This window comes from Cynocephalus volans, chromosome 9, assembly GCF_027409185.1.
Source record: "Cynocephalus volans isolate mCynVol1 chromosome 9, mCynVol1.pri, whole genome shotgun sequence".
Taxonomy (NCBI): Eukaryota; Metazoa; Chordata; class Mammalia; order Dermoptera; family Cynocephalidae; genus Cynocephalus; species Cynocephalus volans.
In genome coordinates this window covers 41,672,832-41,776,686 of record NC_084468.1, presented here as the reverse complement: position 1 = coordinate 41,776,686, position 103,855 = coordinate 41,672,832, and the positions used below count along the sequence as shown (strand labels likewise).

The 103,855-nt window shown below is 36.3% G+C and overlaps 1 protein-coding gene across 1 annotated transcript; it reads left to right on the top strand.

The window, feature by feature from the left end:
- Nucleotides 1-28,854: 28,854 nt before the first annotated feature.
- Nucleotides 28,855-91,358, top strand: GABRA4 (gamma-aminobutyric acid type A receptor subunit alpha4). Its single transcript, XM_063107616.1, has 9 exons — nucleotides 28,855-29,128; nucleotides 29,554-29,672; nucleotides 43,522-43,589; nucleotides 45,207-45,427; nucleotides 45,625-45,707; nucleotides 48,329-48,472; nucleotides 51,443-51,595; nucleotides 57,752-58,011; nucleotides 90,828-91,358. Exons 1-9 carry the CDS (start codon nucleotides 29,043-29,045, stop codon nucleotides 91,356-91,358), a joined length of 1,665 nt encoding a protein of 554 aa, XP_062963686.1. The 5' UTR covers nucleotides 28,855-29,042.
- The last annotated feature ends 12,497 nt before the right edge of the window (nucleotides 91,359-103,855 follow it).

Below are 103,855 nucleotides of genomic sequence, written 5' to 3'. Positions count from 1 at the left end.
GCCCACAAAGTCAACATCAAAAGCCAGTATTATCAACCACTCTGTTTCTGATGGAGAAAAGGTAGAGCATGGAGAGTCAGATATCAAAGAATTTCCCCAGAAGACAAGAAAGAACTGAGATAGCAGTTGAGTAATAATAAGGTCAGAGCACTTGAGAGAAGACCACACAGGATTACAAGTGCAGAGGAGCCAAAAATACAGCCACATCTGCATATCATAGTTCCTTTTCCAACTTCATCACGTTTCCCGCTGTTCCTAGTAGTTCAGCATTATCTGTGTCCCCACATGGCCAAATATCATAGCTGAGATTTCTGTGTTCTTTACTACCACATGTATTCTTACAATAAAACCACTAAATCAAAGCTCTATGAGGAAAAGAAACTTTTTCTTTAAAGTCACCAATGCATATCAATTACCTAGAACTGTGTGTGGTACAAAATAGATATGCACTAAATATTAGTTGAATGAATGAATAAATAAATTCAACCATATTTATTGACTGTATAGTGTGAGCCAGACACTATTCTAAATGCTAATTGTACAGCCATGAACAAAACAGGTAAAAATCCATCTTTGCCATCACAGTGTATATATTCTAGTGGGGGAGATGGACCATAAGCAAAGTAAATATGAAAAGTGTACCATATATTTAGACACTGATAGTAGAAAAAGATCATAGAATGCAAATAGAAATCTGGGGAATGATGTTTTTGTTGAAATTTTAGTAAGAGTGGTCAAGAAAGATCTCAAAGAAAAGGTGACATTTGAATAAGGAACTACAGATAGCAGGAGATTGAGCTGTATAGATATACTGAAGAAGAGTATGGCTAACAGAGAGCAACAAATGCAAAGATACTGAAGTGGGCATGTGTCTGATATGTTTAAGGAGGCCAGTGTAGGTAGAGCAGAGTGAAAGACAGAAAAGGTAAAAGGGGATGAGTTGGAGAGTTAAGGGTTTACTCTGAATAAGACAGTAAGCAAGTGGAAAGATGTGATGTGGAGAATAACATGATCTGATCTGCCTTTTAACAGAATCACTCTAGCTGCTCTAGAATATTGACCAGTAGAGGCCAGGGGTGGAAGAAGTAATGTCACTTATCCAGGTGGGAAAATTATAGTAGTAGTGGAGGTGATGAGAAGTGGTCATGTTCTGGATATATTTTGAAGCTACAATTAACAGAACTTTGTGACAGATTGGACATGTGAAGGAAAGAGAAATTAAGGATGATTCCAAAGCCTTTGAGCTGAGTAGATGTAAGGATTGCCATTGTCTGAGATGGGAAGGATGTTGAGGAACAGATTAGGAAAGGGGGTTTGCGTGGTAAGTCATTTTTAGACATGCTAGATTGGATACATTTATTAGAAATCCAAGTGGAAATTATGTATAGGCAGGTGGTTAGCTCCATTTCAGGAAAGAAGTTGTAGCTGGTGTTACAAATTTCAAAACTAGTGGCATGTGGATGGTATTTATTATGGGCTGAACTGTGTTCCCTTGAAATTCATCTGTTGAAGCCCTAACTCTAATGTGACTGTTGGAGAGAGAGTATTTAAAGAGGTAATTATGGTTATATGAGGTCATAAGTGTGGAGCCCTAGTCCAGTAGGACTGCTGTCCTTATAAGAAGAAGAAGAGACACCAGGGATGCTCATGCACAGAGAAAAGGCCACGTGAGGACTCAGTGAACGGGCCATCATCTGTAAGCCAAGGGGAGAAGACTCGAAGGAAACCAAACCTGCTGACACCTTGATCTTGGACTCCCAGCTTCCAGAACTATGAAAAAATAAAGTTCTGTTGTTTAAGCCACTATTGGTATTTTGTTATGGCAGCCCCAGCAAACTAATACCATGTTCGATAAAATGAACTGCATAATTTCACTCATATTGAACGTATAGTTAGAAAAGGAAAGAAATTCCAGGTGCCCTTGGTCTTTTCACCTTTTTGAGGTTAGGATAGATATAGAGGAACTAGAAAACAAGACCAAGAAGGAACAACTAACCAGATAGGAAGAAAACCAGGAGGCAGCAGTGTCCTGAGAGCCACGTGAAGAAAGTGTATCGAGGAAAAAGAAATGATCAACCGTATTAATTGCTGTTGATAGATCGGCCAATATGAGAACACAACGAATCTTCCGTTGGATAAGAAATGCATAATTTTTTTCAATGCTGTTGCTTGGTGCATTTTTAGGTCTGGAGATTCAGTTTCAATTTAATCTCATTAAGATTTTTAAGATAAACCAATATCAAATGGAAGATCTTTAAAGTTTAGAATATTTTCAGAGAAAATAAATGTTTCTTCTTAAAAGTTAATGATGTGTATGCATTTTATAAATCATCAGTAAAGATCAGAGCAAAACGATGAAGAAAAATGTATTCTAAAATTGTAGATCTCCAGTATTATCACATTATTTTACTGTGGCATTAGTTTTATTGCTAAGTACCAGAAATGTCACAAATTCAACAATTAACTAGACATAAGGTGATTATTTGTTAAAGAGGGCAAAACAACTTATTTTTAAAACAGGAAAAACTAAATAAAAACAGAGGTAAACAATATGAAAAGTAAAAGATTCTAATTCGACTCTGAAAACCTGAATTTAAGAACAAATTAATTATTTGGGTTCTAGTAGTTCTAAATAGTTCTAGCCAGTTATTCCAATCATATTCTGAACCTCTTCTTAACAATTTGTGTATGAACACCCCCAGAGCTCCAACACAGTGTGCAAAATTTTGACTGATAGATTAGTCAGATATTGTTCATGAAGTAATAACAGTAAGGGTACTAAGTCATCAAGAATTGAAGTATTTTTCCAATATTCCACAGAGGGTTAATGGTCAAATTAGAAGCAAGAATATGGTGTGCACGTGTGTGTGTGTATGTGTGTGTGTGTGTTTGTGTAAGAAATAAATCATTTGATTTTGTAGACTTTTTTCTGTTTGTGGCTACTCTTTCCGGTTTCATATATTCCTATTTGTTTCCAGAGTATTTCTTATTTCTTTCTTCTTTTAGCCCTTAGGTGTCTTCCTACAGTGGTTGCCACAATACAATTCTCATAGACATCTATCTCATATTTCTCATTTAAAATAATGTTCATTTTTAATTTTCCCAGGAATTGGAGTAAATACATGGATAATACAAATATCGGCTAATATCATTGAAATGAGTGCAATTTTATGTAGTTGTCAAAGTCAAATACTTTCCCCTGACAATTTTGTCATATCAAAAGCATAATGCCAAACAACCCTTTAGGCTTAATGAATGTTAATATAAGCAAGAAATTTAACAATCTGTCTCAACACTCTCATTTTAAGTTGAGAAATAGTGAGATACACAGAAGCTATGTGATGTGCAGAAGTCCACGCACTTAGTTAATTATGGTCTTTTAAAAAAGTAACTCCAAGTCACTTAACTTTACATCACTCTTTCCAAATATTTCGTCCTTTCCTCCAATCTGAAAAGAGTATTAATTCTGCTATTCTCAAGTTCTGCTTTTAAAACAGTCCATATTATTTATTAAAAGTTAAAATTTCCTAGTTCATTTTAGCACTTAGTTCAAACCAAGGAACATCACTTTGTTCTTTAAATTGTTTACATTCATAGCAATTTGTCATATAGAGGAACGTAAATAACATTTCTGGATCTGATTTTTCTCTTTTCTTCAGAAAATTATTAAGCAATTTTGCATTTCACTGAAGTGTCACTATGTCAGTCTGGTAAGCAAGTCAAATGATTACGGTTTTCCAGAAATTTTATCACATTCTTATTAAAAGAGATGGAAAATTTATAATGATGGAAAAGAAAAAAATAATATAAGTAATAGACTTGGTTTTTTCATTCAGTGCTTGAGAATATCACTTTTTATAGGGTGAAGTGCAAAAGCAGCATTTTCTAAAGAATCTTTGGCTTTTGTAGCCTGGTTTGTGCTTTGTTTAAGGCAGCATGCTATACTTGGGGATGGAGGGAACCATGACCCTGTCTCTTGGTTATAGTATTTTTACTGTTTTTCCTTCATTGAACCTCTCCCCCATTACCATGTACCTGATATTTAATTAGCTGTAGCTCCCATTTTCTGCATAAGCAAGAAGCAAGCCTTTCACATGCTGCATCCTCCATTTGTAGTGTTTCTCTGCCCATCTCATCCTTGTGAACATCAAGGTGTAGACCTCCCAATACTCCAGTTGTTGCAGCATGTGGTTAAAACCTCTATATGAACACTTTTATCATAGTTCTATAGTTAGCTGGATATATATTTTTCCTGTTAGATTGTGACCTCCAGGAATAATGTCTATGGTAGAATATAGCACATAGTAGGAGCTCAAAAATATGTCTTGAATAAATTAAGAAAGGAATGAATAAATAGGTATAGGCCTGTATGAATGAATAGAAAAGGTTCAATGTACTATCTTGTTAATCCCAATGTATTCTCCTGCTAACCATGGTGCAAAGCTAGCCTATGCTTCTCCATTGGTTACAGGCTATATTGATGAACAGCAGAAAAATCTCTACAAATTGAGGCAGACAATTATTGACAACTCTTTCTAATTAATGCTTTGAAACCATTTGGTGTCATTTTTGTACCTCAGTGATGACAGCTTTATGCTGAGATCTCACTTTAGTGTGGATAAAAGTCAGAGGATGCAATATCCCAAAGTCTCATATACTTTTGCATTTCAAGGTAGAAGAGTCACTTTTGGAAAATTAATATAAACAAATTAATTAATTAATAAAGTAATTGATAAAGACCTGTTTGGACTAACTCATTATTATTTAAACTAATCAATTAAGGATATCACAATTGGGGCATATATAATGGTTACTCCCTCAAATTTAGTAGCTATTTTCTATTTCTCTTCATTCTAAACACTCAGTGATGTTCAACACTATTAACCTTATTAAGATAACCCTCCTTGAAACATACGCTTTGTTATTCTCTATTCTTCTAGGTCCTCTTACCTCTCTGGGCTTTTCTTTTCTGTCTCATTAAGACAGTCATGATCATAAATACAGCTATCAATTCCTCAAATCTCAGTCTTGTACCCTCCTCTCTTCTCATTCTATATTCTTTCCATAGAGCATCTTATCTGTACCTCAGATTCAATTACCACCATGTGGCATAATTTCTCAGATGTAAACCTGCAGTTGTTAACTCTCCTCTTGCTTCAGAATCATGTATCTAACTTCTGAAATAATACCTCATATTTATCTTCAGTTAGGACATTAAAAATGGAGCAAAATGCTTACCCTAGGGCCCAGCCCGTGGCGCACTCGAGAGAGTGCGGCGCTGGGAGCGCGGCGAGGCTCCCGCCACGGGTTCGGATCCTATATGGGAATGGCCGGTGCATTCACTTGCTGAGTGCCGGTCACGAAAAAAAAAAGACAAAAAAAAAAAAAATGCTTACCCTACTAGTAAATAAGGCCAAGTTACAAACACAGCTGGAATAATGAAGATGAAAAGGATTCACGAGATCATTAAAATAATCACCAAGAATGGGAGAATTTAGGAGTAAACATTTTTTAAAAATTTGATTCTTCAGACAAGAAGAAAAATTAGTATATGAAAATAATGCATCATAACTCAGTTAGGATTTTTGCAACAGTTAAAGCACAATCCAATGTCAGGAAATAATATACTGTATAAAATATTAAAGGAGAAAAATTATTCTTTGAATCAATACTGAAAAATGATTTTGTAAAATTTAACATTTGTTATAATTGTTAAAAATCCCTAGGATACTGGGAATAAAAGGATACTTTCTTAACCTAATAAATAATATCTACACAAAACCTACATTATATTTATGGCAACATTTAAAAAATATTCTCACTAAAATTGGGGATCAAGAAAATATGCGTCTTTCACCAGTTCTTTTATTCATATCAGAAGGTTTTGCCAATGCAATGAGACAAAAAAAAGAGGTAACATATATAAATACAAGAAAGAGTCAAATCATTTTTTATTTGCAGAAGATATAATTGTTTTCAAAAGAACCTCTTATTAGATACTTAGGAAACAATCTGATATATTTATTTGAATTGTCAGGTCATTGTGATATAATAAGAAATATACATTTTGGTCTTCCTGTGGTTTCCTGGCACACAGCTCCTAAAACCCTTGGAATCTCTGAAGTGATAAGTGTCTTTTTATATGCTAATGAGATGGCTAATAACTGAGGGCTCCTGGATGGGAAACCAGCCATATAATTAGAGGGTTGAAACATTCATCCAGATCCCTCACATCCTGCAAGTAGAGAGGGGCTAAAGGTTGAAATGAACACCACCAGCCATTGATTTAATCAATAATGCCTATATAAGAAAGCCTCCATAAAAACTCAGGACAGGGTTTGTTTAGAGTGCTATGGGTTGAATATCTGTCCCCTCCAAAGTTCATATTGGAACTTAATCCAACTATGGTATTTGAAAGGTAGGGCCATTATGAGATGATTGGATCATCTATGCCTTAGTGATGAATTAATCCATTCATAGAATAATGGATTAATCGTTTAATGGGTTATCGGGGAGTAGACTGGTAGCTTCTAAGGAGAGCAAGTGAGCATGTAAAAATGCTCTTGCCACTCTCACCATGTGATAAACTTTGTCACTACAGGACTTTGTAGAGAGTTCCCACCAAGAAGGAGGCTCTCAGTAGATGTGCCCCTTGGAGCCTGGACTTCCTAGTCTCCAAAACTGTAAGAAATAAACTTTCTTCTTTATACATTACCCAGTCTCAAGTGCTCTGTTATAAGCAACAGAAAATGGACTAATACAGAGAACTTCTGCGTTGCTGATCACACGGAGCACGTCCAGTGGAAGCATGGAAGCTCCTCACCCCTTCCCTCATACTTTGCCTTATGCATCTCTTCCATCTGGCTGTTCCAGAATTGTATCCTTATGTAATAAATAGGTAATAGTAGTTCTGTGAGACACTCTAGCAAATGATTGAACCAGAGGAGGGGGTCTTGAGAACTTCTGATTCCTAGCACAGATGACAGCTTGGATTTGCAGTTGGTGTCTGAAGTGGAGACAGTCTTGTATAGTAAGACCTTAACCTATGGAATCTGATGCTGTCTCCAGGTAAATAGTGCCAGAATTCAGTTAAATTGTAGGACACCCATTCGATGTCCACCGAAGAGTAGAGAATTGCTTGGGGGGTCGGGGTGGGAGAATAACCCACACATCTTGGTGACTAGAAGAGTTACAAGAATAAAAAAGAGGAAAAACTGTTTTATTTTGTTGTTTCCTTCTCCTATACAGTTGTGTAAAACATTTATTAAGAAAAACCTACAAAACTTTATTGCAAAAACATAAGAGAAAATTTAGATAGTGTTATACTCTGTATTACTGGTAAGAAGAATCAATGTAATAGGGATATTGACTCTTTTCTAAATCTAAAATCTCAATGCAATTCCATTAAAATACCATCAGGTTCTTCATAAAGTTGACAAGTTGAAAGTTAATATTGGCAAATCCAGGAAAAAGAATAGCTGAGTTTGTAGAAGAGCAAAGTAGAAGATTTTAGTGTCGCACTCGGGAGAGTGCAGCGCTTGGGAGCGCACCGGCGCTCCCGCCACGGGTTCGGTTCCTATATAGGAATGGCCGGTGCATTCACTGGCTGGGCGCGGTGTGGGCGACTCCACGCCAAGGGTTGCGATCCCCTTACCGGTCACAAAACGACAAAAAAAAAAAAAAAAAAAAAAAAAAAAAAAAAGTGCAAAATAGGAAATCTAGAATCAGATCCAACACTATATGGATACATGATATATTATGGAAGTAACATTGTAAATCAGAGATTATACAATCTCTAGTGCACTTAGAATTAATTACCTGTGGGGGAAAATAAGAAACCTTGATACCTACTTTATAGCATACACAAACATATATTCAATGTGGAATGAGTAAAAACTATTAAAATTTTAAAAATTAAAATGGAGGAGTGAATTTTTTTTATTTGTTTAGAGAAAGGTTTCTTAAACAAGACAGAAAACACAGCCATAATAAAAAGTAGTCAACCATAAACTTGACTACTTTCAAACTAAAACTTTTACACAATACAAGACACCATTAAAAGGTTTAAAAACTTTATACAAAGAAAAATGTTTTTGCAAAAGATAATAACCAACAACAAAAAATGGAGTCTAGAATTAACAAAGCGCTCCCTAAATAGCTAAGAAAAAAAATAGCCAAATCAATAAAAGAATGAACAATGTAATGAAAAATGGATATGAACAGAATTTGAAGAAGAATTCAAAGGACAATTAAACACGTGGAAAGATCTTAAACCTAATTTATGCTGATAAACCAATAAGATATCATATTTTTAGCATTAGTTTCTAAAATTAATTTTAAAAACTTGATAATACAAGTGTTCCTAATGATGTGGAAAAATGGGAACATGTAAATTAATTATTTTGAGCAAAAATTAAACTTATCCGGTAATGCTGAAGGTAGACATAGCCTTACACACACACACACACACACACACACACACACACACACACACACACACACACACACACACACACACACACACACACACACACACAAAATGACACTCCCTGGAAAAAGTCAAATTGTTGCTCTAATGCAACAAAAAAGTGACACGTCCAAGAATGTTCACTGCACTCTAGCTGATAGTAGTGGAAAAAGTAAAAAAAAAAGCAATATGTCCATCAGCAGGAGAATGGATGCATGGTGGTATATTTGTACAACAAAAAACTTTGTAGTATTTAATGATCTACAACTATATTTTTATTGCAGACTCTTACACTCTTATATATATTACACCAGTATTCACAAGCTTCTTGACTTTTCCCACATCCCTGCCAGTTAGAGTGACCATGTGACATCTTCTGAGCAATAGAATGTAAAAAAAAAAAAATGTTACAGGTTACTTCTTGGCCACAATGGTTAAATATCTAGTGTGTTTTTCTTTCTTTCCCTTTGTCTCCTACCTCTATGAAGCCATTAGGAAAGGAATGTAAGACAGTGAAGCCATACGATGGAAGAAGCTCAGATCCTTAAGTCACCACTTGGAGAAGAGCTACTCAGGATTTTACATGAATAAACTACATTGGACCTTACATGAGGAATAAATAAACTTTGATGTCCTGTTGTTATAGAAGCTAGGGTTAAGTACTATGGCAATGTATAAACTCAAGTAAACTCAAGAACATAATGTTAACATAATCATAATATAATATATGATACTATATATAAAATATAAAAACACACACAAAAAAGTCATGCTATTTATTTTGTATATGTATGTAATAATGATATCTAAATATACACTGAATAATGACTACAAAATCCAATATGATTCCTTTTAGAGATGGAAGGACAGTTGTGTTAGAGTACTAGGGAAGCTTCAATTGCACCTGTTAAGTTTTATTTGCTTTTTAAAATTCTTAATCAATTTGACAAAACATTAACATTTAATAAAGCTGAGTGTGGAGCACCTGAATGTTTGTTATATCATTCTCTATTTTGGGCGGATTTTCTTGTATTTTGAAGTATTTTAAAAAACCACCTTTTAATGATTGGGAGGACTTTATATAAAGTCTATATACATCATGAATACTTAGGGGGAAAATTTGTACTCATTCATCAACATCACATATGTAAAATTAGATTAAGGCACAAATCTTAAAACTTGAAAAAGGCTAGTTTTTTCCCTTTACTGAAAAATGTATTTTACTCAGAGAGTTTATACATATGAACTGTCCCAAGGCTGGAACAATATGAAAAATACAAAGTGAAATGGGGCTTAGCCAGCCTCATAAACACAATCACAAATTACTGGAATATACCATGGAGAACAGGTATGCAGGCCCACAAATGATCTCCCTGGGAACAGCCTGGACCCTGAGTCTGGTACAGCTCTATTTTCCAGTCAAACATGACCATGACCGTTTGGCCTTACCTGGGACTGCACCTTCACCCATTCTTGCATCTAGACTTTAGCCTGAGGCAAGAATTGCTCAAAGTAGAAGTCCTTGGCTGACCCCCACATTCATCTTGCTGCCAGTTTTTCATCTTACCTAGAGCAGGACCACAGGCCAGGCCTAGCTCACACCTCTGGGCTCATTCCTGCAACAGCAATGATAAGGTGAAGCCTTGGGGCAAAACCAGAAACTCCATCATGAAATTGCAAATTGTTTACTGCACTCATTTTCACATTGACTAAAAGTTATTTACACCAATGTGTTAACTCTCTCATGTTTAACACTTTTAAGCTTTTTACCTCCATCTGTAGAAAAACTTTCTCTCCATCAGTGACAATGAGTTAAAAAAAAAAAGAAGTGTCAGTTTCAAAAATATAATATGTTAGTGTTACATGCTTGCTATGTTCCAAGCACTTTTGGAGTTATTTTAACATGTATTAACACATTTAAACCTTGTTAACAATCTTATAAAACAGGCGCTATCATTGTCCTTACTTGGCAAATGATGACACTGAAGCCCAAACTGATGAAGCAATGTTTCCAAGGTCCAATAGCTAAGAACTGGGAAGCCAGGATTAGAATAAGTCAGAGCCAACAATAGTCCAGCTCTGGGGAGGAAGATTCAGGAACTTTGTATAATAAGAATATACGATGATGGCATGATAATTTCATAACAACAAATGGTATCGGGGAAATGTGGTAACATTTCAATCAATCATATTTATTTGCACTAACAAAATAAGGTAAGCTCTGCATTGCTTACCACATTTCCCTCATTATTATGCAACACAATAATGGCTATGCAATCATTTGAGGAACACTGGAGTAGGAGACAGGAGACCTCCTACTGCCTTTAACTGACTGTGGCTGTGATCTTTGTTTTGCTACATAACCTCTTAGGTGTTTGATTTCCTCAAATGTAAAACAAGGTTGAGGGTCAGGGAATTGAGCTAGATAATTTTAAAGATTCTCTCTGCTCTAATAGTCAATTTAAGGGTCTGGTTAGTTTTTTGGCTTTATTTTATTATAGTTTGTTGCTCATGTAACATAATCATCTGATAACATAAATGAAGGACTCCGGTTCTAATGTCTACTGTTCAGCATCTTACTTTTGAGTCCTTATTCAGCTGAGTGTGAGCTGACTTCTGAATCCTGATATCTATTGACCAGTCATTCCACTTTAGACATAGCTCTGCTTCTGATACAGTTCTGAATTTGGATGAAACCTCCAGTTACTTATCAAAGGGTGACCAACACCCCATTCTTGGTTTTACTTTAATTCCAGTCCAGCCTAGAGACCACCTGATATGGTCTCTATATCAGCAACTCTTTGGCCAATTCATGATGCTCTTGGGGCACTTGTTTTTATCCAGTGGACCAGCTGTGAAACCCAACTACTTAAATCTCCTTAACCAATTAACTTCGCTCCTATAATCAAATTCCAAAGCACCTCTGGAGACAGTCCACAATGATATGGACTGGTCCACTTACTAGCATATGACCTTTGACATCACCTGGCCCTCCAGGGGCCTCCTGTCAACTGTCTTAACCATGGTTTCTATAATTAGACTCATTAAATCTCAAGTTCTATTTTTTTCTTCTTAAAAAAAAATTAGAATTGGTGCTGTTTCGAACATGAACATGTTAGGCTTACTAGATGATATTGATTAATCGTGTAGAATGCATTACTTTTAGGTGTTATTCATTAAAATTATGTGAATAAACCTGTAGAGTAAGTATACCATAAGGGTGGTATTTTTAAAAGTCCAGTTCTAAAGGAAAAATATTTTGTTTTCTCTTAAATGATAGTCAACATCAGAAGTTTAAATGTTGGCATTTCTTATGTTCTAACATAAGCTTCTACCCATTTCTTTGTATAATATTATCTACTCACATGGCTTTATTTACCACTTACTATTGCACATGCATATTTCAGGTCCAGAACACCATGCTGACTTAAGGGACTATAAGACCCATTTAGATGTCTTATAGTCATTACCTCCAGCTCCCTGCCCTCCTGCCCTCAAACCTCCTGAGTTCTGTATTGAAATGAATGTCTCCTCCCCATCCCACCCCCCAGCATTTCACCAAGACAAAAATCTGGGAGTCATTCCTTGTTAACAAATGCCATGCATGCCAATCTTGTCACTTAATATTTCTCTGACCTCCACTTATTTCCATTTTCACTGCCACTATTCTAGGTCAGGCAGCTACCTTCACCTGTAACATTGCAAGGGCCTCCTAAGTAGCCTCCTTGTTTCTACTCTTTTCCTCACTCTGTACTATTCTTCAGCCAGGTCACTACCCTCACCTCCCATCACCAGAGCTGCAATCAAAATGACCTTTTTGAAATGTAAACTTGATTATAATATTCCCAAGATATATATTTAATGGCATCCAGTACTGTTATCATAGAATACCTTAGTGAGGCTTGAGAATCCCCATGGCCTAGATCCCACCTACCTCTCTGGCCTGTTGATCCAACTTTTCTCCATTCTTTAGCAGGGTTTTTTGGTTATCTATTTGCTATTGTCTTCTTGTTTAATTTCACAATGGTCAACCAACACACGTGGGATGATTTTGATCCCTTGACATTTGTTTTGGTTTGCTTCATATCCCAGCATGTAGTCAACTTGGGTTAATGAATGTTCCATGTCATCTGAAAAGAATATATGCTTTGCAGTGCCATGTGTCAATAAGGTCCAATTTGTTAAAATGCTGTTAAAATCATCTCTACATTTAATACATTGTTTGTCTATTTCTTTCATTAGGGACTGAGAGAAAAGAAGCATGTTAAAATCTCCCACTACGAATGGAGATCTTAGTTTTTTCAATGTTTCTTCTAGTTTTTTTTTTTAAAAGCTATTAATTTATGTGCAGACAAATTTAGAATTATATCATTCTAGTGAGTTTACTTCTTTATCAGTAGGAAACATCCCTCTTTATTTCTAATAAGGCTTCTTACAGATAAACTATCCTTTATCAGATATTAATACAGTGACAACATGATTTGTACTTTACCTTAACATTTTCTGTGTTCTTACAATTAAAGTGAGTCTCTTTTAAGTGACATATACTTGAGTTTTGTTTTGTTATTCACTCTGGCAAACTTTATCTTTTAATTGCAATATTTACATTTATATTTAATGCAATCATTGAGATATTTGGGTTTAAAACTGTCATTTTACTTCATTTTTTATTTGTTCCACTTATCCTGTGTTCTGTTTGGGTTCACACATGGCAGAATTTTGTGTTACAAGCAAGCACAAATATGTTGAAAACAACATGTTAGTTATAAAATCTTATGCCAAGCCTAGATATAATCTGTTAGAAGCTTGGTCTCTATATTCCCTATTTTAGAAACAGCTTGTCTGTAGAGTACATATGTTATTATAATTCAAGTGATCATAAAAAATAAGTGAAGCAACTTGATTTTGGGGTAATTTTTGTATTTACAATATAAGACATATTATAGATGCAGTAGATGTACCAGACTCATAAAAGTAAAGAGTTCTATCTTTATGATTACTACAGGGCAATTTTTAATACATTTATTTTTTGTTACTGCAAACTTTGAGGAAATATACACTCCAGAAATGAAATAGCATTATAATATGTTACAAATCTTTTCCAAGAACCAGACTCTTTCAGCATAACTTAATGACTGTCTGTGAGACTTAGGCAGCCCTGTGAAATTTCTGAAAACCAACCTCTATCTAAAATCAAAATCTATGGTCACAATTTCATATGTCAGGGAAAAAGAAAAAACATATTTTCCATCATAATTCTGTTGTAAACAATTCAACTGAAGAGATTCTATTATCAAAGAACATTAAAATAAGTCAGAAAAATGTTTTTAGATTATATCAAGCAAGGGGAAAACCAAAACAAGTATTGCTTGAAAAAACATAATAACAAAAGTTTCCCAAATCAAATACTTAAAGTTCCAAGTTAAAAAAAAAAAAAGGAAGGGAGGAAAAAAAAAGAACATTTATATGCACAGAAAAGGGTTAAAACACTGAAAGCTGGCTATAAATAAGCCAGAGTAGAGCCAGAGTGGAGGGCAAATTAAATGAAGACACAATTTAGCTAAGCCCCATATGTCACGCTTGCCTTCTTTAAGACTTAGGTAAAGAGATTTGGTAGTCATTGCAGAAGCATTGGGTCCTAATTTTAAGAACTTGCAGAGGAAGATGTAAAGTTCTCTGTGACGTGATAACAAAAAAGGACACTTTTAGTGCTTGTACCTTCAGAAAGCTTTTAAAAAGCTGACTATAAGTTGAGATAGACTGCTGACAGTCTCTTCCTTATGAAGGCTGAAATGTTTGTAGTGCTTCACTACTTTCTCTTTAATTCCTATTCCTTTTAGCATCAAATAGTTCTGTAGTGGATTGAATGATGTCCCCCCAAAACTCCCTGAAGCTTGAATTGTCCCCCAAGTTTTATGTATTAGAAACTTAGCCCCCACTGTGACTGTTAAGAGGATGAGAAATCATATTATGGTAATAGAAAGGTGCAGTCCTGAAGAGGTGATTGGATTGTAGGACCCTGCCGTAGTGAATGGATTAAAAATGGTGGTCAGGGGCGTGGTTCTGAGGGCTTTAAAAGAGGAGGAGATTCTCTCTTTCTGTCTCTCTACTCTCTCTGCTTCCACCAATCTTGCAATGTGAGACCCCTGGGTCACTGTCGCCACTACCAAGACCCTCACCAGATGTGTTCCCTGGACTTTGGACTTCCTAGCTTCTGAAACTGTAAACATAGTTTATTTTATGAAAATAAATTTCATTTTCTTTATAAATCACCCAGTTCTAAGTATTTTGTTATAAGCAACAGAAAATGGGCTAATACAAGTTCCTTTTCAGATACCACACTCAAGCCACAAGTTTGCTACATTTTCAGCACTAGCTGACATTTAAAATCTTACCGGAGGGTCACTGCTTTGCCAAGAATCACTTTTAAAAAAAAAAAAATCACTTTAGGAAAGTTTCTGCATGTAGGACATTAATCCTAGGAACCACAATGCCAAGTGTGTCTGACCTCAGCCTAGGTCTGCCCTTGGCTTAGGCTCTGTCTTGAGCTAAGTGATTGGCTCTGTCTGCTTCTTGGCATCACAGTATCCACCATTTCTATTTATGTCTTAGTAGAAGTTACACATCACTGCATGCCTTGGGCCTGTGTGGAAAAGCCCAAACTATTCAAGTAATCGTTGTTAAACCTGCAAATGCCAAAGGCTTTTTTTCCCCCTAGAAGTATCATTTCTAAAACTGGAAAAACTGGATGACACTGCATCAAATACACATTCATAGACAAAAACTGGTTCTGGATTATAAGCAACATATCTTATTTAAAAATGAATCAAAGACACTGTGTTATCTGTTTTTATTGTGGTATCAGATGGGTTTGGCCTCATGCATAGGTGGAGTAGGCTGTTAAAAAATAAGGTAAGCTTCGAGTGCCTCAAAAACCTCCTTCTCAGCCTTTAAGTATATTCCTTAGTACTCAAAAGTGCCAGAAATTATTCCAAAGATCATATTTTTCCCCCCAAAGTATTAATAATGATGTCCTGTTACTCACTGTGCCCATAATCTTGGCACGTTTGCCTTGTTATCTTCTTAGGAGTAATTCCTAGAAGTAGAACTTCTGGGACAGAAGTCAAGCACTTTAAGAAAGTTTTAAATGCATTACCATATTGCTTTATAACATAATTAATGATTTACTAACTTGCCTGTAAATATATGTGGGCTGGGTCATGGATCAAGTATAGAATTCAAATCCCTAAAAGAGCATTTCATTTTTAGGCTCAAAGCCCATCTTCCTAGAACTGAGGTTTCTCTAAGGGAAGTCGGGGATTAAAGCAGCAGAATAGAAATTCCAGTGTATTTAGATTCAGAAGACTGGGGGGCAAAACCTGATTCTGGTAGTTATTAGTTATAGAAAGTTGGGAACGTCATGGTTCTCTCTGTGCCTCAGTCTCATACTTAAAATGATTCAGCAGACTCAATGATTTCACATTGCAAATCTACGATGGAAGTGGGATATTTGAAGGTCAATATGGACATTTCCTTTCTCCAAAATCTATGTCTGTCCTTGTCACAGTGTCTGCTAAGCCTGCAATGTGAGATGTTTCCTTCGGTTTAGATATCCTAAATAATGAACTTCCTCCTGGACTCATTTCTTATATAAATATGTATTAAATGCTTAGAAGTTGGATCTTACCAAAATACATAAGGCATCTTCCCCATCCTTGAAAAACTCAGTCCAGTCATGAAAAGAAACCATTACACAAATAAGTACAACAATCTATAGGCATGAACTACAGAAGCCTTATCTGGGGGGGCACAGATAGATTTCTCAAGAAAGATGCCATTTAAGCTAAATTCTAAAGATATATAAGTGTTTGCCAGGTAGATAAAATGGAAAAGGGTATATCTGAGGCAAATCACATGTGAAGATACATAGGTGACTGACAGATCCAGAAAATCATTACATCTAATTTATCAATAAGAGAAAAAAAATTATGTCTTTTTTATTATAAAATAAATAGGAGTGATGTGCAAGTCTTACACTATTCATAAATCATATTTATCAGACTCTTTTGCCCATTGTAAATTGTTTCCAATAAATAATTTTTTATGGTATACTTTTTATTATAAGAAAAGTCCCAAATCCCTCTTTGATCTTTATCCTCATGATTTTTTAATATTCATCAGTAATACTGAGGTTCTTCTCCCTCTCTGTTCTTAAGTACGATATTCAGTCCCTTTAACTCTCTCTTAAAATTATGGTTAATGCCACTCCATGCAGTAGCCACCAGATGGTAATGAAGAGCAGCCTGGCTTCGTAGTCTTCTGAGGACCAAATACATTATCACTGTGTCGTTTTCAGACGTTGCAGGTTTGTGTGGAATGTTAAAGTTCCAAAACTGTGTTGGTTTGATGGCAGACTAGTGTACACCTGTGATACTTTAATTATTTAGTTTGTGTGCAACTAATTTGTGTCATAAGTTCTGTACTGAGGATATAAAATTACTGAAAAAGCCATATAAATATCTGCCATTATGCTTTTCTTTAAAGGATGTTATTTAACATTTGAAAGACCAAAATATTTATGTATAGAATGATTATTGAAAATACATGCATGCTTTAGGCTAATTTAATGTTTTCTTCTGGTTATGAATATATTTGAAGAAGGAATCTGAATTAGTCCATTTTGTGTTGCTATAACAGAATACTTACGATTGGGTGATTTATAAAGAAACACGAAATTTATTGCTTACAGTTTCTGAGGCTGGGAAGTCCAAAGTCCATCTGGTGGTGTTGACAGTGACCCAGGGGTCTCACATTGCAGGATGGTGGAAGCAGAGAGAGCAGAGAGAGAAAGACAGACTCTCCTCTTCTTTTAAAGCCCTCAGAACCACACCCCTGACAACCATTCTTAATCCATTCACTACAGCATGTTCCTATAATCCAATCACTTCTTCAAGGTTCCAACTTTCAATTATCGTAATAGGACTTCTCACCCTCTTAATAGTCACAGAGGGGGCCGAGTTTCTAATACATAAAACTTAGGGGACACAACTTAAACTTCAGTGAGTTTGTGGGGACTTATTCAATCCACTACATTCCACCCCTAGTCCCCCAAAGCTCATGTCCTTTTCACCGCAGATACATTCATTTCATCCCCAAAGTTTTAATTTGTCTCAACTCAAAAGTCCAAAAGTTCAAAGTCCCATCTGTGAAATTCAAAACAAGTTATCTACCTCCAGGATACAATGGTGGGACAAACATAGGGTACATGTACCCACTCAACAAGGGAGAAATAGGCCAAAAGAAAGGGTAACAAGTCCCAGACGAGTCCGAAACCCAGCAGGGCAGGCATTAAATCTCACAGCAGGTGAATTGGGTAACTTGACTCCAGGTTCAATGTCCTCTGCACACTGGTGCTGGGGTTGGGTCTCCAAGTCCTCAGGCAGCTCCACTTCTATGGCTATCCTGGTTTCAGGTGATGCTTTACCTCTCACAGGCTGGCATTCCACTCTGGTAGGGGTCTCCATGGCAGTCCTGCTCTCAGGGCTCCACTAGGCATGATGCTGATGGGGTTTCTCTGTGGCAACTGCAACCCCACATTTCTGCTCCGCATTGCTCTAGTGAAGATTGTCTGCAGTAACTCCACTCCTGTGACAGTTCTTTTTCTGGGCCCCCAGACTTTTCCATACATCCTCTGAAATCTGGGTGGAGGCTCCAAATCCTCCACAGCTCTAGCATTCTGCAAGTCTGCAGACCTAACACCATGTGGATGCCGCCAAGGCTTCTGGCTTGTATTTTCCAAAGCTGCTTGCCCAGCCACACCTGGGGCCAATTTGCCCACAGCTTGAGTAGCCAAAGCAGCTGGGGAGCTGGTGCTGGAAGCAACTTCCCGAGATTGTCCTGGGCAGTGAGTCCATGGAGGGTGCCTCAGGCCTTTTCCCCAAGAGCATTCTGTCTCCCTTGGTCTTTGGGCCTGAAATGGAAGGATAGGCCCCAGAGGCTTCTGCAATGCCTTCAGGGCCCTTTCCCCCTTCTCTTGATAGTCCCTTTTCTTTGTACTGATCTTCTTAGTTAATGGTCACTGGGCTGCACAACTGCATCCTCTCTGCTTCTCTACCACATGGCCAGGCCGCAAATTTTCCAAATCTTTATGCTCTGCTTCCCTTTTAAATTCTGGTTTTATTTATTTATTATTTTTGTCCTTTTTGTGACCAGTAAGGGGAACGTAACCCTTGGCTTGGTGTCGCCTGCACTGCATTCAGCCAGTGAGTGCACCGGCCAGTCCTATATAGGATCCGAACCCGCGGTGGGAGCGCCGCTGCGCTCCCAGCGCTGCACTTTCCCGAGTGAGCCATGGGGTCGGCCCTAAATTCTGGTTTTATATTATGCCTCTGTTGCCATTACTCAGCATAGGCTATTGCAAGTAGCCATGCAGCTTCCTTAATGCTTTGCTTCTTAGAAATTTATCTTGATAAGTACTCTGGTTCACAACTACTAAGTTCCAACTTCCACAAAGTCCAAGGGCATGGACACAATGCAGCCAAGTTCCTTTCCAGTGCACAGCAAGGGTGATCTCTATCCAAGTTTCCAATAAACTCCCTCTGATTTCTATCTGAGACCTACTTAGTATGGTCTTTACAGTCCATATTTCTGTTAGCATTCTGCTCGCCACCACATAGCCAGTCTCTAAGACATTCCAAACTTTCCCTCGTTCTTTTTGTCTTCTGAGTGCTCCAAACTCCTCCAACCTTTGCCTAACACTCAGTTCCAAAACTGGTTCTACACTTTCAAGTATATGTTATAAGCAACACCCCACTTCTCTGGTACCAATTTTCTGTATTAGTCTGTTTGTGTTGCTTATAACAAAACACAGGGAACAGGGTGATTTATAAAGAAAATGAAATTTATTGCTTATAGTTTCTGAGGCTAGGAAGTCCAAAGTGCATCTGGTGGTGGCGACAGTGACCTGGGGGTCTCACATTGCAAGATGGTGGAACCAGAGAGAGCAGAGAGACAGCAAGACTTACTTTCTTCTTTTAAAGCCCTCAGAAACACATCCATGACCACCATTTTTAATCCATTCACTAATGTGTGGTTCTACAATCCAATCACCTCTTCAAGGCTCCACCTTTCAGTTACCACAACAGGATTTCCCAAACCCTTAACAGTCACAATGGGGGCTAAGTTTCTAACACATAAAACTTGGAGGAACAATTCAAGCCTCAGTGAGTTTTAGTCCATTTTGTTTTAGTCCGTTTTGTGTTGCTATAACAGAAATACCTGAGACTGGGTAACTTATAAAGAAGAGAGGTTTATTTGGCTTATGATTCTGGGACCACTGCATCTGGCACAGGGTTCAGGCTCATGGCAGAAAGTGGCAGGCAGCCAGCGGGTACAAGCAGATCACATGGTGAGAGGAAGCTAGAGAGAGAGAGAGAGAAGGTGCCAGGGTCTTTTTAAGCAAGGAGCTCTCCTGGGAACTAGTCGAGCGAGAACTCACTCATTAATCCCCCCCCCAGGAGAGCATTAATCCATTCATGAGGGATCCGCCCCCATGACTCAATTGGTTTCCAATACTGCCACACTGGGGATCAAATTTCCACCTGAGTTTTGGAGGGGACAACACATCCAGACTCCATCAGGGGGGACATAATTCAATCTACTACAGCCACTATCAGTAATGTATAAATTGCCCTTGCTACCATTACTATTAGGTGCTGAAAAAAATACATTAGTTGAGAGTAGTATATATTTTTTCAGAAACTTTGAAAATACACACACACCACATATACACACTAACACAGTTAAGGGAATGTTTCTTCTAATAATGTGTACTCTGCATAAAATTTATGGAACATTCACTCTCTCTCTCTCTCTCTCTCTCTCTCTCTCTCACACACACACACACACACACACACACACACACACACACACACACACACACGCAATCATGGCTCTTTGGAGCAGTACTTCCAAACTTACTCTGAGAACTCATTCCAGAATTCAAAGCCTAAGAAATAAAATAATGCTTCACACATTATTAGCCATTTAGAAATGAGCCTATAAAGTATTTATTAAATTCATTACTTGAATTACAGGCCCTTAAAAAGTATTCTTTGTATGTATTACAAAACATCAGACTTCCAAATGAAAATGAAACAAAACCTTATACTGAAGAGCTAGTATTTCCTATAGTAATTTAAATTAATCTGGGATCTTGGAGACTATTAAGTATGGATATACTATTTTAATGTACAACTTGATCATGGACAATTATTTTAAAAATCTAATTAATAATTTTAAATACGTATTGTATAGTTGGCTCTCCCAATTTCTTGTGTAGATGAAAGTATTCAGATAAAATAAAATTACTGCCTAAATCTTATTTTTTTAAATAATCACACTGAAATAACTAAATTTGCATTAATTATATGGCAAAAAATATCTATTTTGGGAACAATATCAACTGATATTATGAAATTTTTATTCAACTAAAATCTGTTAATTTCTACCAGATTAGGAAATGCTTGTACACGGTTGGTATAAATTGGTAAAGCCATTGTGGAAAACAGTATACAGGTTCCTCAAAAAATTAAAAATAGAACTACCAGATGACTTAGCAATAACTGTGCTGGGTATACACTCAAAGGAAATGAAATCAGCACCTTGTAGAGATATCTGTGCTCCTATGTTCATTGTGGTATTATTCACAATAGGCAAGATATAAACAAAATCTAAGTGTCCATTGATGGAAGAATGGATAAAGAAATTGTCATATATATGACTACATATATATATATATTTTTTCCTGTGGTTTGAATATTCTCTCCCTCCCCCACCTCAGGTTGGAACTTAATTTCCAATGTGGTATTTGAAAGGTGGGACTTTTAAGAGGTGATTGAATGGTGAGAACTATGCTCTCATGAAGGGATTAATCCATTGATAGAGTAATGGGTTAATGGTGTAATGGGGTATCATGGGTGTGGACTCGTAGTTTTATAAGGAGAGCACAAAAGCGTTCTTTTCCTTTTCTCACCATGTGATATCCAGGGTCACCAAGTGACTCTGTAGAGTCCCCCCACCAAGAAGAAGGACTTTACCAGATGTACCCCCTGAACCTTGGACTTCCCAGCATCCAAAACTGTAAGAAATAAATTTCATTTATGAATTATCCAGTTTTAGGTATTCTGTTATAAGCAATGATAAACAGACTAATACATCTATTTCATCTATCTACCTAATTTGAGGGTACTTCAAAAAATTTGTGGAAAAATTAAATTGCAAGACAGCACAAATCCTTCCATGAACTTTTTGAAGACCCCTCCTGTGTGTCTGTGCGCATGTGTAATTCAGCCTGAAAAGTGGAGATACAGTCATTTGTGATAACATGGATAAAACTGGAAGACATTATGCTAAGTGAAGTAAGCCAGACACAGAAAGACAAATATTAAATGATCTCACATATGTGGAATCTAAAAAATGTCAAATACAGAGAATCAGACAGTATAAATGGTGGGACAGAGAGGGGAATGAAATGGTGAGATTTATGATAACTTTAGGGTACAAACTTGCAGTTATGTAGGATGAATAAGTTTAGAGATGTAACGTACAGCATGAAGACAATAGTTAGTAATGCAGTATCACATACTGAACATTTTATTTGCTGAAAGAGTAAATTTTAGGTGCTCTTACCATACACACAAAAAGGTAACTATGTAAGGTGATGGATATGTTAATTTTTTTGACTGTAGCAATTATTTTGCTGTGTGTGTGTGTGTGTGTGTGTGTGTGTGTGTGTGTGTGTGTGTGTGTTGGGCTGGTCACAGACCCTTCTACCACATCCTGTGCAGGTCCTGAGCCAGGTAGTCAAAAGGAAAATTGAGTAGCCCGTGGCAAAGTAGACATGTTTTACTTTTAGACGTGAGATCTGCCAACCAGGAGTTCAGAGCCGCTGCCTTCCATACTGAAGAGCACACACACAAACAGCAACAAGCCAAGGGGTACACGGGTGTGCGTGTGCATTAACTGTACTCCCACGTAACTTGTTTACAAAGGATGTGTTGAATCATATCGAGCCAGATATGAGGTGAGAGGGCCTGACTATACTGACTCCACTTTCCTCACACTCCACCCCTTCAGGGTCCCTCACCAGACAATCTATGCATTCAGAATCTTCTGCAATGTTCCCTTAGCAAGGATGGCCGACCCTTGCATCCATATAACCTCCACACCTATTGTACATCCTATACACTTTGAGGCTTGTCCCCATAGCTCTATCCTTTCAACTCTTAGCCATGAAAACCCCACCCATCCACATGTCCAGTTAGTAGCCATCATTGGGGTGATTTTCCACAGCAATTCTGCTGCCACACTGGTAGGAAACTCGGTGCATATTCACCAAGCCGACACATTGGCCACATGAATGTGTTTGTGTCCAGTAGACTCTGGTGCCTGCAGCCACAATACTATTGGCAAAAAGACAAAAAGGTTATTGGCACCAATAGACGGAGTTCTCATCCCTCTGGCAGAATACATGCCAGTTTGCCATCCTGGAAAGAATGGTTGCAGGAACAGGTGCTGTGGCCCCATGCAACAGAGCCTCCACTGGAGAGGGCCCATCTTCACAGGGTCTCTCATTTAAGATCCTGCCTGTCAGCCATAACTACCTTGTCCATCCATCCAGGGATGGGGGTTGGACGGATAGCCTTAATCCCTTCCTCAGAAGACCATTGTACCATTCAATCATTCCCACTGCCTAGGGATGATATGGCACATGTAATTTCCACTGAACGGAGAACTGAGAAGCCCAATTCTGTACCCCATGTCCAATAAAGTGGGTTCCATTATCACTCTCTATGACCAGGGACCACCCCCATACATGGCCATAGGGTTGCTCAACATCTTAATAGTGCTTACCTGGTCAGGGGCCTTACTAGACCATACAAACAGAAGACCAGTAGCCATATCAATGGCTGTGAAGATATACCTGTAGTTGTCTGACTTTGGCAGTGATCCCACAATATCTACCTGCCACCGTGTTAGGAGATCCTCCTCTCAGGTTTTCTGACTATCTGCGTGCAGCACCCGGAGAGCCATCAAGGGTACATCTGCCCACTAGGGGCATTCTTTCTCATGCTTATGTGGCACCTGGAGGCAGGCCAGTGACCACATTATCTTGCAGCCAGCATGCTGCATTCTCCAACGTAGCCACCCAGCTACATCAGCTCCAGTAGCTCTTTCCAGCCATCTTACCTCAGCCAATGCATTGGCTTCATCATTGCATGGACTGGCTAAAGGGAAGTGTCCTGTAATATGGAAAATACTTATTTCCTTTCAATGTCCTAAATCCCATAATTCTTGACACATGGCTTGTCCCCACAGGGGTCGGTGACCTACCAGCCATCACTGATACTTCCAAGTAGATATCCAAAGGGTAAGACCCTTATATATGGCCCACTCATATTGTTCCAAATGACCTAGCAGTGTTGGATCTCACTTGGTTAAATCTGCAAGAGAATCAGAGGTTAGTAAGATAACATCTATGTAATGAAACATTGTAACCATGCCGGGCCAGGCTTAGTCCGCCTTGCCAGGTCTCCAGCCACTAAACCATGACAGATGGTTAGGCTATCCAGGTAGCCTTGGGGCAACACTTGAAAAGTCCCGTGCCTTTCCTGCTACATGAAGACAAATTATTCTGAAGATCAGAATAGGGAAAAAAGCATTTGCAAGGTCCAGTACATAATGATAAGTTCCTAGCTGAGTTGTCAGCTAATCCGTCAAGTTGTGAACCAAACGCACAGCCGTGTGCAAAGAAGGCACTACTTTATTCAGTTCCTGATAGTCCAAATAACTCTCCTGGTGCCATCAGATTTTTCCAGTGTCCATACTGGAGTGTTAAAAGGGACTGTGCATGGGACAAATGATGCCAACCTTTTCTAGCTCCAATATAGTGGCACCTATCTCCACATGTCCTCCTGGCAAGTGATACTGTTTCACATTGACCACATACCTTGGCGTGGGTGACACCTGTGGATCATGCTTAACATGTCCCCACAGCATAGGCTTCACTGTCTGTATCTGCAGCTGGAATTCTCCAACCATTGTTCACAATTGTAACCCATAAAGTATATCTATACCCAACATGTATTTGGATACAGGAGATACATACACTGTATATACATGAGGAGACTGCTCATCCAGTGCTCAGTGGTAAAGACACAGCTTTGACTGAAATAGTCTGTTCTCCATAAACATCAACATTCACTGTGGTCCCCGGAAACTTATTTGGGTTGCCCTGTATCAAGCTACAGTCTAGGCCGGTGTCCACCAGTGCTAACACATGCTGTACATTTGTCATCAACCCCTAGGTCCCACAACTGTAGGAGCCAAGCAGCTAGTGGTTTGGCTGTTTCTGATGCACAACAGGTCATGGAAGGAGACACACACGTTCTCCCAACTCACCCTCAGGGTCGTTATCATCCTCAGCTTCAGGAACAGGGTGACCTGTCCTGTACTTTATTCTCCAGCATGTCTGCCTTTTGCTGTGCTGCCTCATGCAGTGCCCAGTCCATAATGGCTTGCAGTACAGCAAACCACAACTAGCCCATCCAGCCAGCCATTCTCTGGGACTCCGCATCTCTCACCATGGAGCTCAATACCCTGAGAGCTTCCTCTGTGCTTTCGGGGGACCCATCCACTTGGTCCCATGTTTCCAGTGGAGCTCAAGTCCACAGGAATGCTGCCACCAGGTAGCACATGCTTGAGGGCAGCCACATCTCTTCCCTCTCCTGAAGGGCTTGTGGCTCCCTTACCTGCTCATCCTACTGCAACTATGCCAATTGTTGGGCTGGATCACAGACCTTTCTACCCCATCCTGTGCAGGTCCTGAGCCAGGTAGTCAAAAGGAAAACTGAGTAGCTGCCAGCAAAGTGGACATGCTTTATTTTTAGATGTGAGCTCTGCCAACCAGCAGTTCAGAGCCACTGCCTTCCATACTGAAGAGTACACACACAAACAGCAAAAAGCCAAGGGGTACACGGGTGCACATGCGCACTAACTCTACTCCTACGTAACTTGTTCACAAAGGACGTGTGAATCATATCGAGCTGGATATGAGGCAAGGGGGCCTGACTATACTGACAGTGTGTATATCCTAATATGATGTTCTACACCTTAAATATATACCATTAAAAAAAGAATGGAGTTAAAAATATAGAACTAGACAACGATAGTAGGCTGGCATACAGGTAACATTTCAATGGAAACATTGTTTTAACACAAATAAGGAAAGGCATATGTAGATAGCATCAAAACAATTCTCACTGATCCTAAATATATGGAAAAGAGAAATGAATTAACTAAAATAATCAATAGATTCTATATTCCCGGAACAGAAATATTTCAAACTGGCCCTACATTACAAGCCTTCAGAATTTGAAGCAGTAATTCACATCATTACTCCCCTCAAATGATTACAATCAGTTCAATATCTACCAGAAAGAATTAATGGAAAGAGAGAGGAACTGGTTGAACCATTTCAAATTATGTACTTTATTATCACTCAAAATTCTTGTGAACGAAGATAGGTGAACATTTGGAAAATTGACAACAAATGGGAGTGAGTGCCTACAAAAGAGACTTAAGCTTTACATAATAGTCTGTGGAAACTGACAATGGATACTCTTATAAAATGGAATAGACATGTTTATCACACATTAGTGACAAATATTTGTTCAGCTGTTTGGTTGAGTGTTCTATTATATGCACTGTCTTTTATATTAAAATGTAGGTTCGTACCATAGTTGTCCATTTTCCTTGAGAATGTTATGAAAGTTATGAATAGTCCAACAGAAAAATGCACATACTTACATAAATACAAGATTCTGTATTCATTTTCAGGGCATTTCATATCAGAAATAGGTCCATTTGTTAAACTTATAAAATGTGACTGGCTTAACATAATGTACTTGGTAGCAGTATACTTGGGCCCAATTCAAATTCCACTAAACATAGTAATCAAAGACTTACGCTAACTTTAAAGAAAGAAGGTATGGGTATAATTTTAATACCTTCATATTTCGCACAGCTGTAGGGGCAATCAAAAGAATCCACTCACAATCTTGGGCTTTCATGAATATAAGTTTATATTGAAAATAATAGCATATTTAATAACACTTGTAACTTACGGTAAATTGTAATTTTTTGGAATGTTGTTTTTTTAAAAACTCATGTTGACAGGCAATATTTTTAAAAAAGATTTCAGGCAGTAAAAACCCAACATGTAACTCATTAAGTAATATAAAGGTAGCATAGAGGAGAGGCTGTGAAACAAAATAAAATGCGATATAAATGCCTTTAATGTTATCTTCAGCTGAACTTAAATACTATAAAAATAATAAAATTGGAAGTAATTGCAATGAAAAGAGGAATGTTCTTTATATTTGAAGCGATTAGTTTCACCTATTTAAAATTGGAATTTTAAAGATACTTACGTTCAACAATATGAATCCTCTTTTTCCCAAGGCCATTTTCTTGGTTGGTTAATTTTTGATATGTATATTTTCAAATGGAAATTGTAACAGAAAATCGTTCAGAAAATACTGTTTGAGGTTTTAGAAAGTGTAGAAAAAGGTTAAGATTGGAGAAATAATATATTATGATGTATTATAATGATAATATAATGTATTATAATCTTTTGTGTGGAAAATCTGTGGAGACAAATGCCTTCATGGCATATTTGTGAGATACTCTAGCATTTCAATTATTTTTCCCAAAAAAGAGATCTTGAATTTCATCTGTCTTAATAACATGGATCAGGGAGCAAGCAATTAATTGATTTGTGTAATCGTTCACTCAATAAATATTTATTGATATGCTATGTGCCATGCACTGTTGCAACAAGAGATAGAATAAACAGAGATGAACAAAAATTACCCAGAATGGGCCCTCAAGGAGATTACTTACAGTCTGTGAGAGAAGAATGATATACAGATGGAATTAAGATGAAGTATAATAAATTCCACGAAGGAAGCCATACAGAATACGAAATATCATGAGAGCACACAGCTCTTGCTGTTATGCACTATGGGCACTTTTGGCTTCCCTTTTGCTTTGAAAGAAAACTTTCTGGAGATTGAAACAAATAAACAAAAAACCTCTCTAATATATCGTGTTTCCATATCATACCAGCCCATTAGTCATCAAAATTTGAACAAACCATCGAAGTTGTAAATAGAACATAATAATTGGTGTCTGGTTCCAGGGACCTAACTCTATGGAAATCACTTAGGTCATTGAGCCATGTAAGAAAATTGCCACGTGTATCTCTTATCAATGTGAAAGACACTTTCCCCTTTGAAACCAGTAATTAGTGTTTTAAAAGTTCTATTGGAACTTGGAAGTGCTTTACTCAATAGAACACTAAAGGTATAGTCCTTAGTGTTCCAAGTTATAAGTGAACTAAGACTTGTTCCCATCCATTTTAATTTATGTGTCCTCTCTCTCTCTCCTCATTTTTTCTTTCCCTTCTTTTCTCTCCCCAGCCATCCTTTTCCTCTCTAAAGCAGTCAACTTCTGGAAGTAATTCAGCTCCATTCCGAAAAAGAAGAGTGTCACAAGAAGTGAAAGTGATTTTGACCCGAGGAGGTCGCTTGTCTCCATCTCTCCCCTCGCCCCCAGAGGAAGGATGGAGCAGCAAACAGTGGGGGTGGGAAAAGAAATCTGGCGTCTTTAAAGCAACAACTTGGCACATGCTTTGACTGCAGTGAGGCTCAAGTCCACGTCCTAACAGTTTGGAGCGAGTCCACAGAGCGAGTTGTAAAACCTGTTACCCGTTAGAATCTTCTTTCTTTCCCCGACCACCCCCCACCCCCGCACCTGAAGGGGATAGTCCCAAAGGCTGTTTCCGTCCAGACTTGATCCCGTCCCCTCACCACCCCCTCCCACCCTCAGGCCCAGCCATCTCATCACCCGCCCTGTCTCCGCCTCCAGACTTGACGATGGGGACAAATAGGTCTTCACACGACCTAAGCGAGAAAGGCGTTTCATTGGTTAGATCCAAACCCCAGAGAAAGGGAGGGGGACCAGGAGGGAGAAGAGGAGCCCAAGCTCCTCTTCTTGCTGTGGGCGGGGACCCACTTGGGGTGGGGGGTTGCGGATGGGAAGAAGAGGCGAGAGACCCCGGTCCTCGTCCCCGAGTTACAGGTGGGAAGAAACTTGCCGAGCCTTGAGTGGCAGGCGCGCCGATGTTAACCCCACAGTCCTCAGGGTGCGGGCACGAAAGGGTGCGGAGCCGTATCCAGAGCTCTACACACACACGCACACACACACGCACACACACACACACACACACACGGGAGGCTGGGCGAGAAAGGAGGGGGCGAGGAAAGACAGGTCCCGCCTCCCCGGGCCGCGTGCACACACACGCCCACCGCGGCTCGGGCCGGCGGAGCGCGGGCGAGAGTGAGCGCCACTGTGCGCCCGCCGCGGAGCCGCTCTGCCCGCTCCTCGCACCCTGCCCAGGGCATCTCGAGAGCCTGGAAACGTGAACAGGCTTAAAGTATGGCATGTGGCAAAGATGGTTTCTGCCAAGAAGGTACCCGCGATCGCGCTGTCCTTCGGGGTCAGTTTCGCCCTCCTGCGCGTCCTGTGCCTGGCGGTTTGGTGAGTTCTCCGGAGTGCTGGGGGGCAACCGCAAGCGGGGGAAGGGGCCAGCTCCCGGCACCCCTCGGCCGCCCGCCTCTCCCGGGGCGGACCAGACCTTCCCGTCTCCGCAGTAAAATCAGGGGCCGAAGCCAGGCTTTTCTGTGACCGCGTAGACGTGGAGAGCACAAGAAGCGCGGGGTGGAGGAAGCGTGTGGCTACTGGGGTGCGAGTGCGCACTGGGGTGCGTGTGCGCGGGCTGCGCCTTTCCTGACCGCTCTGTCTCCCGCAGCCCAGCCCCCAGCCCTGCCACCTTTAGGTTGGGGCAAGCGAGTCTCCCTTGAAGACAAACCTGGTTCCACCTGTTCTCCACTGGATTCTTAAAATAATCCCCTCCGCCCACGCTTTTTTTTTTTTTTTTTTTTTTTTTTTTTTTCCGCCTGCAGTTTAAACGAATCCCCAGGACAGAACCAAAAGGAGGAGAAATTGTGCCCGGAAAATTTTACCCGCATCCTGGACAGTTTGCTCGATGGTTATGACAACAGGCTGCGTCCTGGATTTGGGGGTATGAACGATTTCAAACGCGCAAGTGTGTCCTCTCTGTCCCACTCTGCGTCTTCCTGTCTGTCTGTTTGTCTGTGGGAATATCATTAGGTATGCCTCGCATGCAAAAATGAAAAATCTCCCGATCTCTCTGTCTCTCACTGTCTCTCTCTCTCTCTCCTTCCTCTATTGGTGAGACCTATGACAAGAAGGCCGCCCCCACCAGTACTTTCCCATCTCCCTGCCCCCTCAGAATCTTTGCCTCTCCCCCACACTAATTACCTACCGGGACCTGACTCCTGGGCGGGGGAAATTGGAGGGGAAGAGTCAAAAATGGGAACTCCAGGCTCAGCTGCTGGGCCGCGTTGCGTCCTGAGAAGGGAGTTTCTCTGAACCTGGCCACTTGGCTCAGAGCAGGTTGCACTTGAGGCAACTGAACCGAAGTCCCCTGTCCTCCCACGTGTCCGTTCCTCTGCCAAAACCTCAGCAGGTGCTCTACCTAGAACGTGAATTTGGGGCATGAAGCTGTCTACTCTGCTAGAGAACCCAGTCCTTTCTGTTCTCTTCTACAGAGGGTAGAAATTTTTTTTCTTTCTTCGGAGACGTGACATTTGCTTTCCTGCAGACTTTGGAGTCAGAGATGTTTCAGCTTTATTTCTTTCTTCAACAAAATATTTATAAAGGGCTTAGTAGAGGCACATGCACTAACAGTACTGTTGCTCTTTTTCATATTCGTATTTCCTTTGTATATGTAATGAAAATCTATGTGGCAAGCTTTGTACTATGCACTAGATTCACAGAAATCTCAAGATAAAATTCTTAACATCAAACAGCCTCTCAGTCCAGTTCAGTGAGAATTAGTGACTTGCTAGGGTCCGACTCATAGAATTGGCCCAGGTCTTCTGACCCCAAAGTCCCTGTTCTTTCCAATACACTGCGTTAGTTGGACCCTTCAGCAAATGAGTTGAATAAGACAAATATTCTATCTTAAAGCACCTTATATTCTAATAGTAGTAACAATAATAACAACCACTATTATTGTATTTAATTTTCATATATACCAGACATTTTACAGGCATTACTATATTTAATCCTCACCATAACCCTAAGAGAAAACCATTACTATTCCCATTTTACAGATTAAAAAATCGAGGATTGGAAAAGTTAAGTAACTGGTGAAAGTTCACAGTTACTAAGTGGCAGGGGCAGGATGTGAACCAGGTCAAGTTGCATGTTTAAAAGACAAACCCATGCATGTTGGGATGGTATCACATACTATGTGGTGAGTATCACATAATATTGGAAGCACGGAGGAATTTTATGTTTCCTATTGAGTATATACAGGAGAGGAGATGGTGGGAGAATGGAGAAAAAGATTTGAGGAACAGGACGGCATTAGGTATGAGGTAGAAGGAGTGTGGTCCCAGGTTAGAAAAAGTTGTTGGAGATGAAATAGAGTTGGATGGAGCAGAGCTGGATGATTGGAGTCTATCTAGTCTGGTTTTTCTCATTTCACAGATGAGGACACTAAGGATTTAAAAGGGAAAGTGCTTTATTCAGGGGCACAGAGCATATTAATTACAGGCTAGGATCGGGTCTTCTGAATTCCAAACCATTTTTTTTTTCTGAGTTTTATTGAGAAGGTTATGGGAAGACATTGAGGGTATTAATTCAGTATTTTTGTGTTGAGAGTGATAAAGATGGATGAGAAAGATAAGTTTCTCCTGGTTCTTTGAACGTTGCCTCTCCAGGGACAGGTTGCCTGTACTGCATTTACCTTCTTACAGAAGTGAATCATTTGTCAATGCATGCGTTTATGAATGACTGGCAAATTATCATTTTAGATCAGAAATATTTTTTTGAGAATGTTTTAGATGATATGGTAGCATTTAAGACTATATTATATCAATACAAGAAGACATCTGCCCATAAAGGTTTTAAACTTGACGTTTCAAGTGAAGAAAAAAGTAACAGCAGTGTCAAATCACAGTAGTTTTAAATATTCATCAGAGAATTGATGTACCTGAACATAAATGACAGTGGACAGTTATAACTGAAACTATATAACTATTAAATGTTGAAAGTTAAAATAGTATCTGCCCAGTTAGTTGTAATGCAAGTTATAATTTGAAAGGAAGAAGGAATTCGTTGTAAACAGATCCTTTCTATCATCTACTCTCTCCTGTAGCATTACATAGATGATAAAATGAATGAAAATAATCTATATAAGACATTACTGGTTTTGGTTAGCTGTAATGCTGCTAATTATCTCAAAGGCACTATTAGTCATCTTAGTTGTCACTGCCAAGTAATCTACATTACCCAATTGTCATACTTTCATAGGTTTATGGGAAGGTGTTGAATTCTCCTACTTTGAGGGTTAGCAGTTGATTAATCATTAAAATATTTACTATATAGCACAACGTAGGGTATTTTTTGGCTTTGTTCATAAATATTTGTGGTGGATGTGGTTCACTTTTTAGAAGTAGGTCATTCTGTGTAAATGCATAGTATTCCAAATGTGACAGAGGAATAGTAATTCTCACCTGAAGAAAATGTGTTATCTGTTTACATGAAGTTGTAAATGTGCACCACTGAAAATAATAGCCAAACTCATTGTTAGCACAAACTCTTAGATGATGCAAGTTTGATCTCTGCTATGACACTGTATCCTTTGTAGAAAGTTTGGCATTTTAAAAATAAAATGGAAACAATTCAGATTTTGACCAGTATGCTATAAATACGGATGCACTTCCTGGTTCCTTTAATCCTGCTTTTGCTCTTTGTGGGGCATTTACTTTATGTCTGTTTATACAACTTTGCTGTGTTCCATTTAAAAGAAACCTAAAAGCAAAGATTTGAATTGAAATTGGATGGTTTGTGATTACTCAGTAGGCCAGGCAGGGGTTGAAATACATTCAGAAACTAAATTACATATTTTTAACTCAGCAGCACAGCTTGCGATGGGGAAATAAGAGGAACTGAAATGGTTCTCTTTTTTTCATCCCTCCAGGATCTCTTCTCCCTTGTCTCTTACATTCTCCCACTGGAGAAGAAAAGGGGAAGAGGTGAGAGGAGAAGGAAGGCAGCATGGCGAGAGAAGCTTGATTGGGACTCCTGAAAGGATATAGTTCTTTCAGTCTCTGACAAATCACTTGCTATCATCCTGAGGTAGCTTGCACTTGCTTAGAAGTGGCACACAAGTGAACCCTTCCACAAAGAAGCTAGAAAATCATTCGTGCTTACTTTTTGCCACCTACTTTCAACACTGTTATACACCTTCTTAAACATGAATAGCTAAGGTACTAACTGCCAGAAGACAGTCTAGGAAGACTGCCCTTACCCATTTTCCATTTATTGAAGGCTTGCACAGCCTTTTGTGCATCTCAACAGTTTTAGACACTTGACCTGGAATAATAAATACTTTAAATATATATGATTGCCTTGGACCATCTTCCATAACCTCTCTGAAATGGGAATAGAGAAGCAGAGTCAATTTTGCAAGGTTGCTCACTAGCAGTAGGATTTCATATTAGTGGAGTCCTCTATAGTTCTGAAAACATTTTCACATATAATATTTAATAAGATAATCACAAATACACAAAGAGATAAGGAGGGCAGGTGTCATCCCTCTGTTAGAGAAGAGGCTGAGAAAAGTCCCAATGAATTGCCCAAGAACCAGCCCTACAGCTAGTAACTGATGGGATCAGAACTCACACCCCAATCTTCAAACCTTAGTCAGGCGGCTGGTCCATTGCTGTATCTTCTTCTGAGGCTTTCTTTGCATCATCCTGTTTATCCAGAGTCAAATTTTCCTGAATATACCTTCTTGTTACTAAATTAAGTAGGTCCCTAAAATAAGTGAGAGTGCATTTCTCCCAAGGGAGTGAAATGAGAACTTTTATTTTAGACCTTTAATAATATTTTTAAATGGAAAAGTAAACATGGAAAATTGTATATACTTAGGTTAACACGGGGTACTTTTTTACACAAATCAAATTGTGTTTACAATGTTCTCAAATGATCTATATCTCAATCTAAAAATTAAATTTATGTGTTATGTGCTAGCTTTTTAATTGAATGTCAACAAAGTATATATTTTTAAAAATATACAGATGAAAAGGATACTTCAGATCCATTGGGCAACAGGAAGATAGAGCTTCATTTTCTTCTCATTTGTCACATTCGTTTTTTCTCTCATTCATTTGTTAAACCAATGTGTATTAAGAGATTCAGGAACAATATTAGGTTGGGAAGATGTAATTCTGATCAGACACAGGTCCTCATAGACTTTACAGCTAAGCAGTGTAGAGAGACAAAAATAACAAAGACATAAATAACAAAATAATTAAATAAAAATGCCACAGGACAATCTAATAGCATGCTAAGAGAGACAGAAAAAATTGAGTGAGGGATCTACTTCAAATAACGTGTTCAAGGAAGTCTTTTAAGCTGAGATCTAAAGGTGCCAGGCACAGAAAGGGTAAGAGAAAAGTGTTCTCAGGCAGAAAAAAAAAAGTGCGAAGATTCAAAGGCAGACAATAGATTAGTGTGATTTAGACAGTGAAAGGAGTCCTGTGTGCTTGTAGCCAGAAGAAAAAGGTTGGGATGATAAGCAGAAGCCAGGTCATGGGAGGCCTTTGGGGATCCTGTAAAAAAGCTTAAATTATTCTCTTAGTGAATCTGGAAGCCATTGTGGTTCTTTAAGTGGAGTACATGACTTACCGTGACTTAGATTGTAACATGACCCATCTGCTGACTGCATAAAGGTTTAGAAAAGAAGGTGGGGCAATATTGAAAGCACGAAGACCAATGAAGCTTTTTTTTTTTTTTTTTTGTTCTTTACAGTAAGTGGATGGTTGCTTGGAATAAGGTGGTTAGATGTAGTAAAGATGGACATAATTGGATAAAAGTGTGATAAAACTGGTGATAGATATTTTTGGGAGGTATAACTTGACAAAGAATTGGTGATAGATTTGATATGGATAGTAAAAGAAAGGGAAAATTTTAAAAAATACTCTGATTTCTATTTTGAGAAACTGGGCAAAAATGGTGTTATTTAAAGTTAGGGAGGACTGTACAATTCCCTGTCCTCATGAGCTCACACTCTAGTGGAAGACACAGAAAATAGTAAACAAATAAGTAAAGTATAGAGTGTGCCAGATGTTGATTAATTGCTATAAAGTAATATAAAGCAGGGGAGTAGGTTGCAGTTTTAACTAGGGTAGTTAGGTAAAGCTTCACTGAGAAGGTGATCTTTGAACTCTGATCATGAGTAGGTAAGAGCTTATAAGCCACATTGGCGTGGGGTCTTCTGGGGAGAAAACTCTAAGTGCAAACATGCTAAGCACAAAGTCAGCTTCTCTGTGGTGAAGTTTAACAGGGCTGAGGTGTAAGAAGGGGTCAGTATGATAAAAAGACAAGTTCGTGGTAAGCTTTGCAGACTGATAAGGACTTTGCTTTTACTCGGAGTCAGATTATAAATGATTGGAGGGATTTAGCAGGGACAAAGTCTGAGCTGACAAATTATAAAAGGCTCACCTTGGCTGCTGTGTTGAGAACAGGTAGTCAGAGGGGCAGATGCAAAGAGGTTTTTCACAATAAATCAGGCAAGAGAAAGTAGACATTTTGACCAAGTTGGTGGCAGAGAGGTTTGTTTATTTGTAAGAAATGATTAGCTTCTGGCTGTATGTTGAAGTTAAGAGTCAATTGATGACAGCTATCAAGTGGGATTAGAGAAAGGGAGTAGCAAAGCTGACTCCAAAGTTTTTGACTTGAACACCTAGAAAGATAGAGTTTGGCAGAAGCAGATTAGGGGCGTGGATGAACAATTTGTATGTGGATATATTAAGTTTGAGATGCCTATTAAATATCACGTGGGGATGAACCTGATGTACCTGATGGATATGTCAGTATTAATGGTTTTTAAAGCCATAAGACTAAAGAGAGCACAAGGGGGTTCAGGGTGATAGAGAAGAGGTAGGAATATTAAGCTTTGATGGCTCCAATTTTAAGAGGTAGGGAGAGAGGAGGAGGAATCTGTCCCAGGAAGATAAGGAGTGGCCTTTGAGGTAGCAGGCAAACCAAGAGAGTGTGGGTAAGTAGAGTAAAAAATGCAAAGTAAAAAATAAAATAAAAAATAAAAACTGATCATTTCAAAGAGGTGGAGGGATTGATCAATTAAGTCAAATGCTCCTGACATATCAAGAAAAATAAGAACTTGAAATCGACCACTAGATTTGGCGATGTGTACATCTTCAGTGATTTTGATAAGAGCAGTTTTGGTGGCATGGCAGATGTGAAAATCTGATTTGGTGTGTTCAAGAGACAGTGGAAGAGGTTTCTTTCTGAGCGTCTGTATAAGGTAGCACAGAGATGGAATGTAGATGGAAGGAGGTAGAATTAGAAGAGCTTTGTTAAAAATGGAGGAAATTAGGTTATTTTTAAAAGTTGGTGGGAACAATGTTATATATAGGGAAAAACTGATGGTATTAACAAAAGGAATTTCAGTGGATCCTGAGTACAAAAACCAGATTATAATAGAGTGAATAAGAAAGGAAAAACTAGAGATAGTGAGTATAGTTTTTTATTTCTCCTTCAGAAAGAGAAGAAAAAGAAGAAAGCTTGCTTTTTTTTTTTTAAAGATTAGTTATGCCGACATGTTTGTGTACTAATGGGAATAATCTAGTAGAGGATAATTTAAAGTTATAGTAGAAGGAAGGGATAGTTGAGAGAAAGACACCCTTGAGAAGCAAAAGGAGATAGAATACATAATATAAACTTACCTTCTTATGCTCTTGGTTTGCAAAAAGAAAAAGACATACGGGTACTAGCAAATATTTACATTTTCTTAAGGATAAGGATGTACAAAATGCATGTGGTGTTTCCTGAAATAGACACTGTAAAATCTAGTAGATCATAGGATATTAGTAAATTGGTAGATATTTATGTAATACTTCACTGGGTTGTTACATTTTGTTTAGATGAAAAAAATGTATCAGCTTGCATTTGTACATCATTAAACATTGCTGCTTTGTACTCTAGGCCTTTTAAAATACATTTATTCTAATAAGCCTCAGGTGCACAGAGTTGAATGGGATTAGTAATTCTTGATTCATGACAAACTCTCATTATAGGCTCACACATAATCTTTTCATCCATCCTTCCATCTATTAATTCATTTATTAAAAATACAATAAACATACAACCTGAATCATCAATCAGCACAACAATAGGACCTTGACAGCAACTTTTGTTCTGCTATGTAGTCTCTTCCATCCTATCTTCCTGTCTTCTCCACCTAAAGTAACCCCCATTCTGGGTCCTTTTAAAATTATTTCATAGCTTTTCTCTAAATATCATTTTAGTTATCTTTATTTTTTAAAGTATATTTAAAATATTAATTGTTTTGAACTTGCTATAAATAATCTTTTGATGCTTTCTTAACTGTATTAAGTATTGCTAAGATTCATTCTTATCATTGCATATTGCTGTAGATCATTCATTTTTACTGCTGTGTGATATTCCCATTGCATAACAACCAGCTTATTCATCTGCTCTGTTGGCAGTAGGCTTTTGGCTTGTTTCCAAGATTGTGTTGCTGTGAATATGCTGGCTCAAATTTCCTGTCATAAATGTGCAAGAATACTTTTGCATGTATATCAAGGAATGGATTTTTCTGGGTCTTAGTGTAAGTAGGAGTTCAACTTCACGAGATAATGACAAACTGTCTTCCATGGTGAGTTTACAAAATCAAACAGCCATGGAAACAACCTGGGAAACATTTATATAAATAAATACATATATACACACAAACACATACACATTAATATATTTATATCTGCTTCTGCCACAGTCTGGACCACTCCATTCTTTATGCATATGTGTGTGTGTATATCTAACTATCTATTCAAATATTTATTGGCTGCAGGAGTTTACCTTCTGTGAATTGCTTATTTACATCTTTTGCCCATATTTTATTATTGCTGTTTTTTATGCTTTTCTTACGTATTTGATGGCTTTAGTTATTTACATAGCACGCCAGGATTGATAGAATGATGATATGATATAGGGGACACTAAACTTTAAAGTAATCTGAGTAAATAAACCTTCTATAATGCTATAGTGTTTTCTGCTTTCTCAGTGATATCAATGGATATCTGTTATCTTTGTTTAATATTCAGGAAGGCTAGTATTTCTATATTTTGTGATAAGCAAAAGTTAGAAATTTCTTTATGTCCTTCACAAGATTTCTTGTTGTGGTTGTTGTTGTTATTGTACCTTTTGAGTTCTTTAAATTTTTGCTTTTTGGGGGCATACCCACTACTAGTGTTTTGTAAAATATAGGTGGATGCATGAGGTAGGTGGCTGAAAAACCAGAAATGTTTCCTCAAGTGCATAGCTGGGGAGGCAATGTGGAAAATGAGGATTGACTAGTTTCAACATCAGCAAAACACCTTAGGTCTTTCTCATGATGTAACAGAAAATTTGATTCCGTTACTGAAGATGAAATTTAAAAGTGATAACCTCTGACCAGGTCTATACTGTTAAAGTAAACAGTGGAAAATGATCTGATACATTATTAATTGCCTTCCCACTTTCCCAGCAAGTTAGATAAATTAATTAAATGTGAGTATTTCCCCAAATTTAATCTTGCTGGTATTGCTGCTTTTTTTTCCCCAAAGACTATTGAAGATCACCTCATTTACTTTGTGTACTACCTACTATATTTTGAGGATTACCAACTATTTTCCTGTTACCAAAGAAGTAGGATTTTAAAATGAAAGATGTCTTTGATATTACACAAATACATGTAACATTATGGGAAGAAGTCCTTCCAAGCTCAAAATTATCTGGTTTCTATGTAATTATGCTCTTAGTAAGGTTGATTTGAACATCCTTAACAGTAGTATTAGAGAGAGCATCTCTAAGAATTATTCATAATTGCACAGCGACCATTATTCATTAACAACTGATTTATCAGAAACCTGTTACATTTAAGGCCTGGGTTTGGCTCTGGGAGAGGATAAAAATGTAAATAAGACACAGTTTTTGCTTTAATAGGAAAATATTTTTAGCTTAACTGATGTAGCACATGAATTCCATTATTTTTCCTTTGTGGGGGGTTTAAAATCACTACTGGCATAATATTAGGAACACAATGAAACACATTGTGTTTCACATTGGGTTTAAAATCACTACTGGCATAATATTAGGAACACAATGAATCACCTAGTATGTGCAAAGCACTATGCTAGTTTGGGACTTCAAAGAGGATTAAGATTTTGCCTTTGCTGTTAAGGGTAGAAAGACAGACCCAAGCAGGATGGAATAAGACTAAGAGTAAAGGCATAAAAAGTGCTGCTGGAACATAGTTTAGAAGCTCCTCATGAACAAAACAGGAAATATAGGTATAACATGCTATATACTAGAGATAAAGTTGAACATTTGCTTAAATAATTACTGATTTATTTTTTTATAATATAATACAGTGCAGTAAAGCTAGAACACACTTTGGAGATCACTACAAGAAGGTTAGAATTCAGGCTCTGGCATACAGTATTTAACCTCTGTGAGCTCAGCTTCCAGATCCATAAAATTCTCATGATAATAGCACATTTGAAGAGTGTTGTGAAGATGAAATGAAATAGCATATGGGAAAAGTCTAGTATCCTGACTGGAACATAAGAGATCTTCAATAAATAGTAATTATTTTATTTCTGCTTTTTGTTCTTTGGAAAAAACCCATCAGCTGTGAGTAGTTATACACACATGTGCCCCTACATCTGTCTGTTCTCCATTCTCCATTCCCAAGTTCAGGCCACCGTCATCTCTCAACTTGACTAGTATAGCAGCGTCTTATAAGAGCCCTTTTACTCTTGCCTTCCTGTTATTTATTGTCCATACAACTGCCAGAGTGATTTTTTACAAAATACAATTCAATCATATGATTTCCTTACTTCAAACCCTTGGTGCTCTGCCGGTGATTATGAGCTACAAATCAAACTTGTTACCACAGCTTATGAGCAAAGGCAGAGGAAGTCTGAATATCAAAGGGAGAAAACTAGGAAAAATAACATAAGGAAAATGATTAACCTTTGTGTTCACTTGCTATGGCTACTGTAACAAAGTACCATAGATGGGGTGGCTTAAACAACAACAAATTTATTTTTTCACAATTCTGGATGCATCAAGGTGTCAGCGGGGTTGGTTTCTTCTAAGTACTCTCTCCTTGGCTTGTACATAGCCATCTTCTCTTTGTGTCTTTACATGGTCTTCCCCCTGTGTGTGTCTGTGTCCTATTCTTTTCTCGTAAAGACACCAGTCATTTTGGATTAGGACCCACCTTAGTGACCTTGTTTTAATTCACCTATTTAAAGACTCTATATCCAAATATGTACATATTCCAAGGTACTGGGAGTTAGGACTTCAGCATATGAATATGGAGGGAACATAATTTAGCCCATAACAACCTCTTTATGCATCTCCACATCTTTTACTCATATTTATACAAGTTCTTGTCCATGTAGTTTTAACAACAGTCACTATAGCATGTATTATAAATGTGTTGCTTAAAAGAAGCCACTTTTCAGAATATAAGCTCAGGGGTAGATGCTCTGTCCAGTGCTTCCTGGTTTTCATTTTGTCTTTGTGGCCTTTTTTTTTTTTTTTTGAAATTTTTAATTTTTTTATATCTATTTAAAAATATTAAAAATGCTTCATGGAAGTTTTTTAACTTTTATTTTTTAGAACCACTTCTTTTTTTTTTTAATGGAAACATAATTGCTTATACATATTTGTGAGGTACAGACTTGAATATCAATACCTGTATACAATGTGCGATGATCAAACCAGGATAATTAGCATATCCATCCTTACAAAACGTAATCGTCCTTTGTATCCATTGAACCAATTTCCCGCTAAGCCCCCCTGCTTCCCCCCTGCATTTATCACTCTCTTCCTTCCTCACTTTGCTTCAGCCCCACTGGCCTCTTTTCTGGTCCCTGAGTACACGAAGGCCTTTCTCTGCCTCTGAACATCTCCCCTTGCTGTTCTCTCCACCTGGAATCCAGTTCTCCCGGCTCTTCCAATGGCTCATGCTCATCCTCCAGGTCTAGTTTAAGTCAGTGTTTCGAAGAAGCAGCTTTAACTACAAATCGAGAGTGGTCTTTTCAGTCTCTCATTCTCTTACCAGCCTGTTTTTTTAAAAAAATTTTTCTTTTCAATCTTAGCAATGATAGCATTCTGTCATTTAACTTCTTTCTTTAGTATTTATATTCTGACTCCTTCAATACCTTGTTATCTCCTTGAGGCAGAGAACTCACGAGTGAGTCTTCTTTGTCACTGTGGTATCACATCACCTGGCATGGAACCTGGCACACAGACAGTGCTCACTCAATAAATGTTCACTGAATGAGTATCTCAACGAAGTCCCTTTACCAATCATATGTTTTTAGGATCTCACTCAATCTCAAAGATCTGTACAATCATATAAAGTAATGTCACAGACAAATACTGAGGTTATAATTCTGCGCACAAAACATTTTTTAAGAATCATTTAAAAAGTATCATGTTATGCAAGAATTTGAAAATGCCGTTATCATGAAATCATAACTACAAGAATTAGCATAAACCCACACGCCTTAAAAAAATCTATAAAGAAAAATATCATTGGCCTAATCTCTCCCTAGACTCCCTCCACCGCCTTGGAATAAAAATTTTGTATGTTTTACATAAAATAGATTTATTGCTATTTATGTAAAAAGTATATTTTATTTGTATAAAATATATGTGTTTAATATATTTATATATCACATATTATATATTGTATTTTAATATTAAAACATTAATTTTTTAATTAAATTAAAATGTTAATATTTTATAGAAAACAGTGTTGTAAATACTATTCTAGAAAACAAGAACACTGTAAATTACAGTGAACAGCCTCATCTATGAACTTAGACATGTTACGTTGTCAGGCTCTACCTTACACCTACTAAATTGGCAAATCTGGGGCTGGGGTCTAGCAGTCTGTACTAACAAGCCCTCCAGGTGATGATGTAGTTAAAGTTTGAGAACCACTATCCTAAACTGATCTCAAAGTAACTTGATTTCTCAAGGATCTTGTTAAACAGTCTATTTGACAGGACATAATAACCTTTATTGTTCTGAGTACCTTATTTCCCCTTGCCCTGATTTGAAATGGCATAGTGTTTCTGCTTTTTAATACTCTTGCAATTAAGAAACTAACAGAGTGATTTCTCCAACTTGTGAACCTATTTGAGTGAAATCACAGTCTTCTAGGGTTCAACACACACCTGTATTACTATTAACTATTCCTGGAATGATTTAGCTTTAATGAGACTACTATTACCATGTTGTTGTTGTTTCCAATTTCCCATTAAAATAAAAAATTAAGTAACTTATCTGATTTCTAAAGATGTCATTTTTAAAAATTTGGTACTTCAAAGGCTGTATTTTTCCTAGATACTTATTGAATAAAGAATTTTATCTTCCTTCCTGAAACTTTCTTTTGTGGCTCAATCTTCATCCCTTAGAGTGAGAAACATTTGGATCCATTTTTATGAGGATCACTTTAGACGTAGGGCATCAAGTGATACCACCTGTTCTTTGCCTTTTTTTGGTATATATCCAATTTCCCAGCCAGTATGCAAAGGAAATATTCCATCTTAACAGCAGATGTTATTCTTTCCAGTTATGGACCATCTAGCCTTTGCCCATAAAGCATTATAAATCATCCCCTAAGGAATTTTTATATTTTATTAGTAATAAAATGCTATATGATCTATAATAATAACTACTATCATTATTGAACACATTATGTTCTAGTGACTGCCACAGGTGATTTACATATATTATCTCTGTTAATATGCATTAAAATCTTTACTCTTGAGGATTCATGACTTCACCATTGTCATACAACATGAGGTGTTAGAGCCAAATTTTAACTCCAGAATTCCTGATTTTAAGCATCAGACTAAGTCCAGATTGTGGCAATATTCCTCTGTCTAAAATCTGTGTCAGCCATATTGCCATCATGCCTTTCTCTTCTTCCAAAACACCTCTATACTTGTTTGTGAGCCAGTCTTGTTTAGAGGAGAGAATCTCAGCAGTGGCCATTGTCAGAAGCAGAGGGAAACTAATATGGAATGAGTACTTTCATGACAGAGTCACTGTGTCTAGTGTCTCATTTGAGCAGTTTCATTTGATTTCTATCAAAATCTTGCCTGAAAGGTGTGGTTGCTGCTATTGAGGGGTTAAGTAACTCACCCAAGATCACGCTGTTACTAGGTTGCAGAGTATGAATACGTGTGACTTATAGGAGAACTTGCTTTTGACCCCAATCATCAGGGGCTGGTGTGCCTTTTGTTAAAGGTGACAGGAATCATTTTTTAAGTTATTTACCAGTATCCCCAACTTTCCAAAGATGCATTCCTTACAGCTGTTAGATTTTTCTCCTCTTCACTCCTGTGGCCACATTTCATCTTTTTAACAACTCAGTTCTTTATAGAGGCCAATCAGATGATGGGCTATAAAAAAAAAAATCACAAAGGCTAAAAGCTTTTGTGTCTCTGCACTGACTGTTGTAACTGTGCCCACGGGTGATATATCTTTGAAAAACAAGGTTCCCTGGTAAGTAATTTGGGTTTCTTTGTGCCTGTATGTAAACACTGTTTTCTGGTTTTGTTGTGCTTTGGTCTACATTTTTTGTAGAGATTCATTATTTCATTGAAAATTTAAGTTGCTTGTAAAAATGTGGTATACCTATATTTACTCTTTAATTTTCTAACCCTTCTAGTCTGTAAAATTGGTAATTATTTTTTCACACTTATTTACTTCATACCTACTAGGTCCTGTTACGGAAGTGAAAACTGACATATATGTCACCAGCTTTGGACCTGTTTCCGATGTTGAAATGGTAGGTATCTGGAAAATTTAATGTACCTCTTGAGGTTTGAAGAAAACATGCAGAAAAGAAGGCAATTAATATTTATTTCACTGTCAATCACACAAAGCTAGAAAGCCAAAGAATGGCCTAATTAAGCAATAGTTTGTAAAGAGTAAGACATTGAACTTACATTTTATCATTAACATTTGAAGTCATTCTCAACAAAGAGAAGAAATTTTCTACTACAGTAGTCTGCCCTTGTCCTCAGGGGATGTAATCCAGGATCCTCAGTGGATACCTGAAAACATGCATAGTACCAAACCCTCCCCCACCTCTATATATATATAATGTTTTTTTGTATGAATACATACTGTGATAGAGTTTACTTTATAAATTAGTCACAGTAAAAGATTAACAGCAATAAGTAATAATAAAATAGAACAATTATAACAGTATACCAGCATCAGTACTCTTGTGCTTTGGGGCCATTATTAAGTAAAATATGGGTTACCTGAACACAAGCACAGCGATACCAAACAGTGAGTTTGATAACCCAGTCAACTACAAAGTGACTAAGGGGTGGGGAGCACCTACAGTGTGGATGTACAGTACAGAGGGATGCTTCATGACATCCCATGCAGGACAGCACAAGATCTCATCATGCTGTGCATGGTGCACAATTTAAAACTTATGAATTGTTTATTTCTGGAATTCTCCATTGAATATTTTCTGACCTCTCTTGTCCATGGGTAACTGAGACTGTGGGTAGCAAAGCCATGGATATGGGGGCACTACTGTACACTAGTACAGTAGCACATACTTGGGTGTATAGCACCCATAGCACAACCTTGGGTGTAGGTCTTTGTGTTTGTTTAGAAAACTGCTGAGGAGGTGAAAATTAGATATCAGAATTAGTTTTGGTGTGAACTGATTGTGTACACTATATTATATTCCTAATTGCATTTATTGTTTCATGTTGGCCCAATTGCTTGCTGTCTGTCCCCTGCCCCTCACCCCCTTTCTCTCTTGCTTAAAGAGCTTATAATACCAAGTGCTGGTCAAACAGAATTCATCCATTCAATTGTGCTATCTTATATCAAATATATTTAGCTTACATGACAGGGAAACTACTTCACTTTTTTCCTTATCCCTAGGCTCCTAGTGATTAGAAATCCTTGGGTTATCTGATTAATTTTAATAAACTTTGTGGAAATAAAATTTGTCTTTTATGTATTTTATTTTGTTTTAAAGAAATGCCTGCAATTTTATCCTTCATTATGCAATGATATTTGCTCCACATTAACTGATTTTTTTTCTTTCTGGTCTAAGGTAAAGCACGACTTTAATTACCTGGTGCTGGAAGTTTTATTAAATTACAGTCATTATTCTTGAATGATTAGTATGCATAGTAATTGATTTCTTTTAAGAATATAGGAGATGAAGGTATCAAGATGGACATAATATACTCTAACTGCTGAGAATCTTTTTGCTCCATTGATTTAAGATCTTTTCTGCTTATTTATTTTGTTTTTATCTGGGGTAGTCTTTTTTATGAGTGAGAAAGAGGCTAAAATTTAATGCATTTTTTCCTACATATTTATGTGTAGTCATCCGTGATTTGAATATGTCACAAATGAATTTCCCTAGGAATACACAATGGATGTGTTCTTCAGACAGACGTGGATTGACAAAAGACTGAAATACGATGGCCCCATTGAAATTTTGAGATTGAATAATATGATGGTAACAAAAGTATGGACCCCTGATACTTTTTTCAGGAATGGAAAGAAATCTGTCTCACATAATATGACAGCTCCAAACAAGCTTTTTAGAATCATGAGAAATGGCACTATCTTATACACAATGAGGTAATTATTTTTTTCTTTTTCCTTCTTCCTTTTTAATCTTATTTCCTTTCTTTTTTTCTTTCTCTTATTTCCTTCTTCCCTCTCTCCCTCCTCCTTCCCTCCCTTACTTCTTTCCTTCCTTCCTTTCCATTTCAAATATCTATAAAATTATTTTGAAGAAAGGGTTGATTTTATTTAATTGCATTTTTCCATCGTAGACTCACCATAAGTGCGGAGTGTCCCATGAGATTGGTGGATTTCCCCATGGATGGTCATTCATGCCCTTTGAAATTTGGGAGTTGTAAGTTACAATAAAAATGCTGTTACCATTTATGAGTGCTTCCTACAAGCTGATAGTTATACTCGTATATGATTTTTCATAATTCAGCATTTAAATCATTGTCCATGAAAATAACAATCCAAGGTTTGATTTTTAGGAAACCTTTTATTAATTTTTTAAAATAAAGAAGTAAAAACAACCCTCTTTCCTCCCCCAAAACCAAAAACCTATTTGTACAGATAGATTAGGTAGGTTGCGTCATAATTAATAGGTTGGTGGTCAGTGGTGACATTTAGGGACCTCTGAACTCTATCTGTTGGTGGTTTAACACAGAAAGTGAAAATGAAAATGATTTTTTGTTATTGCTTTTGTAATTTAACAGTTTCTTTTGCAAGCAGTGTCCTTTATGGCAGGCTTTGGAAAAGGCCAAAGAAAGTTCAGGGCTTCCCAACGTGACACAGATTAAAATAACATAAGCAGCACTGTTAGCATAAAAGTGGCTGAAGCATGACAAAAGCATAGTAGGAGGTATGTTCTGAAAGAATATAGTGCCTCATAGACCACAATAAGATATTTGGATTTTATCTAAAAACTGTGAAGTCTTTGGAAGATTTTACAAAGGAGTTTGGCATTCCTTGGTTGACACTGCACAATTCCATCTGTTTCTCTAGGGAGCGGTTGTAGAGAGGCTGAAGTGGAAGCAAAGAAGAGCTGGAGGCTGTTGTTTCAGTACAAGTGAAGATGGTGGTGGCTTAGACAGGATGGTCCTAGAGGAGAAATTGTGAGACAGACATGTTTGGGATATTCCATAGAGATGAAGCCAAGAGGATGGGACAAATGGATAGGAAAGAATCTGAGATTCCTTTTCTCAAGCTCCCTTCTTTGAGATGGTAGAAAATGTGATTGCCTCTTCTAAGGTCTGCCTCAAATATTCACTTCAATCAGAATCCACCAAAAATAGATGTTGGCTTTTACTATTGCTTCAGACTCTTAGTTGCACTGATTGTGAAACCATGGCCTGCTATCATTGCTCATTGCTTAACTTGATGAGAATCAGCAGTCACTGTCTTTTTATAACTCCTAGTAATCACAATGTTCAGTGGGCTAACTTGAAGCTAGAGAGAGTCATTTGCTCCCTGACCAATGACTTAATGACAGAAGATAAAAACAGAAAAATACATAGACAGTATGGATGATCTCATTGTGGCCAGAATTAAAATCCATTTGTGCTGTAATGGTTTAAATTTTACCCAAAGTAGTTCTTATATAAAGGAAGTCCTTTCTGCTCCCCATCCCCCCTCCAGTTCTCATAGAAAGCACTCTTCAGAGTGTCTTGAACATAGCTGGTGCTCAGTCAGCATTAGTAAAAATAAAGCACATCTTGGAAGCTGATGTATTTGATTGGGAATTAAATTAGAAGTGCATTATACTCAGAAAGTAAGGATCCTTAATTACTGTCAAAAGAGAAAAAACACTATTTAACTGTTTACAATTTACAGGAATGAGAAAAACCAGGAAAGAAAAAGATTATACTAGCAAGGTAGGGTAGCCAAGAGAAGAACACCTGATTTAAAATATCATAGACTAGAACATAGTATACGGGGGCTTTAAATGTAAAATAAAGTGTAAATATTCTTTAGGAGACAAATGCTGACACATAATTATGTATAATGCTACAAAAGCCTCATAGTTTGTTTTGCAAGGCTGTTTGTAAAGATAGTCTCCCTAAGTACTGATTCCTTTCATAGAATTTAACAATTCCATTGAGGACCTACTGTGCTCTAGCCATTTTAGGAAGGATTGGGGGTGGTGGTGACACACAATTCATTTTGGTTCTTTTGAACTTACTTGTGTGTGAGCCAAGCTGTCTGTTCTGGGTAGACTGGTAAGCAAGCAGCTGGTCTCCAATTGCACTGACTGCAGAATAATAGAAAATGGGCTTAGATTGCTGCTGGGAGGGATTTGTTGAAGATGGAAGGGAAAATGTCCTGATCGTAAGAGTTTAAAAGTAGTGGAACTGGTTGTGTTATTTTATTCCCTGGAGGGCATTACAGACAGCATAGCCAGTTGTCACTGTAGAATGATTCCCAAACACCATGAGTACTGCCCAGAGGCAGAGTCTGGAATAGGTGACCCCTGGAGAGCTCTCCCAACAGTAGGATTTGTTTTTTTTTTGTTGTTGTTGTATTATTATAGGCAGCATCTGGTACTCTTCTAAATGGCAAAGCTGTATTAGGATGGAAGAAGTCAGTATTGGACAAGCACTGGAAGTGAGTTAGAAGTGAAAGAAGTAGGAGGGTGATAGCATTGTTTTGGGGGGGTTAATATATCTGCTTTTCAATTACTTATCCTATTAGCATGGAGACATATCCAAGTGTATTGATACCTATATAGCATTTTAGATGCTTCAGTTTTAGTCTCTCCTACTCCAATTCATTGGCATAAAAACAATAAATCCTGTTGAGTTGCAAGACTATTTACTTTTTATAGTTTCTAAACCTTAAACATGTTTGAATAAATCATAACGACTGTAATTTTCACTTATTCCATTTTTCTTGAATGTGTAATAATCTTAAGTGTTGACCACCTGTTCAGGCAAAAAGGGAGTAGCGAGTCTAACCACATTCTATACTCTCATTCAGATGCATATCCGAAGAGTGAGATGATCTATACCTGGACAAAAGGTCCTGAGAAATCAGTTGAAGTGCCAAAGGAGTCTTCCAGCTTAGTTCAATATGACTTGATTGGGCAAACCGTATCAAGTGAAACCATCAAATCAATTACTGGTGAGATGTTTAATGATTAAAGTCAACATGCTACTTGGCATTAGCAATAGAGTTTTGTTCTGGCTTTTTCATTGAAATATATAGTATTTTCAGGGGAACAACCAAAAATTTCCAGAAATAGAGTTGATGCATAAATCACAGCTCAGAATTTTTTTATTTATATTTATAATCTTAGTTTAAAAGAAATTCTGAGTTGGTGAGATGTGAGAAATGAGTTGGTTTTCTTATTCAGAAATAATAGTGATCAAATATATTAAAACTATTCTCAACAAAATTATGAGGAAGGAAGTCCGACCCTGTTTTTTTGTGTGTGTGCTTTCCAGAAATATTTTTTTATCTTGCCCAATTTTATGGTGCTACCTTCCCCCTTTTTTCCAAAGTAAAAGCAAAATCTAATGCTTAATTAAAAAGTATATTGAAGGTATATATTAAAGTTGTCACATGAGTAGGTGGGTGTTATTATTGATGGTTCTTGGTTTGTATTTGCTTTTGGAATGTGATGGAAAAAATCATAGGATCTAGTTTTTATCACAGTTAATGGGGGAAATTGTCTGATTATTGCTTGTCCAAAGATTTTTCCTTATATACACATATCACCAGGGAAAAACATTTTTTGTTTTGATGATAATTGTATTAGTGCATTTGGGCTGCTGTAACCTGGGTATACCATAAATTGGGTAACTTACAGACAACAAAAATTTATTTTTCACGGTTCTGGAGGCTGGGAAGTCCAATATCAGTGTCCGATTCAATGTCTGGTATGGGCCTGTTTCCTGGTTTGTGGAACAGTGCCTTCTCACTGTGTCCTCACATATGGACCCTCCTGGGGGATCGCACTGGGGCCTCTTTTATAAGGGCTCTAATCTCACTCATGAGGGCTCCACCCTCATGATCTAATCATCTTCTACTACCAAAATCCTAATATCATCACATTGGTGACTAGGTTTCAATATAGGAATTTTGGTGAACGACAGATATTCAGATGATAGCAATAGTTAAAATTTATTCATTGGTTGCCATCTGACAGGCAGCATTCTAAATTCTTTCAGTGTATTAACTCATTGAATTCTCATAACCACCACTGTGAAGTGGATACTATTACTATCTTCATGTTTCAGATGAGGAAGATGTAAATACAATGTATTTAAGTAACTTGCCTGAGTCATACAACTGATAAATGGCAAAACCAAAATTCAAACACAGGCATTTTGACTTCTGAGTGCATCTTCTTAAAAGGTTCTTGACTGACATTTCAGAGTGTAAGGACCATGTTAGAAAATGAGTAGGTGGAAGGTCTGGAACAAAGGTTTGAAATGATGAAGTTTTTTGTTTTTTGTTTTAGGAAAATATTGATAAAGTAGTGATGTGAAAGGATGTGAATCTAAAAGAATCAAACTCATAGAAGTAGAGAGTAGAACGGTGGTAGTCAGAAGCTGGGGGGGAAGGGAAACATGGAGGTATTAGTCAGAAGGCATGAAATTTCAGTTGTACAGATGAATATGTCCTAGAGATCTACTGTACCATATAGTGCCTATTGTATTGCATACTTAAAAATTTTCCAAGAGGATAGATTTTAAGTGTTCTTGTCACACACATAAGAATAATGATAAAAAAAAAAATGGGAGAAAACTTTTGGAGGAGATGGGTATGTTTATGGCATACATTGTGGTGATGGTTTCATGGATGTATACTTATCTCCAAACTAATCAATTTGTATATATTAAATATGCACAGCTTTTTGTATATTAATCATACCTGAATAACGTGTTTCAAAAAATAAAAATAAATAAAACAAAAAAGGGAAAATTAATTATGGAGAAATAAAATTAATACATGAGGTTTTGTAAAAAAAAAAAAAAAAAGCCTACTGTCTCCTCTATTAAAACTGTTTTGTATAAATCCACACACTATGTCTTTTTTCATGAAATCAATGGCTCTTCTCTCTTTTAAATTCCCATGATTATTATCTTCACAAAGCCTGACATGACTGCCATCATTTTTGGGAACCCCATTTCCCATCAATTATGAAACTTTGCAGAAACTTCTAACAGGGCACTTTGCCTCTCATCTGTCCAGGAAAAAATATTTTTTGAAAGACATTTGTTTTTTCATCCTGCAAGTGGGATTTGAAACATATCTGGGAGGTTTCAAGGTTTTGGGACCTTGGGCTTCACAGTCTGTAAATAAGGCTACTGCTTCATAAATAACTTTGTTGATATGTACCTTTCAGATGTAACAGTAAAAATCTTTATCAACAGCTATCAGAAATCTTATCATTCGTTTCACTTATTAGATTTTTAGATTTCTAAATACCAATAAAACATGCTTGAACTCAAGGATGTTATATGTTCCTCTATGTTATACATGTCTGTATTTATCTTCATATATATAACATTTAGAAATACAGCTCTTTCCTAAAACTAAGGCAGCCTCTCTCTAAGCTTGGGTGTTTATGTGAAATATATATGAATGAAATATATTTATGTATATAAATTTATACATGTATTTATATATAAATAAAAATATATTTTTTGTTTCTTTCCAAAATGAAGCTTTGTATTTTCATATGTATTCGTGTGTGTGTGTGTGTGTGTTTCCATTTTATTCTAGTGATTTTCTGTAAAAGTTAGGTTTAAATTTTGCTTTTAGAAAATGCTGAAAGTGAAAGCTAATTGCTTTAGCAATATTACCTTCAAAATAGAAAGCACTGCAAGAATTTTTTAATAAAGTTATAGCTCAGTTTATTAAACTGCTTAATAAACAGAACAAAAGTGTTTTTCTGTATAATGATGTTCAGTATCATTTTTCCTCTACTTAGGAAATTACATACTTTTCAATGTTTGCATTGCTGTGCACAAAGGATTGTTTCTTTTCTTAGAATACTGTTTGTTATTCTGAAATATGATTATGAAGCCATTGAATAATTGCCTGCAGAACCAATAACACATTTTCCTCATGTTTTCTTGTCAGGTGAATATATTGTTATGACGGTTCACTTCCACCTCAGACGGAAGATGGGTTATTTTATGATTCAGACGTATATTCCATGCATTATGACAGTGATTCTTTCTCAAGTTTCATTCTGGATAAATAAAGAATCGGTTCCAGCTAGGACTGTATTTGGTAATTGCAATTCATTACTTGGGTGTTTTTGTCCACATTACATTTTGATCATGATTCATGGGACTAGCCCTTAGAAATTTCTAAGAAAATATTAAAGACTCACATATCAGGCTGTACTGAATAAAGAATCATATAAGCTTTCATTTTTATCTAGCCAATACAAAGTAATAAGGCAATACAAAGTAAAGGGAGATATGGGCAGTCCTTCCCTTCCTCTGGGGCCAGGCATGAGATTTCCCTTGTTGAAAACCAGGCAGGTGAAGACTAAATGTGAATCTGGATTTAATTTCACCTTTAGTGATATTCTTGGGTTCCTAGCATAATGCTGTGTAATTGAATTAAAATTATATTTAGGTGTTAAAATGAAATGCACTGGGAGCTTAAAATAAAACAAATAAAAGTTATGGATGAATGAATATGAAAGCCTTAGAATAATTTGGCTTTTAATGAAGAGGAACAAAATGCAAATAGTTTAAATGCATTGAATTGGAAGGTATGATATGCTTAGTTTACAAGCTCATCATTATATTCTACCTCCGTATCTTTTCTTTCTAAACTAACTTCTTTTTTCTTTTTGTTTTTATAGTGGCTACACATATACAGTTATCTGAACCACATGAAGTCCAGAACATATGACTTTTAAATTTTTATAAGTGTTAATAAGTCTTTTACATATCAGTCATGCTTTTAAGTAGTAAAATTAGTTATGATTACATTTATTTAACTTAATATATTCCTCTATACTTTCTCTGTTCATTGTGAGTAGCAAAAGCATTCCGTGGTGGGATAAGAAGGAAAATGATCAGAATTCCTCTGGAATAGAGATATAGTCCTCACAAGAGATGTCAATTTCTCTTTGCTTTTCTATTTGGTAGGATCACAGCCATGGTATAATAATATCCCTTATCACACAAGAGCTGAAGGGATGCTGGTGAGAAGGAACTGGAGGGAGTGGGAGTTTTCCATCCTACCTCCTCATCCTTTTAGAGAACTGCTGATAAGGGTGTCTTAGTGTCCTCAATGGACCTGAAATATCCACTGCAGATACATTTCTTCCATAAATAGCCACCGTCTCTTTAATCTTAGGTTTGCCCAAGAAAGTATTAGAATCATACTGGAGAGACTCATAGAGGGTTAATGGAGGCAGGGTGTGATCTCAGGAAGGCAGTGAGCAGTTTTAATGGTACTTACCTACTTCACAGAGTTATGAGAGTTCAATCAAAGAATAACTGCACATTGCAAGTGTTGAAGAAATTTTAGCTATTAAATACAGGTGTGAAAATGAAAGAGAGAGAACAACGAATCTAAGCTTTGGGGGCCAACAGGCTGGGGGTTAAAACCCAAACCTGCCACTTATTTTCTTTATCCATAAAATTGTGATAATTCATACATCTCTTCCTCATAAGCTAGTGAGGATTTAAAGAGTTATGTACAACACTCAGCACGGGGTACCTGGAGCACTTAGTTCATATTAGATATTCTCTCCCATACTTTTCTTACTTAGGGGAGATTTATTGTGTTCTGACTTGGCTTCCTTGATTTTTAAGTGTTTTAAAGAAAACATATATCTTCCTAGTGTGTACTACCAGGCACTCTGCTAAGTTTTTGCTCTTCATTATCTCATTTAACATTCGCATGAACCTTGGTCTTTGCACATCATGTTTAGAGGCAGCCTGACCAGGATGGAAATCTCTGCTGAGGCTGAGCACAAGATCACAGTTCCTTAACTTTTCCTAGTACAAAAAACATTAACATTTCAGTATCATTGAAAATTTTTAAAAAGCATATGTTTCTACTAGGCTTTAAAAATAAATAAAAATCACTTGAACACATATTATTCTATTTTTTCTATGGTCATAAAGAGCTTCTAAAACAGAAAATATTGGTCCACCATAGGTGCCTCTGGTGAAGAGGTGGGAGTATCACAAGTGCGGACTCTGGAGACAGAAAGCCTAGGTTCTAACCCCAGGGTCTACTTCTTATTAGCTCTGAACCCTTATTGAGTTACTTCTTCTTGTTTCCTCATGTGTTAAAGCAGGATGAATGGTTGTGCCTAACTCATAATGTTGCTATGAGGATTAAGTGAGTTAATTTGGATTAAAGTACTTGAAATAGTGCCTAGCACATAGTTAATACTATTTAAGTGTTATTTATTAATAAGGCATTCCATGCTGCCCTCTACTTAATTTATGAATCGCTGCTTGATACTGTAATGTGAATGTCCTTTGTATTTTATCATTTCTGTGATTGGTTGATAAGCTTTAAATGCTTTCTTGATTGATTACAAACTGGCAACTGTTGTTCTGTCTCACTTGTCCCCAAATAATAGAAATTTCCAATGCTGTGGGGAGAAATAGCATTGATTACAGCTGTACTCAACCAACATCTCCTATCAAAATAAGATAGTATAAGGAAATTAAGTAGCATGTAGCAAGGATTCTAGTATTGTTACTAGTGCCAATGATGAGAGGATTTGCCATATACTGTTGAGGTCATTTTATTTAACCTTCACTATTATTCAGCAAGGTAGGCATTGCTATTTTTTTTACAGATAAGGAAAATGGCTTAAAGTTATGAAGAAGATTGTATAAAAGTCACACAATTGTAAATTGTGGACCGAAGACAATTTCTGTCTTACTTTGAGAACTCAGCCATTCTGTCTTCTTAGGGGGTATGGGGATTTGGGGGCTTGTCGACAATTCCAGAGCTGCTGGGTAAGATAATATGGATATGTGCTGAAGATATTTTGTGGGTAGGTCTTTTCATTTGAAATTTGTTCCTGTTTTGTGCCCATGTGCCAAGATTTCAGTTTTAGTTGAACAGGGAAATATGCCAGTGCTTAAGTCTTCAAAGACCTAAGACATATCAGAATGGTAATCATTAGACTATCACTGAGGGTCTAGGATGGTACTTTCATAGGGAAGTTAAGTTTTAAGTATTTGGGGGCATTAGCATTCTATTTCATATGAAATTTAAGTGAAAATAATTCTAAGCTAATTTTTTTTCTTGCCTAATTCTTATTTCCCTCTTCACTCATAAGGAGAGATCATGCAAAAACAAAACCAAAAAACATTAGCGTAAATATGAGGAGCCAAGTGTGCTAAATTCTCTCCAAAGGCCTCTATCTCCAAAGCTGTATGCCTGTAAGTCTTCTAATTATTCCAGTATAGCAAAACATTAAACATGAGTAAATGCCAGCTGGCATATCTAAATCATTGCTATTTCATTTTCTAGAAGTGGCCAGCCAAAAATTCACTCTTGTGTACAGTCTTAGCCTACTCTTACACATCCTCTCCCAGCTTCTGGGCCAGCCAATATGGTGCATATTCAGCATTCTAAATGCAGGGACTGGCATCAATACTTGAATGTGTCAAAAAAAAATTATGGCTTTTAAATGTGTTCAGGGTAGACATTGGCTAAGCCATTTACAACAGATGTATTGTTTTCCTAGATGAAGGAAGAATAAATTCTTCCCTGAAAGGTTGGTTCGTATTTGCTGTTCCCTGGAGTTTATTGAACTAAATCTCTACCTAAAACCAGGTGTAATAAGCACACCTCTGCCATCCTAGTGCTTTCCTCAAATTTGAACACCAAGCTGAGAGAACTTTTTAATGTCTAAAGAGATGGCAACTTTTAAACATTTTGCTGTTTACTCGGGCTACTTTCCTAATTTTGCCAGCAGTTACAGTATAGGAACCATAACATCTGGAGGGCTATTCCACAAACTTTGAAATCAAGCTGATTCAAAATAATGAAAGAGAAATGGAAAGTGGCCACAAATCCGGCATTTGTGTTTGTCAGCCTCCATGGCATCATTTAACTTATGAACCTGGAGGTTTATCTCCCTTAACAACAAGAAACTAATTTGTGGATTCATAGCTCAATAATTGCATTAGTAATTCTGTTTGCTCTACATGAAAGAGTGATTTTTTTTCACATGACAGTAGGAGATGGTGAAGACCATTACTTCTGATCTGCAGGAAAAATCGGTCTATTATGAAAAATAAGTAAAATGTTTAGAATAATATGGGGAATCCTAAGTTGCTTATATTTGAATTTTAGAATCCTTTTTGGTTATCACATTATGGTCTCTGTGGAATTTTCTGAGTACTGAGTAATATTCTTATTTAGACTGCACTATTTATATTTTATTTCCAAGTGCTTTCATCATAATTTCTGTGACATTAGAGAAAAAATACTGCTCACATATCTAAGAAAGTTGTAAAAATTTCTGAATTCTTAATAGCCTATTAAACTTAAATTGTTATGAATAAGAAAAAAATTTGATTGATCTTCAAACTTTGTAGCTAAAATTTTTCAAAGTAATTTTTCAGTTTATTCATATGTTTCACAGCCAGCATGGGAATGGTGTCACCTTTCTGAGAGTCAAACTGGAAACCTCAATGTTCTACGGTCTCTTTCTGAAACAAAGTCCAATAAATTCATAATATTGCACTTTCCATAGATAGATAAACACTATGCCTTTGACCAAACAAACTCATTTTAAAATCTATTTAAACTAATAAAATTCTAAAAATACCATAAAATTTTTTAAAAAGGAAAGACAACCAAATCCTCAAATGTCTCTACATAGTTTATGGAATGTTTTTCAAAGATCTATAGCTTATCTGCTACACAGTTGCTCCAATTTTTCATGTTCTGGTATTGAAGATTGAGAAGAGGAGTGGAATTCAGAGAAAATGAATAGGTGAGGAAGTAGAAAAATGAGTTTTCATTTCCTGTGCATTTATCATGTGTCTGGCACTATGTGAAATATTATGGTAAACCTGAAGAAGTATGAGACATGTTTGCCCTCGAAGCTATGCTCAGTCGAGTTGTGGATACAAGGTTTATATTCGAGGGACAGTTAGGGAACAGTACTAGGCAGAATACAACTAAATGCTGAGTTGAGGAGACAATGTTATTTTTCTGAAATCAAAACATTACTATTTCTTTATGGTTGCATTGGCCTCACTATCTCTATAGCTGAACATGTATTATTTGCCTTTCAGCTGGGGATTGGCATGAATTGGAATAAACAGTTTAGATGCCTTCATCATTATCGTCATCACCATCATCATCATCATTCCCAAAGATGTGGGCGTGTCAACTTCAGGAGCTGTCTAGGCATTATATAGAATAAGTTCAAATGGAGGTAGTAAATCCCCACAGGGATTTCCAGGCTCAATGAGATCATATGGATTAGACCGATAGACATAGATGCAGAAAGGGAGAACTGTACACATATTAGCATCCTTAAATAACGCATTGCTCTATAGCTCCAGTGGCAAGTGGAATTTTTCTACTGAGAATGGTGACTGACTTTTTTTCCAGGCTGAGGAGAAAGCTTTCCTGGAGGTGGTGCTTCAGAAGCCTGTTGATAGAAAACAAGTACCTCTGTTCTTTTTGCAGATATTTTCCTGCCAGCTGTGAACTGATGGGTGGCAGACATACAGTATTTTTAAGGCCAAATTTCTCTAGAAATATACTTTTATATAAATTAGGCTCCTTCATGACTAGAAAAATTATTGTTTTATTTCAATAGATAATAACCAGTTAAAGATAGGAAAGACTTATTGATAATTTGTGCTTTTTTCTGGCAGTGATTCTGAATAGCAGTGGGCCACACTTTCCCCAGTAACTTTGCTGCTCCAGTTTAGGAGGAGAGTGCTCCCAACTTCCCATTCCTAGCTGAGAATCACTGCTTTCATGAATCACTCTTCTTACTAGGTTTGTGTGTTGAGTTCCTCAGTTATGTTGGCTCAGGTTCTAATATCAACCCGCTATACACTATATGATATATACTATCTGCTATATACGTACATACATATATATATGTCTTATATACTTTTAATCTTTATAGAAAACCCAGTAGGTAGGTACCAAATTAAGCCTAATGAATTTCTCAAACTTAATCCAAGTCACATTGAGCCAATGATTAGAAATACTGGGATTTGAACCAGTGTGTCTCACTCCATAGCCTATTATAATTTCACTAAGTCACTAGGATTTGAATCCTCCATCAAATATGGTTTTTTTTTTTAATTATTGTAAGCTTTGTCAACCCCATCCCACCTAATCTCCTGGGGCTTTTTGTTTGTTTTGCGTAGGAATTAATGGTAAGGTGTTTTGTCTCTTTGCTCTTTTGCTTTGAAGGAATAACCACAGTCCTCACCATGACCACACTAAGCATCAGTGCACGGCATTCTTTGCCCAAAGTGTCCTATGCTACTGCCATGGATTGGTTCATAGCTGTCTGCTTTGCTTTTGTATTTTCGGCCCTTATTGAGTTTGCTGCTGTCAACTATTTCACTAATATTCAAATGGAAAAAGCCAAAAGGAAGACATCAAAACCCCTTCAGGAAATTCCAGCTGCTCCAGTGCTGAGAGAAAAGCATCCTGAAGCACCTCTGCAGGTATTTGGCTTAATCTCCTTCAGTTTAAGCTTTAACCTTCTTGGTCCAATTTGTGTTGCCCCAGGGAAAAAATGAGAACTTGAAAATCCCAATGACCATTTGCAAGTTATTTAAAAATTTAGAAAAATGTAAAAGGATACTTATGAATTTAAACTTTAAAATGGGATTGATAGCTTAAAAATAAAGCAGCTCTCAATGAGCCAGATGTATCTGTTTCAAACTTTCTTTAGGAATTCAAAGTTTTTGACAGAAAGGGGACAAATCTCATGTATACTATTAAGAGGAACCCGTGACGTCTTTGAGTGGGTTGGAAAGGCATTTTAGTTGAGTTCATTGAACAATGTGCAGCAGTGGTTCTTAACATGGCCCCATGTTAGAAATACCCCATGGGGCTGGGTGGGGCCTGTATCCTTGTATTAAACAAGAAAACAAAACCAGTAAGTAAGAAGACCCATAGTTGTAGTTGATGTACGTCTAAGATTGAGAATTCTTTCCTGAAAGAGACAGATCTAAGAGGATGTGGAAAGCCTAATAAGAACTACTGTAATGCATATTTAGCATATCAGTAACTGTGATGTGTAAAAAAAAAAAATTTAAAGTGCCTTTTTCCTCATGAAGTACAATTGTACAAAAATAGCAAGACCTTCATGAAAATAGGAAAGCAGCAAAACAAATAGGCAACCTCTCTCTCTCTTACTCGTTTACTCTCTTTTCTCCTCTTCCTTTTCCTCTTCCTCTGCTACTCTGTTCTCTCTCTCTCTCTCTCTCACTCTAGCTCTCACTGTCACTCTACTCAGCTTGTTGCTTGAGTCAGCAGACAAATGTCCGTGGTCACTTACACACAGCCTATCATAGTTGCCACAAATGGTAGTCTACAACTCCTTTTTTCTACATGTACTCAAATCAAAGTGTGTAGAAATCATCAGCTGTATTGTCTACAGGTGACAGCTCAGTTCCTTCATTCATTTGCTCATTCAGTAAATATGTATTTAATGCCAACTATGTGCCAGGATCTTTTTAAATTCTGGGGATAAAACCCCAACAAAACCCCAGCAAGTATCCTGCTATGTGGAGCTTATGTTTGTTTGTGTCGGGCGAGGGACGGGAGGCAGACAATTTTTAAAAACTACAAATAATAAAACAGGTCATGTGTTAGATGGTGATAGTGCTCTGACCGAGCTAAAGCACTAAAGGTGGGCAGGAAGTGCTAGAGCAGGGTGAGAAGAATGTGATTCTGTTCTCAGAGAGAAGATGACACTTGAACAAGTTAGATTAGGTCTCCACCTGGCAGGCGTTAAGTGGTCAGGGTCCTGCAGCTTGTAGCTCTGCTCCTGCAAGGCTCTGGGAGCTGGTCTCTAAGAAAGGCATGTGGGGCCGAGCCCGTGGCGCACTCAGTAGAGTGCAGCGCTGGGAGCGCGGTGACGCTCCCGCCGCGGGTTCGGATCCTATATGGGACTGGCCACTGCACTCCGTGGCTGAGTGCCGGTCACGAAAAAGACAAAAAAAAAAAAAAAAAAAAAAAAAAGAAAGGCATGTGAATAGGTAGGAAAACAAATGCCTTGCCACTAAGTAAGTTTAGATAGCTTATATTTTCCTCTAAATGAATCCATTCTATTGTGATTTTCAAAACTATCAGGATGCATTTTGCATACTATTTTTAGTGAAAAAATACTCATTGAGTGTGCAGTTTTACTCTCTTTCCCATTCTGCATAGGTAAACTTAAACTCTGCCTTTTATTGTTATTTTATTTTGCTTTGCTTTATTGGTTTGAAGCCTCGATAGACGAATTCTATTTTGTGGCTTCTTTCAAAAAATCCAACCTTGGATTTATGTATTTTTTTGACTGTTTCTGTTTTATAATGATTGATTCATGATTTTATTTTAATTCCATCTTTCTGTAGGTTAATTTTGTTACTTTTTTCTAGCTTCTTGAATTTACTTCTTATTAATTTATTTTCAGTTTCATATTTAATAATAAAGTTTCCTTTATTATGAGATTTCCTTTTCATATAGCTTTAACCATAATTCATAAGTTTTGATATATGATATTATCATAATTTTTTGCTAAATATGCTATAATTATGTTGCTTCTGCTTTTCTTTATGAACTAAGAATTATTTGAAGATAACATTAGAAATTCCAAGTGGGATTTTTTGTTGTTGTTGTTTAACCCCATTGCTAATTTTTAGTTGTATTGCATATATTTAGACATAGTACCTACACAGATTTGAATGTTACAGATATTTTCATTATGCCCTAAGTTACACTAAAAGCTTATAAATGTTTGATGGCAGTTTGAAAGGAATTATTTTTAGTTATTAAATTAACTTTATTAAGGACATTATTTCACCCTTTTAATAAGTCACCTCTAGTCTTCTTGATTTTTCAAATACCAGGAAAGTCATGAAAAATTCTGTTACTAATATTATGAGATTGTGCAATTTGTTTTCATTTTAAGTTTTTGTTTTATACATTTTGATGCTATGATATTCAACATGTAAACATTCATAATGCTCTATTTCCATATCAGTCTATGTATTTAATTATAAATAAACTTTTTGCTTTTCTCATATAATACTTTTATATTATCTCATATAATACTTTTTTAAATAACAATCAGAGCAAAGCTATTCTGCAGAATTTCCAAAGAACCAATAATCTTCCATTTTCTCCCTGAAACATATCTCTTGACTACAGCAATTGCCATTGCCAGTAAATGCTTGGTTGAGTTTATCTGATTGGTTAAGTCCATTCTGATTCAGTAACTGCTCTTTACAGCACGGTTCACTTGCTGTGTGCACTTGGCATATCCAAGGTCAAGATGGAATTTGTGAAGGGCACACAATCACGCAATTTAAGCATTGGGAAGGGCTTTAAAATAAGTGTAGTCAAAATATGCATCATATGCTTCATGTCCTACACAATATATGACTATGTGGGTGTAATAACTTTTATCTCCACAGCAGTTTACTTGAAGAATATCTGTGTTCTAAAGACAGTGATTAATGGATTGGCCCACCCAGCCATTGGATTCCAAATCCCTGCTAGAGTGCAGCTAGATTTGGAGTATCAGTTGTCATTGAAGGGCTTCAATATCAAGTTCAACTTTGAAGGTTGAGAACACATTAATAGTAAGGGAAAGAGAGAGAGGATAAAAAAAGGATAGATAAATACGAAAAAAGAAATCAAGAAGGAGAAAGTATGTTAGCAAAATTTTACGACATATTACTAGAAGGAAATATTCTAAGAATCTTATAAGGTTTGGAGTTTCAGTAGAGCTTCTAATCAGACAGATGGAATTTGCCTATTCAAATATGTGTTCTAACTTGTACAGCCATTTACTTATTTAAATGATGCTACCTTTCGTTAAAGTGCGTTTGAACCTCTCATTTGAAATTGCCTTCAGAGTTTACACATTGGCAGTTCAATAGTCCTTTGGGTATGCTCACTAGTAGCTTGATTCATTGTCACCATACATGATCTATGGACTGTTAATGGCCTGGCAAAGGCTTGTGGTGACCGTTTCTATTCTTTGGGAATTAGAAAGATTATGGTTTATGGAATATTCATGAAGCAAGGAGAAAAGGCCAACTGGCAGAATTTAAGAGCAGCTATGCATAGTTTGAGTATGTCTTCAGGCATCTGAGGAGGCAAAGCAGCTGCTTCTGCTCATCATTACCTTGATTCTGCCTTAAATATTTGAGTTGAGCTTCATTCCTGTGATTCTATCCTTCCATTTCCTATTAGCTGTTAGAGTGCCTAACAAGTACTGATGCCCGTGTTTAGATGAATAGAATGGTTTGAAAAGTAAATAACTATAGAATTAAAAAATGGAAGCTTTCTTAATAAAATAATATTTTTAAAAAATCACTTGAAGATATATTCTTTAGTTCTTGTTCAGCCACACAGTATGCATTAATGTATGTATACTGTATCTTATGAAAAAAATCCATTGACATAATGACAGTGGCTAACATTATTGAGCTCTTATTTTGTGTCAGGTATTATGTGATGTGCCTTACATGTGTTACTTAATTTCAAGCTCACAATAACTAGATGAAGAATCTGAGGCTGGCAGTTGTTAGGTGATATATTCAAGGTAACATGGCCAGAAAATGGTAAACTTAATATTGAAATTGTCAGCTGTGCCTGAGTGCAGAGCTCGTTCTCTTAATAAATTTAATTTATGATAAATCTATAAAGAATAGACATTAGAATGTGTCTGTATATGTATTTATACATGTACATACAGTACATGTGTGTATAGATATAGATATTGATATATATAAATAATGATCAGTCCAATACAGAGTATTTTTGTTCATATTTCTTTAAATAAATTACAGTAGCATAATATTCAAATGCCTTTTATGTGCCAGTAGTAAGAGCTTTTACAAACATTTTATCTATAAGCTAATTCTAGCAATTTATAAAATATGTTCTATTTTTATCCATGTTTTACCAATGAGGAAATTATTATTAAGGACCAAGTAATCTGCCCAAGGTACCTATCTAGTAAGTGGCAGGGCAGAGACAGCAAAACCCTTCCCTTTAACCTTCAAACCTTAATGAATGATTAGCTATGTTGGGTGAGAGAAATGGAGGATGAGATGGATGGTGGTGACATCGATCACCAGGACAGGACAGAGGAATGAAGCATGTTTAATGAAGAAGGGGATAGGCGGAGATTTCCATAGCAAGCCATTTTCTCCTTTCCCACAATAATGACATCTTTCTTTTTTCAAACTGCAAGTGCATACTTCTCCACTGCATGCATTCACTTCCCATCTGTCTAATTTCTTTTTCTCTTTGTTTCCATTTCACCATAACTATTCTTCATGGACTTTTCAATTTTAAAGTATTCATGGATTCTTACAAGGCTATTTGCAAAATTAAAGAGCTAATTGCTCTGCTTAGTGTCTTTAAGAAAAAGATGATTTATAAAAAAAGAATATATAAATAATTCAAGATACACCTTGGATTCAGTAATTCAAGTGCCCTCATGAGAATCTCCTTTTTAAATTATCCATTCTTCAAAGTCAAACTCTAATCTTACTTCCCATATGGGGCTCATTCTGACTGAGCTCCAGGATCTCAAGGACATATTTTCAAGGATCCACATCTATAAAGTGGGAGTAATAATAGAACCTACTGGAAAGCTCTATAGTAAGAATTAAATTACATCCTGCATGTATGTAAAGTACGTAGTTCAGGCCTCAGTACCCAATAAATAGTGATTATCACTGTCTTTTATTTCTTTAAGCATCTTCAATATTTAAAGTATGCATGACCTCATTTATCACTTTATAATATCCTGTGGTATTTTGCTTAAATTTTTTCATGTGTGATTGCCATATTTACCTAGCTAGATGGTGAGCTCATTAATAAAATGCATTATAGCTTCATTTTATTTTCCCAAACAGAACATAGAATAGTGCTTAACAATTACAGCTATCTATTGATTGATTATAAACCAGCTATAGGAATCAGACAATAGGAAATGTGGTACCTCTAAAAAATCAATATATTTACCACCAATTTTCAAAAACCTGTGTCTTTTTTGGAAAAAATAAAATTTATTTTCTTCCTAAAAATCACTGTAAACACCAGGCAGTTGTTAAGTAGTGAGTTACAGCAGGGTCACTGTAAGCACTTAGGGTGGCAGATACTCATTTTTAGCATTCTGTGACACACCTGTAGCGATTGAATTTAGCTAATGGGCACAAAAAAGAACTGAGAAGGACACTTTGAAAAAACAAAGCAAAACAAAAGGCCTCGGCAAGTCTACATATGCAGCTGTGCATTGTGAGGAAAGAATAGTTTATTGTTCTTTGATCATTTTAGTCATATCACTTACACAGATATCAGTGACTGTGAGTGACACCAATATTAAATTCAGTGATTTCCCAGTTGTTGATAATACACAAGCACCATTCCATTCCTAAAGGATGTACAAACTAGATCAATTTCAGATTTTTACTTCAATCATTTTCAAAACTCTTAGAAATGCTGTTCTTTAAATAGTTTAAGCTAACATGCAAAAATGCCTTAGTTTTTCATTTGTCCTTATTTCTTCCATTTCTTAACTTGGTTTAAAATCTCTTTCCTTGGCAGTTGAAAAAAGACATGAAGCATTACTGTCAGTTCATTTGACATTTAGGTATATTTGTGACAGAAGTTTAATGACAGTCTTTAAATCTTATATGAATAAGTGCATCTCCAAATGCATACCTTTTAAGTATAGAATGTTCTATAGTTAGCAATGCTCTTTATGCAATGAGTGATTGTTTAATTGCACAGTTACTAAACTGTATGATTTAAGTGTCGGGAATACTAGAATTATGTTTCATCTCCAGCCATGTTTTTTGTTTGTTAGTATTGTTATTTTATGTCATGTTATTTTTGTCAGAGACATGGCATGCTAATACATGAGAGCAAATTTCAGCTAGCCAGTTAACAAGCATTTACCAGGCAACTGTTATGCATCAGTCACCATGCAAGGCACCAAGGATTCAAAGACCAAACCTAGGAACTTCAGTGTAGTGGGAGAGACAAGCTATTAATCTTGTGAGTGACTATATAGTAAATAGAAATATGATCTGAATATTGGTTTTAGAAAAATTCAAGCATGTGCATAGTAATGTGAACTTACCCTTGAAATTTTTACTGCTACCTTAGACCTGTCTGCTGAAACACCAATCTCTGTATTCAATTGTATGCTGGGAACCTTATATTTATGGATATGGAACACCTGTTAAGCATCAGTATATTGGGGATCTGTGCTTGCTCCCTTCAGAGATGTGAAGGTAGTGGAGAGGACAGATATTCTGTAAAGCAGAGGTAGAGGGGGTAATGATAAATTATGTCAGAGAGAGTTAAGCTGAAACTTTAAATTAGTCTTCGAAATGCAAAAAGTGACAAGTTAAGGGCTATTATTCAAAATGACAAAGGGAAAAAGCTATCAATTTTAGTAGCTTATTGAAATAACATTGTGCATATTTTGGTAGTTGTTGGTAATAATGTCACATGGAAAGAAAAGTATCAATATTAGCATTATAGTTAAAATTTTAGGCTATTCCTTCCTCCAGAAGGGCAAATACCATCAGTTTAGTGCTGTGTTAGGAAAGCTGGATATTTTAGCTAGTGTTCAAGGAAGGAGTAAGGCATCTTGTCAACTTAGTATAATACAGTAGTGTGTGTGTGTGTGTGTGTGTGTGTGTGTGTGTGTGTGTGGTTTATAGATATAGATGACGTAGATGTAGATTAATGGCACATGGCACATTTGTTCATTTATTTTATGTGTTCTCTGTTTACAAATATCACAGCAAATGAAACTGTGAAGTGTATTTGGTATTGCATTTAGAAAGGTAGCATGTTGTCGTCAGCAGCATCATCATCACATCATTTATTGAGTATCTATTATAGGCTACATATTGTGCTAGTTGCTTTACATGTGCTATTTCTAATCTTCCTAATAAACCTCAAGATGAGTTGTGTTGTCCTACTCACAATTTTATGGTTGAGAAAACTGAGCCTTGGTGAAGTGTTTTGGTAAGTTGACTAGATCATATGTGTATTAAATGGTAGACTTGGATTCGAACCCTGTCTGTTTGGCATCAGAAAGCTGGATGCTTTCAGATGCATGGTCTTGCCTCTCACCTAGAAATAACTGCAGGCAGGCATTAAGGGATTTTGTCTCTACTCTCAGTTCTCCCGTGTGGCTTTGCTCACACCACCTAATACTTGGGTTTCCATTTCTCCATCCATCAAATAAGGAAATTAGGCAAAAATATACCTAAATTCCCTTCTAATTAAAAAATCTTTGTTACTACAAACTCATCCACTCTCTGTAACTAATGTAAGTTTACACTTTTTAAATTGTGCTCATTTTAGTATATATGATATATCAAGAGCTGACTAGAGGGAGGTTAGTTCTTTTGGGAGTCACTGAGTATGATCACATTAAATATTCAGGTTATTATATGTTCACCTATGCAGCCAAAATCCATATTGCTCCAACAGCAATAAAAGCATCAACAAATATTGTGCCTTCCACATGTCATAGAATGTTTTAAGCATTCTACATACATCAGCTCATATCATGCAATCCTTTTTACAGATGAGGAAATTGAGGTACAGAAGGGTCTATGTGATTTGCCCTAAGTTATACAGCTGCTAGGTAACAGAGCCAAGATTTAACCCTGGTAGTCTGGATCCAAAGAATATTCTTATAACTGCTATCAACTGCTACCCCTCATTGTAACCCACTACCATGACTGCCGACCTCTGCTGTGCCCCCAACACATACTCACTCCCCATCCCATCTCCAACTTTTTGAAGAAAGTCTCTTTTTTAAATTTTAAGTTGTACTTCTAGATACTAGTCATAAACAATCTGAAAATTAAATTAAGAAAACCATTCCACTCCAGATAGCATCAAAAAGAAAGAATTATTCAGGAACAAATTTACCAAAAAGGTGTGAGAAACTTACACTAAAAAAATTTTATAAAAACATCAAAAAATGAGTCATTTAATTTTCAAGGACAGCAATACTTAATATTGTTTAAAACATAATACCCTACAAATCAACTTACAGGTACAATGCAATCCTTTCAAATTCCACATTTTTTTTAAAGGGCCAGATTTTTAAAAATTGAAACATAATTGATTGCACATATCTGTGCAGTACAGTGCTGAATATCAATGTCTTAATATTCATATTGTTCAAAGTGTAAGCCATACTTTGAAACTCTAACCCATTTACTAACAAGCGCTATTCCTTAGCCAGCAGTTTAGTTTACAAGAAAAGCAAAGTTAGAGAAAATTAATCACACTCTCCAAATCTCCAGCTTTGCATAAAATATATATGGATTTTGTCAACGTTAAAAATCAATTAATTTAGCATAGTAATTTCAACAAACTGTAGATTAGCTAATCTCTAGTTTTTCCAAAATGTTTTGACATTTTAAACGTTTGAAAAATCTTAAAAAGTATTACTATTATTTTTTTGGTTTAAAATAACCTATCTTATATGCATCAATATATTTAATTAATATTTATATCCAGCATATGCTCGAAATAATTCTGTTTTAAATGTTGTGGGAGACATTTTAAAGAAATTGAAGAGGTAGTTTTTGCTGTAAATGAATTTATAGTACATCAGGTTAACAGAGTATAGTGATGTAATTAATCAGTCGAGAACAGCAAATATTTTGTAGGGACCAAGGGATATTGTAAGAAACCTACTGAGGTTTGGGAGATGGGGGCTGGTGGAAGAAATCAGACTGGTGGTAAGGTGTATTTTATTCATGGTCATCAGGATAAAGGAAAATAGCAAGGAAATAAGCCACTTCACTACTGTAAATATCATTAGTTGGTTTGTAAGGTTTATGGACTAGCTTAAAGATTATTCTAGAATTGCCATATAATTCATAAAGTATTACCGTATTGTAATGGCTGGATTCCTTGTTCTTCCCTTTCCTTAAATCCTTGTTTTTACCTTTGATTTAACTGTGATAGCTAATGTCTACCCTCATGCAAAAAGATCTAGAGTTGTGTCATGAGTTAAACAGCTGAAAGGCAGCTTCTGAGTGCTGTAGCTCTGTGGTTACCAGCTTGTTTTTTTTTTTTTGCTTTCCTGTATTAGCAGAGCTAAAACCGCAGCTTGCAAGCAGTTCCCTGCGTAGATAAGAGACAAAGTTTGCTCTTTAGCTAGTGCTGAAGGAGACCCTCACCCAAAAGACCTCTTTCACAACCACAGTAACCCCATTTCGCCCACCTGGAAAAGACCCCTACTCAAAACCTTGTACCCTGTTTGGAAACAGTCTCTCTCCTTGACCACACTTCCTGTTGTTGTGCCCAGCTGTAATATGATTGGGCCAGCTGCGAGCAGCCCCTTATCCAAAGCCACTGACCCAGCTGACCAACTGCTTAAGACCCCTGATTTGAGGAATTCAGCCTGAATACAGCCAATCAAAATGCTTGCTTACTTGCTTGTTCAGAACGGCATATAAGCTTACTTCCCCTTTTGTTGGGGGCCCAAGTATTTGAAATACAATTCCACTTGGGTCTGCTGGCATAATAAACCGATGTTCTCCCCACTCTCTGAGTGACTGAGTTTCCTTGGCGACACTCTTCCCTAATATTTTTGGTGCATTGGGTGGGAAGCAGTGTCAGGAAAGGAAGGCTGGCCCTTTGAGCCACCAGTCTGGGCTTCACTGACCAGGGGTCAGTGATGCCATGGGCAGCTGAGATGGCACTGCCTTGCCAGCTTAGCTGGGACCTCAGAGGAAGTGGCCTTGCTGATCTGGGGAAAGTACACACCCCAACTGGACTCAAGGAGAGATTGGACAAGGCATAACCTCCCCCGCTCCCCTTCCTCAAGTCTCACCTACTGGTAAGCCCCCCTTGTTCTCCACCCTCTCTGAGTGACTGAGTTTCCTTGGCGACATCCTTCCCTAACAATATTATTGAAATGTTTATTACTTCTCCAGTTACTCCCTTACTTCTCTAGCACATCTGGCACAAATTTCCTACAGAAAATAGCAGTGCTCAAGAAATACCTACTGATTGATTTCATTCCTACATAACTGGGATATACATTTGGTTGCCAGGGATAGCAATATATTTAAAAAACACACATTTTCATTTGTGAAATTTTATTATTAAAAGTTTTTAAAATGTTGTTTCCAATTTTTATTTATTTGATGATCTTTTTCCATCTATGTCAGCAGTGTGAGTGGGCCAGCTCTTCTTTTGAGAATGGAAAAAAAAAATCAACTTCAAAAATATTCAGCTGCTTTACACAACTTCCCTCAACATTTAGTTATATTTTCCAGCAAGTTCTTGTCCTTAAGCTACTGAGTAGGATTATTCATTCCTTCTGGTTTGTTTGGCTAAGCTGCCAATTTTTCCTTTTGCTATTTTGAGGAGCTAATTTTCCCACAACATAATATACATCTCTAAATCTCCAGCTTTTTGCTCAGCCTTGGATGATTTAGAAGTTTTAAGAAACATCAGTTTGGGTATGACTTATTTCATTTCACTTAAATGAATTAGAAGGTATTATGTATGAAAAGTATCTTTTGTAAAAGAAAATTATTATGTATCTTGGTCAATTTTCTAATTGTTTTTTGAAAAAAAGGGTACTTTCTACTCAGATGCTTTCAAAAATATTTTCTGTTATCGCCGATTCCACAAGATTTTCACCCTGCCTAGACTCTTTGCTTGATTAATATGTCATATACTTTCCCAGACTCTTTTTTGCTATCCTTATTAGTGATCCCGAATTTTTGCCTATCTCTTTCTTAGTTATTCTGTTAAGACTCTATTCTTTCTCCCTCAGTTTATAGCTCTGAAATCCAACTTCAATTTTTATGATATCTTCATATGGATCACCAGCATGAGAATTTCTTTATTTTCTCTAGTCTCAAGACTCCCAGACAGTGTAGTTCACTAAATTTTTCTTCTCTTTCAAACTTTATCTTCCTTTTGGGGGTGGTCTGGCTAAAACAAACTTTTTAAACTTACTATTAATTACTTTTTGCTTAGCTAATTGAAAACAGGTGTGGTCTCCATAGCCAGAGAAAATGCTTTCTTAAGGGAATTCATAGAAGGGAATGGGGGTGTGGGCACTTTCTGTTTTTGCCTCCATAAAAAGTTTTCCTAAGTTCAGTTAGTGTAATATGGATATCAGGATCTCCGTTGAAAATAAAAAATTGCACCGTAAAATGTTAGATGAAGGGAGGAGGTGTGGCAGTAGAGAGAGCCCCAGCATTTAGCACACCTGCACTTTCTCTTTGTCCAGGTCTTTGTCACTTGAGGATTGACATTTCCAAGGAGGACTTGACAAAGGGTGATGAGGACCCTGTGTATCCCAAGAGCAGAAAGTCAACTCTTCATATACAACATGGTATATTACTGTCTCTAGGATAACAAACTATGAGCACATGTGAACTGGGATTATTCTATTGGATAGATTTAAAACAAATATTTTTTTTGAAGAGTATGAACTTTAAGACCAATGTTTAACACAGGGTCTGGACCCAATATTTGTTGACTGAATCAATGAATGAAAGAATGAATGGATGCAGTGTGGTCTCTGCAAAATATTAATAATAGCAATAACAGAAAAGTCCTAGATATCAGCAATAACAGAGAAAACTCTCATAAACCCATTTCAGCATTGCTATTTTGCTTTTTGAGGCCCACACAGACCTTTGGGGTAACTGAAGGAAACCTATATAGCTCTTCCTCTTCTCTTAACTCCAGACCACCTCGTTTCTTTGGAACCCTCCCAAATGAAGCAAGTATTATCCCGGCCTTTCCATTGGCTGTGCCTTTGACATTTAGTTTTATTGTATGGGTCATCTCTATCTCCCAGGGCAGATGGGTGCTAAAAAAACGTGAGAATCATGCTCAACTTTGCTGGTCAGTTTATAACTGGAACACAAGGAAGTGTTCCCTGGTTGTCTGTGAAGGAAGGATCTAATCTATACTCTTCTGGGAGATCCATGGAGCTTGGAAAGTGCTTCCTCAAAGAGTAAGCAAGAGCTGGACAACCATATAGTAACTTGTCATTTTTTTTGGAGGAGATTCTTAGCTTAAAAAATGTGGGAGGGCAGTCAGTAATAAGTGGGCACCAGGGTTTGTGAAATCAGCCTGCAATTTGTTTTGAGAAAAGCCAAGTTTTATTAGGTTGAACCATAAGAAAACACCATTTTGCCGGTCAAAATAGTTTTAAAAAAAAAAAAGAAAAAGGTGGTGAGTGGGAAATAGTTGTTTGAAGTAAAGATGATGAGGTTTAGATCTGACTTACAGTTGCCTTTATCAGCTGTGTGTTTTTGACAGTCAAACAGGTAATTACTAAGAAATTGTGCCAATGATGACAGTAATTAGCACTTTATAATTTGTTAGTTTATTTTTAAGACAAGATTTAGGTTTGAGCTAAGACTATCACAACCTTGGAGCTTTACCTTGTGTGCCTGGGGTGACTGGTGTACATCTTTGGGCATCTTAATGCTTTCAGTATGATTGCTTTGTTAGTTTATTTATTTTCCTTTATTTCGACCTGAAGCAGTTGAGGCTTGTACATTTCTGAGCCTCCACAGGATCTCTCTCCTGTGCCTACCACAAGCAGGAAAACCACTTTGCTAAAGCCTTAGCTGATCTTGAAAAACGTTAACATGCTTTCTGCCTAATGTTTGCCAATGGGCTGATCTAAAAATGGCACCAAGGAAGTTATCTGTTATCCACAGAACAAGAATACATTATGGGACTGAAATAGATTATGGTCAATGGGGACCTGGTCTGCTGACAGAAAGTTATTTTAATATCCCTAAGCAATTCATAAAATAGAACGAGATTTCTTTCTCTATGGCTAATTTTGTTTGTTTTCTGGCAATTAAAAAAATGGGCCCCTCCTTTAGCAGCTTTTAATATTTAATTTCTGTTTCTTTTATATTCATTTTCCACTGTTTCTTTATGAACTGCATTCATCTTTCAAAATTTAATAGATCATTCATTTTTGCACATTTGCAATGGATAATATTCCTTGTATCATAGTCACGTTTATTTTACACATTCATTACTACAAATATTTTTAAAGAAGTATATCAATGTATCATTGAGATAGAATATGGAAATATTTAATAGTTATTTTTTCAATGAAAATATGGGTTTTTTTCCCCCTATGTAATCTTCAAATTCCTAGCAAGTTAGAAATTTCTTTTTCAATTAATGTGCAATGGATAGACTGCCCTTGTCCTTGTTTACCTGCAACTGCCTGAGCTTATGACTTATCCTTGTGGTCTGCTCACACATTATAAAAGGCAGTCTTCCTCTAGCACTGAAAACTTGCTAAAGTATTTACGTTAAATGTTTCCAAATAGTAATCTAGGAATATATTACTGTAACAGGCATGCAGTAATGGAGTTAAAGGTTAAAATCTCATGAGATGATTTAAGATAATTATCGACTACTATTAACTTCCTGGTTACTGTCCAATCATCTTGTAGCCATTAAGTGTGACTAGCTACTCACGGTTTTAGAAATCACAGCAGTATGAAGTTTCTAAGTTTCAAAGCACATAAAATTGGAAAAACAACAATAACAACAATGGCAGAGAAGTAAGAAGGATCTTGTCTTTATTGTGCAGCAGTGTTTGTGCACAGTACAGGCCAATTGTTCTATAATGTAACACAGGTAAATACTATTGCTTTACTCTAAGGGATTTTGTTACCAGATTTCTTTCCCATTTAGCAAAAAAATATATAGAAAGAAGTAAAATTTGGGACTGAAACAAGTAGGGTGAAGTCAGAAGTACAAAACTAAGAAGAGAAATTCTGAATAAGATGTCCTTTCTTCTACCCGCTAGGGTCTGCTTTATGCATTACCTAAATGCTTCCGTTTTTAGATCTATTTTGTGAAGCAGTAATCTAAGATACCCTAAGGTTTCATCATATGTGTCGGCATGAATAAGAATATATGCTGGACTTTTTTTGGAGATGAGAGCAGTACAAATCCAAGTGTTGCATTCTGGATAGAACACTGCTATTGTTTGAGGTTATGGTACTCTGTCTGATAGACGTGCAGTGCAGCCTAACTCATTAGAGAGCTGTTCATCTCAGAAATAGCTGCATGAAATAAAACATTATATATATTTTTTCCAGGCCTATCTGCCAGAACAGCGGAGTGAACACAATCATCCACTCTCACCAATGCAAGCCATGAGATGTAATTTGTTACCTTTTCTCTAGCTCACAATAACGGTCTTCCCTAGTTTGAATGCTCCCTACAATCTGATGATAGTGTTTACTCCACAGTGTTCTTTCTTCATGTCATTAATATCTTATTTTCTGGCTGAGGGTCTCTTTATTTATAATACTAGTTTGAGAGATTTCCAAATGATAAACAAATGTGATTATTTTAATGGTTAGGTACAGATTAGACATTCAGTGAAGATCTTATGGCTGTTTCAGCTCAGCTGGGTAGAATTTACAGTCTAAGCCTACCTAGGTTCACTACTAGAACAATTTTAAAGAGTGCTGAGAAGATAAAGACATTAGCCAGAAGTTTCTTGATATATTGACAGTAGGTGGTAGAGTGAGATGACAAGAATGCAGCTCCAAGTGGACCATGGAAAAGGACCCCTTATAACAGCAATTCATTTGGTGCTACTATTTCCAATATGCAGTAGGGTATTATAGCTGACAGTCCCAGCATCAACTGCCAGGCACGTGAGTGAGGACATCTTCAGGGTGACTCCAGCCCCAGCCCCTCTGACTGAAAACCACCTGAGAGATCCTGAGTGAGAGCTGCCTGGCTGAGTCCAGTCAACCTCCAAATCCATGAAAAAAAAAATATTAAAATGATTGCTGTTGCTTTAAGCCCTATGTTTGGGGTGACTTGTTATGCAGCACTAGGGGAACATATGCTGCTAAGTCAGAAAATACCCAAGTTCAAAGACTGACTCTGCCTCTTCTTAGTAGGATGACGTCTGCTAAGATCCTAAATTTTCCTGGTTCTGTTGTTCATCTTACAGAAGTTTAATCTGGAATGCTGCAAGTGCTCAGTAAATATGTTTCCCTATTTTCCTCCCTCCCTCCCTTCCTTTTTTTCTTTCTGCCTTCTTTCCATTCTTCTTTCCTCCTTTCTTTATTCCTCTTTTCCTTTCCTTCTCTTCCTTTTCATATAAATTCAACTGAGTGCAGCTGCTTTTTTGGTAGGCCATTTTGAACTGGAATATGTTAGTGCCAGGTGTGGATTTAATTGGACCTTTACTTAGCACGCAGGCAGACAGAATTCAGGATGCATTTTTTTTTCCCAGTAAAAACTGCTGAATCACTGGTTCCAAAATCGGCATAAAATATGCTCAGACCTTCCACAGAGTGTGTGATGTGATCAAGTGCCTTGGGGAAATGGGGTAAACAAATTTTTTAAAAAGGAATGTTTTCATCAGTTTATGGTGAATGTTATCTGAATTCAGTTCAGGCAGGAATATCTTAAAAAGCTAGATAAAGGAAATGAAGGCATGAGCAACATGTTATTTGTAGGAATGACATACATTATCTCCTTGGCAACTGCAGGGTGGCATGCAATTTGGCAATCTATGTTGTGTCATCTTGGATGCCTGGAAGTCACTGTTTCCTACGGAAACAAAGGAAGGAACAACATGAAGAAAAGAGTTCTGATTTTAGTATGCTAGGAAAGTATTTTAAAACCGAGAGACCAGCAGGCTTTCACAGCATAACTAGAATTCAAAATGGCATTAAATTTTTATTTATTAATTCTATAATGCTTTAGGATATGGTTTAGATCCAAAATTATTGTTGTCCCTGCAGAGCTTTTTATTCATGCTTTGTGGTAAAATGATGACTTAAGACATTTGTGTGGAACTTTCAATGCACCGATAGTGCTTAGTAAACCTTTGATACACATCAGGGTCTCGGCTTATGCACATTCATTCATCCATTCATTCAACAAATATTTGTTGAGTGTCTAATTTGTGCCAGGTGCTGTGCTAGGTATTGAGGCCACACTTGAAGTCTTACAATCATCCTGTCATATCCACAGGATATTGTAGCTTTTCTTTATTTTAAGTGAATCAGTAATTTAGCAAGCATTCACTTAGGCCCACCCTGGAAATCCTATTATATTGGGAGCTAAGAGTTAGAAAAAAAAAACAAACCACAGGGCTACATAATACTTGACAGAGCACCAAACAATTCTCATAATGCCTTTTCTTTGGTCAGTGATTCCGGAGACCTTTCTTCGGTGTAGTCAGCTTGTTTTCATTAATAGTCTCTGAGTAAATGGCTGCAAAATATTTATAATAGTGACTCACACTCAATTTTAATTTCATTTAGTAGATCATTTGACTGAAATTAAAGGTCTTAAAGGAAGGAAGCACAGGTTGCAATGTAGCTGGCTAGAACCTCCAAGTTTCACTTTGATGAGTTTCAAGGAAGTATCAACATTATAAAATGCTACAAAGGCAGCCTAAAGAGTTGCAAAGGGACTGCTTGATCACAACAGAATGATATAGCTGGTTAAGTGAGATTAAAGAAGCACATCAGTGGTGCCAGGATCACCAATATGCTACTGGTGTTTCTTCCAAAATGTGGAGATAAGGACATGAAGTTTACTGTGGAGCGGGAACTTGGGTTCAACAGTCAGCTCTTCCAAAGGGTGATGTCACTTCCCGCTGATCTGCTTAGGGTCCTCAAAGCATTGTTTTTACTGCTTACTCTTCAGCTGCTTACAACCTCATCGTAGCAGAAGACGAGGCATTTCTGGAACCTATTAAGGAATGACTTCGAGGCAGACCGCTCACGTCCACTAGTGTCTAACAAAAGTAGGCTGTCCTTCCAAATAGTGACTTCAGGTGATCCACCAGCTCAAAGGAGTAGAAGCCATATGCCCAATTTTATAATTTCCATATTAAAATTAACAATCAGATTTTACTTTCTGAATTTTCCCCCATAGGGTCTTATTTAACTATGTCCTCTTTAAGAGCAGTATTTCAACTTAGAATTTTCTTGGGTTCGTGGCGATATTCATGGAAGATTTAAATAGCATTGCAGCTGTACAGAAAAGCTGTTCTAGTGTGCTCTGAAAATCAGCTCTTTGATAAACGATAGCTTGAGAACTTTGATTGAGAGGAAAAAACCGGTCCTTGTTAAACAAGCTCTTGCAGCCACTGGATAACATGTTCCAAGCAGTTTGAAGAAGAGGTTCACATTTCTCATGCTTTGCTCCTAACACGACAGTTGGTGCCGATGGGTCTTATGCCTTTCCTGTTCAGCACAGAAGGGAAAGAGAAGGTGGAGACTGATCTGAGAGATGACTCTCTCATGCTCAGTAGCCGTCATTCAGTTATACTTTTCAACAGGCAGATGTATGAAATAGGAGAGGAAAAGCATTTCATTCTGGGTATCAGTTAATATTCCAGGATTGACTCATTAAACGGTCCATTAACTACTGTAGTGGCCCAGGAAGTATAATCTGGATAGAATAAATGACTGTCATCTGGTTTGCAAGTGGAATAAATGTGCTGCTTTTGGCTATATAGCTTTGCCAACTACTTATCTCCTGAGACACATTGTGTGAAACTCGTTTTTGTTGTTTTGAGTGTACAGGAGGGAATGATTTTCTTGCTGATTTATTTTAATATAGTTTACCCATCATTTATTTATCATTTATTCATTCAGCTTATTTTTATTGAGTATTTCATAGTGTTTGATACTGCGCTAGTTGGTGGGGAAAGGAAACTGGTAAGACATAGTTGCAGCCCTAAAGAAACTCACAGTCCACAGGGGTACTGCTATAGTATGGATATGATTGGCCCTCTAAAACTCATTTGGAAATCAGATTCTCAATGTGTCAGTGTTGGGAGGTGGGGCCTAGTGGGTCATGTGGGTGGATCGGTCATGAATACATTAATGCCCTCCCTCGGAAGGGGGCGGTGAGTTCTCACTCTGTTAGTTCCCACAAGAGCTGGTTGTTATAAAAAGCTTGGCACCTCCTCTCTCTCTGTCTCTCTTCCTCTCTCTAGCTGTGTGATCTTCTTGCATACACTGGCTTCCCTTCCACTTCCCCCCACGAGTAGAAGCAGCCTCAGGCCTGTGCCAGATGCAACTGCCCCAGAATTCTGAGCCAAATAAACCTCTTCTTTAAAATAAATTACCCAGTCTCAGGTGTTCTGTTAATGCAACACAAAAATGGGCTAGTACAGGCTCTAAAACAAGCAACCTAAATGCTAGGCTAAAAAGAAATGCATTAGGATGCTGTGTGAAGGTGTAAAGTTCCAGCTTGTAGTTTCCATGATAAGGGATTTTGATGACGGTAGTGGGATGTCAGGTTAAACTTTTTAGAGGAAGCAATATTTAGGTACTATCTTGGAAAAACAGAAAATAGAGGCAAAGAAGATGAAAAAAAGAAGACACTGAGAAGAGAATGTGCAACCATCCAGAAGCAAGGGAGCATGGTTCTCAAGTGTAGAACTATCCTAAGACATCCTGGTTAGAATCCAGGTGTTTTAATTTGGATTTTCCCAAAGCTGAATCTGTGGTAAGGATTTGTGTGCAAGCAATTTATCTTTTTGAGGTGATCCCCCAAATCACAGTGATCCCTGTGAGGGAAGTGAGATGGAAAGGAAGAAAAGCCAGAGCAGGTTTACCACTGTGTGATCATCATGCTAGAGACTTCCAGAGTATGTGTGGAGCGAGCCTCAGAACTGTCCCACTAGGTGACAAAGAAGTTGGGGCACTTACCAAGCCTTACCTCTTATTGATTAGGTTCACTCAGGAGTATTTTTTTTACATAGATATATATGGTATATATTTAATGTGTACAACATAATGTTTTGACATACACATACATAGTAAACTAATTACTTCAGTCAAGCTAATGAACATATCCATCTCTTCACAGAGTTACCTTTTTTTTTGTGGTGAGAACACTTAAGGTCTACTCTCTTAGCAAATTTCAAGTATACAATATGGTATTATCAACTATAGTCCCCATGCTGTGCAGTTGATCTCTAGAATTTATTCACCCTACGTAATTGAAACTTTGTACCCTTTGAGGAACATGTCCCAATCCCCCCCTCCCAGCCTCACTGGTAACCACTATTCTACTCTCTATGTATTCTAGTTTTTTAGAGTCCACATATAAGTGAGATCATGCAGTATTTTTCTAATTCTCTCACTATTTTGTTCAAACCTCTCCCCCACAGTCAGGATTCTGTAGGCAGAGTACCCCTCAGGCAGGGAAAGGCAGTAAGCCATCAGCCTGTCTGGAGTAACGTCCTGGGTAAGCCAAGTGAATAGAAACCAGTCGCTGATAGCTTATGCCACACTAGGGTAACTGGGCTGGTTGAGAAGATTTGGGTGAAAAAGACATATGAAATTGGACTGGGAGATAGGCCCAGATCATGTAGAATGTTATATAAGTTTTATGCCATGTAAGTTTTATTCCCCTCTGAAAACAATCAGTTGCCATTGAAGAAGTTTAAGTAAGGAAGTGACATGATCAGATTTACAATCTAAAAATATTATCTTAATGGAGAGTAGAGAGAGGGAAGGTAGAGTAGTAGTAGAGAAGGACCTAAGGATATTAGGTCTCAGACTGTTACCGCCCTGTGCATAGCCAGGTGAGAAATGCTGAATGCCTTTACAGTGAGTGGCTGTGGAGAAGAAAAGACAGATTGGAAAGATATTGAGGAAGCTGGATGGAAAGAGAATAAGGCAGAACGGGGCAAGAACAACTGAAGTTTTGGGGCTTGCAAAGCTAGCTGGATAGATTGTTAGTCTCCAAGGTCTAGAGTACAGCAGGAGGGATGTATTTGTATATTGAGTTCATCGCATATGAATAGACAAGAATGTAAGTTTCATATGGGCAGGAATTTGGGTCTGTTCCCCCACTTTTGTATCACAAGAGGCAAGAACAATGCCTGGAACATAAATAGGCACACAATAAATATTTGTGAATAATTAAATGAATAAACGAGTAGATACACGAATAAATAAATTAAAAATTTGGCATATCTGTAGGACATCTGAATGATGTCCTGCTGGATATATGGATTTTCTTATTTACAATCTGAAAGAAATTTTAGCATGTTATGTTTTGAGAAAGTACACATATTTTTTAAGGTGCTAATATAATTAAGTGGAATAATATCCACAGTATTCTTGATTTTATGCCTCTCGAAGCATCCATCAGCCCAAAGGAAACCTTTTAAACCTTGGAGCCCTTCATTTTCTTTCCTACAATGCGCAGATCTGGGCAAGTTGCATTTTAGCTAGTTCCTAGCATTGCTACAAGGAATGGGGCTAATTATGTCCACATAGGAATAGTAAATAAGATGATTTTTGAACAGGGCAGAAAATGTAGGTTCTCATATATTTTCGACAATTTCTTGAAATGGAAAGTTACTGTATTCATTTAACATTTATTTTAGTTGAAAAAAATGCAGTGAATATCTGAGTATAAAAATAATGAAAACTTCTATAGTAGTACTTTATCTTACAGAGACTTGCTACACATCTGTCTTAGAATATGAAATGATAACAATAGAATAATAATATTTAACAAGTACTGGTCACTTACTATATGCCAGGCAGTGTGTTAAGCACTTTATGGATATTACCCTACCAATAACTCTAAGAAGTAATTTTTATTATGTACCCAAGAGAAATCTGAAGAACAGAGAGGCTAAATAACTTCCCCAAGATTGCACAGCTAGGATTTAGCAGAGTCCAAAGCTTGAATCTACCTGATATCAGAACCTATGTTTCTGACTTTGGTTTTTAATTACTAATATACTGCCATGTAAAAATGATAATGAATGATAATGCTATTTGATAGCTTTTGGTTTTAGGATTTGTTTTATAGATGTTGATAGAGGGCATACTTCCCTTGCTGTCTACCAGATATTTGGTCTTTTCATTCCTGGCCTGCCTGGCTACAGTGGTTATCTTGGCTGTACACATTAATGTATTGATGAGCCATTTGCCATAAATTGCAACTTAGCTGCTGGTTCAATTCATGCTAAATTTGCAATCTGCCTTTACTGAAGTGCAAAATTGGCTTTCTTGTCATAAAGTGGTAGAACATGCAAAATAGTCTAATACCTTATTTTCTAGCTCAAGTAAGATTAGCTAGGCTCAGAGAAAGTTAAAAAAAATTCACTTTGGATGAACAGCTGTTTTAGCATGAGAGCCTTGTTAAATACTGAATGGTTTTAATAATGCCCATTGGAAACTATAGCTGATAGCATAGGGCTTATTCCTCAGGACAAGTCAAATTATTTCCTGGAAAATACCCAAATAGCTTCAGCTATTTGGCAGGTTGTCTGTTTGATGATGTAAGTGCTACCAACTGGTGTCATGGTAGAAGTTGAATTTTTTCTGCTGATTTAATGTGCTGTTTTTACTGTAGATGAGTAGATTTGTTATGAATTGTGCTGACACCATAATTCAGCATATGCTTTATGACCAATTGATTGTGCTTCCATTTGTAAAGACTAGGGGAGGGGATTGAATTTTAAAATTTAAGAGTTTACACAGTAGGTGGCTTAATAGATCCTCTGTTGTATATATGAGTACATGTGTACATGCTCTTACCTTATACATAATTTGGCACATGTATTGCTGAACTTTATTAAATTTAATTATTTGTAGAAAATTATATGTTTGAAGAATCATTCTTAAGTCATAACCTACAGCTAGTGCTCATGTTTGTATCTTCTCTGGGTTACAAATAGAGCTGAGATTGCAGGATCCTATGCACTGGGGAAGAAAAATGATTCAATCAGTTTTATTGTACATTTTGAATAGTAAATTTTTAAACAGCCTTTTAACATGCTATATTCAAACCTAAGGGAGAGTTTGGTGAAAAAAGTTGGGGAATAGCTTTCCTCTTCTAGAAGAACATCATTAAATTATTTTTATCATATAGAAAATATAGATTTTGAGTGGTGGTGTTGATTCATTTTTAAAATAACTTAAAAAGAAAGTTGATTCATTAAAAAACACAAATTACTCAGCTAGATTACATTTGTGGTTAAGATGCAGTTTTCTGTAGAATAAATCATTTCAATGTGGGCTTAGTTATAAATATTTATTTAGGCCTGAATGTGGGGGAGATTTATGATACAAGTAATATCTACAAGCACTTCATGACAATCAAACACCAAAGAAATAAGAAGAATATTATGAATGGGAGTAGGAACAATCAGTATGACCTCTAGAACAATTTTCATATATACTGGAAAGAAAGGATTATGTAAAAAGTGGAAAACTTTTGTGGGATACGGGAAACACTGTAGTATAGTGTTTGTTTAGCTTTTAGTCAGAATTCATAAATGTAAGTCAAATCCAAAACTGAAAAATAAATTTGTTTACAAATGTCACTTACCTGGCTAGTTGTTGTGGACATATTTCAGGCAAACTCTTTTCTACCTTTTTTTAAAATCCATATTTGAGATTTGATTTAATTCAAGATTTCTGCTTGGGAAATGCTGTGATCAGACGTTAATTATATTAGAGTAGAATTTAAAGCACTGTCTTTATTGTTCATTTCAAAAGAAAATAAGAGTAAGAGAAAAGGAACATTTTAGAATGTCTGGAAAGGAGCTCAAATTTTTGTAGACAAGGAAGATTAGTGGCCTTCTTTATACTTATACCACCAAGAGAAATCTTTGAAAATTGTTTCTACTCTCACCAGGCACTTTCTTCCCCTGCCCCACACTCCCTCTTTCCCCTGATTAAACTTTATTCATACCTAATATCTCAGCTTTAGTGTCACTTTCCCAAAGAGGATTTCCCAGCTCCCAGGCTAGAAGATGTACTCCCTAGTTCCCCTCATTTTCCTTTATAACTTTATTGATTATTACTATTTTTTTATTCTTTCTGGCAGAAATTACAAGGACTGTATTATTTTTCACCTCTCTACTCCCAAAGCCCAGCAAAATAACTTTAAAAAGTAGATAATCAGTACATACAAGTATTTGTTGAGTGAATGAATGAATGAGTTGAGTCAGTGTCTTTAATAAGACCTTATTGCTTAGATTAATCATGGATCTTCTGTTACCCACTTGACCCCCAGTGAGCTCCAAGAAGAGATGAAGCATGGGACTTGAGCTTTTTCCCTAAAAATAAATCTATTAAAGTTATTATACATGTTTAGATTCAGTAAGCAAACATTGTCTGGAATTCAGAAGAAATTTAGCAAGGTTCTTTGCTCATCAACCTGCATAGGTAGGATTTTTACAAAGGGATGGGGTTGATATGCTTGAGCTGTGGAATCCTTTTCCATAGCATAAGTATGTTGAGGATCTGGTCTTGAGAAATTATTGTTTTTTAAACAGTGCCTCTGTTGCCTTTGCTTATGCAGATAAAATTGTGACTCAGACTCCTTGTTATGCCAACCCTCCTATAGTGCTGGCATGAACGTGAATCTTTCTGGATGGCTATTTATCATAGCACAATTTCATTATGATCAAGTAATATCAAGTCTATATTAAGAATAAGGCATTGTTCAAATATTGTCTGAGTTTGAATGTAATTTTCTGAACATTTAGAAGCTTAAGCAAATCATTTCCATAGGATGGTGTGGATGCTTTTAAAGGCGAATTTATTTGGCCGACCAAGTCAGCACTTATCTACAAAAGTTAACTCCACTTCTAAGGATTAAACAATATTCTTAATATAAAACATAACAAAGAAAAGTTATACATTATGTTGTTAATGTACATAATGTTGTTAACGACATTTTCCAATATTTTAACGTGCTCTGAAATCCAAAATGCATACACACACACATACTTAGTCACACATTAGGAGTCATAATCTAAAGAGAGGTTAAAAGATTTAGGAAAAAATATTGAAAAAGATTGGGTAATTAAAGAACATTTGGAGCTAAGTCCAAACTAGAAGGTTAAACAAAAGCTTCAGTTAACTGAATTCCTCTGATTTGGGTGTAGAGAAGCTCAAAATAACTCAAGAGGTATGTGGAAGAATCTTGTATGTAGGCAACTTTGACCATTTAGGAACAGCATGTAGATGCCCCCTGGTGGGTATGAAAATATTTCCTTTCATCAAGGACAAGTAAAAATATTAAAAAGAAATCAATGCTTAATTCTTGTCAAAAGCATCAGTTTCTCTGCATGTCTTATATTTTGGCTCTACCTAGGACTTTGGGGATACCAGCAAAGTACACCCATTCAGTGAAGAAAGGCAGACAGAACAGACTAGAAACAAAGAAAATATGTGAAAGAGGAGAGAGCTGCAAGGTTGTTTAGGCTTGTTTATTAATTTTTTCATCTGAAAAGGTTAGTGTAATATTTACTATTCAAAAATCTTTAAAAGCTCTGTATCTTGAACTTACTTTTATTGAACTTAGATGATTCTCTTAGTCTGTCTAGACTGCCATAACGAAGACCATAGACTGGGTGGCTGAAACAACAGAAATTTATTTCTCGTAGTTCTAGAGGCTGGAAAGTCCAATATTAAGGTTCTGACAGAGTTCAGTTTGGCTTGCAGATGGCCGCCTTCTCACTGTGTCTCCACATGGTAAAGAGAGAGAGAGAGATATCTCTGGTGTTTCTCTCTCTTTTATGAGGACTCCAATTCTGTTGTATCAGGGCTCCATCCTTATGACTTCATGTAACCCTAACCATCTCCTTAAAGGTCCTATCTCCAGTACAATCACATGGTGAGTTAGGGCTTTAACATATGAATTGGGGGAAGGGGGGAGACACAATTCAGTCCATAGCAATAATTAAAACTTTGTAATGTTTCCATTTGTGACCTTCTTTGACAGTCATTGCCTTCTGCCATCCCTAGTCTGGTGGCCTTTATTGCCCCATTTCCTACTTCCAACTTATACATAGAAGAAAGTCCTTTTGACTACTGTAATTGAAATAAGAGATAAAAGAAAAAGTGACACTACAGTGCCAAATCAATATATGCACAGATACAATTCGTTTTAGTATTCCATTATATTTAGAAAGTAGGCCGGCCAGACTGGGTTGCCAACATTGTAATTATGAGCCAGTGCTCTCAGTATGTCTTTTCATAGCATAATGAGGTGTGAATGTCATCTTGTAGGTTCACCCAGTCTTTGCTGGTTCACTGATGACAAGTTTCTAGATTTTACTGATCGTTGGTAAAGTCCCAGAGAGAGACAGTGATTTGATATAATACATGAGATGCCCTTCTTATATAACCCACATCTTTTTTTAGACATTGAAATATTGTGGCTATAGTTTTTCCTACATGGAGCATGACATGTGGTTGTGGTAGCTAGTTCAGTGAAAAGTGTGTTAGCTGAGTGCCAGGGGCAGAAGAACCACTCAACAAAGTTAGTCATGGTTGTTGCTGTTGTTGCTATTGCATTTTTTTCCTAAAGAGCTTTTTATACTTGTTTTATGCATAAATTATAAGATTTACTCTAGTGTTAATTCTCACCTTTACTACCAATGTGTATTTTTGAATTCGTTATTGCATTTTGTATTTCTTTGTATTTATTTCTCATTTCAGCCAGCATCATCCTATCCATGGCCGACTTCACCATAAACTGTTTTGCCTCAGTAGTCATCAACTTTCTGATTATTAGATATATAAAAATGTCTTCTAAAATTATTTCTGTGGCTATTTCTCAGAAATATAACTTTTTTGTTTGGAGGCAGAATCTTATTATCTGAAGTCAGCTGGATTATTTCTGTATAATATTCATTTGATGCCTACTACATGCTGGACATTGTGCCAAGTGCTTTATGTGCATTATCTTATTTATTCATTATGAGGAAGGTACCATTATTACTCCTCTAGCAAGATGGACTTTGAGGTTTCAAGAGGTTAAATAACTTGGTAAATATCTCACAGCCAGTAAATGGCAAATTCGGTTTGAATCCAGGTTTGTCTCTTTTGGGGGCCCACAATCCTAACCATATAGTCAGTGGTTTTCTATGTCAGATCCCTGGATCACTGGCAATAGCATAGCTAATGAGACTTCCTGTAAATAAGACCTGAGAATTTGAGTTTTTACCTAGTTTCCAGGTTATTCTTGTAAACACTTCAAAAAGGTACAATACCGTTTTTCCTTACTGAGTGAGAAAAGATTTGCCAGCTTGGTGTTTGAATTTAGAAAGTGAATGGAGTGTCCTTTGCCCTCTTCCTCTTTAGGGTTGTGTTGGTAGCATTGATCAGAAAGCAGCTTCTGGCATGACTCCAGGTAGCATTCTGGACAAGTCCGCCGGACCCAGCTGAGAACTTCCGCTCTGACTAGTGAAGCCTCCAACAAAATGGTTTCCCCCATTGGAGCCATATATTTAATATGCAAAGCATTTATAAATAAAAAAGAAACACTGGGAATCACTATGAAACAAAACTAACCATAAAATCACACATCTTAATGATATCCTGATGTTTTAAACCTTCAACTCAAAGTATGTAAAGGCAAAATGAACAAATTCTTTAAGATCTCCATTTCTGAAAGTTCCAAACTGAAGACATAAATTTATCCCCATGCCGGATATTGCAAGTAATATTTGTATAACTTAGGAAATACAAGCATTGAATTAAATGCTAGCATTGGGAGAAAATGAAATGCAATAAATAGGAAACTCAGCATTTTAATTTCTACGTTTTGGAACTCCACATATGGCAGAATCCCTTGGTAAATATTTATGAAATATTTCGCATGTTATGTGGAGGTGATGTTTTTCATTTCTATATGGTAGCCCTTTCTAGGGACGCTACTTGTAGTCCTCAGTAAATCATTACCTTGGGGTTTAGTTTCAGCTGCTCTACCGTAATTGTTTATTTCCTTATTAAATAAGATGTGTGGCAACCCCTCAAGTCCTGTCCGAATGGCCCTAAATAAGTCTTTATGCTATTGGATTATTATTTTTTTTGAGTATGTGACTCATTTATATTCTTGAAGATAAACCTGTTCATTGTTAGCCTTGTTAGTTTTTAATTTAGAAGGGTACAATTACAGTTTATTAAACTTCATTAGCTTCTCAAGCAAGCACTGTGAATGTAGCTGCTTGCATTCTACATACCTAATCTTAAGTCACTTTATCTCATTGCTGCTAGAGTAATAAATTGAGATGAATATTTTGTTGCAGTTGCTAATACTTCTTTAGAAATTGTGTCAGATCACAGTCATGACTGACAAATTGCTTGGATCTGCTCCTGTTTGCCTGTTGCTGCTTTAATTTGTTGGTAATGTTTGAATCCACCACCTCACATCTCATTCCTTGCTTCGGGCTATTGTGACTAATGACAAAATGATTTCAAACTAAATCATTTTTTAAAATTCAAATGACGCTTAGGTGCTTTTCCTGTTTGTGTGTCTTCTGAATACTGATGGAGCCACCGAAGTGTCTACAGTCTGTATGAAACACATCACTCTGACTGACACATTAGTTGTTCCAAAAATTGAAGGCTGTGTCAATATTATTCCTAGCGAGTCCTGTGCCAGGTAGGTCAGCTGACTCCTCAATTCTTTTATGGTTTGTCATCATGGAAAATGACAACTGCTTTTTACACAGTGGACCTAGAGACATAACTACAAAATAACTTGAGTATCATTTAACTGTTTGGCACAGAGCAAAGATTTAAGCATCAAATCAGTCTAATCCCATGTTCCTTTATGTAGGTTATGACACATAGAGTATCGAGACATCTTAGGCATTTTCAGTCAGACTTGGGATTGAGTCAAGATAATTTACATGCCTTAGGTGCTACCTGCAATATTCTAGATCTCTGCCCTGTAAGCAAAAAATAGTAATCTGGAGACCAGATAAAAACTTTTGACACATTCTCTTTAATTTTGAAAAGGATTTTGATTCTGTACTATATCCATTCCAATGCAGTTTATCAAATAAAAGTGGGTGCCTTAGCCCACTTCATTGTGCATTAGCCACTTCGTTGTGCATTAGCCTACAATGATTAATAAGGGACTCTTTGTACTCTAGCTCATTAATACTTTTAAACTAGGAATAAAAAGATCTGACCTTTGGTTTTAGACAGTAATCCCAGTAGCACTGCTCATATTACACCCTCCATTCTCATGAACTCTCTTGCTTCATTGATTCTTTTTTCCAATCACTTTAGACTGATCCTATCTCTTTTGCTCAGGCTCTCCCTTTTCTCTAGGCATATTCTTCAATTCTATGCTTTTATTTCTTTAATACTTATAACTCGCCTAACAGCAAATGTTGTCAGAATATAATTTTCAAACCATCAAAAGCATGACTCATACAAATATAGAATGGACATATGTCAAAGATTTGTACAGCTCGTTAATTAGTGAGAGATCCACTTAGATGGTAAAGCTGGTTCAAAATCTTTTCAAGGAATGGCTATGTATAGGCATTAAAAAAAGAATACCGGAATGAAATTGCTAGGTTAGATATGGAAGTGCTTAATATCCTATATGGTATTAACACCATAAAGTTTGGTGACCTTTTCTACTAGACAGGAATCTACAAGTTAACATGTTAACTTCACAGTGTTTGGGCTCTAATCAAATATTACATAGGAAAATCAAACTCAGTTAAATTCTCCTGGAGACTTAATAATCCTTGGATGGGCTTGTAAAACAATGCTCCATTATGCTATTGAAAGGTCATGTTATATTCCTTTTTTATTGTCCAAGTCTTGAATATTTTTTCTTAACAATATACTTGACTATTACGAATAGTTGACTGAACCAAATAGACAGGTGCAGTTTATTAAATTCTTTAAAGCCTCCTCCACATTTGTGAGTAGAGCGGATGTGCAGCGCTCCAGCACAGTAACTCACTCGTTGTATGACCTCCAGCCAATCATGATCTTTCTGCTCTTATTTTCCTCTACTGTAAAATGGAAATAAGAATAAGTTGAGGAAACGGAACAAGTTAATCACCAAAAATCCCTTCCAGTTTTAAAATATTGTAATTCTTAAAGAATGGGATTATGAAGAGCAAAATATCTTGATTTTTTTAGCTAGTGTATGGAGTTAGGCAACAGTGCCCCCTAAAGGTTCTCTATGAGTTCTGGACAGTCCATTATCCTAGAATGTCTGAGGAACTTCACCTCACTAAAGGTTTGGAAACCCCTCCTTTCAGGACCCTTGATTTAATTAGTCTATGTAAGTTATCTATTACCACCATAATAATTGTAGCTGCATAACAACTGCAATACCTCGGGTACATACAATAAATATTTATTTTTGCTTTCAAGTCTTTTGGTTCACTGGGAAGTTCTGTTGATCTTGATTAGGCTTGCTTGGGCAGTCCATCTTCTCTTAGCTGGGACAAATTCTTGTGTCTAGTGTTAGCAAGCTGTTAAGTGATCTAGGATGGCCTCACTGAGATAACAGGCCCTTCTCCAAATAATCTCTCATCCTCCAGCAGGCTAGCTCAGGCCTGTTCTTGCGGTGGTGGCAGCAGTGTTTCAAGAGAGAATGGAAGCAACCGAGAACTTACGAGGCTAAGACTTGGAAATGACACCATTATTTCCACCACGTACTGTCAGACAAAGTCATAAGGCAACCTGTAGAGAAAGAGACTCCATCTCCTTATGGGGGAGGAGTAAGTAAACTCACATTGCAAAGGGCATGAATGTGGAGAGAGATGATGAATTGTTGACATTTTTGTAACCAATCTGTCATATAGAACATAATTCACCGGATTTCAGGAAGTTTCAGAAGTATAGTGGTCTAGAGGGAAAGAAGAAGAAAAATGTTGAGCTTTGTCTGGGGGTGCAGTTAAGTTACTTGGAGTCAGTTTGATCCTTTTCAATCTTGATTTTAAAATTCATTAGGCAGGACCACAGCAGTATTTAGGGCTATGTATTCCATACCACTGAGGCAAGGCCCTCCTGAGTACTCTACCAAAAGTTACATGAATTTTGCCATTTTCCAGTCTGGCAAGTGGGAACATGCACTATTCCTGGCTTTGTGTGAGCTTCAAGTACTGTTTTCTCTAATCCTTTCAGGTGGTTCTTTTTTGGCCTTGGGTAGTTACCTCACATTCATGAACTGATCTGGAATTAGCAAAATACTCCATGCGGACTCTTCAGATTTTTGCAGTTTTCTCTTTGTTCAGTGTTCTTCTCTCTGGTGCTTTGTCCTGTGAACTTTCATCACCTTGGTCTTCCCAGGCTCTCAGCTCCATCTCCTCAGTTTAGGGAATCTGCCAGTTTTTCCCTGGGTCCTCCTTTCCTGCACCACAGTAAACTCTCCATTGTTTCTTCTCTCTCAGCGATTGTGGTCCTATGTTGTCTAAAGATTTTGTCCAGTTTTTTCTGGATCGTTTCAGGCAGAAGAGTAAATTCAGTCCCTGTTGTTCCATTTAGGCTGGAAGTGGAGTTTTCCAATCCTTAGAGTTTAGTGTTAGGAAAAAAAAATAAAGGTTACTGAAGACCATGGACAACCTAACTTTAAGTAGAAAAAGACAGTATGCAACAGTCAGATTATATTTGAAAAGATATATATTTCTTTCCTGTTTGCCCAATTCATCCTTTTTACCCTCTAGACTTCTCTTAGAATATTTAGCATTTTGTCACAATTTGGCCCTTGAATATATTTTACTTTTGTTATATTTTCAATTGTATGTGTGGGTGTGTATATTATCTTGCCAATGATAGTATATGCACTTTAAGTGTTGGGCATATATCTTTTCCTTCTTTATATTCTCTACAATGAGTATAACATTTTAAAATTAATGATAATCAATTATTTTCTCTTTCTGTAATAAGAGACTCAAAATCTGCGAGTTAATTAGGTGACATTTATAATGTGCTTTGTAGAGGAAAAGTGCAGGATAAGTAATGGTGTCTTCAGGTTTTAGGCTAATGTCAATTTTCGTTTCAATGGTCTCCAGCAAAATTAGATGCCATATGTTAGACTACAATTCCTCATTAGTTCCAGTGCAACCTGCTTAGAAGAAGACTCCAGGCTGACATGAAGAATGCTTTTCATACCTTTCAGAGCTTGCTTTGGCTCTGTGTTCTGTGAGGCTATTTTAACTCAGCAACCTTGAAGTCATAATTGACAAATATACGAGATATAAATTAAACACTTTAAACATGATTGATTAGTGTGGTGCTAAAAAAGATTATATTTGTAGAATAAACTTTTCTCTCTAAAGTGCATTCTCAATTAATTGTGTATAACTTATCCACTTTATGAGTTGTCTGTGAATTGTCCTCCGAGGCTGGTTCCTTCCAAGCATCCATTTATGAGCTGCTCTTCCTCCTCTCACTCTCCTTCACTTCTTCATTTCTTCACGTGCCATTTATTTTATAAAATAGTAAGGGGTGAAGATATAAAAAGTAATCACAATATAACTTTAATATAACTTGGAATAAACATAATTAGGGAAGACAATTTATTGCAAAAAGTATGGTGGATTCTAAAGTCAGACACGACTATTTCAGGGATCACCTGAGCAAATTGCTTTCCTTCATTAGCATGGATGTTCTATAGTTGACCATATAGTTATTTGCTGTCTGTCAGAATTATAAGGGGAATTAATTTTTACAGCTTAGCACATGGCTTTATTCAAATATACTAATAAAAGAATTTGATGGAAAATAGTGAATTATATTTGTATTTAATCACTTCATTGGCTAATGATTTAGATTCGGATATATATGCAGCTATTTGGTGATGCCATTTATAGGTCTAATACAACCCTTTATTCAAAATTAATTTTCCCTTGTATTTTCATTATTAATTGTGATGAAAACTAAAATGTGTCAAGATTTTAGATTTTGTAATAATGTGTATGCCTATCTAAGATTCTTTTGTAAAAATAAATTCTAGGAAATTGAAAGTTAGAGTTTTTAGAAATTTTTTTAAGGAATGTCATGCTCGTATGGTAGTTGTTATTGTTATTCAGTGCACAAGACTAGATACACATCTTCCTGTTTATAAAACAAACGTATACAAAACTCTTTGAAATGTTTGTGACTTGTTACAGAATATATGTTGCAGTAAAACTGAACAAAGAACTTGTACAGCTGTAGTCATAAACTCCTAAAATAAATCAAATCTAACCTTATTTGATAGTCCTAAAAACCTAATGTTCTTTTTACATATTTTGAGTAGAAGATTTTCAGTTCAGAGTTTCAAATACATGCACATTATTTTTTAGTTAGGTATTTTTAAGTTTTTACGTAGACCTCAATGGCTATAACATATTAAGTGTTTATTTTATGGAAACAATTAATTTTAAGTATTTTTATCCCTTCAAATTTTGTACAAATCTGCATAAAATTACATAACCAATATAAGTTTTAATATACCTTTTCAGAATACACATGCCAATTTGAGCATGAGAAAAAGAACAAATGCTTTGGTTCACTCTGAATCTGATGTTGGCAACAGAACTGAGGTGGGAAACCATTCGGGCAAATCTTCTACGGTTGTTCAAGAATCTTCTGGAGCCACACCTCCGTCTTGCTTAGCTTCCAGTCCGAACCCATTCAGCCGTGCAAGTGCAGCTGAGACTATATCTGCTGCAAGAGCACTTCCACCCGCTTCTCCTGCTCCTAGTCGAACTGGGTATGTGTCCCAGCCAGCTTCAGTTGGATCTGCTTCTACTCACCGTACTTTTGGATCAAGGCTGGAGCGGATTAAAACCACTGTTAATACTATAGGGGCTTCTGGGAAGTTGTCAGCCGCTCCCCCTCCTTCTGCTCCACCACCTTCTGGATTTGGCACAAGTAAAATAGACAAATATGCCCGTATTCTCTTTCCAGTCACATTCGGGGCATTTAACATGGTCTATTGGGTTGTTTACTTATCTAAGGACACTATGGAGAAATCAGAAAGTCTAATGTAATTTTGTTGCTATGGTAGTTTCCTAAAAAGATGATAAAAATGCAGAATGTCTTTTAAAATGTTTTTAAACATAAACCATTATTCTTTACTAAAATAAAAATTCTATGTAATATTTTTCCGTTTAAAAATACAAGCCAGTTATTGGGAGAGTTAATTAATTTCTTAGTGAAGAGAAAGTGAACCATATTTCTCCTTAGAAAGATGGTTTTAAAAGAATTTAGCATTCAAACTAGACAGAAAATATGCCATCCTGGAAAGCTGGGACAAAAGAAATAGGGCTATTAGCGATACATGGTGCATATTTTTGCATTGAAATTTGAAAACAGACTATGAAACTTTTTAATATACCCTATAAATATCAACTAGCCATCCTGATTTTACAGTGGCATTGCACTTAACCAGATTCGTTTATTGGATATCACGTGTGGTGACCTTTGGAGATCCTCTTAGTGCCTGCAAGAAAAGGACTTTTCTTGTTAAAGGAAACATTGGTGAAAGGAAAATAAAACAAAACACTGATCAATAAAGTGAAACCTCTGCTGCATCAAAAACAAAGACGTATACCAGGGAAAATGTGTTCCCTTTCATATGTTGGCCAAACAATACTTAATCGTTGACTTGAAATTTTTTGCTTTGAGCCAAAGTTTAAATCCTTGTACAAATTCTTTTTCATAGTAGTTCATTCGGTTATGTATTCATTCACCACATAGTTATTCAGAGCCTACTATGTTCCAGGCACTATGCTAGACATTCTCTCTAGGAAAGCTCTTTCACCTTTACCTATGTATTACTTAAAAAATAGAACAGTCAATGCATGCCAAAGAACCATAAACAAGCAGAGGACATTGCATTATTTAATGAAGAAAATTTATTTAGAGTCTGACAGTATATTCAAAGTATTTGTTTCTCTTATGTTTATATAAGGAATATGAATGATATCTGTAAGTTAAAAGCACCATGCATCTGAAAGTAAAAATCTGGGCACTATAAGACCTGACAGATTACTTGTCTCAAATTTGATCAGAATCACATAATACAATTTGATCAGACTTACAGAATCATCAGAAATAGGAACTCAACACAGGCCTTTCAAATACCTTTTCCAACATAATATAGATCTATATTAGCTGGTGAAATGCTAACCTTCTTGAGAGTTTTTGTGTCCATAATTCCATATTTTGGGGCAGTTTTGTGTTTGTTTTCTGGGAGTTTTGGTCAGGTTTCATAACTAAGGTATTTTAAAATTAAAGGAGCAGCAAAGAAAAGGAGTGAAGGAAAAGAATCACAGCCATGGCATAGGATGCCACTGACTTGGTTATGCAATTTATCAGGATCTTATCAGGATCTTCATGTACTGACTTTTCTTTTGCATTAGGTAGGCTTAACAACTTAATTGAATTTCTTGCTTCTGTCTTATGCAGCTCAATCCAGGTCTGTTTTTTTGTTGTGTTGCTTCCAGGCTTTTCTTCTATACTTCTTTCTCTCTGCTCTGGGGTTATGTGAATGAATGTGTCCTGGTATTTGGGGGGACATTTTGATGGAAATGGCCACACTGAAGACAGGATCCCTTATTTCTTAGGGAAGAAATGGTATTAATTGGCATTGACTTTTTAGTTATTGCCCTGCCTTGTAATGGCTGTATATGAGACTTGTAAAATGAGCAAATGCCAAATATTAATAATTGTGAGCTATATCTGAGAATTCCTTCTTGGCTATCTCTTTAGGTATTTCTTGGAATCAATGCATTTTAAGGCTGAAAGATGCTGTAGAAGTCATCCAGTCCAAACCCCTCATTTACAGATTGCTTCCAGAAAAATGAGGCCCAGTAAAATCTGTATATATGTGTATATTTAATAAAGAGTACTTGTACAAAAAAGCATACCATAAATTATTTCATGAATGAAAATATATTTCTGGCCTTCAGGACAATGCTTGGAATTGGGGTTGGAAGGTATGATGAGAAACACTCTTTGCTTTTTTGGCTTCCTTTAAAAAAAAAAAAATTCTTCTCCTATAAGTTTACTGGTTTTAAAGGGATAAAAATAAATAATTTTAAATTTGTAGACAGAGATCCAGGTGAACTCACAGTTTTTGTCTTTTTGTGGATTTTTTTTTTTTAATTTTAGTATATAAAAATTTAAAAATAAGTCAGGTGGCCAAACAAACAAGGACAAAATTAATCAAAGATTCTTAATTGTTAATTTGAAGAAAAAATTGACCAGAAAGTCTAATCATTAGTACAAAAAGGAATTATTTCATTTGCATACAGTGTTAATAATGTGTGGCTCATTTTCCCTAAGTAAATTTCATCAAATTTATTCAATGATTTTTAATTTTGGTCATCATTTATATTTTCCCAATAACTCAGAGGTACTTTCCTGAAGAGCCAGTCACTTTTTACCACTAGAAAATCTCACAAGAATAATTAGGGAAGCTCAAAGTCCTGATAGCTTGTGAATAACGATAGTAGTAGTAGTAGTAATAATAATAATAATAATAATAATAATAATAATAATAATAATGATAATGATAATGATAATGATAATACCAGCTGAGAATGGTACCTTTGTATGTCCGTATCTCTTAAAGATAAAATTCAGAATAGTTTATTCAGTACCAGTACCTACATTCTGACTTTCAATTCCAAGTTGGCCACTAACTGCTACATAATTACTTCAAATTGCCTCTAGGCATGACTAGGTATAAAAATATATTTACATGATTAATCCACAGTTAAAAATGACTGGCATTTGTACATATACCTAGTATTTTGAATAATGTATATTTTAAATTGGACCTCACAAATCTTGAATTAAAGTAGGCAGAGAGTAGAGTCACCCTCTTTTGTAGATAAAATGAATCACCGAGATGTTAATGACAAAGATAAAAAAGCACAGGGCTGGAATGAACTTTGAAAGGTCATTTTTCAATCTCCTCACTTTAGCAGTGACTGTGTTTCAAGCAATCTATAAAATTTTGTTTGTGGTTTATTTTTCCCATGAACTAGTCACTTTTGCCTGACCTTAAAAAAAAAGGAAAAAAAAAATTCTGCTGCCCATTCTCCTGTTTATCAATGGTCCCCTCTTCTAGATTTGTGAATAATCCCCAGTGGAAAAACACCAGGGGGAGAGATGGGTCCCTGATTTCAAGTTGTGACTGTATTGTGGTTTTAGAGAAGTCACTTAACTTCTGTAGGACTGACTCCTTATTTGTAACAAAGATGGGGTAAATTAAGTAATATTTAAGATTTTATCAATTTTATTATTCTCTGATTCTCATAGTAAACGCAGGCATATTCTTGCAGTAGACACTCTTAATACTTTCTGCCACAAATGGATGTTTATGGGGGAAAAATTAGTTCTACTGCCAAATTACTTTAAACTCATGACTGGCCTTAAACTAATGTTTCTTTACCTTAAAAAAAAAATAAAAAAATAACATCTTCCACTTAGATTAGGTATTTTCTTCCCCATGGAAGATTTTATCCTTCGGAGATTAAAGAATAGTGCTTATTTCTCTTTCTGGGGTTTTATTCATCGTCTCTAAATGGGCTTCTGCCCAGCATTGGGTACTGTGCTGATTTTTAGATACACAAAAATAAACAGCTGGTCCCTTTCCTTGCAGGTGGTCACAGTCTGGTGATGATGATAGATAAATAGACAAATAATTCTGAAGCATAACAAGTGCTTCAGGAGTAGGACCAAGACTAGAGTGATACTTGCCTCGGGCACAAATGGCTATGAGGGCACAAAAAACATCAATAATCATGATAATTAATATTTTAAACCAACATTAAAAATTAAATTTAATGCAAAAATCCATGATGAACAAAATATAAGAATTTTAAATTAATATAGGATCAGTATTAATAATGGTTCCTTTTGTCTTAGGCTGCACTATTGTTTGGCATGGCACTGATTTACCAGAGTACTTCGAAAACTTAATGAAAAGATTTGTCTTATCTTTTTATTCTGTTTGCTTGAACCTAATTTTTCCATGAACCTTTTGAGGTGTGATTGTAGATGGTGGAAAAAGGATAAACTTGTCTTTGTAACTTTGTTGATGGGGAGGAAAAGAGTCATGGTAGGGAAGGCTTCATAGAGATGATATTGAACTGAATTTTGTAGAATAATTTGGAGTTCTTCTAGACCCCTGCCCCCCACTTCCACAAACAAACAAAGAAAAAACAAAAGCACACTTTTATCACCACCTGAAGCATGAGAAGAGATGGAGATTTGGAAGGTCAAAGGGAAGTCTTCCTATGAATAGTTCTGGGTGGTTGGAGGGAAGAGTGAATGCAGGGAAGTGAGAGTTGTTGATGTTGAAAAGACCCAGTGAGGCTGTATTAGTGAGAGTTTTGTGTAAAGTACTAAAGAGATTGGATTTGATCTGGATGAATGACAATTTACTGAAAATCTTACAGGATAGTAATAAGAAAACTATCATGCTTATGCTTGTTTTTTAGAGAAATCACCTGATTGCTAGTGAACTATGGACTGTAGGACCGTGAATATAGAGGTAGTGGAACAATTGAGATCTCTTATTTTCCTTTTCTCTTTTAATTAATCTTTGCCTTCCATTTCTTTTTTTAAAAAAACCCCAAACACTCCATTATCACTTATAAAAATAATACATCATTTTAAAAAATAAAAATAGGCATTGAAGAAATTTAAGAACAATTTCAAAATCCCACCACCCGGAAAGTAACATTCATGAATATCATGCCAGATAACTTTATGTAGACATGTTTGTACAGAAGAGTAGATTGCTTAATTAAAAGACACAATTTTATAAATGTATGAGCCAAATGTGCCATATGTGCTGTTAAACAATAGAAAAAATTGACTTTTATCTCAATTTAAGATAAAAATAGTAGGATAAAACTGAAGAAATTATTGAATTTTAGATGATATTTCTTCAAAGCAAGAGATTTTAGAGAGTCTGTGCTGATTTAATCCCAGATTTAAATCTTTATTTTCAGGAAATTTTTCTTCTATTACATGTCTAAGTAATTGTTTCCTTAGGAATGCTAATCATGTTAAATATCTTCTGTCTCTATAACTATTTATACTATGAAGGTACTTCAAAAAATTCATGGAAAGATTACTATCACCTTTCAATTCTATTTTTCCATGAACTTTTTGAAGTACTCTCTTAGTCTGTATAATTACTTTTGTATCTTTAAATTTTTTGGCAACCTTTGTCAACCATAACTCGTGAGTTTTCAGTTGTGTTTATTCTATTTTGTAACTTCTAATGTCTGTCATTTTCTACTTCATAATGGTTTTATTTATTTATTTTTTCCATTTCTTTCTTGGTCTTTGCCATTTCATTTTTCAACTCTTTCTGCCATTTTTATTATTGCTTTATTAAAACAGTATATCTCTTCTTAGAGGTTCTCTATTAATGAGATCATGTTTATAAATTTTTTGAGAAATTATAGAGAATTTGAGAAAATATTTGAGAAAAAATAGAGAACTATTTATATAAACTTTTCCTCTGTTTCCTGAAAAAACCTTTTTTTTTCTGGTATGAATTTCATCTGCTTTTTCATTGTGTTTTTACCGTCTTTGCCTGTTTTCTGGGCTGGTTTCTTTTTATTAATCACTGAAGGAAGCCAGCTATTTACTGAACTATAGTGTGGGAAGAGGTGGGAGGGTGAGTCAGATCAGCCCACAGAAGCTATTTAAATTTCAGATTTCAAGCCCACCTCCCCAAATCTGTTTTAGTTTTTTCCGAAGGACCATATTTTTTTTTCTCTATTTTTGACATTTGGGTGGTCTATGTAGCTCACAGTGTAAAACTCTCTGTATTACTTTCTCTCTGATGTTACTGCTCCCTGTCCCTCCACCTTCCCTGCTTTAACTCTAGTATTCTATATTATTCAGCAGGCTATTTTACAGCTATCAAATATAATCTGTCAGCATTTTTATCTTTACCCCATCTTCTACCATTTGGGACTATACAATTGGAATTGTATAAAGAAAGATTTGGTTTTCTTTTGCCTGTCTAAGCTCTGTCACCTGGCGGCTTCAAACAATCCATCTTTGGAGGACATCTCAGGACCATGACACTTAGTGATATCTACATCCTTCCCAAGGTATATGCTAGTCAATTTCCTTTCTCCTAGTGCTAATGTCTCCCTATTTGAAAACAATTGATCATACTTTGTCATCAATTATTTGTTAATTACAGAGTCTTGATTTTCCAGAGTCTGATTTTGATTTTGGTTTTATTTTTCTCATTTTTCATTATTTATGTTATTTGGGGGGTCTTTCATAGAAGGGGAGTGATTTGTAAATACTTTTATTTTCCTGGGTAGTATTTCTGCAAGCATTTTTAGTTTCTCTTAGGGAATCCCAGAGTTTTATTCCTGTGACATTCCTTCCGTTTCATTATTTTTTTTCTCCTTTCATTCCCAGGTTTCGCTTTTCAGTCATGTATTTCTATCTCAGTATTAATTTGTTACACTGTTTATATTCTCCATCCCTTAATTTATCTGTGTATTAATGGGGTGCTAATTTCTTTAATTATAAAGGATAAAACAATTTTTAAAAACTTTTAAAATAATGATGAGTTTAGTGGAAATTTAGAAAATGTTTATGCTTTAATAACTATTCTCTACCACCAATTACTTCTGTTAAAAAGTGAACGGGTCAGCCATCTGCAGCATAAAAGAAATTTTGAATTAAATCATGGCCTTTCCTTTTACTAGTGACATACATCTCTACTTCAAAGTGGAAAAATGGAACTATGAAAGGAATGTATGAAAATTCAGGAGTATTATTTTATCACTAAGCCCATTAATTTTATTGAAAATATTAACCTGAGAAAAAGAACTGCACAAATGTACTCGAGATGTCACAGATGGTTCAGGCTATGACGGAGTTGGTTATGTCAAGCAAGGAGTACTGGATAAAGTGAATATATTTTATGCTAAACACTAACATTTAAGACTAACTGTATGAGGGAACTTCAGACAATTTGTGGAAAAATAGAACCGAGTGATAATATGCACATTTCCATGAACTTTTTTTTTTTTTTTTTTTTTTTTGTCCTTTCTTGTGACCGCACTCAGCCAGTGAGCTAACTGGCCATCCCTATATAGGATCCGAACCCGCGGCACAGCGCCGCACTCTCCCGAGTGAGCCACGGGGTCGGCCCTTTCCATGAACTTTTTGAAGTACCCTCCTACTCTTCTTCCAGTTTTCAGTAAAAAAAAGCTTTCCATCACTTCTACTTATTCCGTGTAAATCTAGTTGCTATAAGACATAACCTACTTTGGAAATATCTCCATGTGAGGTGCTGGGATTTTGTGTGTGTGTGTGTGCTCAGAAATGGTATCAGCAAAATATTATATGAAATAAGACATGGTGTGGATTTTTATTGATAAAAATGTCTCCCTTGTACTTTATATAATATATATGAATATCATAATGTGAAGTGCAATTAGTATTTTTTTCAATATATGTTGAAATCATCTCTTTAAGACAATATTTTGCTGAACTCTTTTATTTTATATTTTCTCAAATATGGGTAATTTTTATTCTTGCCGTAATATTAATTGAAGGAGTCAGCGAGTATATGGAACAAAGTTATGTGGTTAGTAATATAAGATTTTAACATCTTACCAATTGTGTAATATTATTTGTAAAGGAAATTAATATTCAAACAATAGGTTTCCTTGGGTGTCTATACAATTTATTACTTGGAGTCAATAGAAAACACATCCCTTTGGAGGAAGGAAGAGAAATTCTGATAACAGAAAATGCATATTATTGCAGTTAATCTTTGGCTGACATATTCTTTTTCAGTCTTTTATATTTGTGAATTGTAGTGTGTTTTCCATCTTTGCAAATGTTGCTACAGTGCTGCACGTTGGCTTGTCATTCTACTGATTATGTATATCATCTCCTAGTTGAAGTATGCAATAAATCGGAGCTTTCATTTTTCAATGGACATACAAATTATTGTTGGTTGGTAAAGTAAGGAAGTTTCATTGTAAATTGAGTAAGAATCCAGTTTTCATGCAAAGCCATATCTATTCAGTAAGACATTGAATGGCCATAATTTGAAATGGGAGGGTAAATTTTCTGCTGGTTCCTCATTAATGGTAGAAACACCCTAATAATTATTTTGATACTGGAAATGTTGAGAACTCATGAAGAAATAAAGGCTTTCTTTGGTTTTTCAACCAAGTGTTGCATGAACCAATGAATAAAGTAAAGTTTATCTCTTCCTCTTCCTCTCAATAATTTTAAATTGTTTGTTTAATGTACAATTAAAAATATTCCTTATTATGGAAGAAAACAATAATGTATATTTCATCATGTTATAAAAACTAAATTTGTTATCCTCTGAGCTTCATCATTCTTGCTCAGTCAGAATAGCAAATGTAAAGTGTAATATAAGAATTCTAACTTTGGTAAGAGATACAGGTGTTTTGATTTCATGGATAATACCATTTTTCTACAAAAACACATTCTTAAGCTTTTAGCAATCACATTTGACCCCATTAAATTGATGATTTTATTCTCTGTAGGAGCATTACCATGGTATATTATATTTGAGAGCACATAGTCATTATGATTTTGTTTTTGCAAATTTGTTTTTAAAAAAGGGATATTATCAAATATTGACTTAGTATTTTAAGATAATTTATCTCAAAATGATCTTTTTAATGCTGTTTCTGTAAACAAACGTCCCTTGATTCTCAAAGTTAGATTTATTACTCATGGTAGTAAACTTCCTTTGCCACTTAAAACAAAATTTATACCAGAGCATAACATTGTGGCACAATTCAGGTCTCAATTTCTCACTAGAAAATGAGCTTTTAAAATAGTAAAGACTTAAATTTCTTTAAAATTTAATCACAGACACACATTTTAAGAAAAATGTGTTGGGGCTAAACTCTGAAATCATTAAAATGTAAAGCATTGTATCCCTCTAATGTATTTTTCTATTTAAATTTAAAACAATAAATGTAAATATCTTTGGAATTGTTTTGGTTTAAGTACTATTTTTTCTGTGTACAAATATCTTTCCTTTAAATTGGTCACAATATTGTATCTGACGTGATATTTCACTTTGGAAGCCCTGCTGCTGTCATGAGTATTCCTACTTTTCACTTACTAATAATCCCCTGCAAGACCAATACCACTATCTAAATTGCCAGGTTTTAATGGTTGGGAAAATTCTTCATGGGTGACATAGGTGGAAAAACATTATAGGGCCCATGATGGCATACTAAAAACTTTTAACTATGTGTTTTTGATTCAGTAATGGTACATCAAATGTGTGTGCGTGCGTGCGTGCGTGTGTGTGTGTGTGTGTATTTTCTGATTGGTTTAACACAAGGGAATGGGTCAAAATTAATAAAGCATAGCAATCAATTTTAATCCTAGCTTGTAAGTTTCTGAGAAACTGAATGGGAGCAATGTCTAATAAAAATATGTGAACATATGCTTTTTAATGCTTAGCTCAGAATATTAGCTGTAATTATTTTGATGAGATGAAGCACTTTGAAGATGATGACTGTCTTTAATGAAAGTTTCAACTTTATTTATTTATTTATTTTACATTTTATAGTGTACAATGAAACATTCTTAATGTAATATTCTCAAACAACTGTTTTCTGAAGAAGAATTCAGGCTTTTGTTTAAATCTTTAACAAAGAGAGATAGACCTGAGAGGAAAAAAGTTGAACACAGACTGTCCACAAGACATAAACATACACATTCCTATATGAATACATACTAATAAAACACATACTATACACAGTATTCTTCCTTCTTTCACTGTTGTATGACATATTAATTGGATAAGTCTCCTTCATATTTATTGTATTTGTCAGTTAAATTGATTTCCTACTCTAGTGAGAGAATTTCTATTAAAATTCTAATGTTTAAAATGTACAGCCTCTTTATTGTGTATTTGAAAAGTGCCTGACTTTTATTTTCAATGTTGGTAATAAAGAAGTACAGCTAATATAGAAGAAGGTGGAAGTCAAAATCAAACAACAAAATTATCCACAAACACTAGCATAAATAGAGATGTAGGAAAAATAAATTAATGGAACACTTGGAAGTATAATGACTTTTCAAAGTGGATTAAATCAATTACTTAAATTATACTGGTTTTATTTGTTTTAATCTTCTATGAATAATTTCTCTGCTTAGCTCATTTTTGGAGAAGTGTAATAGTCAAAGGTCTATTTTCTTTCTAACTGGAGGCAGAAGTTCAACGCTGGTTTCTTGGTGATGAAAATAAACCCTGGGATGGTTCAGTAATTGCGAACTTGTTTACAGTGTTACCTAATCTGTATTATTATCCTCTCTGCATTCTGAATATTAATGTCTCAGGAGAAAAATTACATGAAATTCTTGGTATTATAGTCTCATATGTTTTGCTTATGTCAAATATGCATCCATCATGTGAATTCTTAAATGTTAATCCTCTCCCTTTATTCTGGAGAATGCAAAATAACGTCATCCAGTTAACACTGGTTTGGATTATGTTCGCCTTTGAAAACTCTTCAGGGTAACATTCATCAACTCAGCATTCTAGGCAAATGGATTCATGAATCTGTATCATTAGCATTAATATAAATGCTAATCAGTGGCATCATTTATTAAATAAGGCCCATATGTCGGCTTTTGTAATAATATTATTATCAAGATGCCTCCCCCCCATGTATTTATCAGTTGAAAAATAAACTGATTGATACATGTGTACTTTCAACAGAGGGATACATCTCAATTGACAAGTTACTACAGCATTCTGAGAGCATTTCCATTTCTTCCTTGACTTTAGTTTCCTGCATTTTGCCTACTCTCTCCTTAGTGTAAACATAATGTAGTGCAGTGCCAAAACTCCCTCCCTCACAGTTTCTGGGGTTCCTACTAGTGTCACAGAGAGAAGAAAACAAAAATCCCCTTCTCTCCTGCATGCAAAATGAAAAAGATAAAGGCATCTTGCTATTTTTGTGTATTTTCAAGTGCTTAGTTTTCTAACCACTACATTATATAATATGTAATACTCTTCCATAAATGAGAACAATATATTCTTCACTCATAAGTAAGACTAGGTCTAATGTTTCTTTTAGCAAAAAAGGCAAATGTGGGAGAAAAAGCTATTGCTCTTTATTTTGGAAAAGACTGTATTGTGAATGGAATAATAGCTTCTGGCCACTCTAAGAGTAAATTGTACATAGAATTGAAAATGCCCTTTAGAGACTGTGCTAACTGAATTATTCAAATGTGTCCCTCAAAGAGCAGATCTAAAATGCTGGCATTCATCATAAAGGTTGAGTGATATGTAATCCATTTTCCATTACACGACTGTTCCTTGCATTTCTGCTCAAGTGGTGGCCTTACTACCAGCTTCTTGATCACGTCTTTCCAGACCCACCCACCCTATACGCTGATGTTAGAATATTTATAGAGCACATTTCTGTTCATTTCACATTTGCCTTAGAGTCTCTGTTGGTTCTCCACCACCTTTGAGAAAAAATTTGAATACCTCACCATGACATTCAAGGCCCAACACAACCCAACCCTAAGTTACCTTAATCCTCTCCCTCCACCTAGTCTATGATATAGTCACCCCGGACAACACAAAATTCTCTAAACACACCCTGCATGAGCATACTTTAGAGCCTTGTCAAGCTAAACCCTTTGCCTGGATTGCCTTTCTCCTGCTCTTGTTCTGCTGGCAACCTCCTGTTAATCCCAGTACTTAATAACCTTGCTACCTGAGGTCATCTCTGATTCTCTGTAGTAGAATTAGGTTTCCCACACCTCTTTTGTAGAAACTTTCATAGGAAATATGATAATTTGGTACTACATTTTTTTTTTACTTGTAAGGTGACTATATTTGGATAAAAGATGAATAGGCTATACTCCCCAATCACAAGTTCATGGTTTTATCTTATAAATTTAGCAAGATTAATAACAGTATACCCATTTCTCTGCTAACAAACTGAAGTTCCTAGCATAGTACTGGGCAATTTGTGGGTCTAGTTTACTAGATAATTTGAATTGTAGGTTTAGTTGATTGCTAAAGAGGACAAATGACTTCACCAAGGTCAAATCCCAAACTTTTTTCTAGGTTTTGTTAGCAATGAGCTCCATTTAAAAGCATTATGTTAAAAACTAATAGCCTCACTAATGTTGCCCCAAATATTTTATCAATAAAATTTTAATATTTTTAATGAAAACTAACCTATGACAACAGGCCAATAGTAGGTTTCATTTTATTGATAGATTTTTGATAATATAATATTTAATTATTTAAAAGAAATAGGCAAAACAAATTTCTTAATATAGGTACAATTTAAGATTGTGTACTATAATTTAAACAACCATGTTTTCATGCTCTGGACTAAAGATATTACAATGCCTTTATAATCATAATTCTGATATTTACTTGATAGCAATTGAAGAGAGACTCAGATGTACATACCCATGTCATGGTTGAAAATCCCTTTTCTTCTCTTTA

What these genes read in the sequence shown, in the direction of transcription:
- GABRA4 (XM_063107616.1), top strand. Translation starts at nt 29,043, where the DNA reads ATGGTTTCTGCCAAGAAGGTACCCGCGATCGCGCTGTCCTTCGGGGTC. An exon ending in GCTGCGTCCTGGATTTGGGG is followed by an intron (nt 29,673 to 43,521) that starts GTATGAACGATT and finishes CATACCTACTAG; the next exon opens with GTCCTGTTACGGAAGTGAAA. An exon ending in ATCCTGAAGCACCTCTGCAG is followed by an intron (nt 58,012 to 90,827) that starts GTATTTGGCTTA and finishes ATACCTTTTCAG; the next exon opens with AATACACATGCCAATTTGAG.